General features: G+C 35.9%; 3 protein-coding genes across 5 annotated transcripts; 1 reads left to right on the top strand and 2 right to left on the bottom strand.

Annotated features, from left to right (window-relative positions):
* The first annotated feature begins 33,595 nt into the window (after positions 1 to 33,595).
* On the top strand, positions 33,596 to 41,187 carry dldh (dihydrolipoamide dehydrogenase). Its single transcript, XM_006633397.3, has 14 exons — positions 33,596 to 33,706; positions 34,477 to 34,552; positions 34,757 to 34,836; positions 34,927 to 34,995; positions 35,277 to 35,346; positions 35,451 to 35,551; positions 36,104 to 36,247; positions 36,945 to 37,046; positions 37,440 to 37,630; positions 37,907 to 38,077; positions 38,433 to 38,622; positions 40,192 to 40,329; positions 40,847 to 40,936; positions 41,027 to 41,187. Exons 1-14 carry the CDS (start codon positions 33,668 to 33,670, stop codon positions 41,090 to 41,092), a joined length of 1,527 nt encoding a protein of 508 aa, XP_006633460.1. The 5' UTR covers positions 33,596 to 33,667; the 3' UTR covers positions 41,093 to 41,187.
* Positions 41,188 to 42,873: 1,686 nt separating this feature from the next.
* lamb1a (laminin, beta 1a) lies at positions 42,874 to 73,486 on the bottom strand. Its single transcript, XM_015352489.2, has 33 exons — positions 73,273 to 73,486; positions 72,315 to 72,487; positions 70,868 to 71,006; positions 69,677 to 69,750; positions 69,100 to 69,288; positions 68,859 to 68,922; positions 68,064 to 68,266; positions 66,838 to 66,958; positions 65,690 to 65,878; positions 65,262 to 65,438; positions 65,021 to 65,133; positions 64,238 to 64,317; positions 62,646 to 62,781; positions 62,404 to 62,562; positions 62,178 to 62,305; positions 61,955 to 62,075; positions 61,396 to 61,597; positions 60,485 to 60,628; positions 60,136 to 60,367; positions 59,115 to 59,278; positions 58,064 to 58,288; positions 57,591 to 57,808; positions 57,156 to 57,252; positions 48,775 to 49,144; positions 48,403 to 48,587; positions 47,423 to 47,664; positions 46,664 to 46,867; positions 46,082 to 46,226; positions 44,981 to 45,188; positions 44,500 to 44,641; positions 43,901 to 44,077; positions 43,613 to 43,772; positions 42,874 to 43,144 (listed from the first exon to the last, which is right to left on the bottom strand). Exons 1-33 carry the CDS (start codon positions 73,298 to 73,300, stop codon positions 43,008 to 43,010), a joined length of 5,346 nt encoding a protein of 1,781 aa, XP_015207975.2. The 5' UTR covers positions 73,301 to 73,486; the 3' UTR covers positions 42,874 to 43,007.
* Positions 73,487 to 78,904: 5,418 nt separating this feature from the next.
* Positions 78,905 to 114,928, bottom strand: lamb4 (laminin, beta 4). Of its 3 annotated transcripts, XM_015352477.2 has the most exons (36): positions 114,866 to 114,928; positions 114,479 to 114,557; positions 112,204 to 112,251; positions 111,015 to 111,172; positions 109,832 to 109,967; positions 106,650 to 106,723; positions 105,982 to 106,170; positions 104,584 to 104,647; positions 103,821 to 104,035; positions 103,231 to 103,351; positions 102,805 to 102,993; positions 102,104 to 102,283; positions 101,179 to 101,291; positions 100,989 to 101,068; positions 100,317 to 100,470; positions 99,682 to 99,813; positions 99,127 to 99,315; positions 98,517 to 98,632; positions 97,868 to 97,985; positions 96,785 to 96,962; positions 95,680 to 95,823; positions 94,137 to 94,368; positions 93,894 to 94,051; positions 93,072 to 93,296; positions 91,556 to 91,773; positions 91,309 to 91,405; positions 90,485 to 90,854; positions 89,403 to 89,563; positions 88,934 to 89,136; positions 88,195 to 88,398; positions 86,136 to 86,280; positions 85,422 to 85,629; positions 84,959 to 85,094; positions 83,299 to 83,469; positions 82,966 to 83,119; positions 78,905 to 79,269 (listed from the first exon to the last, which is right to left on the bottom strand). In XM_015352477.2, the coding sequence occupies exons 3-36, from the start codon at positions 112,232 to 112,234 to the stop codon at positions 79,136 to 79,138; spliced, it is 5,397 nt and encodes a 1,798-aa protein (XP_015207963.2). In that variant the 5' UTR covers positions 112,235 to 112,251; positions 114,479 to 114,557; positions 114,866 to 114,928; the 3' UTR covers positions 78,905 to 79,135. The 3 variants fall into 3 exon arrangements, with proteins under 3 accessions (XP_015207963.2, XP_015207966.2, XP_015207964.2); XM_015352478.2 differs by lacking the exon at positions 78,905 to 79,269 and having other exon boundaries at positions 82,998 to 83,119; positions 83,307 to 83,469; XM_015352480.2 differs by lacking the exons at positions 103,821 to 104,035; positions 104,584 to 104,647; positions 105,982 to 106,170; ... (4 more) ...; positions 114,479 to 114,557; positions 114,866 to 114,928 and having other exon boundaries at positions 103,237 to 103,305.
* Between the last annotated feature and the right edge of the window lie 11,966 nt (positions 114,929 to 126,894).

Genomic DNA, 126,894 nt, shown 5'->3' with positions numbered 1-126,894 from the left:
GCTTTGTCACATTCACAGTTACACACTGCCTATACACATAAACCCCACACAGAAAGCTAACCAGCCAGCTTTGAACTGCTATGGCCACTTTTTTACTCTCTTTCTTTCTCTTTAGGCAGAGGATGGAATGAAAAGGCTTATGGTCGCACAAGCTTTTTTGTATTGACATAAAAATAAAATGATAGAATATACAGCTACATGTAGTGTCTTTATTTTATTCATACAAGTGAACAATATTTTAATTTGCAAAGGAACAAGTAATAGGTTTATTCCATGCTGAAAAAAAGAAGAAAGAAAACACGTTTCGGCCGTGGAGGCTTCTTCAGTTGTGAGAAGGCTCCATTGCCGAAACGTTGTGTTTTCTTTCTTCTCTTTTCAGCATGGAATAAACCTATTATTTGTTCCTTTGTAGCCTACGTATGCTGATGGCAAAAAAAAACCCAAAAAGAGGCATTGTAAGAAAATATTATTTCAATGCTGTATTGCCTACTTCACTGAATGAGTAGTGCTAAGATTTCAGTGGATCTATATATACAGTATATATCTTTATAATTTAAATAATTAAATATCAGATAAATATGTCTCAAGCCTTAACCCAAACTGCTTTGTTAAACATTCTCTGTGAGGGGAAAAAATAGTCCTTTTCTTTTCTTTTTTTTTAAGTGGAGATCTGAAACAATTTAATGACTTCACAAAACCTGAGTTCCACACAAATGTGATTCCTTTTTCATCTAGTGGCAGGATTTTCAACTTCAATAACATACCCCCCTAGTGTTCTCTGCTGTTACCCTTTGGAATAAATTTACATAATTTATCCTAGATTATCTTTAATTTATGCAGGTTCAGTTACTAGGTTCCATTTTTCAATGAGGCATGGGATGACTGCTTTAACTCAGAGAGCTTGTGCATTCATAGTTTCTTTACAAATCTAAAGTTTATGTCTTTCATTTAAAAAAGATGATAAGGCTAAGTGGATTTCTTGAATGATATATTAATAATTAGCCTATAATGTGGAATATCAATGATCAGTTAAAATTCAAACTGTGAATAATGTTAAGAAATGTGAAGAAAATTCCCACTCTGTTTATAAACTACTTTATGTCTGTTACTCTACTGCAAAACATTCCTAAATTAAGAATTTTTTTACAGTTTAATTTTTTTTCCATGATTATTATTTTATCATTATTAAACTAAATGTAACGATTTCTTCATGATCTGAAAATAATTAAACTTGTGAATATGCATCGATTGAGCAATCAAAATTCAAATTCAAAATTCAAATTTTGCTTTGAATTGACAATTATATGGCAGGAAATTGTGTATATATATGTATTTAGATTATCTTAAATAAATTGCATTAATTACAGTATAATTTGTTTCCATATTTGATAACAGATTTTTCTAGACTCTTAATTCAGTTTTCTCTGTACCATAATACGGTATAGTGAGTTCTTATGTGAATAATAATTTGAGCCACACTGTCCAGCATGTGACCTAATTTTTGGTAAATCTAACAGATGTGCAGACTGCAGACAGTGCATGATTAGGTGCATGATAAACCCTTATAAGTTCTGTGTTTTTGCACTACTATTATTGAGATCAACAGCTCAACCATTAATCAGAATTCTGTAAAAAGATGTCATCCTCTACACATAATACTTAGAAGGCTAGTCTGTGCAATTCAGTAAAACCAGAGGGTAGACAAGTCGGTTGGCAAAGCAGAACTAATTGGCAGAACCACACTGTTCAAGAACCACACAAGCTGCAGTACATACTCAGTCTGTAAGACCTAACACACATTTTATGATCAGATCTTGGTTTCTATGCCACTACTAAACTGGATTAAAATTTAAAAATTATGATCCAATTGTCTTTAACAGTCCCATGATGACGCTTGAACCCAACCATCACCTCTACTTGTAGGAAAAGTGAAAATGGGGACCACTCTTCATGATAAAAAAACAAGTGGAACAGATGAGCAAAGTAATATTTGAGAACTGCTCAAGCATTTCTTCAGGAAAGGAACTCAGACCAACAGATACATTTTCATTTGTTTAATAGATGTATCACAAAATAGGATGGAATCAGAGAAAGACTGTCTGCAATATCTTACACACACCTATTAGAAACAATAAGGTTCATGAATAAAACTCTGAATGAAATAATTGTTAAAAAACACATTGTTAAAAGTCTTTGTTAGCCTACCCGTGTTTTTCCTAAACTTAAAAAAGAAGACTTTGTTAACAACAAGCTTGTGCAAGATTATTTACAAAGATAAGTAAAAGAGCATTTAATTTATCTGTTCCCAATAAGGAGAGGTACAGATTGACTCACCCAGATCATCAGCCACACCTGTGTATACTGTTACAAGTGTAACAGTACAAGTGGATAACATCTACACACTGGAGAATACTGTACACTGAACAAATAATAAGATAAGTGATCTTTTTCACATACAATACTTATTACATTACCAGCGATTTCCTAACTGTATTGACATGTAATAATTCACTTACAAACACAAGTAAAATCTCCCTTGAAGAGAAAATACAAAGTCAAATAAGGCAAAGATAAGAGATATGATAAAGGTAAATTAAATATACTGATTAGCAACATTTATTATTAAAAAGACCAATCAGCAGTGATCTAAAAAGAAGGTGACAGGCTATAGAAGTGCTATAGTGTGGCTATCACTGGAAGCTATACTAGCTGAACATCTGTAACACATGTTTTGTGCCAGGATTCAGATACCGTATTGTGGGATTCTGTTCCATGCCTACTGCACAAGTATGTGTCTGTTTACTTGTATCAGAGCCCTTGATGCCACACATCATCTGAGCTTGTGTAACAGCTGTTAAGTGTGGCTCAAATCTAGTGAGAAATGCATCCACAACGACTAATGTGTTTTCATCTAGCAAATAAAGCATGAGCAGTATAAGAACAGATTCTGTGCTGCAGAAAAAGCTGTCAGTAAAGTCACTAGGGACTTGTGAGACCAGTAGGTGGTCGGACCCTATGCGGTGCAGAGAGAGTAGGTGTCCAAAATCCTAGGTGTGAAAGGCAGTATACGAGGTTGGGGTAGGCAGGCTTGGTTGGGTTTCCGGAGAGTCTGGTCGAGAGTAAACAAATCCAAAAGACACTAGGCAGAGACAAAGTTGAAGCCGGAGACAGAGCTGGGTCGGGTATCCAGAAGTCAGGTCAGAAAGGTATCCAAACCCAATATCCGCTAGACAGAGACGAAGACGAAGCCAGAGACAGAGCTGGGTCGAGTATCCAGAAGTCAGGTCAAAAAGGTATTCAAATTCAAAATACGCTAGACAGAAACGAAGATGAAGCTGAAGACAAAACAGGGTCAGAATCCAGAAGTCAGGTCAGAAAGGTATGCTCACAAGAAAAAATTGATCTCAACAGTGAGCGAGGACTGAGAGGAGTGGAAAAGGGCATGAGCAGTGCTAATAGCTTAACTAGGGCGCAGGTGTTGATGCCGAGAGGTGCACGCCGGAATATGGTAAGTGACAGAAGCCAATAGGAAGATTAACAAATAAGGTCCCAGGGATTGATCGATGTAGCACCATGCAGTCAGTTCTGTAGTGACTAGTCAGCCCTTCCCATCCATCACACATGGATGTCTCCTCAATTGATTTGTTGTATGAAACAATCATCATCTAATTCTGCAAGTCTGTACAGCATTATCTGATCTGCACCAGGGCAGAGTATACAAAAGCTTGATTCTTCAATAAAGGAGACTTGGGTACACTCATTTCAATGCCTAAAAGGCATTGTTCTCTTGATAAGTATAGTATATTCATTCCTTTGTTCCTTTTTGTGTTTTTGTTCTTGATTTTCACCAGCCCAGATGTTCAGTAGGTTAAATCTCCTCATTGTCTGTGCCAATTCAGCTCTCAGTACTTAGATAGCCTGATGGCTTTGCAACAGTAGAAAGTTGCTCAAGTGTATCACATCAGTAAAGTATGATCACTTAATCAAAATGAAACCATAAACATTTATAAACATAAACATACCTGAAATTTGTACTGTATGCTGTATTATTCCAAAAACAAATAGGATGATGCATGTCTTAATTCACTTGGAGGGATATTCCAAGTTTCCTTCTGTAACATTAAAAATACAAAACCAGTATAAGTGGGATACCCTGGTTCAAAGTGTTCATGCGAGGGTAACAAACTCAAATACCCTTCTCCCACAAGTTATTTTCCCATGATTTTCCATTTTTTTTTTCAAAAGACCAAAAATGTTCCCACATTTCTATCCAAAATATATCACTTACACTGCTGAGATTAAATCGTAACAGGGTGGTGCAGTGGTTATCATTGCTACCTTGCAGCGCTGGGGTCCTGGGTTCAATTCCTGGGGTGCCATCTGCATGGAGTTTGTATGTTATTCCCATGTTCTGGGGCTTTCATCCCATAATTGGCTTCTGGGAAAATTAGGTGTGAGTGTGTGCTACGCGTGTGTCTGTGTGTGCTCTGCGACAGACTGGCATCCCGTGCAGGATGTATCCTGTCTAGCACCTGTTCCTGGCCAGAATATAGGCACCAGCTCCCCTCCGACACTGTATTGGATAAAGAGGTTAGAAAATGAATGGATGGATAGACTATGGATATATGATTGAGTGGATGAGGACAGAATTTGTTTTGAAGTGGAACTCCAAAGTAGAGTGTAGATGACAATAGGATACAGTTTACAAAACACTATAGAGGAATCTGAGAAGGGGAGGGAGGCAGCAAAATATTTTCCTCTAAAATAAAACCTTGGGACAGTATGGTGCCTATGAACATTATGGTGCAGGTGAAAAGCTGGAAGTGCACGTGGAGAAAGACATATGATTGAAGACGGGTTCAGCTGATGGAAAAGTTGTGTGAAGAGTGCTGCCAGTGAATGGGAATAAATGAAGATTGGAGTGGCAAGACTGCTGGGAGACTTGTAAACAAAATGATGTATTTTGTTTTTACTTTTAGTTTTTTTTTTTGCTTTCAAATAAACAGGCAGTTTCTGGCTTACTGAGTCATATGATGTTGTGAAAGCTTTCTCTTTGTGAGAAACCACCTTTCTGGCTGAAACTACAGGCTCAGTGGTGTGGCCTACAGCCAAAATGGCCACCTAGTTATTAGAAAACCTGAAGAATGAAGAAGTAATTAGCACTCAGAGGGAGTGAATTCCAAGTGAGCAAAAGGACCTGTTAGGATAGGCTCTGTGTTGCATTAGCCACTCCTCTTGTACAATTAAAAGGCTTATAAGAGTACTGTAGGTGGGGGGGAGCTTCGGTGTGCATCTGGGCTCAAGCCTCGAAGGAGAGAGCATGAGCACTCCTTGGGAGAGCTCATGCTAGTAAATGGATTGGACCAGCAAGTCTGTGGGACTAAATGAGCTAGGGGGTATGAGAAAATACAGCTTAGGCTATACTGAGGGGCTGTGTGGTAGTTTGTTTGCAGGCCCAATGGGCATAAAGATGCTGCAGAGGAACAGAACGTGCTACACCAGGTCTGAATAAAGTCAGGTCTCAGAGAGAGAGAATGGAAATGTCAAACCCAGCTGTTGCTGTGTGAGAGACACTGTTTGTTAAAGAGAGGGGTCCCTGGCCAAACAGGATCAGCCAGGAAAGACGGACAGAAAATCAGAGAATATCTGATGCTTGCTGTAGAGTGAGAGTAAACATTTGAGTTGAAGTGAATAATATGACGTAAAGATAGAGAATTGGGTTATCAGACCCTGGAGATTAATGAAGACTGAGAGTGAAGAGTTATTGTAAAGATCTATTGAATGTACTCTTCTCACACATTTTCCATGTATGAGTAGAACCAAAGGAAGAAAAAGTCTTTGGCAAGACTAACACAAGTGAGTGTGCTAGAAGAGTTAATATTTATACATGGGAGTGTGGAAATTAGTGATATTAAAGTTTTTTTAACCTCCTTTTGTTGCTTAATTAAAACGTTGTATTTACAGTTTAACTTGCATTAGATATATAACAGCATAATAAAATAATTGGAAAAAATCAACTTTCCAAATAGCGGAAAGATATACCATCCTTGGAAATCTTTCTGTGGCAGATTTGAACTAGCTGATCTGCAGGTATCCCTATTAATTTAAAAACTAGGAAAATAGGCGTGAATCTGAACTATTTTTCAACTGTTCTGACCCAGATTTGAGTGCAGCAATAGCAGATGTTGGGAACAACAGGTAGGACAAAGCAGTCAGCTTATGAATAAATCTAGAATGCCAAATTTTGTAAGGAGAGTGTAATTCTAACTCAATTGCTGTCAAGAAACAGTGGGGGAAACAAAACCTCCATTACAAGCTAGACAATAGCAGATGTACTGGTCTTCAATTTTTCCTAAAGAATTTAAGAATATGTAATTCAGCACCATGAAGATAAACATAATTGTATCCAAATTTACAATAACAGAAACAAAGGGGGGATTTGCTTTTAAGTGCACCTAACTGAAATTCAGAGTTTAAGCATGGACAACCCTGAAGTCTATGGATATAAACTAATATCCTAATTATATGTGTCACTCTAATGAATTTTTTACAGTTCAAATCTGTAGTATTAGAGAGAAAGTGTATTCCAAGAAAAGATTCATATTCTTTGTTCCTGCTACTACTATTGGCCTTCATTATCCACATTGGGTTAAATAAAATAAATTGTTTTTGTTTTATCTTAATTTGGGAGCAGCACCATTTAATATTTAAGGTTCTGGCTTTTAACTTTATTATACAGCATTATATCGGTTTCCATTATAGTCTTGGTTTAAAACTGAATACCCGAAATAACTATTGACATCTTGCTGAGTGGCAAATGTTCCAATACTCTACTTGGTGTGGCTGAGTGGCAAAGATCAATTACTGTCAAAGTGAATTATAGTATCAGACTTTGTAAGTTTATCCTTGCCACAAGCTGTCTTATGTATTCAATGCCATTGTTTCCATATACCTTGTGTCCCAAAACAAATCAGTTTCCAATAAGCAATGAAACAGCTGATGTTTCAAGCTATTTTTAGAGGAACATTGAGTATTCTTTATAAATAAGAGTTTTAACTGCTGCAAACTATATTTATTAATTAAACAAGCAGAAAGAACAATTTGTCACTTACTATGCAAGATATTACAGTGATATTCATACTACAAATTCTCACTTATGAATGAACCACATGATAGTGACAAATATTGTTTTAACCATAAATGACATATAAAAATCTCCATATCAGCAATAAATCATTGCCAATAAAAATAGCTCAGATATTTTGAATGAAGAAACAGCATATGCTGTTATCTGCATTACTACAATCTAGAACTGATAAGATCTCTGAAGATAAGCAAGTTTGGGCCTATTAAGTACAAGAATTTAATGTGTCAAAGGAAAGTCGGGTTGCTTTTGAAAATGGTATTGGTATTAAGGGAAATAGTACTTTGCTCTTTCTACTGGGCCAGAATTTGCAAAACCAATGTCCAAGTGCACTACTCATTGTGCAGTAGGAGGTTCCATCCTTCAAATGAGACATTCAATGAAGTTCTGACTTCTTATACTAATTAAGGATGCCATGGTATTGTTCATAAGTGAAGGGATTTTAATCAAGGTCAATCTGATAAATTCTTCTTTGGATTTTCCCAGTCTTTCCTAATTTCCCTTCTTAATTCAACTGGTGAAGGAGTTTCTCACTTCTCCACCTGATCTGCAGTGTAATGAGTCTGCTGGAGAACAATGTCTCTCATGCATTATCCTGGTGAGTGCTGCACATCAGTGGATCTCTTCCTTTAATTGAAACGATTTGGGATCCTTTGAGGATGAAACTATTTCTTCTTATGCTGTTCTTGGATTTTCTAGAATGTGAGAGATTTGAGTGGGATATTAAATTGATCTGACAAAGTTTATTGTGTTCAAAGTTTACAAATGAATTAAAAAATGTGTAATATTGTTTAAAGAACGGCAGCAGGGTCATGGATGGGCCTGGGTGGGCCCAGGACCACCCTGATTGATCCTAGGCATACCCAATCAGTCCAGAGTAATTTCAGATTTTTTTTCCTTGTTTGTGTTAAATGATTTGCTTCTTAATGTTACGTGATTTGATTTTTTAACAGTATGTAATTTGTTATTGGCTCACTGTATCTTTTGTGACCAATAAGAAAATTATGTAATTGCAGTGGGGCAGTGCATGCATAGCCTAACTGGCTATTGTCGTCGTCAGACACTCTTAGAGCTACAGTATCTAGCGATATGTTTTTGGTTTATTAACAAGTTAACATACTATTGAGAGTAATAGTCATACTTCCAGGTACATCATGCAGTGTTTTAGAGACTCTTTTCAGCTGTTAATCGGATCAAGACACGTTTGAGATCCTCAATGTCATCAGATTGTCTGAACAACTTGTCTATACTATTTGAACGTGAACTTGCCGACTCTCTAGGCAGTGACAAGATTATCGCCATATTCAATTCCAAGTCCAAACGCCCTTTTTTCGTCTGTGTCCGCCGTGGCACAGTAGCGTTCGGCAGCCTAGGTTATTGTTGCTTAACCAGTGTCTGTGTGAGAGAAAGAGACAGTATGTATATATTGTAGCACCCTTGCATGGCCTTGCATCCGAAGAGTGCCCGGCTTAGGTGCGCGGTGAAGGGCAGGATGGGAATAGTAGCCAGGGCGGGGAAAAGAGGAGCCACTGGCCAGTGCCACTGACCATCCTGAACGAGTGTACACCGTGTAAAGGTTGCCCAGATCCCTGTAAAGCTATCCCCAGTTTTGCACCCCCTTTTATACCTGTACCCACTTACCACCCTATACCTACGTACCTGTACCCCAAATGACCCTAGTGTGTTGTAGCCAGTTATATTTATTCTGATGCTGTTGCTGCGCTGGACAGACGTCTGACTAATAAAGCACCGAGTTCTTAAATAAAAGAGGCTAAGTTCTTGTTTCCATCGTCACCAATCCCTTCGCGCTACAATATATATAAGGTTCTGCTAATTCTGCTGTTTGGTTACACCACATTGTTGGAGGGGTACCCCTATGCTGACAGGATGGTCACTTAGAGCCCACCCAAAAATCAATTCCTAGCTACCCCTCTGGGTGGCAGTGGGTTGCCTTTTGCCTTGCGGTACTAGGGCCCTAGGTTCAATCATGGACCTGGAGTGCAAACAGCATGGAGTTTGTATGGGTATCCCTGTGTTCGCACGGCTTGCATCCAGGTGCTCCAGTGTTCTTCCACAACCCATAAATATTATGTTAATTGACTTCTGGGAAATTTGGCCCAAGTGTGAGTGTGTGCGTGTCTGTATGTGCCCTGTGATGGACTGGTGTCTCATCTAGAATGTGCCCTGCTCTGTGCCCTTTGTTTGCTGGAATAAGCTCTGGCTTCCCCACAATCTTGAAGCAGTTAGAAAATGGATGTCTGGGCAATATGTTATAAATATAAAGTATATCTCATTCCTGAAGATGATGCTAAATTGTATAGACCCCCAATCCATCTAATTTTCACTCTTTTATTTGGCCGGAGTGACTTTTTTTTACAGATTTGTTACAGAATCTCTTTTGATTAGTTATATTTTGATAGCTTTGGCCCCACGAGAAACAGTTTTAAAACAGTACCAACAAATTCACACTGCAAATGGAGAGTCATTAGTAAAATATTTCTAGAGTCATAGAGCTAAAATAAAATGCCAAAACCCTGAAAAATAAACTATACAATCATAATTGGTATCCTTTGACAAGCTCTTGCATTAAAGTTAGAGAGCACTGCAAATCAGTTAGTAATGCCCACCTTATTTTTTTGTCCTGTCTGCCTCATATTTTAAACCCAAGATAAGAGTGTCTTTTTTGAGGTTACTTAACGTTAATACATAAAGAATAATTTAACTTTGTTCATCAATTATATCTTATATGACATATGTAAGTAGTCCATATTTTCATAGTAGTTTGTTGCACAGGAAATGATACAAGCATCCCTGGCAATATCACAATGCCAGTTGTATTAATATCCACACATATGGTCTAGCTGAGACCACAGCATGGTGTGTTGGTATTTACCCCTGTAAAAGGAGTCTTGCCCCACGTTGAAAACAGGGGACAGGTGGTGAGATTAAAGACAAGTTCCAAAATATATTGTACAGAAAGTAGCTAAGGATAATTTTCTCTTGGAAATAAAAATGTGTAACTTTTTTAGTCTGTGATTGCTAGTGTATCTTAAAAATAATTCACATTACATGAATAATATTTGGGGCCTTATGTTGGGCCCATTGCTTCCTATTGTATAGCCTATTGTATTAAAAAGCCTGACTGCTTTCAATATAGATCTGTAGGTTTTACGCAATTCATTGAATTCTAACTACCCTGTTACCAAATGCTTCAGAAATATACATCATTTTACAAGATTTCTTTGTTTTGCAAGTCATTCAATGAAACTGCACTTTGAAAAATCTAAAGAGTATTATAAAAATATTTGCAATGTTTATTGCAACTACAGTTAGCCACAACAAGTTTTCACTACCTAAAACTAAAAGTAAGTAATTTGGGGGCATTTCTACTGTGTTACATCCAGAAAGAACACATTTGTTGGTTTTTAAACTTGAAGTGCTTTCACGGGGCATCAGATTCCGTACAAAAGTATATGAGCAAAGTGAAGAGACATGGCTTTCATGTGGCTAAAATGAGGCACATGTCTGTACTACACTTTCTGAATCTGGAATAAAAAAATCAAACCATACATAACATATGCAGAAGCAAATTAATTGATTTGCTTAGCAAGCTCTAGACTTCATTTTATTTTAGACATTTTGAGCAGCAAGTACTTTAGTATATGCCAGTGTTCACAATTAACAATAGAATTACAAGAGAAACGTGGAGTAGCATTTTTTTAGGATACTTTACAGCTTCATAATTTTAATTAAAATATCTAATTATAGTATTAATATATAATAGTAAGAATAAAAATAATTCTAACTAATAACTAGTCATGTCAAATATTATTTTCAAAACAACTTTCACAATCAATTAACTAAAGTCTCTTACGCCAAAATTAATATGCCGCAATGTATTGTCAAATAAAATACTGAATATTACTGAGAAATGTTTTCATTTAAATATGTAATTCATCATTATTGTCTCATAAAACTAGCAAAGGAAGGCAAACTAATATATTCTACTGTATTTATAGAAATGCCATAAAGGTAAATTGTTTATTATTAAAATGAAATTAATATATTATATGCTAAAACTTATCTGTTGTTTGAAATTTACTTTGTGTCTTAGAGCAGGAGATCACAACCTTCATGTGACAGACAACTTTTCAGTGCTCAGCTTAATTAATAAACATTGATCTTTAACTTTTGTAGTCACTGGGGCAGTGAAGCAAAGTCTATATACAGTAATTAGATCAGGAGGTCGTACAGACTATTTGCAAGCAACAACATGTTTTGTAACAACAACACAGAAATGAACAATTATCCGTTTTAATACAGCACTACATAATCTTGTTTCAAACACATTAAAGGTGGCCTAAACTGTAAAAAGAAATGCAAACTCATTAATTATCATATGCAGTTATTTCCATTAAGATATAAAACTACAATATGTTTTGCAAATGTAGAACCTATTAAAAACAAATGCAGGAAGCAGATATTGCTAAAACAGCCAATGCTGGATAAGGACACTGAAAAGGTTACCAGCAAGAGTGGTGGAATGCAGCACTTATTAAGTGCATAAATTTATGATTAATGTTTACCTAAGCTCAGCTGTTATTTTCAGAGACATGCATATTAAAAACATGCTATCACAAAGTAATTCAAGGGATTAATATTTGTGAAAAGAAATCTAAAAATCAGGATTTATCTAGCCTGATTTTGTCCTTGTTTTGGGTTTTTCACATTGGTTATCTGTGTAGATTACAGTATATTACATACTTTTTATTTTTTGTAGACATTTAACAAAACAAGTGGACACGTTTATTTTAATATTAGAAAGCAGTACGAGCACACTGATTAATTAAATTGATTTGATCCTATTATTTCCTGTCTATTTCTTCCATTGCTCATTAAGTTATAAAAGTCATTTAGAACAATCAAAACATTGCTCAGTACTAAAGGTGTTCAGAGCTAGTGTTATTTTCTGCTGTATTCATAGCAGAAAATAAGAATGATTTTTTTTCAATTAGAGGTTAAAAGACAATACCTGAAAGCAATTTAGAAATAATACGTAGTTTAAAAAATACAATTTAAATCAGGGAAGGCAAGATTATTTTAAAGAGAAATTATATACTTTTGAAGAGAAAATATAAGACTGAGATAGATGAGTCTGGACTGTTTTGTCCCCTGGTAGCGTATAACAATGTGCACATGGTTAGAAAATCTGGAACATATATTTCAATACAATATTCTGTTCACTTTCTGAGTTCAGTGTTTAATTTATTATCTGACCCTAATTAACAGAAATGTAGCAGTGGATTACGACAAATAAAGTGGCAGTGCAGCACATTAAGTGTTCTTGTGTTGCCTAGCAACTGGCAGGCAGAGTGGGCATTACATAGTGGTGGAGCTACAGTATGTTAAACCATGTAGAAGATTACAAAATTAACCTGGCTGGTCCATTCTGCTGCAAGCACAGATTGTAATTTGGAAAGATTTGTGAATTTGCTAATTTTATAGTTATGTACGATATAGATTTTTAAGGATAAATTTCATTTATCCCTTATTTATTACGTTCCTTCCTTCATTTTATCATGCTCACTCATACAACCACCCACACAAAGAAAAAGGAATCATACTGCACACCAACCTTAATAAAAAGGATTTGGATTAGAAAGCTTACTGTCTTTGACAAAATGTTAGGAACATATGGAATTTGTGGTTCTTCATTAGAAATAAAACCAAAGTGAACATAGGAGAGTTCCTTTTAATTATCTGCTACTCTGACTGTTCCAGGATCCAGATGTATAATCATTCCTGGGCTGAGCTTTTTCTTAAGGTTTTTCAACCATTAGTAAGCCGAAATCTCAGCAGAAGCGCCCTCAGACAGCTGCGCAAAATGCCTTTTCTTTGGATGTCTAACCTTACAATAGATATCCTAAAAGCTTGGACAAAGGACTTAGCATGAAAAAGTTTAAATTCAATGGCCCTTTTTTCAACAATGTATCCTAGAATATGCAAGAGCCTTTTGGGGGGACCAGCAATAAATTATGGTAATTCAGAGTGACATTCTCTTTCAAGTCTGTGAAAAAACTATGCTTTTGTATTATACTGTACATGTATATACCTTGCAATATTTTATAAAATTGTAAAGTTGCTTTAAAGGATACTGGCAATGTTGGTTGTATAGTTACAAATTAATGTTAATAAACTTGCAAATTAATTCAACCAGTGTGTGCTGAGACCCCAGCAGATTTAGACCCTAAAGAATATTAGCTCCCCTCTCACATACTCTGTCTAGTCTGCTAAGAGCTCCCTATTGTAACACCGTACAACAGTTTCTTTGGCATCTCTGTAGCTTAACACCAAAGGCCGCATTGCTTCAATGGGGGGTTTCTAAGGGGAAAAAAGGAAATTTTGTGTGCGTCATAGAAGGGACAATCTAATCCTCTTTCCTGGTACATCTGCTCTGGCAGTTTTGCTCCACAAATCAAAAGGCATCTCATTAATTAAGCCCCCTTTTCTTTCACTTTTATTCAGCCTCTGAAATGTGACCAGAGTTATAAAAAATACCCACCACTTCACTGGAGATGCAACAACCCATTAGATACTTTTAAAACACATTATAGCAGTCTCTATACTTTTATATAGTGCTTCTAATTTATAACTGTCACTTTTTGTGTGTGGGTAAGCAAACAAAATCTGTTAAAAAAAGAGAGCTAATAAATGTAATTTGTTTTACTTCCTTTTAATGCTTTTTTAATTGCTTACATACCATTAAACATATACAATGTTTGTAAAAATATTGACAGATATTACAGATTGTAAATATTTTACATACAGTAAAAAGTGCTAATGTTAAGATTTGTTGGTGCCCTAAAAACAATATGTACTTCAATCAAATGGTCAATATTATGGGTCCATCATGAAAACATTTCAAAGTGGCATGACAATTTTGAAAGGACTTTGAGGTACTCATTCGCTGTATGAAGTGGTTCTTGGTTGTGACAACTCTGAGTTTCCTGTTGTGGCCTTTTTAAGCTTGGTCCTCTTTTTGATGAACTAATCCTTGTCCTTAACTAGGATACGCATTATCTCCTAGTAGGGGGGAAGAAGCTTGATTGCTGTACTCACTAAATATGTTACTTGTTAAGAAACGTGAAAATATATCCAATTAAAGTCTAATGTGTTATTATATTATGGCGTTTCACTATTTTCAAATATTAATTATGTCCTTTTATATAAAAATGGAATTCTAAACATTCTTATTGGTTGTTTTTTTATGTCCACTTACTATAGATTTGTTCGATGGGAAAGGTACCGTTTTTTACAATAAAAAGCATGTAGAGCCCATAGACGACAAATCTATAAAGATTATTTTTTTCTGTTAGAGTAACATTTTATACAGTTGCCTTTAACAACTTATCCACAATTACCACAAAGAATGTAGAAATTCCCATACAGTATGAAACACCACAAAGCTGTTCTTTCTATTCATAAAAAGGAAGATCAATATAGTAAGAGAGAATAGGTAGGATAAAAATAGGAAAGGGCTAATCAAAAAAAATTCAGTGTATTGCTTAATCACTTGTACCATTTGTTATTGTTACTGATATGACAAAATACAAAATGCAAGTACACCAAAATACTAATTAATTCATGACAATGCCACCTGGAATATTTAACAACACACATGCATTTCTGGCTTTCCTATGTATACTCATAACAGCACATATATAAAAGACACATGAGCTACATCTTATCCACCCATCTCTACAGTACTCCATAGAAGAAATGCTTGTCTTCCTCTGCCAAAAATTAAAATGCTTGTCCCTTCCTTGTTTATTTGTATACAGGTTTTTGGTATTTTTAGTTATGCAGTACAGTAAAAGGTTCTTTATATTTTATATGAAAGCCCCTGAAACTCTTTCTCATAGTTTAGAATATATGTCCAGTATAAGAACACAGCTTTTTCCTGGTAGCATTCCGGAGTCTATCCCAAAAACACAGAGCAAAGTGAGGCTCTATACCCTTAACAGGACACCAGTCATCACATTAAAATATAAAAGGTTTACAAACTAGGGGGCACCTATTGGGACATCTTGGCACTAGGAATTTTAGCAGCTTTCTAAGATTTAAGTAAAGTAATTGAAACCAAGATTCACTAAGGCTGGGTAGCCATTCTATGTAAGGAAATTCCTTCTGTTCACACTTTTAAATGCACTTTCCAGTAGTTTTTACTTGTGTCCTCTGGTTTGTGTTTCTATGTTAGTTTTGAAGAGGTTCATTGGGTTGGCTATGCCTTTGTGAATTTGGATTAGAATAAGGTCCATTCATAGTCTTTGTTGTTGAAGACTAGAAAGTTTCAGTTCTTATCAACATGGAACATTCCTTTGAGCCCAGGAGTGATATTCTTTTGAGTGCAAAAGCAAAGAACTGTGAGGCTGGGGAGCTAACTAACACGCCATCAACGCTGGTGTAAATACATGTTTATAATGTATATATTAATAAATAATTGCTATGTGTAGTCATTCCAACCCCTGATAGTTTACTGGAATTATTTAAGTGTTCATGTGTTATATGGTTTCCATGTTTACTTTTATTATTAGCAAGTTTTTTATACACATATTTTCTTTCTGGGGTAAGAAATCCCATGAAACATACACATTCTGCAACATTAGAGATACATTTTAACCAAAAAAAGCCTTCTTCAGAACAAGCCAGGGGTCTCTGTGGGTGCTTGTTATTGCATGTGGAACCAAGACCTGACTGTGTGAACTGAGTGGGATGATGAAAGCAGTTCCAAAATCTTGCCCTTCAGGTGACATTTATATATTCTAATATTCCAAAAGGACATGATCTTTTTCATCTTTTGCATTTCACCAAACACTGATTCAAGTATCTAAGGCATGATCAAAGGTTATTTGGCTTAGTTGGTATACTTCTGTAGATTAATCTACACTCACAAAACATCCTACAGGATACCAGAAAAAAAGAAAAGTATAAATAGTCATGCTAATACTTATAGGATTACTTGTAGAATTCTTACTGTAGAAATCATTTCACAATTTCAATTTTCTTGTGTGCTCACATTGGGATATCTGAGGGGGTTCTGTAAGACACCTGGGAAAGCAGATGTTGTTGTCAGGTTTACTAGATAAACATCCCAAGATAACAGAATCTTGGTACTGGAATCTTGGGATTTTGATCCTGAGATATTGTAATGGTGTATTTGATATTGAAAAATAATGAATGTGAAATAAATAACTATAAATACATTTATAATGTGTATATCAAGGCATTTAATTAATATAACTACACCAACAATTCTTTTTAATTGGTTCTTTCACAGGGACAAATTGAAGAACTAACTGCAAGAAAATAAGTGCCTGATAATCAATGTATATATTAATATCACTCAATGGATTTCAAAATATTATAAATTATAATATATATACATAATGAGGTACTGTATGCAAGTCACTCAATAGCAATATGTCTTGAACATGACTAGACAGTCATGTACATAATGATGGTAGCACTGAAATATAGTCATATATTACTCATTGTGAAATATTTATTGGATAAAACTTGTAATTCTTTTACATATATCAATTTTCTGTGTTTTTTACCTGGTTTTCTCAGGTGTTTGCAAAATACATGCCAAAACCTGAAAACTAATTCCAGGCCTCGGTCGGAAGTGATATTAGTGGAAAAATCCGTGGAAGCAGAATACCTTCTTAGTAAAGATGTCAGTCATTTGGGGAGCTGATGATAGCTGGACTAATGGGATGAAGTGTGCTGCCTTGGAGAATTGTTCAACCACAGTGAGGATCAAAGAAAAACCTCGGGAGCAGGGAAGAACGGTGATGAATGCTGAGATGGAGACACGGGGGCTGAGGAGTGGGAAGGAACTAAAAGAGACCCACTGGAGCTTGAATCCTTGTCCCTGTTGCAGGTGGAACATAAGACACTAAAAAGCCATTAATGTCAACACTCACTGATGGCCACCATTAGTACTGGCAAATTCACTCCAGTGAGGGGTGGATGCTGGGGGGACCTGCAATCGTGAAACTGTGACCCCATAACAGTACCTCTGATCTGCAGGGATGAGAAATGAACAATTTGTTTGTCAGTGCTTGGGGAGGAGCAGGATCAGAGGTGAAAATACAAGGAACAAGTGAGAGGCTCCCTCCAGAGAGTACCACCATTCCTTCAATGCCAATTTGATTGCCAGCAGTTTTTCGGTTGCCCATGTCGTAGTTTAGTTCTGTTGCTGGCAAATTCCTTGAAAAAAAGCACAAGGATGGAGTTTAGGTGGCAACCCAAACCTTTGTGAAAGGACTGCTCCTACTTCCACATCAAATGCATCTCAACTCCAAGGGGCAAAGAGAGGTGTCTGAAGAAAGGAGCAGAGGCGAAGTGGCATTTCAGCTCCTCTAAGGCTTTCTGCCTGTGTTTGGAACCCTTCTTGGTAAGGGTGGTGATGGGCACTACCACTGTAGTGAAGTTCTAGATGAAGCGACAGTAGTAATTTGCTAATCTCATGAAAAGCAGCACCTGCTTAAGGGAGGGAGGTGTAGGCCAGTCCTTCACTGATGCTACCTTGTTTAGGTCCATTTGTAGGCCAGCTGAGGAAATATTGTTCCTCAGGAAGGTTACCTCTCTTTGGTGGAACTTCAGCTTTTCTACTTTCACATAAAAGGTGATGCTTCTACAGGTATTGTAACACTTACCTGACATGCCAGATATGTTCTCGGAGGGAGCTGAAATAAATAAGAATGTCATCAAAGTACACAACTATGAACAGATGGCAACATAGTCACTGAAGATGTTGTTTACTAAGTTTTGGATGGCTCATTGCACAGTCCAAAGTACATGACACGGTACTCATAATACCCCGAGCTGGTGTTGAAAGCCATCTTTCACACATCTCTATTTTCTCATGTGCACCAGGTTCTAGGCTGCGCTCAGGTCTATTTTGGAGAAGATTTTGGCCTGGCTAGCTCTATCCAGAAAGAGGATCAGAGGAAGGGGTTACCGATTTTTTATGGTGATCTTATTGAGACCTTGGTAATTCATACAGTGAGCTGCCCTTTTTCCTGAATGAAGAAAAACCTAGCATCGGTAGGTGAAGTGGATGGACAAGTGTAGCCTTTCTTGATTTTTCCCTAGATATAGATTTTGTCCTGTCTACTGTATATCTATGTCCTTCTTGAGGTTTTTCTAGATATAACCCTACATGTCCTTGGATTCCAGGGGCTGCAACAGGCATAGGAAACTCCTTGGCACTGAGGTATCTGATAGGATGTTGACCAGGCAATCATATAACTGGTGTTGAAGTAAGGACTTTGTAAGGACTTTGTTCTTTCTAGACATGTTAGCAAAGTCCTGATATTCTGCACGCAATTGAGAAGCAACATCAGCAGACATAGGACATAGAGTCAAGGACTCTGACAGTCTTGCCCCAAGCTAATAGTTCTTGGCTGGATCAGTCGAGTGAAGGATTGTGTATTTCCAATCAGGGGAACCCCGGGACTAAGGGAGGATATAGCTACAGGAGGAAGAGGAAGACTATAGTTTCACTGTGGGCTACACTGAACATAAGATTCGGTGGACATGTATGTTTGTTTTTCTAAATGGCCAGCTCCTAAGGGTCTTCCATCCAGAGTCTTCCGTAGAAACACTACTTATTAATAATCCACAGACTTGTGTTGCTCTAAATTCCTCATTGAGGCCTCTCTCTGTGGTCCCAGCCTGAGAGTACGTAATGATCTGTGTGTGCTGGAATGTAGGGAGATTAAGTTATTCTTCGTAAGTACCATCTACAAGGACAGCGACACCAACCAGTACCAACATTCCTCATGATGGATGGCCAACTCTGGAATCTGGATATCTGGCCAAGCTGTAGTCGTATCTATATGGCGGTCTTAAAGTCACAGTCATCAGGTACTTGTAGGGCCAATTTTAACCAATCACAAAATGTATTTTCCCCAGTTCAAAGCGATGCATCTCACGTCTGACTCTGATTCTATCCACTTACCAACTTGCTTGACTAAGAACAGAACCGCATGACTGCCCTTATCGTTGTTTAAACAATGGGACAAACTTTTTCCTCAAGTCAAGTTAGAGAGTGAGCCTGTGCATAAAAACAGAATTTGGCTTGAGGTCTAGCTTGCAGCCAGTACCTCATAACTAGCTAGCTGCCACTGTGTGTCTGTGCAGGTGGAACTTACAAATCTACAGTCGTGGAGGAGTATAATTCAATATTCAACATTACCGGTCTTGAGAATTCAGTTGTTACCTTAATATATTTTAATATCAGTTTAATTCATTGTAGTAGCAGTATTTACTTTTGAGTCTCTGAATGTTGATTATGTTAATGAGACTGTTTAACAAATTAGTGTTACTGTTGGTATGCTTAACATATTGTCCTTGTTTGTGTATCTTTTCTTGATATTTGCTATAGCACATAGACCTCATGTAATGAAAAGCTGTTTGTATCCAAGCCAACCTTCACATATTTGCCCTGAATGTTTTTATGTACACATCAGACTCATTGTTATTCAGGTGATTTCTAATAGCCAAGGTAAATTCACATAGTGTACTGTTACAACTAAAATTGTGCCAGTAAATTCACACAAACTCTAGAACTGCACAGAGGGAGAGGTAGGACATGGAACCAAAGGTATTCTCAGATGAATAGCCAGCTTAAAGTCGATTAAATTCCCAGAAGCCCCAAAGTTCAAAAATCATTAAGCTCTTACTGAAACAGGGCATTTCTCGGCAGCTTAGGACAGTTATTGCACAGGTGTCCTTGGCCCCAAGAGTTGATGCATAATCCCTCTCTTTGGCATGAAAAATATTTCTACCAGCAACAGTTTGGCGTTTCTAATCTACATAGGTTCCACGTCAGAGCTGGAAGGGTTTTTTGTATCACCAGGAGATACATTGACTTGACAACTGGGAATGACACTGGAGACTGATGAAGGGACTCTACTGGCATGTTGTGATGCTTCTCCAGCCATCACTCCCTGGAGCTGGTATGTAGCAAGGTGACAAAATTGATGAGAGCTTCCAGGGTAGATGGAAGGTCTCTGCAGGCCAGCTCATCCTTTAGCACATCTGAGAGTCCTGATTGAAAAATGGCTGCGAGTACCTCCTCTCCCCATCTGCATTCTAAGACCAGATTTCTGAAACAGCTGCCCTACTGCCTTTAAACACAGTAAATAGTTCATAGATTCAGAAGTGTGAATAGGGATGTCAAAGACTTGGAACGTGTCAGTGAAAACTTGATAGTTGATGGGGCATCCCATCTACCTCAAAGCTGAAGCCCAAGCCAGGGCTTCCTCGGACAACTGCAGCGCTTTTCTCACATATCAGATAAGCCTGATTTGTCAGGAATTTGACTGTTCCGGTTCTCTCTGTGGAATAGAGGACTGAAGAGTTATTCCATTTGAGAAGAGGAATTGAAGATCTTTTGGGGACTAATTCCTCTGTGAAGGATTGTTTTCTGGGATTGAGCAGACTTCTCCGAAAGGGGACCACCAGTACTCTTAAGAGCCTGGAGGGATTCCACAAGCCAACAGTGGCAGACTACCTAAACTCAAAAGTGGGTATAGTGCTGACTCTGTTTACAAGTTGTGGCTTAGGAGTTATTCATGGAAGGGTGGTTTTGGAGCAGGAGCTGTAATGGGAGCAGAGGCACAGAGACAGGTGCTGTAACTGGAAAGTAATCAGCAGTGTCTGCTGCATGCTGTTCATTGAAGTGCAAAGATCCTTCAACTCCATAATGCAAATGAGCTGTGATCTCAATGAAGACTTGTTAGAGGCCAAAGTCTGGAAAAGCTCTTCAGAGTCTACTGGATTCATGTCTGTTGGCTCAGTCATTGTGTAATAATGCACACTGACCTGGAGAGGGCAGCAGTTGCAGAGCTGAAGGGTGAATCCACTCCCTAGGCTCCGAGCAGTCAGCTAACAGATGCACAAGAGTGAGGCCATCTCCCATCTCCCAAATTTGTGTTTTACAAGAATGCTGCATTGGAGCGGACTCTGCTTATGGAAATTACCCCCAATTCTTTGCAGAATGTTGACATTTCATGATGTTGCCTATCAAAGTGGAGAGAATTTCCCATGGAGAATAAAATATTACTCTGAATATTTTATGTAAAACAAAACTTCATCAGACTAATTTAGATTCAGACTGTATGTATTCCAGGTATGAAGTTTTGACATAAAGCTTTTATTTTGTCACCCCTCTTCACTAGTGAATATTCGTTTGCCTGCGATGTATTTTGTACATAGAATATTTAATTGTACACATATTTAATAGTCAAATCTTCTAGGTTTTGCCAAGTTTCCCTTATTTAGTTTACTTTGAACTTTGAAGTGGCAGGATATGTGCAGCTGCAGTGGCCCTGGACCATGCCTCCACCTTGCTGAGGAGGATTGCTGAGGAGACAGGATAACTCTGCTCAGCCAGGTCCAAGGTACTTGTGTTAAATCTGCTAAACCCAGTTCCTTGTGTACTGCTGCTTGACAACTCCTATGACGTGTGTCCTGTCCAGTTTGGCTCCAGATCCAGTCCCTTGTGTCCACCCTGCACTTCTGTCCTGTGAGCTGGCCTTTTGGTGCCTGCCTACTGCCTGGGCACCAGCCTTGGACCGCTGTTCAACCTACCAGTCTTCTGCATGCCCCTTGTCCTGATGCGTCCCTGGGACTCTGCTCAGGATCCAGTCTTCAGTGGGTGCACAACTTGGCCTGGTCCAGGGCCCTTCAGCAGTAAATCTGCTAAGACCAACTCCTGACAATGTGTGCCCTGTCCTGCCTGGCTCCTGCCTGATAATCCACCCTTCCTTGTCCCTGATTCTCTGTCCTATATCCAGGATTGTGAGGCAGATCCCATTCTCGAGCACTTTGCAGGGGCTCCTTTCCCAGTAGGCAGCCAGGTTCTACTGTAATTGTGTTGACCACTCCCCCTGGACTGTGATGCCCTTGCTGCTCAGTCTGTAATGCCTCCTTACCAACACTGTCCTGGTGGGCATCGAGACATAAGAGGGATATCTTTCTAACTTACTGTGATGTGAATAATTTAATTGGTTTCCAGCCTAGTTAGAAAACTGCTGTGATTCACACATAGTATTTTCAGACATATCTGCTATTTTATTTATAATACTGTATTGACAAAAGAGATTAATACCCATTGGTTTCACATTTTAGTTTCTGATTACTTAATAAAGAAAATGTGCAATTTGGAAACATCCAGTGGGCAGGTTTAAAGTGGTACTAGACACACCTAAAGACATAAGATTCCAAATTAACACAAGTTATAAACTCTACTTAACAACATAGGGAAATAAGGAAGCAAGAAGGTTACAAACAAGAGCAGACCATTCCACCTGCTTGTTTGGTAGGTTTTAATTAATGGATCCAAGGGTCTTTTCTGGCTTTTTCTTGAAAGAGGTCAGGGTATCAACTTCAACATGTTTGTAAATAGTTTGAAATATCTACAACCAGATTTCAGTTTTAAATACATTTCCTTTTAGTTTCCATTTGGGTCCTGTAGTTTGAATTTCAAAGATGATTCTAAAAAAGTCCATTGAGTTAACTATGTCAATGCCTTTGTGGACTTGGAGTATTCGAATCAGATCCTTTTGCTGTCTCCTCTGTTCAAGAATAGAAAGCATTAGTTCTTTTAGGCTGTCAAAGTAGGACATTCATTTAAGCCTGGGAGTTTCCCTGGGAACTGCTCCTCTTTGGACTGATTCCAGAGAAGAACGATCTTCTGGGTTTGGTAGGTTATAATAGTCGTGTGGGAAAGAAATCTGAAGAAACACCAAGTAGTAAAAAATATAAAAAAATATATTTCTGTACTCCATACCACGTCTTTGAGTTGTACAACTGCAGTACAGTATTTAAAAGAGTTCTCTTTATTAATAGTAGAAGCAGCAATTGGTATTCATTCCTAGTTCCTTTGTAGAGATGTCACAACTCACAAGCATAAGTGATTGCTGTAAGAAATTTAACATGTGACCCTTGTGTGATGCATCTAAAATGATAAATAAGTTATGAAAGTACTGTATATGATTGTGGACTTAAGAAATATCTATCATGCTGGTGAAATTGATATCCTGACATCTTTCAAAAGAATTACATCTTTCAATCTTCAATTACATGCTAAAAGACATGCAAGCTATATGGATAAGTCCCCTCTCATTTATTGTAAGTCTTAACAGAAGTTCATGCATTTTGTTTCATTGGGTAGATGACAGTCACTTAATCTAAATTCAATTTAAGAACACAGTGCTCCTCTGTTAATTTCTTATATAATCTTCCTATGCCTTTATAAGTACTCACATTATCCACCGAACAAAGGAAGAACAGAATTAACCTTTCCCTTTACAGATTTTATGTTTTGTTTTAAAGCTATTACTTATTTTCTTAATTCCATTGGTGTAATGCTATAAGAATGGTTATGATGTGTCTCAAATCTTTTGAAAGGCATTTTCACAAATATTTTATCTTTTATAATGTTTTAATGTTGATGTAAATTTATTCCATGTTAATATAGATTTTTGATGGAATGTGGATATTAATCACACCAGTAGCATTACAGCAAATAGTAGATTATAAATGAAGCACAGAAAACAGTAGGTAAAAGGTAGGTTGTAAATTATTGATGTTCTTTTTTGTGCATGTCTCCTCTATAATTCATGGACTTGCCAGAAGGAAGCCTGAAAGACTACGGAGAGAAAACAGGAGTATATATTTTAATAGCATTTTAACATTTGCTCATGTTGCAAGGACTGAAGAAACCATTAAAATGTATTTTTACATTCCAGAGTAAATTAAGAACCATATATTTTGTGGTAGGACAACAACATGTATTTACCCTGGAGAACAAAAGTTCTGTAGCATTTTGGTAATGCATATTCAAAAACTAAAGAGTGTATATAGCACAGAGGCGTTCACTTATGGGGGAGTTAATTAATGAATACTGCACACAAAACCAACTAACTGGATAATTATTCATGGCACCTGTTACTCTGCCTTTATAATAATGCTATAGAGAGCTATAGAAATACTGTTACTGTTTCTAGTAAAACAATGACCTGTGAAGAAAGAAGAAACTTTAGTACCTGTATGATATCTATATACTGTATAGTAACCATGTTCTTTGAATGTGAAAATCTTATGTGCTCAATAAGAACAATGTCACGTATACAGTACGTTTTATGTGACAGCAAATCCCCCAAAGCCTTGACTAAGATGCTGCTTGTGAACATGGACAATTTTTGCTATCCATCTCTACAACAATCTGGAACCATATCAACCAAGCCATCTCCACTTTGGAGAAGAAGAAAGCACTGGAGATGTACTCCTGAAAGAACTGTGCTTCTGAACCCCTAAGCTGAAAACATACTTCATAGAGCTCTACTGTCATTGGTGCTATACTCTAATTAACACGATGGTACTCTTTTTCTAACCTTTTCTTACATGGACTTTGGAGTGACATTGTATTCGTTTCCACATAAAAAACACATATATTATGTCAATTCAATAAAACTGATAGTTCTAGTAAGGTCCTTTTTATCCATCTTGTGAGTATTAATGACTAATACTTTCTCTCTGTTAATACAGGCGAAAAATCTACCACACAACCAAATATATTTATGTACACATACAGAGTTCAAATAGTGCTCTCTAGTGGTATTTCAGCCTTCATTATTCACTGCAAAATAGGAGAAAGCTGTTGTTTTAAAAAGTAATTTAAAACTGTACTATTCTACTTATGTGTACTGCACCATCTAAAGAGAATTTCCACAACAATTTCACACAACGTGACACATGATGACTCAAGTTAAAGACAAGAGAGGCACGTATTAGAAGTCTGGAAATATTAAAGATATGCAGAACAACTTTTTCAATTAATAAAATAAAATAGTATAAATTATTTATCTTTGCTTAAATGGATGTTGCAAAAATGATTAAACTCAGTAAATAAAATGTTGTAATCTGTGAATGAACATCTCAAGTGCTATGACAAAATACATCTTAGATACATTGGCACATAAACAGGGAAACTGTAAACTCCTAGGCAACACCACTTCAGTCCATTCACTACCCCTTTTAACAAATGCTTTATAAAGCTGGTATTCAATCACACTATTTCGGTCATTTTAAACCAGTTCAATGCAGGCAGAATCTAAAAGTTTCTGTGAATTCTGTGGTCCCATTCAGAAGGATTTAGTGCCTCAATGTGGTCTTTATGAAAGTCCTATTAGTGATCTCAGGCAGAAAATGACATATTTGTTGCAGCTCTCCAAAGAAGTGAACAGAGATGACAGAATCCACAACATCACACAAGTTCCCGTTATGGGAGTGACACAGAGGAAGAGGAAAAGGTTCTAGGATTAACTTTTTAGATTCTTGTGAGAATTCATTTAGCAAACTTTCTTCAAAGTGACTCATTCTAAAAAGTAATTTTTCGAATACATTTTATTTGTCTGTTGTCAGAGCAATTTTTCAGGTCTGTTTATATAGTCAGTCAAGATCTATCACACTAGATTTACCTGGTAAAAAGAGGCATGATTCAATCTGAAAACAGGCTGACTATGTACGGAACATGCAAACTAGGTGATCTAAGGTTGAAATACCTGCTAATCTTTTTCACAATTAAATAGCGTGGGAATTTCAGTGTTGAAGAATACACTCATTTTGCTTAAGACACTATAAAATAATGCACGCTTTAAGACAATTTGAAAAAAATATATTTATTATTTAAGACAAAATAATAAAAAGTCAAATATTTTTAAAACGTCAGACTAATAACATACGTTTCATGCTTGTTTTTATAAATTACTGTGCTCTCCAAAGACAGCATTTATTTTATTATGAACTCTAATAGTAACAACCCGTTTTTTAAAAAAATATGTCATATGCAATATTTTTAATAAGATCACTCACTCTAAAATCATCTGTACTTGGATCAATAAAATAACTGTTTGAAAGAGCAAAAATATTGAGACAATTGGCTGAGAAGTTATCTCTCTGGCCAGGTGTTTGTTGTTGGGTAATTAAACATTCATTAAAGAGCTTTGAAGATCCTATCAACCTGTCTCGGTGTAGCCTGAATTGAAAGTCATAACCAAATAAATTTCTGTTAAAGAAAAGCAATTTTAAAGCTTAAGGAAAATAACAAAAAAAAAACATATCACAGAATTTAAGCACAGCAAAATCAATAATTTGGAATGTGTTAAATAATAAGGCCTACAATTGATAGGAGACAATCTAACTCATGTGGTAATTCCAGTAGTTGCTAATTGATCCAAGGCACCCATACAACTGCCTCTTGAAAGAAGCCAGGTACAGTATGGCTGGGTAGCTTTTTCTACATTTTCACACCCTTAGCGTAAAGAAGAACCTCATTTTCTTAGTTTTAAAATGAACTTTAATGCAATTTCCATTTGTGTCCTCTGCCTCATGTTTCACTGTTAAGAGAAAGTCCACTAGGACTCCAATGTCTTTGAGGATTTTCAATACTTGGAGCATGTATTGCCAAGGTCTTCTCTGATCAAAACTAAACTCCTGGTAAACTATAATTATTTTTTGTTAAATAAAACCACCCATTAACTAGGTGCCAATAGACGTCACTTGTTGAAGTTTAAATGAAGGAACATTTGAGACATCCATGTTTTTATGTCAGAAATGCAATTAGACAGTGCAGAGCCAATTACTTCAGTGTCAGATTTAGTAGGCATGTAGATTTGAGTATCATAAACATAGAAATGATCATGTAGACCACATGATCTTAACAGCTGACCAGGAGGGAACATATAAATGGTAAATAGTAGGGGCCACAGTATTGAGCTCTGAAGAACACCAGACTAAACAAGCTCAACTTCAGAACTGAAGCCTCCAAGGCAGAAAATTTGTCAGCAATCAGTAAGATAAGTGTTTGAACCATTTAAGAGCAATGTCAGAAACTCCAAACACAGTTCCAAAATGAGAAAGTAAGATGTCATGGCTAACAGTGTTGAAACAGTTTCTGGTCCACAATGGTTGCCGTCGCATAATCCAGGTGGATGCTGCACATTGGTGGTGGTGGAAGGGAGTCCCCATTACCTGTAAAGCACTTTGAGTGGAGTGTCCAGAAATGTGCTATATAAGTGTAAGCAATTAATTAATTAAAAATAGCACTGAATATAAATAGAAAAAGAACCATAATCAGAAGTCATAAGAAGATCATTTGTGATTTTAACCTGGACAGTTTCTGTCCTGAATCTTTGTAATTGTGTAAAACCAGATTTGAAGGATTTGAAGAACTTATTCTTGTGGTTATGGTTGCTCTTCTCTGCTTTTATTCTACAGCAGGGGTTCGTGACAGTACTGCAGAGGGTCCTTGAGATTGTGATGGAAACGTCAATGTCAAATTAAATAGTCCTATTAATAAATAACAAAGTAATAATAAGAATAAGAAAAACAACAGTAGTAATATAAATATTTAACAAAGTGAAAAGAAGCATGTTAAGAGGGTTGCTGCAGCATTTATTGAAAGGTTTGATTTCGTGAAAATCTCAAGGGGGTACTTGAGGCAAATAATTTAGGTTGAAGGGGTTCAGGTGACAAAATAATGTTATCATTTTTATAATATGGTGACCAAAATTGTATAAAATATTCTAAATTAAGTCTTCAAAGTGTGTAATTTTATCATCTCATTCATTTATTTAAATGTTATGCTTTAAGTATACATCCTAACAATGTGTTAGCCTTTTTATTGCCTACCTAATACCTAAATCTTTGTCAGGAATAGCCTCTTCAAGATCAGCATTTTACTGCTCATATTTATTTTCATTTGCAGCTTCTTTTATGATTTGTAGTATGTGTGTCCATCAATGTCTGTTCAAAGAACTGTAATAAGTTATTTAATTAAGACCGACGTTTTCTAAAACTATGCTCACTAACTCCCAGGATACTATTTCTATATAAATTGATCCTCTAGTTCAGTTCTAGTAATTGTTTCTATAACCATGCACTATAACCATGCACATAACTGTCAAACTTATTGCTCTTTAATTACTTGGTTCGGTTTGGTCACTATGTATTCTTTACCTGTGGAAAGTAAACCACAAAAACAAGTAAATATTAAAAGTGTCAAGAAAAAATATAAAAACAACTGTCAGTGAAATCACCAACAAACTCCAGAGTGGAGGGGTTAAGGTATCGAAATCCACAGATCACAGTGGACTGAGATAATAGGTATACAAATGCTAAATCTGGGTATGGTAATGTAATAGAACTTTCTCTCCTTTTAATCGATATTGTAAAGAATAATGCCAGCAGCCGAATGAACTCTGAAGTTTATAGAAACATTTTGTATCCTTAAATAGAAAGAAAATGTTTCCAGACTTATTGTGTGGAACTTCACCATGCAGCCTGACAACAATCCAAAACACAAAGCCAATGCAACCAAGGAGTTCATTAGAAGGACAAATGAGGTCAGTCTGCAGAATTAAATACAATAGAACAAGCACTTCTCATGCTGAAGAAAAAAGAACTGGTACCATAAATCAACTGAAGTAAAAACAAAACACATCATTACACAAAAAAAAACAAACAAACATGCATGAATGTAGAGACCAAGAAAGAAATTAACTTACTACAAATGTAGATAAGTAACCAGCCAGCAGCCATATTACCCTGCAACTCACAGCTGGCAACCCACTGAAGCTATACAGGTGTGAGCCTGGGCAGTACCTGGATGGGAGACCTCTGGGGAAAAACTAAGGTTGCTGCTGGAAGGGGGGTTAGTGGGGCCAGCAGGGGGCGCTCACCCTGCGGTCCATGTGGGTCCTAATGCCCCACTATAGTGACTGGGACACTATATTGTAAACAGGCGCTGTCCTTTGGATGAGATGTAAAACTGAGGTCCTGACTTTCTGTGGTCATTAAAAATCCCAGGGTGTTTCTCAAAAAGAGTAGGGGTGTAACCCTGATGTCCTAGCCAAATTTCCCATTGGCCCTCACCAATCATGGCCTCCTAATAATCCCCATCTATGAGTTGTTCTCTGTTCTCCTCCCCACTGATAGCTGATGTGTGGTGAGTGTTCTGGTGCACTATGGCTGCTGTTGCATCATCGAGGTGGATGCTGCACATTGGTGGTGGTTACCTGTAAAGTGCTTTGAGTGGAGAGTCCAGAAAAGCGCCATATAAGTGTAAGTAATTATTACTAGAAGTAGTTCAGGTGGGTCCCTGCGTCAGCATGCGTAGGCTGCAAAGGAACAAGTAATAGATTTATTCCATGCTGAAAAGAGAAGAAACAAAACACAACGTTTTGGCTGTGGAGCCTTCTTCAGGTGTTCATACCTGAAGCTCACCTTAACTATCTGTATTTTTTGCCAATATACTACAGTATATCCTAGACTGGATGTACTGTATGTTTTCTCTTTTTGTGAGAATACTATTCCTCTCAGGCTTCAGTGAAAGCCATCACAGAATTTCATAAGCAGCAATGTGTGCATGCTAGACATTTTAATGCATTAAAGAAAAATAACCTTATCTCTAAAACATTACTTTAGTATATGTGTGTAAACTAAAAATAATGGAATAAAAATAATTGCTGGCATTTGTACAGTATAAAGCAATTCACACATAGGAGGGGACACATTATATCCACCATTATACCATTATATATCCATTATTGCTGCATGGCAGCAATTCTGTTCTAGCAGCCCCATTTCACAGCAGATCAGGTGAAGGAACAAGTAGCTACTTCACCAATTGAATTAAAATCTAACTTTAGGAAGACCAGATTGACACTATTCCTGTTACAAACCACACTAAAGGATCTTTAATGACCAAGATTTCAGTTTAGTGTTTCATTTTAAAGACAGCTCTTTCTATAGAAGGGCCCACTGTGACCGTAATGGGACATTGGTTTGGACATTCTGTACCAGAGGAGAGAGTGCCACCTACTGTTTAGCTAACATCATTACAGTATCAGCATGGTCTGCTTAGAGGTCTCTCATACCAGTACTAATCAGGCTCAGTCTTGCTTAGCTTCAGAGATCTACCTACAAGGTGGTAATGTTGCTGTCACAACAGGAACACAAAGGGTAAAACCTTCAGATTTAAAGATGCTCTACTATGCTTTATTCTTCTAATTATAATGTAATTGCTCTAACTTTCATTGCTCATATGTGAAGTCAATATACTGTATTTCCATGTATTCTACAGAAGCTACTGTATATCAGTAACTAGGGTAAATCAAATGTGTCCATAGTTTTAAAGCAGCAAATTCTCAGTTAGTTTTAATAGGTAGGGCTATTTTGTGTAGAAAACAATTGTATAACTGTTAGGATTTTTAAAATAATATGTTCTTAGGTGGTTACAAAGAATTACTTTGTTAGTATAAATAATACCACCAAATTACAATAACAATTTAATTTTACAGTGTCTCTAAAATGATTTCTATGCTCAATACTCAATTTTTTCCCTTGCTGTCAAATATTACAGTCCTTATGAAAGAATCCAGACCCTTGCACATTTTCTTCGCACAGCTTTCAAATTTTCTTTCATTAAAGCTCACAGTTATGACACTAAAATACTGTAGTGATTAATATTTGTTATATACACAACTACACCACACATTCAAAGCAAAAAGAAGAAAATAAATAAATTGATAATTAATATGAAAATAATTGAAAAGTCTTATTGCATAAGTATTGAAACCCCATGCTGAGGCAAACCTAAATTAATTGAAGTGCACTCAATAACTTTAATGAGCCAACAATTACTTGATTGGCCTCTGTCTGTGCAATAAGATACTTAAATAAAAAAAATACAACATTGCAACACTATGTTATTGTTCAGGGCACTTCACTCAAGCACAAATGTTTTATGAAGTGCCTTGATTAAATAGTGGTTGTTTTTATGATTTCAGAATAACAACACCAGTCTCTCTAAAGCTCTGTGGTCGGATAGCACATTTCAAGCAAAAATTCAAACATGAACACATACTGTAGGAGCTTTCAAAACAGGTAATTGTAAATTATTGAAAAGCATAGATCAGGAGTACTATACAAAAATATTAAAGTCATACACAATAGTCTAGGATAGTTTACTCAATCATCAAGAAATAGAAGATGCAACATACTATTCAGATACTAAGACACTGCCTAGATTAGACCATTCCTGCAATTTGAGCAAAGCTGGCCTAAAGGTCACAGGGGAATACCAATCTCATAACCCATATAAAGTTTGCCTGAGTGCCTGCTATGTTATACTGCAGATATAAATCTGAAAATGTATGCAATGATAACATGAAGGTTTCCATTAAGAAATCTTGAAATAATACATTATATAAAGGACAATTTATTGAGAATAATTTTGAAAATTATTTAATCTCTTTTGACTAATTTTAAGTATTCATATAAATAAACTTTATTAAGTTTTTGATTTACTTTAGTAAACACAGTCAGGGGATGGATACTCTATACTGATGAGCCCCAGCTCCACACTGTAGTTGCTAAATTATTTTACTGCTTATTTATTAGCAGACAAATCTCCCACTCATACATTCTTGACAGATGAGTGTAATGCTACAGCTGGTATGAACAAGAGAGTGACTACATTCCCCAAAAGCAAACAGAACATGCAGACTCTTCCTCACCCATTGGGCCCCCTTGTGCTGCTTTTCTCCCTTGTGGGATTCAAAGGATAATTCACATAGTGACTCTCCGGCAAACAGCATGGAAGCACTCTAATGTAAATTGAGAACACAAGAATACCTCAGAGCTGAACCAGAACATAGTGATGAGACTCACTCTAGATTCACAACTCCTCAATCTCATGCAGTCGTGGGCTGTCAGCTGAAGTTAGAAAAGCAATTCCTGGACAGCAGAGTCCAGTAGTCTTTGATTCCACAAAGAAACCTTTCCACCAGTTAGTTTACTGTAATATCCACACAGGATGCAAGGTGGGACACACATGCATATGGGGATAATTTAGAAATACCTCTCCGGGCATGGTTTTGGACCATTCAAAAAAAACCTGGGGAGAACTCCTTCAAATATGAAGAGAACATACAAACTCCACATAGAATCATAATCAAACAAAAGGCCCTGGAACTTCGAATCAAGTGTATCCCATTGTTCAACTAAAAAAGACAATCTTCTGCAACACAGTAAAACTGTAAAGATGGCATTATGAAGATAGAACCAATTCAGATTTTATTGCATTTTGATGGAAAAATGTATGGCAACAATACGATATTTATTATGACAGGGAATACAAACTTGCGTGACTGAAAAAGTTCCCATTGGAAGAAGCTACCGTATCAGTAGCATCTAATTTTTTTCGACGAGAAAGATTTTATATTTCATATAATTATTCCAGATAAAAAGTTTATAAGTTATGCTTATTAACACAAAATATTTTTTTACAGTTTTACTAAAACGTTGACTGTATCGTAACTATATAGAAATTTAGGACATATTCATAGAAGTCCTAACTGATCATTTTTAAAACATCTTAATTCACTTTAATTTTCATTTTTAAGAAAGAAGTCTAAAAAATAAATATTTCTGAATCGTACTCGCACGTTAAAATAAGGCATTAGAATGCTGCACCTTCTTTTTTTTTAACCTTAACGGGACCAGGCGCTTCCAGGTCCCGGACTCTTATTATTATTTATGCTTAACAAAAGAACAAACATTACAATACAAACAAGAGTACATATAACAATTCCAAACAAAACTATCGTCAGGGGTACATACTACTACATCAATTCAAGTTATGAAAAAAGTATAAACAAATTTTAAAAAATATGTCCGCACCGCTTTCATATTTTTGCATTTTGAAATAGTCTGCAAATACCCCTTTACTTCCATTTTAAAATGCTCAAACACAGGGTACCTCCCAGACCACTTCATTTTATGTATGTGATAACGTGCCAATAAAATAAATTTATTACAAAATACATTTTTATATTGTTTTCACTGGGGCTGAAACTTAACATAATATATTTTATATATATAAAAAAACAAATATCAATATTCGTCTCTTTTTTATATAATTCTGCAACTTAGTCCAGAACATTTTTACCCTGGGACATAACCAAAACAAATGCTGAATAGTTTCAGGGCTATTGTCACAAAAAACACATTTGTCATCTATATTAATTTTAAATCGTTGGGTAACAAGAGTTTTAACTGGGTAAATTCGATTAATTATTTTGTATGAAACCTCCTTAATTTTATTGGTTATACAATATTTATTGGGCATCATCCAAATTTTTCTCCTATCAATGCGCTTTCTAAATGCGGAATTCATGCTGCACCTTCATTCCCTACAGAGAAAAATCTCTATGTTATTAGGTAGAACTAGAACGCCGAAACCAATCGGTTTTCTCAACGTCATATGGAGGCGACAGGAAAAGCCACCCTTCTACGAATCCAGTGCGCAAGCGCAGAACAGGGAGTCCTTGGCTTTTTAGTCTTGCTGTAGGTTACCCAGAAGGGAAGGGACGTACAGTGAAAATGCAGAGTTGGAATCGGTTATATCGCACTTTAGCAAAGGTAAAAGAGTTGTATTAACTAAGAAATGGTTGTTATGATTCTGAATCGTTACTGAAGTTTTGAGCCTTTGTAATAATTTGATATTTCATTTGTTAAAACTGCAATATACAGGCCTAGTAGTAGGTATTACTGACAATTTCGTCACTTACGGCGTTGGTACATTATCATATTTTTAAATTTGAATGAGTTTCAGTAAGTCATCATCAATATTGATATTATTTCTTTTTTAAATACTAGTTTTCAGGTGAGAAAATCTGATATACGTTTTTGTATTATGCAAATTACGCAAATTGTAGCACTACAGGTTAGTTTAGGTCTTTTAAACTAGGAATAGCACTCTTGCAGTCATAAATCAGCGTCATAAATGGAAATAAGTTTTATTTCCATGAGAACAGATGAATTATGAAAACGGGCGAAGGTAGGTTTTCTTCATAAGAAGGTTACGGTTATAGGCTAGTGTGTAAGTAAAGAAACAGGTAAAGGTTCCATGCTGAAAAGAGAAGAAAAGAATCACAACGGGTGACAACCGAAGAAGACTGGCATGCCGAAACGTTGTGTCTCTTTTCAGCATGGAATAAACCTATTACTTGTTCCTTTGCAGCCTAGGCATCCTGACGCAGCTGCTCACCTGAAGTAATAAATACTGGCCTACTACTATGTTAATGCAATGTTAAGCATTAGGATGTGTTGAGCTTTACAAAGCAAAATCGATCATTGTAGGCAATATAAAACTTGTATATTTAAGCTAATACTTTGTCTTCATATTTCAGCGTGCCCACCATCTCCCAAGTAGGCTCCAAGGGATCACAGCTTTGTCCCTGAGAACATATACTGATAAAGCACAAAGTAAGTCTCGGTTATGTTGTTTTACACTGTGTATTTATGGGTACACCTATAGAAGAGATTTACAACACTGAATAAGAAATCATTAGAGTGATCACCTAAAACATTTACTTAAATGTTTCTGTTTTTTTGATGATCGTCTGTTTTCACAGATCTTCAAGAAAATTATAGTAGTTTAAAAGGGGTTTTGTGTCTTTTCCTGTCTAGTTGATGCTGATGTCACTGTAATTGGATCAGGACCTGGAGGATATGTGGCTGCTATTAAAGCAGCACAACTTGGTTTTAAGGTAGGGATAAAACATTTTAAAAGAATTTTCATGTGTTTTAAAATGGTTTCATCTGCAAGTTCTTTATTTTCGAACATTTTCATTTTCTAGACAGTATGTGTGGAGAAGAATGAAACTCTTGGAGGAACATGTTTAAATGTTGGCTGTATCCCTTCAAAGGTAAAATTCAGTGTTGGATATGTTTGTTTTAGTTGTTCTTACTTGCAGGATGTGTTGACAAATTAAGTTATACAAATAACCTGTTGACTACTGCAGAATAAAGCTGTATCTTATAGTTGTGCTGCTTGTATAGAATGGAATGTTGTGTACAACTTGAACTAACGATACAGTTTGAGGCTTTTACATTTCTATAGTGTAAGATTTGGAATTACATTTATTGGCTTGAGAGACAAGAAAAATTGAGTTTTGTCAATTTTAGAATTTTCTAAAATTCTTTTCAGGCTTTGCTAAACAACTCTTATCTGTACCACATGGCACATGGAAAAGATTTTGCAAGCAGAGGCATTGATAGTAAGTGAAGCATTTATTTATTGCTGTTGTTTTGTCATTTAACCTTAAAGACCTTACTTCCTCGAGTAATATTGGTGATTAAATGTCTTTTTTTCTTTATACAGTAACAGGAATCCAGCTCAATCTGGAGAAAATGATGGAACAAAAGAGTGGAGCTGTCAAATCTTTGACAGGTGGCATTGCTCATCTGTTTAAACAGAATAAGGTCAGTAGTATTGAAACAGCCAGATGTTTTTTAAAATGACTTTACTAGCACAGGTTTTAATGTGCACTGTAGTTTAATACTTTAAATAAAAAATATTTTCTTTAGGCACATGAAGAGCATTTCTTTGTAAACTTGTAAATGAGTCTTTAAAAAAATCAGTGTCTTATGTCATTGTATATGTTCAGTTCTGCAGTTCCAGCATCCTTTGCCAGACTGAAAGTTGCACTGTCGCTGTTCATCATCCTGTTTGAATAACATACATAAAATAATGCCTGAGGGAGAATTTCACAGTATGTGACTTGATACTTTCATTCTATAAACTGAGTGAAAGTGAGATCCTTTTCCTGTGAATTCAAAATACAGATTTCATTGAGTTAAAAAAGCAGTGTTATGCTGTAGTCCAAACTCAGTTTTTCTGTTTTGTTAAAATGGGATGGTGCATGTTTTCATCTCTTGTGTTGTCATTAAATGTTACTACTACAGTCCTAATGTACTGTACTTCTGCAGTTGCATTTGGTGTGACATTAAATAAACTTTACACTTTTAATAAAGGTCTCACATGTGAATGGATTTGGCAAGATCACAGGCAAGAACCAGGTTACTGCTACAGTCAGTGATGGCAGTGAACAAGTTATCAACACCAAGAACATCTTGATAGCAACTGGCTCCGAGGTCACACCTTTCCCTGGAATTGAGGTATTATGTTTTCTCAGTTTAAGTTTGTGTCACTGTTTCCAGTCTTGAAATGAAACAGTTTTGGCTATACATGAAATAAACTTTATGGTTCCTGGTTCCTAGACTTTTTATTACTTCTGTTTTCTCAACATAATTTAATGATTATGGATATGTAAAAAATCCTCTATTATTGTTATTATGAATTTTAGAAGATGGGTTATTAATTTTAATATGCACGTCTTATTATTTTCTTAATTTAATTTTAAGAATGTATTTAAAGATCTATTTGAAAAATCTTGTCCTTAGACTAATGGGATACAACCCATAAAAAGTGTTTCTTTTGAGATCATTGTGATCATGGTAACAGTGAACATGGTAACACTGTTGTAATGGAAGCCACCTGAGAGTTAAAGTCTAGCAACCTATGTGAATGCACTGTGTAAAGAGCTTTCCTTCCTGAAATCTTCCTGAAAGTGGCTTGATATGAAAATTTGTCAATATAATTGTGATCTATATGTTGAGAAGAAGGGATTTATGGGGCACAACTGTTACACAGGGCTGCTCTTCTTTATTGACAGGTTGTTCCCATGCTTGTATTTTCTTCATGTATCTTTAGTATGGTGTTAAAGTCTTAGGAATGTTGATTTGTCAGACACTTTTTTCCAGGTAATTTATAGAAACGTCCTTCTTAATGTATTGTTTTGTCATCTTGCTGCAGATTGATGAAGAAACTATTGTCTCTTCAACTGGTGCCCTGTCTTTGAAGAAAGTGCCTGAAACGCTAATTGTGATTGGTGCTGGAGTTATTGGTGTAGAACTGGTGAGCTTGTTGATTTTGTTTTTATAGGTCACTGCATATGAATATTTAAAATGAGTAATGTTGTCATCCTACCTGAAACTTAATAATTAGAACCTAAAAGTATTAAAAAAAGATTGTTGGAATAGTGAAAACTGTCATTTTTTATCGTAGATTAATATTGGATCATCTCTACTTCCAATGTTCTTTAATTTTAAAATTCATTTTCTAATGTTATCACTGACATAGCATCTCATTCACTGATTTCCACCTCCTTTCAGTCATTGTAAGTTTGTGAAAACTATTGTGAATTTTACTTTCTCATGTCTTTCTATACTGCTTCAGATAATATTTGACACAGTAGATTATGGTACAGCTCCTTGCAATGCAGAATCTAAGTGTGTGTGTTCCCTGCAGGGTTCAGTGTGGCAGCGGCTGGGCTCACAGGTGACAGCTGTTGAGTTCTTGGGCCATGTTGGTGGAATAGGCATCGACATGGAAATCTCTAAGAACTTTCAACGCATTCTTCAGAAACAAGGCCTTAAATTTAAACTGGGGACAAAGGTCACTTCAGCCGCAAGGAGAGCGGATGGACAGATTGATGTGTCGTAAGTGGGTTACTTCAATTTAATAAATTACCTTGGATTTAGGATTATGCATTGATTTATAAAATAATCACTGTGCATACTGAGAGGATAAGTATAACTTAAATATAAACAACAAAGTGGGGGGGAAAAGAATTATGGTGTAGTAAGTCCAACATGGAAAAATACCTTTGGCATGTAAGAATACAGATGCATAAACATTTAGGCAGATGTTCAAATGATTTTGCTTTGTAAAGTTAAGTGTTTATTTCCTGTTTTCTTCCTTACTACATTGATTAGAGTTGAAGCAGCTGCAGGTGGAAAGAATGAAGTCCTCACTTGTGACGTTTTGCTGGTCTGTATTGGTCGCCGTCCTTATACACAGAATCTCGGCTTGGAGAATGTGGGAATTGAGCTGGACAACCGGGGCAGAATCCCAATCAACAACAGATTCCAAACAAAAGTTCCAAGGTATATACATCTATCCCTTTCTTCCAGTCCTGTCTCTGACCCTTGGTCTCTTCTGTACTTTTGCAGAAATGGGTATAATAGTATGATTGTTTAAAACTGTCTGGGGAATGTGAGGTAAAACATCTAAATTGTCTTAGACTGAACATTCTTTGGTGCATTTGTTAATATTTCAGCCTAATTTTCATTATGCAGAGTCGATACATTTAACGTTGTGGAAATAGATGTAAAGTCGCATTTTGTCGGACAAAATGGTTAACTCTTAACAAATTAAATTATCACAAGGCTTGCTTCATATATGTTCTATACATGATTGTCATTCATGCCGTTCATTTTCTGATGATATTTTTCTTCATAGCATATATGCCATTGGAGATGTAGTAGCTGGACCCATGCTTGCTCATAAAGCTGAGGATGAAGGCATCATCTGTGTGGAGGGAATGGCTGGGGGAGCTGTTCACATTGACTACAACTGTGTGCCATCTGTCATTTACACTCACCCAGAGGTTGGCTGGGTAGGAAAATCTGAGGAGCAGCTCAAAGAGGAGGTTGGTTTATGTGGGTGAATGTTCCCCCCCCCCCCCCCGCTTGAGTAGACGAGTCCAATTAAGGGAAACTTTTTACAACTTTTTCACTAATATTGTTTGAAAGCTCAGTCTTCATTTTCAGTTTGATGTATCACTATGTGAGTTATGTCTTGAAATTCAATACCTGAGGGACCATTGATGATTTTAAACTGAGTGAGTTAGTTGGGAGCAGTAGCCTGTTGCCGGTGGCTCATTTGGATTTTTACCACCGCCGTGGTGGATGGAGCGGATCCAATGTACTTTCCATAGCCTGCATTCGAACATTGAGATCAGTACCTACAGTAGGACTTTATTTTACACAGTGTTAAAAAATAGCATTTGTGATTGCAGAAAATTCACAAAGCTCTCAGGAAAATCAGTCTTTCTTGCAGCAGATGCATTGACGTTTTAATGAATTTACATTTCTTACGTCTGTTCAGTATGTTGAATAACATGTTATATGCAGGTGGTTTGCTGTGAAAGTCGTGGGCTATTTGTGCTTTATTGCCACAGTTGGAATAACTTTGAGATATACAGTACATCTGTGATGTATGCTTTGCATCAGGTTGCCATTGTTGTTTTGTGGGGTTCTGTCCTATTTCTCTGCTTAAGCCTGGAAAGTATAGGTCTGTTGACTAGTCTCTGAGCCCTAAATTCCTGAAGGCGTCCCACAAATGTTCAGTGGGGCTCAAGTCTTGCAAACAGGAACTGTTGCATGAATAGCATGAGGATGTGAATTGTTCAACAGGGAAGTTGACATGTGAGCCTGCAGGAAGGACAGCAAGTGAGGTTCAGATACTGTATGTCTGGATTAGATGTTCACATGACAAGTGACAATGCACTTAGTACAGCCTCCCACCTACCAGTGTCACAAAAGATTCTCTTGATAAACAGAACACATTGTTTCCTTTTTGGTTTTCATTTTCACCAGCCTTCACACTCAACAGGTTAGGTCATAACACCTCTCCACAATAAACTTTCTCACCAATGAGGTGATTTAGGAAATGCAAGTAAATGACAGTAATGATCAATCAAAATGATGCCAAAATCAGATGCCAATCAGATTACACATATTTTGTCTAAAATTATATGTGCAAGAATATAAGTGTTTCTTTTGGTGCTCAGTAATTTATACCATTATAAATTACTTTGTTTTTACTGCAAAAATGAAAGCAAAGCCTGGGCAATATAAAATACAAAAAGGTGTCTTTAATGTCTTTTGTGTACAGCATAAAAAGATGAATGCAAGTATAAGAATTTTACATTTAGTAGTTATGGAGTTTTCTTATTGAAGTGGGGCAGGTTTTCTACTAGTTGTACTAAATTTGGGGAAGTACATTTCCTTGTAGTAACTAAGTTCAACCACACGATGGCAGCTTATCCATATATTTCAGGAGCGGTATCATAAATCTCTTTTCAGGCTGAATGCCATTAACAAAAGGTTTATTGCTGCAATCCAGTGGTAACATCATAGCAGTTTAAAGGGGGCTCTAAGGGGGAGTTTAATGCTAGACCTGGTTCTCTGTAGTAATTGGAACCTCTGTCTTATAGGGTGTCCCATATAAAGTGGGAAAGTTTCCATTTGCTGCAAATAGCCGGGCAAAAACGAATGCCGATACAGATGGTTTGGTAAAGATCTTGAGTCACAAAGATACTGACAGGATGTTGGGAGCACACATTCTGGGATCGGTAAGTTAAACGCAGATTACTACTACAGGTTACTAGATTATACTCTAGTAATTCATATACTGAACTGCACCTTTCTATTGGAATGTGTGGGGTAGATTTGTAAAATTAAGGCATAGATGATTATGCTCTTCTAAAACTAGAGATTATGTTCAGGCATGAAAACCACCCAAAACATGTTCTGAACATGCATGTATGTAAATCAGACACCTGACCTAGCCTTCATCAGAAATGTCAAACTCTTTGCTGTTTTGAGTAAATGTCATTATATTTTATTTTAGAGTGCTAAGTGAAGTTAAGCTATACATGCATTGTTTATATATATATATGGCGTGTCCAATCTAATGTACTGACTGATTGTTAAATGTAAATTTATTAAGAAATGTAATAAGGACTGATATAAAAAACTAGATTACAGTGACCTTGTTTACGAATAGTTAACTTTATAACCAATTAAGGAAAATATTGTAATTATTAATTACACTTAATGACAAAGCATTTTTTCATTTATTTTGTTTAGGGTGCAGGAGAAATGATCAACGAAGCTACTCTAGCAATGGAATATGGAGCATCTTGTGAAGATGTGGCCAGAGTGTGCCATGCTCATCCAGTAAGTCTGGAAGAAATGTTTTCCTGGTATTAACATTGGTCAATATAAATATATATTTTTTTACTTATTCTGTTTATTTCCCTATTTCAGACTGTCTCAGAAGCCTTCAGAGAAGCCAATTTGGCAGCCTCTTTTGGAAAAGCCATTAACTTCTAAGTTGAAGCATCATTTGCACAAAATGCAAATGCATTCTGAACTGTTCACTGGCACTTCATGTGTACTGGTCCTCTGGATTAAAAGGATTTTGGAGAGTTAAGGTGTAATCTGTACCACAATGAATCTGTCATTTACAGCATACTCTTAATAAAGGGGGATTGGGCTATGAACCTGGAACCGTTTTAGAATATTAGTAACGGTGTTTATCAGTTCTGACCGTGTACCGTAATTTTCAGCTTTTAGTGCATACCATGTGCACTTAGTCTGAGCATTATGCACACTACTGAGTAATACTATTTAAGGTGACTTAAAATGTGCCCTTGCATATTTTATAACCCATTCTGTTGTACAATGTCCTGGAAAAAAAACCACTCCTACACATTTAAATATATCCCATTTTTGATATACTGCACATTCCAGATATAACGCACATCTTGTCTGCAATGTGCTGAAATGTATTTTAGAAATGTAAAAGGGTAGACCTTTAATACGGTAAATTACAGTATGCGAGTGTTTGAAATACTTTAGCCCCTCCTCAACAAGAATCACTGAAAATTTATAAAATTATTTGAAGTTAATCTGCTGTCAAATACTAATTCTTTTTAACAATCCTCTGATTCACCTCAGTAGGCTCACTTAAATTGTTTGCAGTTTCACTCAATTAAAATCGTACCATTTTAAGCATTCTGTACATTTTGTTAATTTTACTGTTTTAAAAGATAAAACTGTCAATACATGTAAACTTGGTGTTTGTATGGTACAGGACTTTTATTGTAATGAAGTTCAAAATGCAAACCTCTGCTTATTTAAGGGGAAACAGGACAATACATATAAGAATAACTGTTTTGGTGTACCAAATAAACAAACCTGTTCATTGAAGTTGAATTTAAAAAAGCCTATTAATTGGTTTGGGTAATAGCCACAATATAAAACTGAACTTTAGAAAAATGTGCATAACATACTAAAGATTTTGCTTGCAGGTCAACAAAAGAATGCTATTAAGTAAAAATCAGAATGCATAGCTGGATATTATCTACTCTCATTCTGCTATCTAGGAATAGACCTGAAAGCTCCTACATTTTACATTAACAGCAAAAAATAAGTAAAAAATCCAGAAAATGCATTAAAATTGTAATACGCAAAAACTCTTAATCTGTCAGAGATCTGAAGATACCAAAGCATGGTCTGTATGACCATTTTAAGTCATACAGCAAAAATAATTATTTTATGTATATATAAACTATATTGCATATAGTTTAATTTAACTATAGAAATAGAGATTTACATAATGACAGGTGATTGAATGTTATAGATATTATATTTTACATTTATGTTAGACATGAAAACTTTTTTCAGTTAGATGTTTCAGAGCACGTTAGTCTAGGAAAGTAATGATTTCATGACTCATTTCAACAAGTACAGTACATCCAGTGAAGTACTACTTTGATAGTATATTATCAAAAGTGTCATATTGTGACATTTCTTACAAAGAACATGCATCCTTTTGAGTTCTTAAAATTTCAGTTTTATAACTGCATTGTTTTAAACAAACCTAATGTTCAAAAAGCAGAAACTTACCACATATTAAAATATTTTTAAATATGGAATGTAGGTTTACACAGAAAACCAGTATTACCATGTAGTTTCAAACTTCGGTACATCTTTATAGTGACAACTTGTGGGTTCTGTTTTTTTAATTTGGTTCATTATTTTGCTGTAAACCTGATCATAATTTTAACCATTTTAACATTTTCCTTTATGAGAAATGGGTAAAAAAGGGATTAAGTTTTTTAACAAAAACTTTACTATATAAAATGATGAAACTTTGTTAAAATAGGGTTACAAATTCATTAGATGAGAAGAGCACATCCAGACACAAAGTTGCATAGATAAAAAATATTTAGTTTTTTATGTTTTACAAGCATGTACTGTAAACTGTAACCTTCTGGCTGATTTCTTGCAAAAGATCCCGCACTGCCTTCTCCAGGTCTACAAGCTGATTTGCTTTCTCTTCTAAGGTTCTCTGATTGTCTTCATAAGATTTCTCTAAATCTGAAGGGGGGAAAAAAACTCTTAAAATGTGCTTTGCAAATGTAAAATTTGCTTTTTTTACTGTATATGAATATTTTCAGTGGTGGAGCAATCCTTCTTCACATTTTCATATCTTCAAATATGCTAATAAACACAAAGGTGGGAAGCTGACCTATAACACTAAAACATTAGCAGTGAGTTTTAAAATAAAAAGTTTCATAGTTAAGAAACTCTGATTTAAATACAAAAGAATTACAAAAGTAAGCAGTCTTCCTAAATTAGATTTGACTAACTGCATATATTGGAAAGATAGAACATATTCTACAGTTATCTTTACTGTTAACACTAATACAAATATCAGGTTCTTTGCTCTACACAAGCACTCAGTATAAAATGTTTGGCAAGTTTTATCTAATATAGTTGGTATGAATGCTGCATGTTTGCTATCAGTTGTCCATTCTCCACCCCTAATAAAGTTTGATGTTTTACCTTTTAGAAGCTGAAGTTTCCTGCTTGCGTGTGATAACAGTTCCTTGGCTTCATTCTGAAGCTCTTCTGCCCTCTTCCTTGCATCTGCCACACCTTCAGTCTTTTTAACAATCAAATCTTCTACATCGTTGTATTTATTCTTCAGTTCACTATCTAGTTCCTGTAAAAATCAAAGTTTTGATATGAAATCAAAAAACACTAAAGGGATTATGAAAGAAACCAATCAACTTTAAAAATCTTAAAATGAACATTTATAGAATTTGTAATACTTTTCAAAACTACCTATACCTTTTTGGCTTCATTGGCATCCTCTTGTATTTTATCAGTTGATTTCTCAATTTCATCTGCAGTAGCAATGTTTGTGAGTGCTTTTTGTTTAAGGTCATCAATGTCTTTTTCCAGCTGAAGTAATCTCTGGGTTGCATTGTTCAATTTGAATTCTGAGTTTGCAGTTTCAGACTCCACCTGAGGCAAAACAAATTCCAATCACAATTTAAAACATCTCCCACTAAATTTAGTTAACATTTAGAAAATACTTATAGTCTGTGCAAGAAACATGTATCACCAAAGCCATATTAGGAAAAGTTTTTAAGAATTCTTAAATATTTTAGCTTGATCTGTACTTAGTGATATACTACTTTTTGTTGATTATGTTAGACCTACAGACATGTTTTAATGCTTTCCAGTAATTGTAATGGGGGATAACTTCTTTGCATTTTTACTTTGTTCCTAACAGTCTGTTTTACACAGTTTTTTTTAAAGCTAAATACCTAGACGATTAAATAGAACAGTTATGCTAGAAGGCAGCCAAGCCTCACATAGACTCTTTTCATGCAATATTCCCCACCCACTTCAAGAGCTCCCTGCAGTGCAGACTGGTGACTCACAGAGGTCAAGAAGTCATTGGTCCCCTGAATGTCTTTGCCAGCTTGTTCGATGGCTTCTGCTACAGCAGTTTGGGCTTTTTCTGCCTCCTCCAGGGCTTTTTTCACCCTGTCTGCAGTGTTCTTGATGTCTGTTGCCTCCTTACTGTAACAAAGATAATTCAAATGTATTGTGCAGAAAAATGCAAGGAATTTGCTAGTTTCACTGTGTCACACAGGAAGACACTGTGCTGTGGAACACTGCCTAGCACAAAGACCAATTCAGGATACTATTATCTGCATTACAAACTCCAGAATGAACTTTTAATACAAGATTATAATTAATGATCTATTGTTAAAAGCATTTGAATAGTTAAATGATGCCCTTTTGAACAAGATCCTGTATTACCCCCAGACTATTGCTACTCAACATAAGCTCAGCATAAAAATGACTGAAGAAAAGAATGTCTTCTTCTCAGTCCACCACTGCAGACTAGTCACTCACCCTGCCTTCTTAGCTTCATCAAGTAGTGTTTCTGCTCGATGAATGTCTGCTGAACTTTGGGTTAGAATGGCCTCTACATCAGACAAGCTCCCCACTCGCTCACGAATTTCATCTGTCAAATTCTGGAGCTGTGCTGGTGTGGTGGGCATCTGCATTTCTAACACTTCATTAGCAACAGCCTCAATGCTTTCAAGATCAGCACCATCTTCTGTAATGCAAGAGAAAGGAACAATGCTATTGAAATTGGTTTAGTGTGACAATATTGCATTTAGAGAAATGATCAGATTTTTTTCAGACTAAAACACTAATGCTGCTGTTTCTGCACTTTACAAGTTAAACGTTTATCTGAGTTGCAGATATAATATGTGATAAGACTGAGGTTAAATTCAGATTCCCAATAGTTTTTTTTTCCAGTGTTTGTATGTTCAGTGTTGCCGACAGTTAATTCTTTGATGGAAGTCAGAAACATTGGTCTTACCTAATCTTCGGCTACCATTCGACATTCATTAACATGAACATCGCAAGCATAACTTTTTTCTTTCTGCATAGCCTTGCTCAGGTAACTACATCAGTGTATAACTCCTGTTTTCTGTAATTTTAATTAATGCTCAGTAAATTTAATAAAAAGTCCATATCCTAAATATGAATAAGGCACTGAATGGTCTGGTTCCCCATTTTCTAAAACATTTATATCAAGAAAAAAGTCACTGTTCAAATCTATGACATTGTGATAGTGCTTAAAGACCAATCTGTTCACTAAAGATTTCAATGCATAATGTACTTTTAATTTAATCAAATTTCTGTTGCATACTTCTGTTGTATATTGTACTCATACTGAAAAGCTGAAAAGCACTAATTACTATTCTTATTCTCATATTTATTCTTAAAAAATATTTTATTTATTTGTAATTTTTCTTCCACTGCTTTGTCATCTGTGACACAACAGAGTATTTTTGACCATGACATTATCGGAATTGAAAATGTGGTGTCAGCTGAATACGTTGGTTAATAAAAAGCTATTATAAAGAATAGGTGAAAAATTCCTTTTCTTATTCTTTAATATTTTTAGATTTGTTAATATGACATACAAACAGTCCTTACGCATTAAGAACTCTCGTATCTGCTTGATAAGTTTACGAAGATCTTCGTTGCTTTGATCCACTTTCTGCTTGGTTTGGTTGGTTTTCTGAAGAACCTCCTGAGCACTGAGCTTGGCTTCATCAGCCTTGAGTTTAGCCTCAGATACCTAACAATCACAAGGAAAATATCAAAAACAACTTTTTTAAAAATATTGTGATGGCAAAACAATATATCAGTCAGTAAAAAACAAAGTTCAAATACTTTAAGGTTTTTTTTAACTGGGCACTTTGATTTCATGCATTATATTGCTATATTTAAAATTTAAAAAGCAGATTTTTTGTAACTTTAAAAAATTTCCTACACCATCAGTTTAGTTTTCAATGTTGGCTAAATTTGCCTTTGTATCCGCTAAGTAAATTTAAACCAGTGAAAGGGAAAAAACAAATGCCATAAGCACAAAGAATCATTGTGACTATGAACAACATATTGAAAACACATTGTAATATGTATTCTATTACCAAAGCTCTCTGTATGTTTCCTGATCCATGCACACTTTAAAAATACATTTTAAAACAGTATAATGAGATACGTTGCAACACCCACCATCTTAGATAGCCTGTCAACTTCTTCCAGGGCATTAAGAATTTCGCTGTCAAAGTCTTTAGCTTTTTGCCAGGCATCATTTGCCAGAGTCACCAGGCCGTCGCAGTTCTTGCCTCCACACTTCCTGGTGCCATCTTCACCCTGGCAGCTTAATCCACCGCAGTGTGACTCAGAGCAAGTAGTGCCTTCAGAGCGTCCACAAGTCTAGGGGACAGAGATTAGCCATTTCAGGAAACAAGGCCATTTCTTTCATTTTCCTTTGGTGGGCAATAAGAGCATGGTCAGTGCTTCTCTTTAAGGTGCTTAATAACCACATGCACTGAAGTAAATCATGATTAAACATAACATACCATGACCATAATTTTTCTTTGATAAACCAATAAGTCTTCATGCATAAATGGAATTTATAACCTGCAGGTCTAGACTAGATACTGTATATTTTTACACTCTGTGTTAAGATTACAAATTACCTGTAAACTAAACATAGTGTTGATCATCAACAGTAAAATAGTTATATTTGTTATGCAATCCCACAACAAGACCTACTTCATTTAATTCAATAGTTTTTAAGATCCTAATTAATACGAGAGAGGGACAAAAGTATCAGAAGTTATTTGGAATATCTCGCCTAGCTGAGAGAACAGCAGTCTGACCGCATTGATGAGGCTGACAGAATGTCCCCTTGCTTTAAATATAAAGTAATTTACAAAAAATTGTGTTAAATAAAATTCAGAAAAAGTTTATCAAAGAAATTCATACCTTTTCACTGAGCTCAGTGAGGTCTAGGGATTCTAGTTGACCAGCAAGATCATCCAGTCTTTTGGAATATTCTGCTTGGTTTTCATCAAATTGAAGTCTGGTTTCATTCATCTTATCTTCCACTTGTTGGCGGATTGCAGATGATTGTTCTACAGTGTTGCCAGGGTCAGTGGTGGATGCATTTACCCTCGCTTCAGCATCCATAGACTGCTGGAAATACTTGCTGACACTGTCTGATGCCCCTTTAGATATCAAAAATTAAAAACAAAAACATTCAAATGATAAAAATTATAGTAGAAATAGAAAAAACACAGCAATCACTTTTGTCAAGAAAAATAACACATTTTAAAGTAGTTGTCATGTTTTCTAAAAAATATGTTTAGATTTAGTAAGAATGTTCAAAACTGCTTCTTGGCACATCATACAGGATGGTCCTTTTATTCTTTTCTTGATCATTTTCTAAACACATTTCTACAGCTCTTGGGCTCTACAAATATTTTTATACTGTGACATCAGAGCTAATAGATGTATTTTTTATTGTAGCTTTGACATCTTTTGTATGAAATTAATTGCAATTAGAAGCATGTTAATATAACCCCCATTCAAACTGATTTCTTTTTTAAAATAGTTTTAGTTGATACCATCAGTAATTGTTATGCAACTTCCCCCTTTTCCGCTGTTTGATCAAACCCCAATTAGGACAGTGAAGATGCAATCTGAATAAAGAGATTCTTGCCTAGCTGAGGGGAATGACTACTCTTCCATGAAAACCCCTAACCCCACTCTCTGCCTCTAAAAAGGTATGAACCCAGGAGCAGCTGCAAGGGTTAAAATAGGGTGGAGAAAGGGATGTGAAAACTAAATGCATGTGCAAGTAACCAAGAAATGTTATATATTTATGTAGGTTAAGTATAAGTGGGCTAGATTAGGATTTGACCTCCAACCAAACATTTGTTTAAAAACTCAGAAAAAATACCTACCTCGAACATCGGAATTTTTTATCAATTCCACTTGACCTAACAGGTCCTTCACAGATTTCTCCAAATTCTGAGCATCTTCTTTAAGAGCATCTAACTTGGAGTTAGTGCTGTTCTTATTAGCTGATGTTTCTGAAAGTGTCCCTTCTGTGCTGTTTATTTTCTCAGTCACTTCAATGATTACTTTTCTGTTTAAAAGAAAAACAAATCTCCATTATTTACTGCATCGAAAGGGAAAGACAATATGCAGTTGCATTATGGTCTGTACTAAGTTTAATTCAAGGTTAATATAATATTGGATTCATGTAAAAACAAATTATATAATATTCTATTCAAGAATAAATAGATTATTGAAGTTACGTTATAAGTACTTACTTTGCATTTTCCAGGAGATCCTGAAGATCACTTAGTGGCTGGGCTGCTGGATTCTGAGCAAGTATATCTTTGATGTTATAAGCACTTTGCTCCACTGCATTAATTGTCTCCTGGTATGGTCCAGTTATTCCACTTGCTTTAACTGAGTTAGCTCTCTGTATCAGTTTGTGTGTTTTATTGGTTAAGTCTCTAATAACAGTGTCCCACACATCAAAGCACTGATGGCACTGCACACAGTCAGGGAAAACACCAGAGTACCCTCGGGCACACTCGTTGCATCTGGGACCTGACACGCCTTGCTTGCAGATACAATGTCCTGTGGCTGAGTCGCACTGAAAAGTCTGGATACCTCTGGCATCACAGTCGCAAGCTGTAGTCAGTTGAAAACAAATAAAGCAAACAAAATTTCAGAAGAATGTAAATGTACATGCTAACTGCATGTAATACCTGGCCTTTATACCTAGTAAACTTTCTTTTGCTAGGTGTTTACTGAATAGTGCCAAAGTTCTCATTCATTGTTTGTACTGTTAAATTGGTATTTATATATATTTTTTGCCCATGATCTTGAGGTTATACTTCTTCAAAAAACTGCATTTCTGGAAGTAGTGTGTTAAACGTTGGCCATTACATTTAGAATTCTAAACAGACATTCTAGACATTTAGAATTGTCTATTGCTGATTGAGATTCAAACTTTTATCTTTCATTGCTGTCAGAGCCTTTATGCAGTGATATCACTGTAATGAGGTATTTCAGACCAGTACTTATTTTATCGCTGCACTGAAAATTACTTAAATTGACCACAAAGGCAATGACCTGAAAGACAATACCTTAGAATTAATATATTTTCACAAAAACACAATAATTTATTAATAATGACTGACCTTAATATGCACTTAAATATAATTAGAATATTCATAAAAAACATTTTAAAATAATATTCAAGTCCCATCTCAGTCTCATCTAGAAAGACATGAAAGTTCTAAGACCACAAAGGTTTCAATTACCTGAAAGAAAATACCTTAGAATTAATATATTGTTTTCACTAAAACACAATTTCTATTGAATGGATAAAACACATATTAGGTAACAAAATTGGTATTGCTATATTTATGATGAAGAAAAATTAATTTGGTTACCGTTAATTATAATTTCTAGAACACTTTCTCAAGAAACGTAATTATTTTTTTTTGCTTGCTCTTCATTGCTAGTTATTCACAGGGGCCTTTTAAAATAAAAAATGTAATGACTATATCAAGTAACTATCCCCAGGAAACAGCAATTGTGTTTTATCAGGAGCGGGACTGACTACACATCTCTTAAGCAAGTAAAAGGCTTCAAAGAACAACAAAGACCCACTTTAAAACCCTGACCCCAGGGTGAAATGTTGCGTTTCTGAAGGGGTGGGTGGAAACTGGACAAGAGGAAATTAAGGACTTCAAAGCTTTTGTTCTCATGGAATATATGCATGTGCATTCTTGAAGTAAGACATAAGAACAAAGTGTTGCTCTCAACATTGTCCTCAGCTTTTATAAATAAAGGCACTGGGCTGTAACATTCCTGCTGCTCTATGCACTGTTTCAGCATTAGACAAACATGGTCATCTTCAACCAAAAGTTACTAGATTCACCATAAATTATCATCACATCTTTGCTTGCAGTACAAAAGAAAAGCAGTCACTAAAGATGTAAAAGGGTGGGTGTAGATCTCTAACAAACTTTTTACAACATTTTCAATTTAAAGTTTTTTTTCCCCAAATAACATATTTTTTTATGAAAAGCTAAATGAGAAAATTCTAAGGGAAAATGGTTCTTTATATGAATTGTTTTATTAGAATTGTAGACATTAGCCTGTTAAAATAATTAAATACACGGCTATAGTTTACTTCTCATTATGATCAGAAATGTGGAAAAGACAATACATAGGAACCTGCTGCAGAACTGTTCCAAAAACATTTTACACTAGCTAGTCAGCATTATACTTCAATGTTCACTATTACTCAAGACAAGATATTTTCTCACAACATTAAACTGATCATAGTAACCAGCACTTTTAATGTAATAACTTATAGTAGCAAAAACATTCTAAAAGTCTGAAATGCCTACAACATTGTCTTCTGAAATGCAAGTATTTTTGTTAAATTATCTCTTGTATTCATAAAACATTTTAGTAAAAGAATGGAATACTTAGCTAGTTTTTTAGACAAATACCTCTGTTAATTAACTACTTGCAGACTACATGATTCAAAGAACCTTTATCACCGGAATTCTTGTTTGTGTGATGCTGTTTTGTCTCAGTGGCTGTGTTTACTGAAGAGAGGCTCCTTTTCTTTCATTACAGCCATCAGCACATACACAGCTGAGTTTACATTTAACTCCCTTATTTTACTGAATCCACCTCCCCCAGTGTAGGATTAAAGCTATGACTTCATGTTTACACTAGAACTACCCTTTAAACAGCAGTCCATACATTTGCCAGGTGCCAAAGTGTAAATGTTTACAAGACCCTCTAAACAGCTGGAGCACTGTATAACTTCAAAGGTGAAATATCTATGGAATCCAGCAAAAAAACATGTTAATACATGTGGTCAGTACCACGTTGGTGACAAGCATGTATTTGAAAATTGTCAATACTGGTACACTACACAGCAATTACAGCAAGAGTTCATTTAAGCCAAATCTAAAAAAGTCACTTTCACAGACACTCACATTAAACAGGAGTGCATAAGAGAAAGTCTCTTGAGAATACAGCTAGGTCTATCTCGTGTTCACCTTGAAATGAGATCAAAATAAAAGTATCCTAGTGAATAACAAACTTGTTGGAAATATTCAATGGCAGACTTTTTGTAATATTTTAGGAATATCAATATCAGAAACTCTAGAAGCAGAATGCTATAAATAAAATTGAAATGGCAAATTATTTTAATTGACATTTAGAAAGAGTGTCTGTGGCAGTTTACTCAGATTTTGTATCTTGTATTTTGGTTACTCCAAATTCTTAGCCATTTGTCACACTTTGTAGACCGCCTCTGAAATAAGATTAAACCAAGGAGGTTATCTGTTTAACAAAGGAAGCAAAGACTTTCAATGCTTAACTAAAACATTTCAAAAATGTCTCATCTGACTCAAGACTCATCTGTTTTGAATTGCTGCATCAACTGGCATGTCCAATGCAAAATGATGGCTTCACAAAATACCAAACCAAGTTTTCAATGTTCAATGAAAACTCTGAACCACTCACAAATTAAAAACTAAAGCTTGCCAGAGGTTTTTCACTTTGAAATGTAGCTTTTAAAAATCAGTGCTACAAATGTTATGGTTTATAAGTATTAGTCCTAGTGTCCTGGATAATCTCCACGTCCTAAATTCCTCCTTTAATTCAAAGGGTGAAGTAAATTCTGAATTTTCTACCTGATCTGTTTTGTTGTGTGGCTGTTGACACATAATGGCTGCATTTCAGCAGGATCCCCCCTATTTATAGGTACCGTACATTGAGAGCTTTTACGATGTACTATAGAAATGCAAGTAATTATCATCATCATAATCAATATTAACATTAAAACTACTTTAAAAATAATGAATGCAATTAGTGCACAATATAATGTGGTTTTTAGTACTAAGATTATTTTCAAAGGTATATTAAAATATTTTTAATACTAACAAATCCCCACATAAAAGGCAGTGTTTATGTTTAGACTAAGAACTATTTAATGACCAGAAAAGAGTACATGTGATATATTTAGATATATTTGAGCAGCACAGGGATCTGGATTAAGACTACAACTCTTATTTCATTCACTGATCTAAATTGCTGAATGTAGTTAAAAGACTAGTCTAATTTGCACCAAAACAGAAGGAGTGGTAAACACTCCAGCAACAGCAAAAGGAGGACAAAAGATTTATGCATGTGAATTATAAAAAGTCTAGGAAAGGTTAAAGACTTAAGTGTTTATGTTAATACATTTGTCTCCCCTAGACAATGTTGAGACAATATTGGGCAGCAGTAAAAATTGAATTTTAGGATATATAGTAAAAACACTGAAAACATAAATCAGAAAACATAAGTTGGAACTCTAAATAGATGCACTGAAGACTGAGAACAGAAGCTTCATATTTATACAGAGAAATTTTAAAAATACGGAATAAATTACCCATTTACTTTGAACCAGATATCCTGGAGACATTCAAGAAATAAATGTATGGATCAATTAGAATAGCAGCACACAGTGATGTGGTTAGACGAACAGCACGAAGTAGTGAACAACATATAGCATAATAAAGCTATGTAAGATTTACAGAAAAGCTAAAATGTTATCTTTATTTTATAGTGTTTTGTCAAACAAGATTGCATGGTCCTCTCGGAATGACAGTAAAGTTCCTGTCATGGAAGTGCTAGAAATACAATCCCAATGAAGAAGTACAATTAGTAGGTTGCAATGGGAGTCAGAGAAGGAGAAAACATTTCCTTTCATGAATTTCCTAAATGTTTTTATAGTGTTTATGTGTTTATGTATCGTACTTGTGGGACTGATCCAGGAATCACACATTGAGCTACCCTTTCTCTGTAATTAAAAACACTCACACACCATTTCCTCACTCCTAAATCACATCTTCACAGAAATGTATAAAAGGTCTTGGCAGAGACAGAGAGAATGCTGAGAATAAAAGCAAATCGTTTTGACTGTTTAGCGTGGAATTCATCTATGCTTGTTCCTTTGCAGGCCACACACAGAGTTTCCAACTCTAACCTATTCACAGCAGAATAGTAACACTCTAGTGTCTTATATTACACTAGTGGGCTGGGTTAGGGTTTGGGTATTCAAATCTGTATTTCTCTAAAATCCTATTCTTGCATTCACACCTTGGTGCAACTGATAGTATTTTATGGAGCTCATTATTAGATATCTTATATTTTTTGAGATAGTCTTTAATTTTAACTTTGGAATTCTGGAGTGTCAAATTAAAAACTCAGTAAAGCTTTTAAACAGCAATCTTCTCCACATAGAAACTGTTAAAGTGGTGTTGCTTTATGGGAGGGAAAAAGCTTTTTTTTTCAAGGTACACTTCATGTCCAATTCAAGCAATTATATATTCCATATAAAAAGCACAAAATAGCGGAATACATCACAGTGAAATAACAGCAACTAGGTATTGGTAAACCATGACACTAGATATCAGAAATCACACGAAAACAAAGAAAGTGCACAGTACATTTCTGAGTAAATTTGTGGGAAAAGTTTTCCAAAAATTGTTGAACACATTAACCTTAGCAAACTTTTAAAAAACTTTTAGAATACAAAGCATTTTGGTATTGAAGCAAAGGATGTATCAGATATACATTTATCAAAATGTTTAATTGTGGCTAATAGATAAGCTGCAATAATAACATTTATAATTGCTGAATATTTTTAAAATATTTTTAAAATTGGAGATGATTTAAACCTGAAAACTTTTCTTTCCAATTTTTGCATTTTAATTATTTGTAGCTTCTCTGATTTTAACATTTTTTAACTGTGTTTTTTGAACAACTACAAAATTTCCTAAGATAATAATAACTTTGGGTTTAAACATTGTTTTGCATGTTTAACACCCCATTAAAGTAAATAAATTCAGACAATTGTGATAACTGGAACTCTTCAGCATGTAATTAGTTAAGACTCAACAATACAGAGAAATGAATGAAAGGAATGTGATCCAAAAGAAACACTGTATGTTTCCTGCTCTATCCAACTTATCTAAACATGAGGGTACACATATCTGGAATAACAACCCCCAACCCCCTGTGCAAGAAAAAAATGGAGGGTTGTTTTTCCCTACTAAGAAAAATAAACTCACATTTCTGCTTACTGAGAGAGAACAAGCTTGTCACTCAAAAAAAGGTTGTACAAAGCTGAAGGAAACAACCTTAAGCTTAGCAAAATGTTTTCTATGCGAAGTTAATTATGAAAGTAAAATATACCACCCATATTATTAAAAATAATTGTGATATGTTTAAATTGTATGAGTCACATAAAATATTTTTAAGGGTTCATTTTTACTGCTCGATAAATGTATCTCCTGTTTTCCAAAAATGATCTTCAGCATAGTATGAATCTTTAAACTTTTTTCCTTAAGATATCATACGTCATTCATTATTCATACTAATTTTTGTCAAAAATAAAAAAATAAAAACCCCATGGCTTTATACTGCTTACATTCTTAACACAACACAATTCAAGGAACAAACCAATCATGATTATTTTGAATTGCTGCTAATAATATTTGAGGAGGAAAAAATATACTTTTAAAATATAAATAAACATAATCAAAACAGAGTTCCCAAATCATTAAACAGTAACATTTCACAAAATAGCAGTGTAGTTAAAATGATCCTGAGTAACAGAGGACTATATTTAGTCTGAGACAAAGAACTCTTTTTTGCTGATGAAGTCATTTTAAGTATTGCCTGCTTCCAAAGGACTGCCATCAATATCCATATTAATGTCATGTACAAAGTTATTGCGAGGTACAGACAGATATGCCCCATGTTAGTCATGGAAACAAAGCTAATGTTTGTACATCTGGCCATAATTCACTATGACAAAAAATGACACCTAGAGTGTATGACTCACATTTTCTACAGCAAATCCAATTTTACCTCCTGCATTTAGATCAAATATTTTAATAAATATCCCAAATTGAGTTCTCTGTCTTCTAAATCAAGGTGGTTTTTAATATATCCTGAGAAAATGGATTTCTGATAACCTTCTTTGATCTAATAAATAAAATGTGAAAAATGTGCAGTAAAATACCAAAATTACATGTATTCTATTCAACAAACGTGCATTAAATGTTGGAACATTCAGTTTTTTGTAAATTACATTTGTAAAGAAAAGTATTGTAACAATGTAATTCGATAATTCCAGCCATGTACCTAATTTGAATGTACTTGTCCTGGTACCCAATTTGAAAGTACTGGTGAGCGTTATTAGTTTAATACTTTTACCATTAACATTAGATAACATTCTAATTTAGGGGTGCCAAATACTTGCCTGTAACAATCTTTTTTTTTTAGCTAAAACTGGAGGCAAACTCAGCATATCATTTTTTTAAATGAAAGAGGTTGTATGTTAAGCATATAATTAAGTAAAAATAACTTTATAAATAATATTTGTCAATTTATCCCACTTTCCTTCTGATAAAATAAAGCCTGTCAGGAATTTATAGGAGAACAAATTGATTAGATTTAAATGTTATATATTATAGAAACCTTAAAAATGAAGAAGATACAATACCTTCCTGTATATCTAATACACTTTTGCATCAAACATATCTTGCTGTTATCAAATTGCACATTATTATTAAATAACTTATACCACAAAGAGAGATCATAACATAACAGATCATAATATGCTGACCAAAAACAAATCTGTTGTCTACAGTTTCATGGAAGATAATATACTGTATATCACTGAACTTTGGTTAGTAACCGACATAAATTCAATTTCTGCTTTTGTTCTTAAAGGCCATAGTTGATACCAATCACAAAGCTGTTTAAATTGTGTTCATGAAACTATCGCAAACAAAAGATACAATAATGAGCACTATGGATCTAATGGATTAAAAAGTTAACATTTATGGAATTTCAAAAGACTACCTAGACTTTATCAATCTGTTTTAAATCCATGTTCTATATGACAGACTATATACAGTAGGAATGTCACAGGGAATTTAAATTTCACAGGTTTCATTTTTATTAAAATCCATATCAAGTTTTTTTTCCTTTGGAATCAATTATTTTCTTCAGATATTCACTGTGTGTTGAATCAGCAATTGTTACTCCCCTCCACAGCACAGAAGGGATAACAACTGTGCATACTTTCAGCATGCTGTGTCAGTACCACCCCCAGCTTTCTCACAGTGTCTATAGTGTAGTATAACTGGCTGTTTATGAAAGTTTTATGAAGAATTGGGGAAGTCATATGAAAGGTCTATGAATACACTGGGATTTAAAACTGTAATTCATATAACCTTCATAAGAAATTCTATATAATCTTTGCAATTACATCAAAAATATACTTTTATCGTGACATTACCATTTTTGTTTATGGTAATTCAAAATCATTGTATCAGAGTCTTTTGATTGATCTTTTCATCAGGAACCAAACGTACACTATTCTGTTTTCTCAACCATTTCTTCTTATTCAGCACCGCACACAAGCAGAACAGAGTGCACATAAATTCCTGTTACATCGTGATTTTTGTTAGCAATGGGCAGCAAATATTTAAACTTGTTTGCTCACCACTACCATTAAGACCTGTAAGAGTTCCTTAATTTAGATGTTTAATTTCATTCTAACAATTTAAAATGTCAAAGCATACTACTATAAGGGTTGCAACAATACCTTTGCACTCAACATTGGGATCACCCCAGTAGAGCTCCTTGCAGTCTCGGCATGTTCTTCCTCCAAATCCAGGATTGCAGGAACACTGACCTGTCCACTGCGAAAATAAAATAAAAAATGATCACAGAAGCTTGATGCGGTGCCTCTGTTTTTATACTTTATTGCGATTTAAATTACTAGGGTAGTGCAAGCATATGAAAATAAAGAACATATAATGTTATGACGTCAAAACCATAAAGAACTGATGTTTTTTTTTGCCAAAACTGGGTTTCATTTTCATGCATCCAAAAGCAGACTTGACATAATTCTCTTATAAGGCAAATCTAACTTAATAATAATATATATTTTAATTGTGCAAATAAACAGCAAATGCTTGTGTTTGCAGCTTAAACTAAAAGAGATCATGAACTCTAAATCAGACTGGCTTTGTCTTACTTCATTGCAAGAAGATCCCAGGGAATTGGTTTCATCACAATCACAGGGTTCACAACCTGTCCCACTAGCCAAATTCCAGGTGTCGGGAGCACATTGGTCACAATTCTGCCCAATCACATTAGGAAGACACTGACATTGCCCACTGGCCAAATCACAGTGACAGTCGGCAGCTGAAGGACAAGTTTCATTTGCTGTGCCCAGGTGGTTACAAACACATTCTTGAAGACAGAAGAACAAAAAGCAATGTAGTACATAAAATAACACAACAACAGGAACAGAAAAGTCCTAAGAATCTGCATGAATATTTAGTGAAAATATAAAATAATGGGGGAGGGTTTAGAATATTCTACTTGTAAATTTCAAAAGGCACATAAGCATGAGATTTAAATTTAAATAAAAAAGTGTTACGTTAACCAATACTTCAATTGGCAGTTCTAAATCAAATGTGTATGTAAAAAAAAAGAAATCCTTACTTCTACAACTTTGAGTTAGAGCATCTCCAAAGTATCCAAGCTTGCAGCGACGACAGTTTTCACCCTCAGTGTGGTACAGGCATTTCAGACAAATTCCTGTATGCGCATCACAGGAACCCGGATCCAGCATGTCAATATTGTTATTGCACTGACATGGCCGGCATATTCCTCCAACTTCATTAGGATTGCCATAGTAACCTGGAGAACACTCATCACACCTGGCACCTATAAACAATATACACAGACATTTCATCCTTGTAGGGCATCACACAGATATCTGATCTGGGTTGTGAACTTACACCAGACAAACAAAAGTTAGGACAAGCACAATGTTACAAGCAGGCAGCAAAAATGAATACTTAGAGGCATTAAAATGCAACATGTGCTACTGGTGACAATACACTTTAATAAGTAAAGGGTGACAATACATTTTATTAAGTACTGGAAAAGTGCTTATACAAATGATGTAGGTACTTATTTGGATTCACCTACATCTTGACTTAGAAAATACAGGATAACCGTAAAAACCATCAAGAGGTTACACAGTGAAAAGTGGAAATATTAAATCTAGAAATATAAGACAAAAGATGGCACATACAGTATAAGCCATTCTTAAAGGAATGACACACGCAGACAGGCACTGAACAAAGGAAAAATTAACCAGCAATACTGCTATTGACAAAGGCAGCAGAAAGTGAACTGAAAGTTGTTCAGCCCAACGTTCTGTACCTCATGTTTCAGCATAATAAGGCTGAAAATATACAGGTTCCAAGTCAGCAGTAATATAGTGTCTAACAATGTTTATTATTTTAGTATTTTCATTTCTCTGTTTCAAAATGTCTTTGGGTAATTTAGTGATAATGCACTTTTGTGTCAAAGTAATCAATGGGGAGAAATCACAAGACTCTAAAATGAATTAATTTTAGGGTTTTACTTTTCTGAGGAGGAAAAAATAAAAATAAAAGCAGCAGAAAATAATTTTTCCCCATTAATTAATCCCCATTCATTATTTTAATTTGTGTACGCTCCCCATTAAAACTTAACATATTACCTTTGTATCCCTGGTTACAGACACAAAACACTTGGAGGGAATCTCTGCTTTGATAGCAGGCACTGGCAAACTGGCGTCCGCTGCCTGGACCATCTGGGCATAGACAAGGGCGACAGTGATCCCCTGAGCCCAGGACTGGATCTCCATAGTACCCATCTAAACATCTGCCAAGAAAGGGAAGCACAATGTTAGTTTTCACATGACTCAAGTAAAATATCAAAAGCTATGACACCCAGCCGAAACACTGTGTTTCTTTTCTTTTCTTTTCAGCATGGAATAAACCTGTACTTGTTACTTTGCAGCTTACGCATGTGTAGCGGAGCTAGTTTGGACACAGTGACATCATCGCCCTCCCTGAGCATACCAGGGACCTCAGCTGCCTTGGCTGAGGGAGGTCTGCTTTAGCTCATGAGGCTGGTTCCCTGTTGCGTTATGCCAGAGACCCGGGTTTGCGCCCAGGTGTTGTGGGACAAACCGGCAGAGTGGAGCGGCGGAGGGCATGAGACCACGCGGAACCGTGATGGTCACACATGCTGATGCAGCTACCTACTTAAACCTATCAAAAGCTTTGTTGAAAACTGTGCAAGGTGTTGTATAAATTTGCAGTAAATTAATAAATTAAGTAAAAACCATTACTTTTGGAAGGCACAAGCCAGGGAGCTGCGGCAAGGCAGAAGATGAGTTTGAGGGTCAGATTTGAGAAAGAGGTGTCATGGGATGCTCAGAAGGAGGGATATTTATACTTAAGAGAGTGAAAGCAGTCTTTTATATTGTTGCATTTTCTTTTACTGCACTCTAAAACTATACTGTACCAGAAACAATCAAGCCACATGGCCAAGATTGCCAATCACTGAGTAGTGGCTGTTTGATTAAACTCTTAGAAATCTGCTTGCTAGACAAGCAGGTGTCAGGAACTGATTTTCATTTAATTATTTCAAATTGACCCTATTTAATTGGTTTACAATTGTCTCCACTTTGTTAGAGCTTCATTATTTCACTAGAACACAATCTATTACAGTACCTTTCGCAGTTGAGTCCAGTAGTATGATCCTTGCAGCCCAAGCACTCCCCTGTCTGAGGGTCACAGTGGTCTGTGTGCCCATTGCAGTTACAGGAGCGGCAAGTAGGAAATCCCCAGTAACCCGGCAGACACTTGTCACACTGACGTCCATATGTGCCATGAATACACTCACACTGACCAGTTGCCACATGGCAGAAACTGTTAACAGAGCCATGAGGGTTACACTCACAGGCTAAAATAAATAAAAAAACAATTTGCATTAAACAAAACCAAATGTTACAAGTGCATTTAATTAATAGCTTTATTTGGATACCATACATTACAAACATAAGACTAAAAATGTACTTACGTCTACAGCCACTTGGTCCAAATAAATAGGTAGCAGGAGCACACTGGTCACAGTTTCTTCCCACCACATTGGGCCTGCACTGGCACTGACCTCCATTAGGATCACACACAGTGCTTAAGGAACCTTGGGGGTCACACTGACAGCCTGTCAAAAAAGATCAATTGTTTTAGGAGGACTTCTGTCTGGACATTGCTATATTAGACTCCACTTCAGTTTTATGGATGATGCTTTGATGATGAGTGTTATGGAACAATAAAATTACCTCCTTGGCAGGCAGGATAAGAACAGCGAGTTTGGACTTGCATCAGAGCTTACATATTTTTGGCAGCAGATCAAATTTGTGAAAATAACAGGGAGTTCTAAGCCCTAGACGTGTATACAGTAATTATAAAAGAACAATGTCTCAGAGGTTTGTGGCTTTTAAAAACCACCATGGCTTTATGAAAACACCTGCAACCTTGTTAACCTCATTCTTTGCAAAAATGCAGTTAATGGAAGGAGACAAAGTAACAACATTAACACAGATTAGAGATTTGGCAAAGCGTTCAGAAATGGAAAAACAAAGGCATTTTCAAAGAATTTTAAATTACAAAAATGATTCTTAATTATGTACCTTAAACACCCCAGACATTTTAACCGCATTCTATAAATTATCCTGGTACACTTTTGAAAACATGTTCTGTTATACACTCCACACACTTATGACATACACAAACAGTATGCTACCTATATATAAAAAGCTTTGTGCATAAATTTCGATTTTTGTTTTCAAATTAAACTACTTCCAAATTAGTAAAACAGCTAATATGCTTTAAAAATATTTAAACCATTGCTGCTAATATTTTTTGCTTGTTTGTTTTTTTAAGCACATCACTCTTGCTTTGTAAATGATGAGTTATTAATATTCTTACTCAAGGCTCCTTGGTGAAGCAGTGCAGAAATACTGAAAATGAAGTTCCTGCAGATGTCTGTCATGGGGGTTTTCACTACACTCTGGCTGTTCTCCAGACAGCGGTACCTCTGGAACGTTTCCCATGCACTGTTTGTAATAACATCTTCCCCGGAAGCTCCAGTGAAAATTTCAAGGCTTTTACAGTGAGGCATGAGAACAATCTGTCAGACAAGAGAAAAATACGTTCCAGACCAGGATTGGATAGCCACATTTCAAAACAGGAATCAAAGATGTAAGTAATTATTATCAGTGTTTAATATTTTATAATACCTAAAAAATACTTAGCTGTATACTAGTCTTTAATATTCTGTGTTGAACTGGTTTATTTATGTCCGATTCTAGAGAGGACTAACTTTTCATATGCTGTGTCAAGCAGCTGCTAGACATTAGGTAAATGAGAAAATGTATAGGTAACAATTTTCTGATAATGTGACACACAAGATACATGTAATTGGTTTTTGATGATTTCATGTAATGTTAAATGATTTGTTAGTATAATTTAAGTCATGTCAACTCACAGAATCAATCAGAGTGTATGGACTCTGGATCTCGCTCAGATTGGAGTAAAAAGGCAAGCTGAGACGGACTGTATAGTTCAGTCCCCTTTCAAAACACACAGGCCTTGGAAGAACCACATATCTAAGAGAGAAAATGCAGATTAAAAAAGAGGAAATAAGCAAATCAAATATGGAGATTAATTAAATTATAAGTGCTTAGGGATCCATACTGAACATTACACACCTGGAACCTGGAGGTAGTGACACCACTTGGTTGTCATCATCAGGCACTGTATTCACACATCTGCTCCCAGTGGAAATTATGCTAGGACGATCCACTCTTACAACAACCTCTTCCCACTTGTCTGGTAACTAAGAACAGGAGGAGAACAACAATGATTTGTTTGTTTTTTTAGTATTTGAAGGCTTCCCACAGCTCATGTTTGCTAAGTGAAATCATAATGTATTACCTGAGGTTCGTAGCGAATCAGAATATCATACTCCATAGAATGCGGGATGTTGTCAATGTAGAACTCCAGGTAGGCTCCCTCTGGTACACTCACAAACCCAATACCTGTCCATGTAGGTGTCCGATCCTGAGGGTAGGGTCTCTGTACAATTGTCACTCCCTAGTGACAGAAAGAAAGGCTTTAGAAAATAAAGTTACAAGAGTTTATCAAATAACAGAAATATAATAACATAAAATACTTACTGGCCCTAGGGTGGCATCCTCTGCTTCATATGTGTAATGGTCCAGAGCAATAAAGTAAAATCCAGATTCCACTTCACTGCACTGGCGTCCAAACATGTGATCACGACACTGACACTGTCCAGTTTCTGCAGAACAACTAGGAGAGACAAAAAGGAAACACCTTCAGAAAAGCCCACTGAAATTCTACTATTCCCTCAAAATACCACTGGTATCACCTTATTGCTGCTTATTATTTATTATGATTTTTTTAAAATTGATTTATATTTTACTGTGTAGCAGTTGCTGACTCTACTGATTTTGAAAAAAGCTTTATGTTAGATGGTTCAAATGACTATAAGAAGAAAAAAAATCTATCTCCTGATATACTTTACAGGAAATGTGTATTGACTATTTCACATAGAAATATTAATTATTCCATAATAAGATTACAAAAGAATATCACAATTAACCTTAAAACTTTTCTACTATACCAGCATAGGCCCTTATTTATAGAGAAGCAAGATCTTTCCTTTTAATATGGTAGTTATCATAAACCGCTGTTGCTATAAAGATTTTATAAATTACCATAATACAGGCTTTATGAGATACGGCTGATTGGAGGAAACTTCTGCTTCATAAAGTGACTTATTATTGCTAACTACATGTTTGTGGGATTAGTGGTTTCATTGTGTATCTATCCTGTTATAAAGCTAACCTAACTGGTAAACTATTTGTTCACATCCAAAGAAGGCACACAGCCGAAACGTTGTGTTTTCTTTCTTCTCTTTTCAGCATTGAATAAACCTATTACTTTCCTTTACTATTTGTTAATATTGGGCATTGTTCCTTCTTGACACTATTGGTCACATATGGTGTCTCACAGGGTTCTGTTCTGTGCCCAATCTTATTTATCTTTTAAAATTCTTCTTAGGTATGGTTATCAGTTTTTATTTGCTCATGACTATTTGTTAATATTGGGCATTGTTCCTTCTTGACACAAGTGGTAACATATGGTGTCTCACAGGGTTCTGTTCTGTGCCCAATCTCTTTATTTATCTTTTAAAATTGTTCTTAGGTATGGTTATCAGTTTTCATTTGCTCATGACACTCAAATGCATGTTTGCCCATTTATGAAACCTAACATTAATCAAATATACAGCCTAACACACCACCTAGTTGAAACTGAAAAATCAGTGCAACATTTTTTCACCCATCTGAATTCTGACAAGACCAAAGATTGAATCAGAGTTCCTGACTGGTTCTGCTTTCTCTACAATTGTGCCAACTTTAGTTAAACTATCATTAGAGTTGGATTCAATATGGGTCAAGAATCTTGTTGTCATCTAATTATTATTAATAATATCTTCTAGCTATTAATGGAAACATCTTGACTTTAATCCATTCTTACTGATTAGTTCGAAAATCATTGGAAATCACAGACTCTTGATTTAGAGCCAGAAAGAAAAAAAAAATAATAACATTTAGGGTACAAACACGATTGAAATATCAGTAACTAAAATGTAGATTAGGTCTATTCATAAATAAATATTAAGTTTTGTACAACACTGAAAAGACAGAAGGAAGTCCGAATCTGAATTGAACTTTGTCCTTACTCGTTATTGATAGCTCCCCCTTGGTCACAGTCACATGGGCGACATCCATCCATATCATTGCTCAATCCCCAGTGCTGTGCCTGTTGGATTATAAATCATTACCACTGTCAATCTGATATGAAAAAACATCGATACTTACTGAACCAAATCAATGTCAGAAACCCTCCCTGCTTATACAGCCTTTTCACTGAGTAACGTTTTGCACTTGCAAAAAGTTAACTTTCCCTTAAGTACATCATAGTCCCTTTATATCCAGCAAGTACTACAGTTTTTCAAAATGTGAATTCTTAACTAATTTCATTACTGGTTACCAACTATACTACCCTCTTAGGCTAGTATGGGGTGACAAGTGCAGACTTTTAGTCGAATTCAAGGATCTAACAATGGATAATTACTATTTTTGGTATGCCCACTGCATGCAAACCCTGGTGTCACAAAACTGGTACGAGTTATGGTCGTAGTCTTTGTAAACGTTTTGTGAGAAAATGTATGTTAACTTATAATCTGCATACCACTTAACCCTGATTATCCACACAGCACAAATTAAGGGTACCCAACATTTTTCCCTAACAGCTTCATCTGCTTGAGAACACTCAAAATGAGATATCCGTGCAATATGATCTTCACACGGCACTTTCTATTCAATTTTTGGTTTCCTAATAAATGGACTTGATCAAATACACAGTACTCACTGATTTCCTGAAAACAAATTGTAAACAGCTGTAATAAAAATACATTGTCCAATTGTAAAACAATTTTAGACAAGAGAGACAGATAACGTACCAGACACTGGTCACAGTTCCTCCCAGTTACCAAGCGTTTGCAGAAGCAGTGTCCTGTCTCTACATTGCATGGACTTCCTCCTGGGACAGTTCCCAGAGGATTGCACGTGCAAGCTATAAAATGAAGACACATTAAGACCACTGAGTAATTTAATAATGATGTGCAGGGCATTACACATTTCTTGTTAAACACCTGCAAAATACCAATTCAATTAAAAAGTGAAAACACTAATGATTCTTACGCTGGCACCCCAGTGGGTCATCACTTATTCCATAGTATCCTTGTTTACACTGATCACAACGTTCCCCCTCTACGTTGGGCTTGCAACGACACTGTCCAGCAATGAGACCAGAGGAGACGTCAGTGTGTCGATCGCATATTCCACCATTGAGAGAACCAACGGGGTCACAATTACATTCTAGAGAGGAAAAAAAAAGTTTTCAGTCTAAGAAAATAACATTTTTACAAATTAATCTGTATGTAGCATGTACATGTTGACCAAAATAAATGTTAATGTTGCTGAGGGCTTGGTCTGCTTAGAAGTCCCCTCTGTAGTCTGAGATAAATCTTGAAAGCCCAGGTGGTACCCAATTCTGTCACGCACTATGAACTATGAAATACAAACATCTCCCTTCCTCTTACACTTGAGGAATAATACTATTGACTTACGTTCACAAATGTTAGGATCACGAATGTCTCTCTCTGGATGCTGGAAATAAAAAGGCTTGCATTGTTCACAGTTGCGTCCCATGGTATTGTGTTGGCAATTGTCACACACTCCCCCACTGACATTCCCAGTGGACATGTAAACTGCCATATCAAAATGGCAGATGTTGGAATGCTGGTTGCAGTTACACTCTGTAAATATAAAACAGATATTTACACATCTTAAAGGAAAAAAATGCATTATCATTATTATTATATAACAGGTCAATTTCCCCGTGTACTCCTTGTAGTATTATACTTACATTCACTTAATAATGCTGAGTTATTTCCTTTTAATAACTTAACATTTAGTTTTTAGAATTCAGACCCAAAACAACCTAAACATGCCTACATATCAAACCCTTGAACTCCTGCTTTCCACAAATGTTAAGGAAAAAAAACATTTCCAATATGTAGACAGCAGCTGATCATGCAGCAAGAATGGAGCAGATGGGAAAAGGCTTTATACACTTTTTCCAAAGAGTCATGTATGGTGTGCAAATATTATGTAAAGACATTTCCTACACAAATCAATATACTTCTTTCATCTGGTGGGAGTTTTAACAGGTTTGGGAGGTGTGGCAGCAACCAACTTTGCATTCCCTATGTTACTCTAACTGAATCCTTCATAACACTGCATGTCAAAAAACTGTAAAGAACCTTTCTTTTTGCATTTGTCATTCTATTTCCATCCTTCACCCAATCTTCAATTGTGCAGCTACCTTTTGGCCAACTTCTCACTCTACACTGGGGTTATAACCTCCTTGTATTACGAGACAGTTAACCCTCAGACACGCTTGCTCAGAAAAGCACATTACGTCAAAGCTTCTTATGCCTAATTACTCAACAACATTCCTAAATGCAATTTATTATTAGGCCTTATTGGGTGAATGTGTTCCACTTATTACAAGATTCACAGTTTCCATCCTGTTCTTGAGGTTGTCTTAATAATGTTTCAATAAGGGCTTTATTATACATCTTCTGCACATATAATTAATATCATGTGCCACTATCAGTAAAACATATGTATTTCATTATGAATGAATGCACTCTTGTATTGGTATTAAATTCTTTACATTCTTCAGTTAGGAGTGTAGGCGTGATAAACATACTTTTGCAGGCATTGGTATTGCGTCCTTCAGCTGGTCTCCAGGGTAAATCATGATAGAAGTCTTTGCATTGTTCACAATTCAGACCTTTGGTGTTGTGATTACACATACAATGCCCATGTACCTGGAAAAACACAGAAACAATTACAATTTAGCCTATATACATTCACTTAAATTGTGCTGCGCTAAGAATGTTTTTACAAATACCATAATGTTGCAGAGGCATATAAAGCTGAAACTTTAAGCAAATGGTTTTATTAGTTTTATTGACAAAATAATATTTTTTATCTTTTATTACTGCAAAACTACACTGCTATGCAAACATCTCCAGACAGCTTAGATACAGTTAGGAGTTGCAATATATGCATATTAAGAGTGTCAACAAGTTACTCAAAGCATTCACTGCTGTTTTCTACTATTTATGAATGCAGTTTAGTTTGTGTGAGAGGAAACTAAGCCAAAACATTTCATTCACATTGATCAGAACCTTCAAAAACATGATCATTAAAACTTGAGGTAAACCTTACATGAACAGCCAATAATACATGTGGCAGTGGCTAATCCATCACATTTACATTTCATTGACTCATTGTCAGTTGTTATTTTAATGGTAATAATCATAATAATCATCATAAAGATAATCTTCTTTACTTATAGTAAAAATACACATCTTTTAGGTTTAATTGCTTGTTTAAAACAAAATAACTCCAATCACCATACAAGAACATCCTAAAGTCATGAATCTGTACAGAGATTGAAAAACAAGGGTAGAACTGTGCAATGTCTAAGACGTTCGTTTGGCAGTGTACATTTTCAGTCTTCAAGTATTAAGTCAATTCTTTTTACGAAATCTCTAATACACACTCTACACGAGACAAAATAATGATATGAAGATAAAGAACTTGCTATTCAATATCCTGTTTACTTTTCCCTGATTGACATGAAGGAAAGACCAAAGCCTACAATTATTTTCTTTGCCTCATTCAAGAAAGTCTGTAGTCAAGAAAGTCACGAAGGCCTTGGAACATCATGTGGTACAGGCTTTGTGTAAACATGACATGCTGAAGACTAAACAGGAACTTTGTAGTTCTTTTTGTACACATGAGACTTCTTTTGTGTCTGCTCTGCCACATATATGTTTTTGAAAGAATGTAATTCAGACTTTTTAAAAATGTTTCCAAAAAAGACAAAATATCACGGTCTTAATGGTCAAAATCAAGTCAGCTTACCATTCCTTCTACATCTTCTCCAATACCATCTACAGGGGCACATTCACTGGCATGACCATAGCAGAAGCAGTTCCCACGCACAACCATGTCATAGATAGCATAGTAGTACTTCTCTTTAATTTCCATTCTGGAGTCCAGCAAGTTGTCTCCTAACGTATGTACTTTTGTAAACTTGATCCTTAGGTTTGTGATTTTCAACATGTCTTAAAGGGTGGAAAAGAAAATTTGAAAAAATAACTCCACTAAGCTAAGCTTTGTCATTTAAGAAAATTCTTAAGAAAATTCTTGGGCAGTCTACTACAGTTGGAAAGCTAAAAATAACACTTTTCAATACACTGTTTCACTCACCACTAGAAGCATTAGCTATCATAATATCAGATTAAGATTTGAATGGAATGCCTTTCAGAAGTGTTTTTAATCATGTCTTAAAAATTATAATGCTACCATCATACCATTTGTGTTGCTACAGCTGGGTTGGGAGCATAAGGTCACAACTAGAATAAAAGCTGGAAGGTAACAGTGAGTGAAATCACTCATCTTCTTGATTCTAACTAAAAACATCCTGATAAGCATACCTCTTTCTTCCTGAAGTTAAGAGTCAGGAATGAAAAATATTATCAGAGAAGAACACACTTTACAGAAATATTGCCCCTTACTAGATTTTAAAAACCCACTAATGAATCAGAAGTTACTGATTATTGATGTGAAGTAGCCCACATTTTTAAATAAAATTTTACTTCAATGAGTAGAATGTAATACAACAATAGACATTAACTTAAAAAATGAAAAGTGTACTTTGGATTCTGGGGCTGTAAGGATCTTCGATTCTAAATGCAGGATCTAAAACCCGGAAGATAACCTACAAAAAAAAAAACACAGAAGAACATTTATTTGAAATGCTCATTGTACAGACCACAATAAATTACATTCACATAACAATTTGTATGATTTATTTTTGTCCTCAAAAACTCACAACGGCATTATATACTGTATGATCTTATATAAGCACTGTTAAAACTGAAGTAATTCAACAAACCTCTCCTTCTGTAGAAGGCTCAATGTCTGAATATCGAGAGTCACATATTACATCATCAACTTTCTTCATAGGTCCTCGTGAGACTGATGGGAAAGATGACTCGCAGTCATAAGCAAAATAACGATACACTTGCCAGGTATTCCCAAAATCAGAGGACCGTTCAATCACCATTGCAGCAGGACGAAATGTCTAACATGAAACAAACACAGCACACCATTAACATCAGAGGTACACTTCAAATATAGCACAATATGAACACTTTTATTTAAAAGACTTAAACTATTAGCATTTTGCTGCCCAGCTCAGCTGTATTTCACCAAGTGTAGAAACACTAAGGGTAGTTACTGTAGAACAAAACAGTCACATTTGTTAAAAAAGAAATCCACTTTGCACCGCAGAAGACAGCTGGAACCAGCCTCTGAACTGTTTTTGAGTACTATGTGTTTCAAAGCACTTTTTAAGTAGTGTGGAACTTGCTTCACTATGGTGAAACATTCTACAGGGTCTTATCAACAGCTGGAAACGTATGCAAGGGGAACTGTGCTAATTAACTTCTTGACAAAAGACACCCTGTTACCTTGAACGTCATAATGAGATGAGTGAAATGAAATTCCGCCTCCAGATTCAGCTGGATGGTTACATTTTCTATGCCTGAAGGGAGTTGAAAAAAATGTGACGAAAACAGAAACATCTGTGTGCACAATGTTTATCAGCCAAGTAAAATATGAGCTAGGACAGCTGTGTAATCCTGTTTCAATGAGCTTCCTGAGCAGAAACTACATTTGTGCTGTAAAATTTAATTCACTTGAATGAACACTATTTAATGTTTCTGTGAATCTTAACCATCTTTCATAATCTAAACTATACCTTTCAAAATAATGTAATTATTTATAACTTCAATATTCATTCTAAAAATAAAAAGTCTCTAGAAAATGAATACGTATCTCATTCTGTAAGATGGTAAATGTACAACTGATGATACTAAGACACATTATCCGACAATGGCCCATCCAAGAGCTTTTGACACACAATGCCTATTTAACAAGAAACACTGGGAAACTGGGATTTGCACAAATATGTTTTAAATTGATATCATTCCTTTCTAAGTACATTTTTTCTGTCTTCTATCTAACTGATAATAAAAACAAAGTGTTTGCTTCTCACAAAGCAATTCTTAAATTATTAAAAAAGGTCATTAATAAAATTCATTCTGCTGGAGTTCCGTTAGTGGACAGCAGCCAAAAAATGCAAATTCTGAATTGGTTCCAGTGCATAACTGGATACATCTGTAGTACTTGCTGCCAACATCTTTATGATGAATCACACCATCCCTGCCTCAAGTTTACATTCCCATGAGTTTTTTTTAGCTTTGTAAAATTAAAAGAAACAAACCTCTTTTGCTCCTCTCAGCTAGCTTAAAATTAAATTTTACACTCAGTAATTGAAATGTATGCAGCATGCATTTATCCTACATTTTAGGCATTTATTTTAATAATACATTGTCAATAGTGTGCAGATTAACAGATGTTTTCTGAGGGTCTTCAAGATAATTATTATCGGCAGTTTAACTGTAAATCTTAAAGTGGATAAGTAGGTCCTTTGTGTATCGGTTAGCCATTACTTTTCACTTTGAATTTGACCCCAGTCAATGCCTGTGCTTGATAAAAGAGTTAACTAACAACACCTTGTAGAAAGCTGACCTGGAACAAGATGCCTTTAATTCATACCAAGAGTCTGTATTACATCTTATTTTCCCATGTGAACTCACCATTTTCAGACTGCCACCAGGTTTTCAAACGATTAGGAGCAAAAGTTGTGACCACATTCTCGATACGATGGCTGGTGGTGTGGTTTGTAGATTCATCATACAGTTTTTTAGAATCACAGACAAAGCACTTCTTTTCTTCCTAGAGCGAGCAGGACAACACAAGATTAAAAGGCAGAAAAAATTAAATCTGTCATTTTCTTCAAGGTATATCATGGTGTTTATTCAAATAATCATTTATTTTTAAGGAAATATGTTATTTTTTAGATATGGTAGATATACACAGTATTTTCCATATGATAAGCAAAATGTTATAAAGGTTTCAGCTTAAAAGTCATTTTCACAAATTAAAAGTAATTTAATTAGTTTTATATTTTTACTGAAATAATTCTTAAATGTATTTTTCCTAGATCTAAATATCCCAAAAATCTCCTGTCTTAGATATTCCTCCACTTGTTGTAAAAATCTTTCAAAGCCAGACAGAAAAGAAACAGTAGATTGTATTTGAACTAGCCCCATAAGGAAATGTAAAATTCTCAAAGAACTTACTACTGGAGAAGTCTAACAGAGAATTGGTGCAAGTTACTGTATAATTCAGTCTACATTAAGTATCTATGCCTTCTGGAAAAACTGTTTTAAATTCATGTAAACTCTCTTTACACCCCCCTTTTTGATATTTACTTTTGTAAAACACGAATGTACTGTATGTAATGAATAAGTCTTTTAAATGTAATTATATTAGCTGAAAGCATTAAAAAATTCCTCTAAACCTCTGTATTTAATCTTGTGGTTTCCATTAACTTATCAGGAAGCTGTCTAGACACCCACAATGAAAAGACCATTCCCATCTGATCTTCCCTTCTGTCTCCAAATGATTAAAAGAATAAGGACACATATTGCTAAGAAGAAAAAAAGGAAGAAAAAAAACTTCCCATAAGAAGAGATTGTTTTAGAAAGACCCCAGGGGGCTTTGGAAAGCATCCCAAAAATAAATAACACCAGGAAACACAGAAAGAAGCCAACTATAAACCAGATTTCTTCTGTCAGAATACAGAGCTCATTTTGCTTCAGGATACAGAGTTAAATTATAGTTTGTAACATTTCCATATTGTTGGGAAAAAGCTAAATGAAACTAGAAAACAAACTGGCCTAGGCTTTCATTCTCAGTTTTTGCTAAAATGTTTAAAAAGAAAACACACACCTATGCCATGAGTGAGGAGTTCTAGTTTTAACAGTGATTAATCATTCATGTAGAAATGCCCACGGGAGAGTTCTCCTCTACTACGTGAAACGTTTTGTTTTGCTTCTGAAAATGCATTAGAGCATTTAATCTGAGTCCTAGGGGGTTATACTAAACGATTCCCACTTAACTTGAGCTAGCCGTTAAGTTAACGGTATCTGCAGTTCTAAGAAAGTTGTATCCGTTTTGTAACGTTAATTCACACAATACCTGCAAGTGGCTAACAATGCAAAAGGGCTCAGGCTTCAAGAGTCCGCAGGTCGAAGTAGCTGAAAGCTGATGAGCTCTCCCTATCAGCAAGTCACCGGTGGCCGGGTAACAGCTTCCTTCCCTGCAGACATCGCTGAACTCTGGAACCTGGGCGAGAGCAGGGACCCACACAGCTATTGAGACATAGGAAAAGAGAAAATGTTTGTAAGAACAAATCTGTAAAAAAATCATTGTTTTGTACATCTGAACAGTTGCAGATGTTGGTTAAAAAGCATTGAGAATTAAAGAACCGAGCAGTAAAAGCATTTGTAAGAAGATCTCAAATTGCGCTAAACATGAACAGCAGCAATAATGATCATAAGAAAACACAAAACAATTTTAATGACTTTTTTCAGTAGTGTTATTAAGTAATGGCATAAAAAGAAAATCAAATACTTGCATTTTCTTTAACAAACAGAATGCTATCATTTTTATTCTATCTCATAAGCACGAACAACACACGAAAATAAATAACTTCCTAGCCTGTTATTGCACAAATTATAATTCAAATCATATGGTGCCATTTTCTTCACAATCCAAAAATCATGGGTAAAGAAATGAGGCTGTTCTGATAAATTCATGGACAACACATTCTTTATAAAAATATGTCCTTCCAACATAAAATACGAAAGCAAAATAGTTTTCTGAAAGGCGGGTATATTTGTTTTCCACACGGAACATGGAATTATAATTACTGTATATACAATAACTACTAAATTACAAATATCTTTCCAGAATCAACTATTTGAGACTAACTCACTAACTTTTATTTCGAATAAACTAACATTTGGGATGCTTGGAATTTGTCTGTTGATAAGAAAATTAATAAGAATAATATTCTAAGAGGTCTTTGACTTTGTGAGTTTGCTTTCCTGGTATATTTCGATGCAATGTAAGATGATTGTTTTTATTAACTTACCTAAAATTGCTCCGACTGCAAGCATCATTTTGAAAACTTTTAAAGCATTAACTTCGTACTCGGTCTCAATTCTTCCAGACCTTGTACTCAGCTGAGGAAGACAAATTTAAAATGTTTTGATACGGCGTGTACTAAATCTTAAAACGATGGGTGTCCTCGCCAGTTTCACATCCCACACGACTTCCCACTGTAACCGCTGGAAGACTGAGGCAGCGCAACTGTAACTTTAGTTTTACTATCTTTAGAGCATGCGCACTGGGTGGTCAAATTTTTAAATACCACATTAAGTACATATCATACTGTGAGCAACAGATAGAACAAATTGTAGCCTCATATCTCCAACTCCTGGTTATATATTTGCTGTGCTTTAGTAATTCTACTGCTCTTAACTGTTACTCATGTTTTGACTTCGATATTTAACCGTGATATACTGTTTTACTTTTACCGATATAGTACCGACTAATTGTCGCACGGCATGCGCTTACTGTTACTGATCTAAAAATACATATTAGAATGCCCAGTGTTTTTAATTACAAAGGATGTTGAGCTCTACATAGAAAGTAAACAAAAGCATTTGAAATCAGATGTTCTTCTTCACTTCTAGAATTTATCCTAAACAGTTGTAAGTAGACGATCAAAGGAATAATATAAAAATAACGCTCGCCAAATATAACCAGCGGAAAACATCTGAGGAAAAATTAAATTAAGAGTTTAAGCCACAAAGAGGTACCAACCCCCCACCACCTTCTGTTTAAAACAAAGAAATCTTTCCAGTAAAACAAAGCAATGCCCCTCCCCTGAGGCACTGGGAAAAGAAGAGTTAATTACCCCCGAATAGTCCCCTGAAAATGGCACAGGACGCAAAAAAAGCTCCCTAAAATGCTCATAGAATTTTTGTAATTGCCCATCCTTCCTGCTCTATTAAGAGGATGTGTAACTGATAGTAGTTAGAAAAGTGCAGTCTAATGAACATTTATTAGAATAGTTTTTGTGCTTCAAAGTAAATGCATGACTTTCATGTCTTCCAATATTAAAACACTGTAGAAAAGATAAACATACCTACACTGGAATCACTGTGGGGGAAATAACCATTCACTAAGTGTATATTTTAAATACTAAAAATCTGCAGTTTAGAATAAAACAGAATTATGTTTGGAGGACCTCACTTATTAATTTGATGATACCGAGAACCATGCGGTACAGTAGGTCTTGTCTCTCGAAGCCCGGATTAGATTAATGTTAAAGATGTTTTTTTAAGAATCTTTTCACTGATTATCAACTGTCTTTTAAAAACATAGTTTGCTTTAATCTAACCTGTTTATCCCAAAATATTTCGCTACCGTACGCGTTTGCGTTGGAATGTGCCTGAAGCTCAAGCGTGGCAATAGACAACTATGGCATTTTTTCGTGAAAACAAAAAACTCTTTGTGAAATGAACTGTGACTGTGTCAATTAAGGCATTTATACAAAATGGAGCCATCATTGGCCTGAAGAACTTTGTCTTTTCATTTTTTTACTTTAAAAACTAGCCTTCAGGATAGATGTTAAATTTAACTCCCAAAATGCATTTATTTTTCACCATCTTTGAAATACACAGAAAACACCTTCTGAAAAAACTGCAGATAATAACTGGGAGAAAAGTTGTTTTGTTGAATAAATTGAGCCAATAATTAAATTAATAAGTTCTTCATAAAGTCTGCAAAATTAGTTTTTTCCCCTGATGTTTCTTGTTTGTGCCCTTTTGGTTTTAGACCTTCAATTTGCAAATCCTGTAAAATATTTTCATTATCAAAGACCTTTTCCTAGTAGTACTTTGAGGTTCTGCTTATCCTACAATAAGAATTTGCTGTAGTAGTAAAAATTATGACCACTGACTTACCACATTAAGCATAAGCTGTATCATTCCAATCTGATATCTTTTGATTTCTATGATAATATCCAAAAACAAAATGCAACACATTTTTCTGTTTTTGTTTGGAAAAGAATGCATGCTTAATATTATTTTTATTGCTTCTCTCCTGTTTCTATTTATCCTTTGTCTCGTAACCAATCATTTTCACCACAGCGTATTCCTCAATTAAAAATATGCTAAAAAGTAAAAAATGTAAAAGGGTTACATAAAAAAATACAACTTAATATATTTTTCCTTTAGAAATGGAAAATAAAATGTCTGCAGAGTTCCTCAGTTTACCGCCACCAGTCTATAACAGATTTTCTCGATCACACAGAAGACAACTACATGAAAGGGTTTCAAGTAATGTAAATTTAGAAAAAGCCTTTCTTCCTTAAGACCAACTTTAAAAACAAGAATGGAAAAAAGATGGAGTATTGAATATTCGGCAGAAATATTTGATCAAGCGAAAGAAATTACATGTAAAACCTAACGTTTGCCAGTTGAACAAACTCCAAAGAAACTGATTAAAAAATATATTTAAATGCTAGATTAATTGTTCTTTAAATCTTTTTCACTCAAGTTTCTTTGATTGACAGTTTAAGGTTGCGAATCAAATGTAATTTAATATGTTAAATCTAATTTACCTGTGAATTGAGAAGGCCATAAAGTATCGAGGCATCAACTAAGCTTAAAGGTGAGGAATAATTAAATTAATTCCATAAATGCTTAAAAAAACATCTGTATTTCATTACTTTTTACTGCTTTAAGGGTTTTGGAGCTCCTAGTGCTATCTGTGTAAAAATAGTTTTTGTGCCATTTCATCCTGATTGCGTTGTTACAGATGTTTGCTCCTGGAGTGAGGTTGTATTTCATTAACAGACATTTGCAAACTGCTTTTGTTTGAGTGCCTTATGAGATGTGTAGCCTTGGGTAAACCTTTTGGGAAATGTGTTTTGAAATTATAGGTTTTTACAATTCCATGTTACTGGAATTCTAAGTACTATTGCACTAAAATCATACAGTAGGTCATGTCACGAAGTATGTCACAAGTTAGATAGAGTTGATTGCTAAGACCTGGTAACCAGTCTTAACCTCCATCTATCATTTGGAATTTGAAATAAACTTACAAAATAAAAGAAGGATGCAGAATGTGGTCCTCAAAGGCAGAACTGTAAATGAAAGACTGAAGTATAGACATTCTACCAACAAGGGAAGGTTGAATAATATGCCCCAAAGGATTTCAGCCATAATTGGATGCCATTTTTATTTTTCAATCTGAAAAAGCAAAATTTGAAAAAAAAATTCAGTACTTATAATTAGGCCTTCAAAAAATATTATTTGCTTGATATATACCAATTATAGACTTTAGAAATAGAATTTGGAAAGTTATTTGGCTTTATTGCATACTGTAGCTTACAATATAAAAAAACCATAGAAGCCGGTGTGTTTTTCACTGTATTACCATAAGAAGAAAGAGTACTCTCAATTACTTCATGATACACAGTTTTTTATTTGACAAATAATAAGGTCAGCCAACATTATTCACACATACCCGATTTTTTTAATTCACTATATTCAATAAACATTTTGATTAGAGTTCTTAATTAATCCTTGCTGAGTCAGAGCACTTCGGACTTACAGTACAGACTGTGTGGTACAAATATTAAGATGTGGAAAGGGAGGCATGGAAGTAGGACAATAAGCACTCCTGCCTACAATTTCCGGGTCCTATGTTCAATTCTACAATGATGTACCACCAGAGTAGAGTTTGCATGTTCTCCCCAGGTAAACAAGGGTTTTCTTCAGGTGCTCCATCTTCCTCCTACATTCTAAACGAATGTGGGGGTAATTAGTGGACTGTAGTGCATGCAATGCAACCTGAACCTTCTGAGATAGGTTGCTCTGACCCTTACCTGATAATGGATGAATGAAATGTGAAAGACCTCAAGGGCAGTGTTTTACTACTACAGAATGCACAACTAGAGCTTAAAGTGGGAGGTTCTAAATCTGTTTTTTCTGGGGCTGCATGGACATTTCAATGGGGTCAGGTTTCTCAGTAAACTTTCAAGCAAAATAAAGGAAAACTGAAAGATATTTTGATTCATGCAAAAGAAAATGTTAAAATTGATAGGCTGTTATAATACAAAATAAATCCCATAAAACTATGGCACACAGTTTTTTAAGTAAGAGTATGACACAATTAAAATTAAGTATTTAGTTAGTCCAAAAATGGACAAAAAACAGTAAAGCTTGTTAATACTGCTTATAATGATTATTTTTTAAAATGTTTATTCAGGAGCATAAGACACTTCTTACTCAGATTACCATTTGAGTTTGCCTGTTTTTAACTTGGACAGCTGTACGCATATGTCATTTCTTTTTTGTCTTAAGTGTATTACACATAAAACAAAACAAAACATGCCCTTTCATGCAGTTCAAGGGACCTAGTAGCACCACACCAACATACAGTACAGTATTTGTAATTGTTCCTTCTAGTCAATGTCTTGACGTTTTTTATGGCTTTTTCAAAAATTACAAATCATAAAGGCAGTGACATTGCCAATTTTCCATGTGAAAAAATCTAAAAAATAAAAACATAAATTTGAGTATGGGGAATTAAAAGATGAGTATCTTTGAATTCCCTATTTGTTCTTTCACAGTATGAATTTTTTTTGCCATCCATCCTTTTTCAGTTACCTTTTTATCCTTGGAGGATCATGGAGAGTCAGAACGTAACCAAGCAGACACAGGGAATAAGATAACACTACATTCTGTATGGTGTACCAGTCCATTGCAATACATACATACAGTATAAATACACATGCATGTATAGTACTGTACTTATAGAGACAGTTTAGAGATGCTTATCAGGAAAACACAGTAGCCAGGGAAAACCCATGTGAACAAAAGCAGAACTTTAAAACTTCCCATCATGTAATGCAGGACTCAAACACTGGATCCAAGAGTTTGGAAGCAGTAGTGCTAACATCATGCCATGTGGGAAGACTACACTCTCTGGCAAAGCAAAGTGTACACAGGACATGAATGTATTATAAAACCTTACGTAAAGGAACAAGCAAGTTTATTCCATGCTGAAAAGAGAAGAAAGCAAACACAATGTTTCGGCTGTGGAGTCTTCTTCTGATGTGAGAAAGACAGGGAAGTCAGCAGAGATTATATATCGTAAGAGAACAAAAGCCAGGAGTGTAGAGGAGCAGGAGAGAGGTAGACAGGGCACTCAGGTGGTGCGAATTCAAGAGTGGTGAAGAGAGGTGTGAAGTCGAAACCTGCAAATGAATAAAGAGGATAAGAAGGAAACGAGTCTGTTGTTGAGATAATGGGGGAAGGTGTGAAGGTGTGAATTTCTTTAGTAACTTTAGTTACTGCAGCAATAATTCCTAATTTTATAGTTTAATTCACGATTTCAAATTTAATATCTCCTTTGCTACTGTATTTGAGTACCTCTCAACTAGATAAGGTTCAATCAATAACTAACCTTCTGAGGGTAGGTCAGGTGAAAGAATTATGTGTAAAGCCACATACTGCAAATTAAACTTCATAGAGTGATTAGTGGTCTCTGAAAAAAGTGTTCCAATTATTTGGATAACAAGTATTTCCACAATATTGTGCCAAAATATGCATGGCTACCCAAAATGGTGTATTTTCAGTGGACTGTATTAAAATTAATACATTAATTATCTTAATGAAGCATTTTATTCATGTGACACTAAGCTAAACATTTTTCACAACAAAAAAAAATCTTCCACTATAAAAACAACACCCCTTAACTGAAAAGAATTTTATTTTTAGCCTAGAAGGTTAGTATTATAGATTACATTTCTAATTGCATGAGCTTGATAATTCATTTTCAACAATAGCCAGTAGAAAAAATACAATATTGATAAGTATAACAACATGAGGAAAGATTAGCTGCAATGGGGCATTTTATAAGATTTGTTGTAGATTAAGCTAACAGGTGTTGTATCCTCTTCCACGGTCTAGGAGTTCTTTCCTGATTGCTTGAATTACTTCTTCTAGATTGGCAATTTCATTAGCTTTATCTTCTTTTTTCTTGTTAAGATCTTGGATTCTATTTTCTAAGTCTGAAAAGAGAAATAACAAGAATTTACAGTTCTGTACTTAAATATCTTAACATATACAGTATGACATCACTTATTAACTGTCTCTGCAAAGAATATTAAGTGAGTCTTGAATCATAAGATGGTGGACCTCTTTTGTTTTTCTAAAGTAAAGTGTGATGAAGTGTGAAGTGCTTTTAAGCTGTAGATCATTGTGATATGTAAACGATTAAGTGTTTGCAAATTTAGTAAAACACTTTAAGCAGCTACAAATTACTGCAAAATTAAATCACTTATAATTGATGCTCTGTATAAACTGAATATAGAAACTGAACCAAGTTATTATAAAGTAATAAAGATTACATTTAATATTTCTACTCCCTTAAACGTAGAAAGAAAAACTGCAATGGTTCAACTGTGGAGCCTTTTTCAGGAGTGAGGAAGAGAGAAAGAGCACAAGAATTGATAGATACTTTATTAATCCCATGAGGGAAATTGCAGTGCAACAGCAGCCAGGCACAGTCAACACACCACAGTGTAACAAAATGATACAATAATACAACAATACAATGCAGTAACAGTCAGTGAGAAGTGCAGTAACAAAATTGGGTACACAGAATTGCACACAATACAGAGCTAAAACACAAACCAGAATGTACAGTACACAAGAAGATGTATTGCACATTATAAATATATTGCACAAATCCACAAGCATATATTGCACATCAGTTGTTAACAGAAAAACCAGCTGTAAACAGAGAATTCATGTTTAGTCCAAAAACCGATCCATGTTGTCCCTGCCCAGACACACAGTGGATGAGTTGTGAAGTCTTATGGCAGAAGGCAAGAAATATCTTCTGTAGTGCTCCCTGTCATGGTTGGATCAGCCTATTGCTGAAAGTGCTCTTCACGTTCAAGCATGTCATAGAGGGGATAGGAGACGTTAGGAAGCAAAGGGGTAGATAAAGAGAACAAAATGAAAAAAACCGTGTGAGAAGGGGCATGGAAGGTAAAACCGAATATAGAATAGAAATCTGGGAGATGAATTCCTAAAATAAGTAAAATGCTTAAATATGTACAGTAAATTATAAAACTTCCTGGACTGGCTCCTGTTTCCCTGCGATTGAGAGATGGCGATGTGATTTTGTTTTAAGAATACTTTTGGTATGGATTTGAAGGAGTTTAGAGAAGGTGACTCTCTGATAATCTTGGGGAGAGAGTTCCACAGCTTGGGGGCATAACAAGAGAAGGTCCTGTCACCCATAGAATGTAGACGGCTTGGGGGACAGTTAGGAGACCAGAATTAGAAGAGCGAAGGTTGCGAAGTGGGGAGTAGGGCAATAATAGTTCAGACAGGTACTGAGGTGCCAAGCCATGCAGAGCCTTATAGGTGAGCATGAGGATATTAAAGTCTACACAGAAATTGACAGGAAGCCAGTGCAAGGATTACAGGATAGGACTGTGTGATTACTTGCACTAAACCTGGTCAGGATTATGGCTGCCGAATTTTGGACATATTACAGTTTGTTCAAAGTAGATTTAGATACCCCAGAAAGTTTAAGGCATTACAGTAGTCAATTTGGGAGAACGCAAATGTGTTGATCAGTTTTTCAGCCACAGTTAGTGATAGCATAGGGTAAAGTCTAGCGATATTTCTGAGGTGAAAAAAAGATATTTTGACTGTATGCTGTATATGAGGGTCGAATGTTAATCCAGAATCAAATATCACCCCAATGTTTGTCTATTGAGATTGAAGCTCAAGTACAGAACCATCTACAGATAGGGTTACAGGATTGGCTTTACAAAGTTGATGAGGGGTGCCAATAAACATGACTTCAGTCTTGTCTCAGTTAAGATGAAGGACATTTTGAGTCATCCAAGTTTTTATGTCAGAGATGCTATTAGATAGAATAGAGACTGCCACATCAGTGTCAGGTTTGGTATGGATGTACATTTGAGTATCATCAGCATAGAAATGATAGCTGAGACCATGTGATCTTAAAAGCTCACCAAGTGGAAACATGTAAATGCTGAAGAGCAAGGGGCCCAGTATTGACACCTGAGGAACATCAGACTTAACACGACCAATTTCAGACCTATACTCATTAAGAGAGACAAAGTGACAGCGATCAGTGAGGTAAGACTTAAATCATTTTAGAGCAGTGTCAGAAACTCCAAACACAGCCTCAAGACGATGTCATGGTCAACAGTGTCAGAAGCAGGACTGAGATCAAGAAGAATGAGTTTAGAAAGAGAACCAGAATCAGAAGCTATTAGAAGATTGTTAGTGACTTTGACCAGGGCAGTTTCTGTGCTGTGAAGTTGACGGAAGCCAGATTGGGGGGGTTTGAAAAGGTAATTTGCCATGAGGTGATTTTGTAACTGAAATGTGACAGCACGTTCTAGAATTTTTGCAAGAAAGGGTAAATTGGAGATTGTGCGAAAATTGTTTAGATTGTCCAGAGCCATGTTAGGCTTTTTTGGTACAGGGTTAATGGCAGCCGTTTTGAGGACCATTGGTACAACGCCAGTGCTCAAGGATTCATTTATAATATTAAGGACAATGGAACAGAGAGAAGAGAAACAGGACTGAAATAAACTGGTGGGAATGGGATCTAAAATAGATGTGGTGGGTTTCATGTGTGTAACTAGTTTATTGAGGTAGGCTTAGTCAAGAAGAGAGAAGTTGGAGAGAAGGGAACCAGAAAAGTTGGATAAGGAGGGAGGTGGTATGGAAATGATATGCGTAGTGGAGAGAATGTGGTACCAAAGTTGTCAATCTTGGAGTTAAAGAAATCAAAGAATGTGTTGCAAAGTTGCAATGAGGCAGGTAATGTGGTGGGGCAGTTTGGCCTCAGCAAACTGTTGATGGTGGAGAAAAGATGTCTGGGTTTTTTATGGTAATTTTCAATGATGTAAGAGAAGTAGGTGGATCTACAAGACACTATTGTAACCTTATATTCAGACAAGTAATCTCTCCAAGCCTGATAATGTACATTTAGCCCAATAAGACGCTCAAGTTTGAGGGAGGCTGCCTTCATAGATCGCAGATGGTTGTTGTACCCGGGGCAGGGCAAGAGATGGAGATGGTTTGAGTTTTTAGAGGAGCAAAGATGTCAAGGGTAGATAAAAGAGCTGTGGGCTGTTATTATGGGGAATGACAATATACTGTATAGTGAGGTGATGTTCATTGTTAAAAATGAAGCATTATGGAGTCTGAAATTGAAAGACATCTAACAAGTGAAGAAAACGGTTAGTATTCTTAATATATTATAAAGGAAGAACTTCAACATGTCTCATTAGGCTATCAAGGATAGCAGAAAAGGTTAGTATTCGTTTAGCTGCATGCCAACACAACAAAATCAGAATCATAAATGTAGACTATTTCAGTTATCAGTTATATTTCAATATAACATGATTAAGCCCCTTCGGTTTTCATGTTTGTTTGTGGGTAGTTTTCCTATATAAATCTCTCTGTAATCAAGTGTCTTTTAATATTTTATGTCAAAGAATTATTCAAATACCTATTTAAAATAATGGCAAAATATTAAAATTTAAATAATTATATGTGAATTAATATCCTTATGATACAGTAAAACAAATGAAAGGGGGCAATATCTACACAATCAAATGTAAGAATATTTAAAAGCTGTATTAGACAAATAGAACAAACCCTAGAATTATTACATAATTAATACAAGAAAAGTCTGTCCATATTACCTGTTAGGAGCTTAATTTTTTCTTCAACAGTTTTTGCTAGATTTTCAGCATCCATTTTTAGTTTCTCTATTTTTTCATTGGCCTCATTGGAAGCTTCCTGGTCTTCTGCCTTTTCTTTCAACTTGTTGAGTTCGTCAAAGACGACATCTAATTGCTGTTAAAGAGATCAAATGCTATTACAAAGTGGTCTCATGATCTTTAACATTATGCAAGTCTACAGTGGTCTTTAAAACCTTGCACTGTGTACCTTTCCATTAAAATCAGATTATGACAGGTGTAATGTGGTTGCTTTCAGCAGAAAGACCTTGGTTAATAGACATGCTCTGTATTTACCCTCTCACCATCTGTAGCTTTATTAAAGGCAGTTTCTGCTGCAGCCTTTGCCTCCTTGGCTTGTAGTCTGTTCATTGCAGTTTTGTTCTTTAGTGCCTCTATTTCCTCTAGTAAAATTTGCACTCTTGCAAAGTCAAAGGCATTTTCAGTGTCGTTTATCTTTTCTTCTGCCTGTTTGTAAAACAAAGCATATAAAAGCAATTCCACAGGTTGTGGGTAGTGTAAATTAAATGTGCTGTATATAGTGTCTTCATTTTTTTATATTGTTCTTATAGTTCTGGCATACATTAAAGAATGTGACATCATTCTATAAGCATTGAAATAACACAATGCTGGATTTTCTTGTTCCTTCAGGAATATGCAGTAATAGTGCTGTGTGTTGTTTAAGTGCTATGGAATAAAGGGCCTATACTACCACCTGATGTTACCTACCCCTGTCTATTATCATATTCTATTTATTTTGTTCTACCTATCCACCCCTTTATTTACAGTATATTGCTCTCCCTCATTCCCATAACACACCTGAAGAATGCTACACAGCTGAAATATTGTTTCTTTTTATTTTGCAATGTAGGATTAACTTCTACTTGCTCCTAGGTTATACAATTATTAGATTATATAATTACATAGATTACAACATCCCTCAGTAACAAACACATTTCACAGTATGTAAGGGACAGAAGAATGTTTTTAAAAAATTGTATTGTGAAATTATATCACATTGAAATGTTTCAATTCAACTGGCAACCCACTGAAGCTAAGCAGGTGTGAGCCTGGTCAGTACCTGGATGGGAGACCTCCTGGGAAAGACTAAGGTTGCTGCTGGAAGAGGTGTTAGTGGGGCCAGCAGGGCGCGCTCACCCTGAGGTCCATGTGGGTCCTAATGCCCCAGTGTAGTGATGGGGACACTATACTGTAAACAGGCACTGTCCTTCAGATGAGACGTAAAACCGAGGTTCTGACTCTCTGTGGTCATTAAAAATCCCAGGGCGTTTCTCGAAAATAGTAGGGGTGTAACCCTGGCATCCTGGCCAAAATTTCCCATTAGCCCTTACCAATCATGGCCTCCTAATAATCCCCATCTATGAACTGGCTACATTACTTTGCTCTCCTCCCTACTGATAGCTGATGTGTGGCGCACTATGGCTGCCGTCGCATCATCCAGGTGGATGCTGCACATTGGTGGTGGTGGAGGGGAGTTCCCATTACCTGTAAAGTGCTTTGAGTGGAGTGTCCAGAAAAGTGCTATATAAGTGTAAGCAATTATGATTATTATTATTTTCTGTAGTAAAATTAAGCTTTCTTACATATCATGGGATTGATAATAATACAGCACACCCTGTAGGTGATGTTTAGAATTAAAATTGGGTTCAGAGGGAAACAATAATGTTTTACATTATTATTGCTAAAAATTGTGAATTGTATGCCTGATTCTGAAAAGGTGCATTAAAGAGCACAAATCTGATTTAAAAAAGAGATTCTACATTCTTGGATTGGGAAAAAGTGTTTGTTTATGTTTAGAACTTTGCTTTCTGTATTGTCTACATATTATAGTCTCGTCTCCTTCTTAGTATTAGTAAACAAAAATCCTGTGCAACATCTTTATATATTTCTTTATCTTAAAGAATCATTAAGGATATTGAAGTGCGTACACAATTACCTCTGCAATTTTGTCATTGATGGCTTTGGTACTAGGTTTTGTTGAGGCAAGTGTCTTTTCGACTCTGTCTTGAATCTTGTTAGCATTCTCTAAGGCCTTCTTTACTTTTCTGAAGTCGACAGATTTTGCTTTTGCCCTTAAATATAAAGGAAATCTTAGATAAATGATTGTTCATTTATATTAGAAAGAATTATTTTAAATTATGCATTTTACATTTTTTCATTTTATGTATCATATCTCAATTAAAACTGACTACTCATTCCTAACATATCTGAGGAAGCTATATATATATATGTGTTTTAAGATACATTATTGATTATAGAGTAATGCTAAGGAAATTTTAAATTTGGCAATATAAATTTATAGAAAATAAACCACACTAGCTTTTCAAAGATACAAAAGAGTCTGTAAAAGTCTTTAAAAGTTTGTTTTCTTTTTCACAAGAATTAGAACAAAGTCTTACTCAGCATTCTTTCCGTCTTCCACTAGCGTGTTTGCCTTCTGGAGCTGTTCATTTAGGTTTTTCAATTCAACTTCCACTTCTGTACAGTTAATCAAGATGCTCTGGATCTTTTTGATCATGTCTTCCAGATTTTTGGGTGAGCTGGGTAGCTTAAATGATAGGACAATTGTAGCAACTTTGTCAATGTCATCTGGTTCCACTCTGTCATCTGTGATTGAAATGGAAAAATAGAACAAAATAAAATGGAGAGGGCATACATTTGTCTATGGTCCTTGAAATATTTCTTTTTCCATTTTCTTCTATCATTCCTATTATGCATTTGTAAAATTCTTACACTAACATTTATTCCTTTCTGAGTGTGGGCTCCAGGCCCTCTACTTAATTTTGTCTTTCAGCTAGGTGGCATGAAATTTTGCGTATTCTGAGTGCTCCAGTCAAAATTAAGAGTCCAGTGGGACTGACAGGATCTCATCAGTCTATGTTCTGATGTAAAACATTTAAGATAGCTACCCCCACCGTCCTGGTAGTAAGGTTGTCTGTATCGAACTTGATTAATTATTGGCAATAACAAAACAAATCAAGCAAATGTCAATTAAAAAGCCAAACAAATAAGAACAGCATCCTTACATGTAATTTAGCTTCAAAAAATACCAATGGCTGCCAGGAACAGCTGAGAACATAGTAGCAGTATTTATATTAAATAACGCTTTTTACCTGTTAAAAACTCCTTTACTTTCTTAATAAGAGTTATTGTGTCTTCCTTTTCTTTATGAAATTTTGTTCTTGTGCTTTCTATTCTCTTCATCAGATCCACTGCTTTCTCTTTAGTTTCTTTTGTTTTCTGCAGTGCATCATTAATCTAGAAATGAAAACGTGTTGGTTTAAATTTCCATAACACGGTATTGTAAATAACAGAGGCAAAAGGAAAGAAATGCCAGTCACAGAACTGTAAAGATTCAAATATGTGTAGAGTAAATCTGTATACAGTATGAGTAGGTAGCTGTATCAGCATGCATATGCTGCAAAGGAACAGGTAAATGTGTATTCCATGCTGAAAGGAAAATAAAAGAGACACAATGTTTTGGCTGTGAAGCCTCACAACCTGAAGAAGGCTGCTCAGCTGAAACATTTATTTTCTTTTCTTTAATGCTTTCAGCATGGAATAAACCTTTACCTGCTCCTATATACTGTATGATTGTTTCTTAGAATGCACCATGATGGCATTGTCACCACTATCATGCTTGAGAGATATGAAGATGTGGATACTTTCAAACCAACATTAAATAACAACAGTAAGTAAAAACAACTTTTACTTTTACAGAGGACAACACTGTCTTTAATTCCTGAATACGTAGAATTATAAGTCTTTAAACCTTCCATTGCAGAATTTATCACAACTCCCTAGGCTAGGATCAAATGGGAGGTTTCAAGTTGCCTCACAGGTTATTGTCTCTTGGTCAGCTGAGTTCAAGACACATATTACCTTCTAAAAATGCTTACAAAGTGTGGGTTGTGTATATTTTAACATATACTTCAATTTACATGACAATAGCAAAGTAAATGTCTGATATGACCCATAACCACAGACAATTATACATTTCAAGTTTGTGTTACACATATTTTGTATTGTGTTATGTCTTTTCTGCCTGCACAGCAAATTTCTCATCTGGGTAAATAAAGGAAGTAAGTAAGGTATAAAACAGGACTGTACTCCCTTTATAATCATTTGAGCATCTGATGCAAGCAACAACCCATATGCACGACCTACTGTATATGTGGCTCAGGTTTAGATGACAACTGGATGGTCTGACATTCTGCCCCAGTTGCTGATACAATGCAGAATTCACGATTTGTTCAATAATTAGAAGCTGTCAAATGATGTCTTCCAACACAAGAACCCCATCTTGTCTTAGGGCCAGGATGGTTTACAATCTCTACATCATCCCAAATGCTAGTCAATAACCTGCTCCAAGACAATGATCCTAAACAAACAAGCAGACCTACAATGTTGGCAAGCCATCTGGGTCCTACAGCAACAAAACCATACCAAACACACCAAGGGATGGAAGGTCTGCTAGTTTCCTTTACGATTGAAAATCAGACCCAGTTGCTCATTTGAACTGATGAACAATGCCATTGAACCTTAAGAGAACCTTAATTTCTATTTTAGTAAAGATGAAGAAAATTTGATTTGCTACATTAGCTCCCTGGTAAATAGACACTAGGAACTAGGAAGTGTTATTTAAAAACAGAGTATCAGATTTTAAACAAGTTTTTATCAATTCCAAAGACAAAATCACTGAACATATTGGCATAATTCTCAAAACAATTCACACAAACACCAAAAGTGACTCCTGAGTTGCAAAACAGGTCACCCCTTAAAATATTGTGCTAAACTAGCTTTAGGGCTAACATTGTGGATTAAGTAATTCAAGTTTCTCGTTTTTAGTGTCTTCCTTTTAAATTGGATATATCTGATTTAGCTAACAACCAGTATTTTTCATTTTAAATAATCACACCGGAAGTGATAATGCATGTCACGACTGTCACATTAAACTGTAGCATTTAACTAAATGTTAGATAATTAAGTAAATTAAGATAACAATAATTGATTTAATATTGTTGTTAATAACAGGTATTGTTACACTTATAAGTAGGTATATACTTTTGATATTTTGTTTTAAAGTGGATTAATTTGATGAAGTTGACTCTACAGAGAGTGATTGAGAAATTACTTTAGTACCAATGCAAAAAATAGAAACTAGAAATTTACCTCTTTCTGAGAATATTGTAGCTGGTTTAGAAGGTAATTAATGGACTCTTCCACTTGCTTTGATGTTTTAGTAGCATTCTGGGAGAGTGGGAGGCTACCACTGCAGTCAGGACCTCCACATTTTCTGTATCCAAAAAAGCTTACACAAAGAGCCCCCCCACATCTTGCCTTGGAGCATTCAGCATCACCTGGGGAGCCACAGATCTAAGAAGAATAAAATATTTTTGTTCACAAACCAAGCTTTTTCAAGCCATTTTTTTTCTAAAATATAGTACAGAATGATATTCATACAGTTAGTCCCTTATCCTTAGAAACAGAAAGAAAAGAAAGAAAAGAAAACCACAATAAATTAAAAATAAATTAAAAATGATTGAGTTTAGCACATCCTGAAGGAGGCAGAATAGAATGTCCTTCAAAGACACAGGTTAGTATTGCTGAGCGCTACGTTGGTCTACGTACAAAGTAGGTCTCAATGACAGAGCACGAATCAGTGGCAGAGCAGAGTTTATGTATGATGACTGAAGCACCTGTTATTTGGATGAAGGAGGCTGGGATATTCGGCCTGAGCAAGTCTGAATAGTCGGATGGAATGCAGCTCCTTGTGGGAATGCACCTGGTTGTCAAGGAAACTGAGGGCTGCGAGTTTGTGCTCACCCAGACATTACATAGACTCCATACTTTTTGGAGAATTAAAATGGTCTTTTCCATAGAATTGTGACCTATTCATAATCACACTCACTTTTTCATTTAGATTTGCTACAGTCAGAGCCTTGACCTTTTTCTCTAAACTCTCCCAGTCATTCTGCAGACATGTCTTATCCAGCAGACTGTCTGCCTTTTCCCTTGTATTCTGGGATTCATCAATGAGGGTTGTAGCTTGTTTTTTCTTTTGTTCTGCAAACATGAAATCTGTATGGTGCTTTCTGGTGACATCGTATGCTCCTAATATCACACAAAATTAAAAAAAAATACATAACAATCATATAAATATTTGGGATTTGTATACTGTATTGAAAGAATACACTAAATCCTAGCACAAAAATAACCCTTGAATTAAAATAATCATAATTGTTGTACTTTTATAATTATTAAACAAATATACAAGAACATTCCCTAATAAATACCATTTATCACATATTAAGCACTTTCGTAGCACATTTGTAATATTTTAATATTACATGCAAAAAATTTTTTTCCTTTGAACTTACTTAACAGTACTTTTGTGTCAAAGTTCGGAAGGGCTTTCACTTTGTCCTTCAAATCTTCAAAAAGCCTGTTAAAGTCATATCTAATAGTATCAATATCACTGTTCAACAATGAAGTCCAGTCCATAAAAATTGTGTTCGGATCTATTTCATCTTTTTCTTTGCTGCAAAAGAAGTACATTTGAATTATTGGTAAACAATGCCAGAATACTTGATAATATTGGTTTCACTTACAGTAAATTACATGATTAAATATTTATTAAAAAAATGTTCTGTGCAGGCTGTGTTCACTAGATGAGTGTTTTTTTTCATACAGCAAGGTCAAACAGACAAGGGAACCTGTTATAACTGATTTGTGGCATTCTTCTAATACACAGAACTACTGTACATGAAATGTTTTGGTAACCCGTTCTCACTGCATCTTTAAGTGCAAAATGATATCCAAAGTAAGTGTTTTTTTTTAACTCCTAAAATGTACCAAAAATCATAAAGGAAGTACACATTATGCTGAACACACTGAACTGAAAGTAGAAGGGCAAAATACATGGAGATTTTTTTCCTATGATTCAAAATAACTTAATGAGTGAATACTTTTGAGATATTGTTTCTGAGCAATTTAAAGACATTTAATTTTCAAATTCAGATTTCAAATCAGAACCATGGAAACCAAGCATGTGTATACAACCCAACCATCGTTGGTAACAGATGAGTTAACCAAAGCATAAAACAAAGGTACACTTAAAGAAATAAAACAAAACATTCCACCTTGAGTTGTGAAACAGTAAAAAGAGAAACCATTTCCTCATGAAAGTTTACAATAGTAAATCTTCATACAGTGTAAAACAACTTGATTTTTACTGTTACTTTATTACAATTTTTAGGTACTTTTACATAGTACTTACTATGCTTTTTTTCTTGATTTACCATAGATTCCTATAGTTTGAATTATGCTTTCTGATACCTATGTGTTTTATTACACTTTACCATGCTTCTTTTACACTTTGCTACTCCTTTGCCATGGTATACCACAGTAAAATTGAAGAAAATTCTAGTAAAATATATATATATATTCATATGAAGCTTACTTGATTTTTTCACAGAAGTGTTCAAGATTTTCTATTTCATCTGAAGAAGCCACTGAGGTGTTCAGAAATTCCTGCAGTTCCTGCAGCTTGCTCTCCATGTCTTGTAGCTGGTTGTCATAGATTGTAATGTTACTGTCACTGCAATGAGACACGCTGCTGTTTAGCCTTTGGAAGGTGTTCCGAATGCCGGTGATGTTTTTGTCCCAGAGCAGGAAGCAGGGGTGACAGGGAGTGCAAGCTGGAAACTCTGCATCATAGCCATGGGCACACTTGTCACAAAAGGCACCAATCACACCAGGACGGCAGTTACACTCCCCAGTGAACTTATCACACACTGGCTTCTCAGTTCCTTCAACACTGCAGTCACATGCTGTTGTATTAAAAACAAGCATTTACATGGAATTACTTCATGAACTTTGTCCTTCAGAAAGTCTAGCCTGTTCAAATGACACTGAACAAACTAATTTAATCACATCTACCTTCTGCCACTACTAGACTCACAAAAGTAACACATCGCTATTGTGTCAAACAAGAAGCAGACTTCCAGCATAAAAGATGTGTATGGTACGTAACCCTGTCTGATAAAATCATAAATTAAATGGAATTAGGTGAAGGTGGCGATTTGAGATGTGTGGTGAAAGTTTATAACTTACTGAAGTTAGTTTGAAATGCAAAAGGTTGTGTGGATAACAATTTAAGATCTAAGAAGTGACTTGAGTAGCAACATCTGTCTCTTTTTACAATCAATACTTATACACTAATAAACTGATATAAGTGTGCATTGCAGGATAAAAAGCACTTCTTAAAAACATGTTTGCACTTACAAATACACTGTAGCTCAGGGTCTCCAAAGAAATTTTCCCCACATTCATCACATTTTCTTCCTCCATAATCTGGTCGACAGGGACACTGGCCAGTATTCTGTGCAGCTCAAAATAAAAGACATAGGAGATGGGAAAAAAGAGAGTATTAATATTTAGGAAGATAGTCGCAATAAATAATAATATTGTAGCAAGGCATACTTTCCATTGAGAATACCAAATATATAGCTATTGCTGAAAAGAGTTGTACCTGATTGCACTGGTTGCTAAGAGAGTTTGCTGAATTGCAGTCACATGGCTGACAGCCTCTACCATTTTCCAGGTTCCAGTATCCCACATCACATTGATCACAGTTTGTTCCAATCACATGGGGTAAGCATGGACACTGCCCAGAAGACTGCTCACAGATACACACCCCATTAACCACACACCTGGCACTGTCAGTACCCAGCTCATCACAAGAGCATTCTGAAAACAGTAATTAGAGAAAAACAGATTTAGCACAATCCAGGAGGTAGAGAGAACAATGGCGTCATTAAACTTTATCATTCACAGAGATGATAATTCTGAGAGATATATATATATATAAAGGCAAATTTTATTTTTGAGTCCTGGAGTATGTATGACTGGTAAATGGTAAGTAGTAATAAGACTCAACAGACAAGAAAAAAATACTTTCCCACCAAACTGGATACAAAGACTCTTGATTTCTTATTTAATTACTCCTGTCAGTGAAAAAAAAGAACACATTTTCAAATTCTAACAATGCATCAATATATTTTCAACATGTAAGACACAATGAAAGGTATATTGTTACAGGTTATGGTACGTGACTTTGGAAGTCTCTAAGAATCTAGACACAATGGGTAACACCTAGCTAGTGTCAACATTTTCACTTCCTAGAACTTCAAACCAAGGGATTTTTACTTGTGTTGGGTGTGAGACACAATGATCAAAATAATCTTATGCTTTACATTAGTTAATTAGTTAAGTTAAAGTAAGTTAAAACATTAGTTAATTAAGTTCTGCATAAATGATTAAGAGTGTCAAAAATGTAGGATAAAAAGGCAGACACAAGGGAGTGGATCACAACAGATCAAGAAAGAAGAGAAGAGACGGGAGGACACAGAACATAAAGCGTGTGCCAGGAGATCATCAATATTTGTCAGTATTTGAACCTTGCTAAGAGTGATTGTTATTCTGTGTTTTTAGGATCCCTCAGTTAACAACAGCCTCTCCTAATGAGTGCATTATTAAAATAGGGAGATACAGTAGGTTCCATTTCATTTAGTGGCATCTGGGTTTACAGACGGCATGTTGTATTCTATTTAGTTTAGAAGGCAGCTTTATCTTATTCTGGCTTTTGTAGGGTTTATTAGTTTGAATACTTGATAGCAGTCTGAGGTTTTTCTGGGTGATCTAGACGTACAGAAGGCTTCTGGAACACCTTGACTGTAAACTTGTAAATAGAGTGACTTGTATGTTGTATGTTTAGTGTTTGCTGTAATTTTTAAATATCTGTTTAACCCATTGTGCCTGAATTATTATTCCTTCTATCAAAGGTATGCCAGAGAACAAAGAACTCATGTGGCTCTAATTATACAAATAGCTTGGGTATGTTCTTGGCAAAAACCTTACAAGTTGGGGGTTATGATTTTTTAATTGAGTTATTGATTAATCCACTCGATCATCAATTGATTTGATTTTCTCTTTTTTCATAACCCCCCATTTGTACCAATATGTTCAGAGGATGTACACTGTACCACCTTTGCAGTCTTGAGACAGAGCTGATCCATAAAAACCAGGCCTGCAGGACTCGCAGTTGTGCCCCACTGTGTTGTAGAGACATCTGAGACATTGCCCTGTTATCTTGTCACAGGCATTCTCATCTCTGAGGTCTATATTATTATTACAGGGACATTCCAGACATTGACTCCCTGGCTGCGTCAGATTGCCATAGAACCCAGAGGGACACCTGTCACAGTGGCTGCCTGACACATACAAAAAGAGTTTATTTTCCCATTGTGCTGCAACTAACAAAGCTTCAAAACATATTTATGATAATATTTTTTAATCAAAGATGCACATTGCAACAATTAATATTTTGTTCATTAAAAAAGTCACTGTAGCACTTGCCATTTTTTCACATCATTTATTGTATATGTGCATTGTGGCTCACTTTCGCCAGAAATGGCCAGAAATGTTTAATATTTTTAATGTATTGTTGTGTTGATTACTTCATATAATAATAAAATTATCATTCTGACTGGAACTGATTAATGGAGTTCATACAGTACAGAAGTATTACACAAGTGTTGGCCGCAACTTAGTCTCATCCAATTTTTGGACTTCCAACTTTTTACAGTAGCAAGGAACAAAGCTAGAAAAACCTTGAGAGTTTTAAAGAAAAGTATAGCCGATTGTCATTTTATACACAATGGAAATTCACTCCAAGTAACATAATGTAAGGGTCTTTCTCTGTTAAATGTACACTATAGCAAGCATAAGAGTATTTTTCTTTTGTGTGCATATAACAGCTCCTAGAAATTAATATAAAAAGAAAAGTAAAACATTACACAAGTTCTGACCTGCATATCCTTCTATGCAGTTACAGACCACTTGGATGGCATTCTGATCTTTGCTGCAAGAATTTGCAAAATAGCGGCCACTGCCTTTAGCGTCTGGACACATACACAGTTCACAAGGTTCTTTCAAAACAGGGTCCCCATAGTAGCCATCCAGGCATCTACAAATGCATGACATTGTTAATCCTACATTTCTGTTTAAATACATTTTAACATCTCTGGAAACATTTTACACATTTTACTTGCCTTTCACAGTTCTGCCCTGTGGAGAACCCCTTGCAGTTGAGACACGTTCCAGTTATTGGGTCACAGAGCTCTGCCATCCCATTGCATTGACATGGGCGGCACTTAGGAAATCCAAAGTAACCTGGCTGGCACTGGTTGCATTGCCTTCCCGAAACATCCGTTCGGCAAAGACACTGTCCGTTCACTTGATCGCACATTTCGCTGACAGAACCTTGAGGGTCACAGGCACAAGCTATGGAAAATTGGACAGAATGAGCCTTTAGGTTGGGGTTGCAAACACTTTGCAAAGGCAGTATACATTTGGAAAGCTAAGCTTCTTTTCTAAACTGATCTGACCCACTTTTTGAAAGGGAAATATGTATACTGAAAGCATTTTATCCGTGTATTAGCTTGATCCGTGATCTGTGACTGACAGATCTGCAGTATTGTGAAAGAGGTTGTATCATATCAATTAGTCACACTTTTGGCAGATTGAGATTGATAAGCATGACACAAGATACTAAAATCTTGCCTTCCCTGTTTTTCAGCATTTTGTTAGTTGCATTTACCAACTAAACCATGTTTATGATTAAGTAAAGATGCAGATGTTTTTTTATGATTATGTAAGGATGCATCCTTCCTTCGAGCATAGGGATGCAACTGCATGCGAATTGCATGGTGACTCATAGGACAGCTACTGTACTGTATATTAATTATGAAGTGTTGTGCAGTCTTTTCATTTCTTTCTATTTTGTTTCCTTTCTATCCTTTTGTTTCAGATTCAACACCACATACTCATAAGGTAACTCAAGAGTGTGTGATTCAATCTGTGAGGACTGTTGTCCACCACGTTGCTTGCATTAGGATTGCAAAGGACTTTAAGAAGGTGAGAAGCTGAAGATCAGGCAGAGAGATTTTCTTGTACAGCCTGTGTAGACCAGAAAGCAAACATATTTCTTTTTTGAGACATGCTGCTTTTGCTTAAGGTACCTTGGTTGAGTGTGCTGGGTACAAGAGGATGAGATCTTTATGTTGGCTCTGGGCTTTAATGGTTCTGGGTCAGTTAAGCATGTATGATTATTTTATCTTGACTCACCACTTTGCATAGTAGTGTAATGTAGTGTAAGTCTGTCTTCTCTTCAGATTTAGTCTCTTTCTCTATAATGCTTGGCTGTATCTTAGTTTGTTAGTGTGTGTTGTTACTGATCTCCATGATACTGATAAGTCTCTTGCTAAAATACTGTAGTTAGTACGCCTGAAACTTTTTTCGTTTTAATCATCCCTGTGTCCTTTAATTCACACAAAGAAAGCTGTGTACAGTACCTCCTCTGTTATTGGCACCAAAGTTGCTCAATTTAAGAGTCTTGCACTTTTCAGAACCCCCAGACCACAGAATTAAGAGGTTCTAGATCTCTGTAATACTACAGTAGGTGGCTATAATCAAAGTAAAGTATACTCATTTTATTGTTTACATTGGAGTGTAACCTTCCAGACTACACTGAACATTTCACCTAATTATGCAAATTTACAGTAGCAAGGCTATTGTTTTAAAAGAGAGACATACCTGTACAGCCATAGGGACCAAATCCAAAGGTTGCTGGAGCACAAGTATCACAGCATCGGCCAATTACATTGGGTTTGCACTGACACTGACCACCAAACTTACTGCAGGAAGGACTTTCAGAGCCTTCTGCATTGCACCTGCAGGCTAAAAAAAAAAACTCATACTGAATTATTTATTCAAAGGACCATTAATGGCTTAAATGAACTTAATTACAATAATACATTAAATGATGTAAATATCTTGCTGATATATAAATTTTTTTCTTATCTGAAAGTATGCTAATTATGTTGAAGCAGTTAATATTGGGTAAATAAACCCAGGCACTTTGAAAAGGCACTGAAAGATTATTCATTGAAATTACCAAAGACTTTTAAGAATTTGATTTCATAATCAATTCATTTTTTTACATTGAATACATTTTGTAATATAGTTAATGATTAAGACCTGACAGAGAATATTATTAAGAACTTCAGATGTATGCTTATACTTTTTTTATTTAAATTAATTCTTACATCTAACCATTCTGTAAAAATACTCTGACAATATCTGTAATCATACATCATACTGTAACTTATGATCAGCAAACAAAGTCCATGTACAACACAATCTTCCTTTGGTATTCACATTTGATTACTGACAAGTAATTACTGTAATTATTGACAAAAGGTGCAACACTTGGAAATGCAATTACATTTAAAAATAATTCACAATCCATTTTCAAATTTAGAAGAATAATTTCATGTCTGTATTGTTGAGGTGTTGGCATGTTTATTGTATATAGCAATATTACCACTAGAGGGTCATGTTTCACAAATATTAGGAAGAAATGTACGGAGTGGAAGCACAGAAATTGAGAACTAGTGTGTAAGGACAAATAACACAGTCAAGGGTTACAAAATGACCTGGATAGCTGGATTATAAAGTCTAATTTTGAAAATTAAGAGAAGAAGCCCAGGTACACTGCAAAATCCCACTGCCCAATTTCCGTTACTATTCATAGAGGTAGAGATCCAATTAATTTCCAATTTAGAAAAAAAATGTATAAGCTGAACTGGCACGGATTGACTTTTTGACAGACCTGGAATATTACAGGTCAAGTACTTACACACAGCACCATTGTGTATGCGAGCTGACATGCTGGCAATAAGCCTCTCACACACATTAGGTAACATCTGAGATCCGACTTCAGATGCAATCTCAATGCACTGGTACCGTCGATACTCATCTATATCAATTTGGGAGCAGAAATTCTGAAGGGACTCAATCTGTGGAATTAAACCCACCTGGAAAGCAAGGAAATACTGTCTGAAACAATATTTTCCAAAAATAGATCAACTCAAAACAGACATTTTATGAGCTACACATAATGAGCGCAGCAACATTTTTAGCAATTTCTAAAACTCTCCAACTCACACCAGACCCTGGCAGCATATCACTCCTATACTTAAATCTCTACATTGCTAGCCTATAAAGTCATACATTGAATATAAGATCTTGTTACTGACTTTTAAAGCTTTAAATAATATGGTTCCATCAAAGATATCTTAAGTCCTTGATGTTTAGACTCCCTACTTTAGGCTCCATTTAGTTGAGGCTGGTCCTTTGCCCACTGTACTTAGGACTACATTTTGGATTTTTTCTGTTGCTGCTCCATTGTTATGGAATGGCCTTCCTCGAAATCTTCAAGATACAAATTCTTTGACTCTTTCAGTTTCAGATATAAACTTATAATTCACCTTTTTACTTTACTTTTTTTCTTCTTTATCACTATTGTATGGTGTCCTTGGCTTTGGAACGATGTTTTATTTCTTTATTATTAGTAGCAGTAGCAGCAGTAGCTGTAGCGGTTTTTCATCTCAGGAAGGATTAAGGATTGGGATCTGGAATTTACCTCCTGTTGTATTAAGGTTAAATGTTCCTGTTATAAACCATTTATGTGTATGTTGTTAATCTAAATATTGTGGAGTGGAAATCTGATCTAAAATGTGCATCTAAAAAGCACTCCATTTCATTTTAAATTTCTGCACAGAGTTATGTTTGTGGAATTACTTTTTCCTTGCATGTAAAACTGTAATACAACTTTAGAAGCTAGAACATTTGGTTCTGGAGGGACTCTAGGGGACGTGGCTTGCAGTAGGAACAATACCAATGAATGAAATAATAACCTACATTATTTCCACAAGCTTACCGAATCAATCAGGATGAAGGATGACTGAGAATTTGCATTTGATTGGGTTTTAAATGTGATATCTATTTGATAACTCCCATCAAGGTCCAAGCAGATGGGCATATCCCAGATGGCTATTCTGAAATCAAACAGTTATTTTATAATGATGAGGAACAATACTTTGACTTTATCTTTCTTAATAATAGGCCATTGTTAAAGGAAGCATTGTTAATTTTGCTTATATTTTTTTAAATTGAGGTTACATAATTGTAGGCTATATTTGTGGTATGTACCATAAGTGAGATACAGTATATCCCTGATGGACTGCTTGATTGGTGCATAGTGGTACAAAATCAAACAATCTCGGAAATGTTCAACTTTCAATATCAAGTTTTAGGTCAAAAGACTTTGTTTGTAATTTTAGTTGATGTGTAAAGTTAACCTTTTCATGTCTTTATGATAAATATATTAAGCAACAGATCAAGACATTATTATAACGAACCATTTAACTGAATAAGGCAAATGCAGAAACATAATACAATCTGTAGCGCCCACTGATTAGTAATACAATATTTACACAAACCAAATAGACACAGACATCTTAATATGGTTTTAGTGATTTCGGCTGTTTCTGTAGCATTAAATTGGATTTTTGCTAAGGGAAGCTTACCTTGCCAAGCCAGAGAGAGTTACTGTTTTGGTCTGTGTTTGTTCCTCTGGGCAGCGTCCGTCAACAGGTGAACTTATAACAGAGACTTTCATGTTTGCTGTCCAGTCATCTGTGGACTTAAGAATGCATTAGAAGTTAAAAAATGCTTCTGATAAAATTGTATTGATATTTTCAAACAATCCAATCCCAGATATACAGTATGTATATATAAATATATCAAGTAATAGGTTTATTCCATGCCGAAAAGAGACGAAAGAAAACACGTTTCAGCTATGAATCCTTCTTTGGGTGTGGACACTGATGTCTTTCCAGCATGGAATAAACCTATTACATGTTCCTTTGCAGCCTACGCATGCTGACGCAGCTACCCACCTGAACTACTATAAATATATCAATTTGCCTTAATGTTAATTTATTATTAATATTATTATTATTATTGTTATTTTGTGTTCATTTCTCATTTATTTTGGACATTATTTTATTTTCAGGTGTTAGTTAAGAAATAAAGTATACATTATTCCTGTAATATTATTCATTTAAAGAACCAACAAGAAATATTGTGATATTTTCATTTTTCATTAAATCATTAAAATGAACAATCGATGCTTACTTCAGGTTCAAAGTGGATCACTACAAAGTATTGCATTGAGAAAGGGACTTTTGTGACATTGAACCTCAGTCCTGCTCCATCCTGCACCCTAACAAACCCCGGGCCTGTCCATGTGACAGGTCTGCCTGCCACTCGCTCTCGAAACACAAGCTGGAGTGGAGATCCTGGGTCAAGGGAAATGGTGTTCTGCTGCAAAAGATCCATGAGATAAAACAATATACTGTATTTCCAGTGTCAGCAACAAGTATCAAAATACTATTCCACAGTACTGAACAGTGTTCCAAAATGAACTAGGTCACTTCAGAATAATCATCTGTTATTACAAGAATTTAAAACAACCATTAAGAATGTGAAAAACACAGAAGGACAAAGTCAGAGGGAAAAATGTTTTCAATGGGATATAAACTAAAGAAACCTTGTATATAATCCCAGAGCCTTGTATTTATCACAAACAAATAATGTGAAAAGTCCTTCACAGGAGAAAATGTGATAGTACTTCAATAAAATTTGAAGTATTAAATGCATAAAATTTTCAGATTATGTTTAAAAAATTACTTGCTCTTGTCTTCTTTCCCAGACATTCTGCTTATTTATTCTGGTCAGGACAAATTTCCCATTTTTGTACTTAAAGTCATATCCTCTTTGGTGGAAATAATGCTCGCACTTTGGCAGAGCTGTTGGTTTTACCTGGAAAGACAGTTTGGAATATTGACAATAAAAAATTAATGTCTTTTTGTCTGAAATTAATAGTTAATAATAAAATAAATGTAAAATCTAAAAATTAAATTGGTGTATTGCCATAGTAAGTAACAGCAACCAAAAATAGCTTAGAACATGTTATATAAAGCTAAGGAATATATCCAAAGCTCTGGCTCTCCAGAGCCATATATTGCTGAGCGTTGCTGGATGCTTAGTCTAACTTTGTAATCCCCGTGGAGAGCTGGTAAAAATGGTTTGCTTTAATAATTTTAACTGCAAGGGCCACAGGGAAAAAAATATCAAATCAGACTTTAATAAGAGTTTAATAACATCTGCTGTTTTGTTTCATTTTATTTAAGAGTAGAGCTAGAAAGAGAGAATTACTGTAACACCTGATTTACTCTAATTTGTGCCAGGGCAGCACATGTCAGGTAAATTGAATAATGAAAAGAGCAGGATTTGCACAGGTTAAATAAATAAAATATACCAACCAAAGGAGAGGGCCCACCAGTCATAGGTGCAGCATGTTCAGCTTCATAAAGGTAATAATCCAAAGGAGCAAAGAAATAGCCAGCGGCTGGTTCATTACACCTATGGCCAATAATGTGGGGGAGGCATTGACACTGTCCATCTACTGATGAGCACCTACACAAATAAGATTGATAAAATGTAATTTATTTATGAAAAAAAAAATTTTGCCCCCAAAATTCACTTCTGAAATACCTAGAAACAAATTTAAAATGTTGGTCTAGGGAGCTTTTACTGACATTTTTAAAAGAACTGCTACACATTTTTAGTGCATCGGATGTATTTTCCATCAAACCCTTTTCTTACCATTTCTTCCAATTCAGGGTCATAAGGGAGCCAGAGCCTATCCTGGCAAGCAAGAAATGCAAGCCACTCCGAACATGACAATAGCAACAAATGAGAGAAGACACCAATTGATCAGATGTACTGATCAGCATGGCATTAATTACTTGAATGGAGTTGAGCTGATTATAACGCATACTTTTGCAAGTGCCTGTATAAGATCTGAATGTTTAGTTAAATTCATAATCTACGAAGAAATTAATTTCAAAATGCAACCAATAACCATGAAACATTTTAAAGTCACTGTATTTGTTACAGTATGTGAATTATAACTGTGAAAACATTATACGTACAAGTTATTATATGCTCCTCCAATATCACAATCGCAAGGAGTACAGATGTGCACTGAATTGCCTAAACCCCAGTATCCAGGCTGCAAAACAGACAAATTATTAGTGAAGAGATAGAAAGTCGAGTTTTTTTTTCAGTCCATTATCAACACTGTACTTTACTGTATCCTAAACAGAACTAACTGTGGCTTACCAAGCATTCATCACACAAGGGTCCAGTGGTGAAGCGCTGGCAGAAACACTCTCCTGTCACTTGGTCACAGGGAGAAGGGATCAGCACGCTTCCCAGCCTGTTGCACCTGCAAACTGCACAGCTCAGGATGTTAAAAACAACAGAAACTCCACAAAAATTGTCAATGCGTAACAATGGAGAATGAAATTGAGATATTGCAGTGTTTGTTTGCATATGAATCAATTGATGTTGCTGAGAAAGACATGATAGGTTGTTATGTGCAATTTGGTGATTTGTGGTTGCATCTCTGTTATATTTTTCAGATCATTTTAACTAAAGTAGAAACTTTTAGACCAAGATACTTCTTTTGTTTTAATCAGTTTTGAAAATTACACATGAAGAGCTCTGTGCCGATACTTTCGGATCAAGAGCCCAGTGCTGTGAGTAATTGTGCTGTTTTTTCCTAGTCTATTTATGTCTGTAAAATGTCATCATTTTTGGTCTCTGTTTACAGAAATGTTGTTGTTGCTTATTTATTTGTTTTATTTTTTAAGGGTGCAAAAGCTAATAAATTATTAGGATGAAATTTCTACATCATTCACAGCTATTCACTGAGTTTGATAGCTTTGAAGCTGGTTTACAGAGTGTTCTCAAGGAAACTAAATTTTTCAAACAAAAAATAATTTAAATTAACATATTGAGAAAATTACCCACTCTGAATCTATTTTACTGAAGTAACTTCACATGGTACCACAGGTACTCTGCTCTTCCCATTATCGGTCTTGAATCGTTCACATAGAAAATACAAGATATTCAATCATTTGTGGTCTCTGTTTTAAAATAGTGTTCAACATCATTTGGGCAAAACAAATTATTTAGCAATATCTGACATATTAGTTTAAAGCCTTAAAATAATACTGAATAACACCAAAGTTATCTTGCTTACACTGGCATCCTTTGGGATTATCTCGGTTTATCCCAAAATATCCAGACTTGCAGCGGTCACATCTAAGCCCCTCCACATTCTCCTTGCATTTGCAGCGCCCAGCCACTGTTCCTAAGATGGTGTCCGTGCGAGCCTCACACAGTCCACCATTCACAGTACCTTCTGGGTCACAGTCACATGCTGTATTAAAAACAGATGAAAATTAACTCATCTCATGTTCTGCTCTCAATACATTTTCAAGTAAAATAAAATCATCACTGAAATAATTAGAGTGGCATTCAGAAGGTAATAAATGATATTATTTATTTGTTATGATCAAAATGAGAGCAGAATGTTCAATCTTGATTTACTGTCATACAGCACAAAACCATTAATTCAAGACAACAGAAAAGGCTAAGGATGGAATTTATGTATGGGCAATTCTATTGTAGATATTTACCCATACACATTCTGAATCAACCCTTTGTGACAGAGATTATGAAGAAAATTACATTTGATTAGGGAAGCAAGGTAGTGCAGTGTTTAGGATTGCTGACCACATTGTGATTGTGTCTGTCTTCCCTGCAATGGACTGGCATCCCATCCAGGGTGTACCCCACCTTGCACCTTTTGCTTGCTAGTTCTGGTTCTGTCCCCCCACCCCTGACCCTGAATTGCAAAAAAGCCGTTAGAAAATTGATAGATGAAATTTGGCTACATACGGATACACCCATGAGGGTCAGTCAGAGGTTGCTGTGGGTCTTGATAATAGAAGGGTTTGCACTGCTCACAGTTTGGTCCAGCCCTGTTATTCTGACAGTCATCACAGACACCCCCACTCACTCCGCCACTGGATAAATACAGTGCCATGTCAAAATGACACTTCTTCGAATGTCCATTGCAGTTACATTCTGGAAAGAGAAGTTTTACTCAATATTAATTTAAGTACAGTATTGTGATTCTGAAAGTAAACAAATCCCTCACTTTTCTTAAACTGCAGTAAACCTTTTTTTAACCGAGATTGTTGCTGATTAGAAATGGCCACTTAATAGTCATAAGCTGTGTGTTCCAACGTAATTAAAAATAAAGTGTCAGTGGTTTGTAGGTCACTGATTAAACTGATAAATTAATCAATTTTATTTTTGTACTTGTACAGGTATGTGTGTTCAATTCTTCAGCTGGCCTCCAGGGGGCATCATTATAGAAATCTCTGCATCTCTCGCAGTTTAATCCATCTGTGTTGTGCTGGCATACACATCTGCCATGGACCTGCAGCCAAAGAAAAACATTATTTGGAGTTTTCTTAAAAATTCTCACATATAAAATCTTGTTTGAATTTAGATATTATAAATTGCAAGGAAGAAATTTGTTAAAACAGCTGAAAACTAGTTATAAACATTGATAGGTACTCTCAGGCTCAAATATCTGCTTTCATTTTTTTCAGATCTTAATTAATGGGAATGTTTTATCCAGGAGCATTGTTAATTGAACCAAGAGGAAATTATATGAATATAATCCTTGCCAAAGAGAGACCCATATGCATTCACTCTTTGACCTTCACACGTAAGTACAGAAGGTGAGATTGCTGAAATTGAGGTTGAATGATTTTCTATGATTTTGATTGAACAGATTTAACATTTTTTCCTAAAAGCAGATGATTCAAAGAGTCAAGTTAGCCATCTGGCTGTGAAGAACTGAAGTAGAGACCTCTGTATTAATGAATTAATACGATTCTTACCATCCCTTGCTCTCTGAACACATCGCCTCTTGTGTTGTCCACCAGTATGCACTGACTTGCATGGCCATTGCAGAAGCAGCTCCCGCGTACAACCATTTCATACAAAGCATAGTAATATTTGTCCTGAGGGTTGCGTTTCCGTCTTCCCAGCAGATTATCACCCAAAGTGAGAAGCCTTGTGAAGTTTATTCGCAGATTTGTAAGGGTAATGAGCTCTAGAGTGGATAAAATGTATTTAAACATCAAAGAACATAGGCCTAATTTGCTATACAGGAGTGACATGGTGGTCTGGTGCTACTGCCTTGTGGTTCTAGGGTTCTGGGTTCAGTTCATGGAGTTCAAGTTTTCTTTTTTTTACTTACTCTGAGCTGATCCTAACCAGTACTGGTTATGACATATAGAGAAACACTTATGATGGGCGAAATGGCCTACTGTATTCTATGGTCTTCTCTATACTGAAGCTGGACATCATCAGTGAATGGAAAATTGGGACCACCATATTACGTGTCTACAATTTCCATGTTTTCAAGGAAAAATTGATTAAATAGGCAGAATTAATGAAGAATTAAATATAACACGGCTTGAGCGCTGGTTAATTCTCTGCATCAAAGCACTTGCTCTGACTACCCTTTTCATACTTGTTTGTATATTTTGAGAGACAGTTGTTTTGGGAGTGTGAATGTACTAATCTAAACACATTAGATGTCAATGAAATGCTCACAGCATTATTTAAAGCATTAATCTATGGTAATACTGTACAGACCTTGTATATGAGGAGCATATGGGTCATCAATTTCAAAATTGGGATCCAAGGCTTTCAAAACTACCTGCAAAACAATCAGCATTTTTATTTTGCTCTAGTTTTCTAAACTAAATCCATTTAGACCTGAGGAACATAAACAAACATTATTAACTTTAATCATTATGGTCTTCATGTACTGCATGTTTGATGTAATGTTTTAAAGGCATATGCCTAAAAATATAAAACTGTTGACCCATTCCCTTTGTTACTGGTCACTACCTTTACAGGGTAGTACTCATGATTTAGAGCATGTGATGAATCCCTGGAGTCCAGCTATTGTTAAGTCTAAAGGCAACATTTTCAGACTGCAGAAGCAATCTTGCCTAAACTCAGCCTTCGCTTTGTTCCAGTGGGCTGCTAGTGCCCTGCCTTCAACAGAGGTTTCATCATCCAGCCTAGGTGGAAGTCCTGTGGTCTTAGGTAGCACTTACAGTAAAGTAAAACCCTTGTTACATATGGAATATTAACATAACAATATTAAAATATTACATTAAACATACATGAAATCTGATGAAAAAGTGCCTCACCTCATTTCTACAGTACATGATCATGTCCATTGAACTTAGGCCATGGAAAATAATAACTAAGGTTTCTACTCTCAAGAGACATGACGAAAACTACAGTATGTATGCTGACCATTCTCTTTAGGGTAGATTGAGGGCAATCATTGTGTTCAGTGAAACATTGATGGAGTCCTAGAACAACAGTTTTTCCGTTCATGAAATATAATTCAAAAACATTTATCTTCTAACATCATAACCCAAAACCACTCAGTGCTAGCATTACAACTATACAACTTCAAGAAATCAAAGTCAAGCTATTTCTGCGCCCAAGATTTTCACCTGATCTGATTCCAAGAGAACATCTGTGGGACCAGCTTTACAATGCCATAAATAAGAGACAACAGTGACTGGGCTATTCTTTTGCCAGCTCTCTTCATTGGCATGTATAAGTGCTGCCAGATTATTAATACTTAGGGGAGTCATGTTTCCTATTGAAAATCAGTCAGGATTTTTTCATCCTTTGTAATGTGGTTCAATAACTAAGTTTAAATTGTTTCATCCCATCTTTAAGTTTTGAGTGTTGTATTTCGTTTATTGCATTTGCTCTTTTATTATAGATAATGCATAATTTTAGACCTTAATTGCACAAAGTCAAGTTATTGTAAAGTGCTAAGACTGCTTGGAGTAACATTTTTGTGTGACAATTGTCTACAGTATTTACACAAAAAACAAATGGAAGGTCTTGCCTTCTCTTTAACTTTAAATCTTTAACCCCATTCACATGAAGAATTTTTTAAATGACTGAGGTTAAGTTGCATAAATGTATATGATCACGTTTTGCAGGTCAATAGCCTACCTCCCCATCAGTGGATGGCTCAGTTCCAGAGTATCTTGAATCACAGATGACGTCTTCTAGATTATCAGATGGGCCTTCTGGGACTGAGGGAAATGAGGCCTTACAGTCCTGGGCAAAATATCTGAACACCTTCCAGGTTCTCCCATTGTCTTTTGACCTCTCAACTAGCATAGCAGCAGGTCGAAAAGTCTGTTAGGAATTGGGGAAAATACTCTGTGATGAGAACAAGGTTATTATTTAAGGAAAGTAGGGCAGTCAGGACTGTGAATAGAACCCTGACTGGCAGTGCAAAAGGCCAGTGGTTCTTATATGAATTCTGAAATCATGCTATCATGTGGTCCGAGATTCTGTAGCTCGTGTTTCTCCAGCAGTCAGATAGTATCAAGTAGCAAGTGACATCAAATAGCAAGCAAGTCAATTCAGGATCATGCGGGGAATAAAGTATGCAAGGTAGGATAACTCTGGAAGGGATGCCAGTCCATCATTAAGCAATCATTGAAACATTCCAAATTTCTACAAATAAAATATAGACATATATATAAATCCATATATACTCCATTAGTTTATAAATGCTTTAAGAAGTTTTTTTTAATGAGCAAATACTAATTTTTGCGTCCTGGAGTCTGATACTTTTGTACAGTACCTTTTATGTAAAAACACAACAATACCTTGAATGTCAGAACAAGGTGACTGAATTGAAAAAGAGCCTCCAAGTTTAATTGGATACTGACATGTTCTACACCTGCAGGTAAGAAGAAAAAAAGTTATTGTTTTGAGGATGTAGTAGCTGTGTACGATATGTAGAACCACATAATGAGATATGATCCTGAAACCTCAGTAAATTTAAATAACAATAATGATTACTTCCTTGCATTTCTATAGAAATTTTCATATCTAAAAATCTCAAAGTGCTTTACAAAGGAGGGAGCCCATTTCATCCACCATGCAGAGCTCATCTGGATGATTACAGTTGTAGCGGCGAGGCTTATTAATAAGGCAGAATTAAGTGTTTCTGAGCTTCCCAAATGAGGCCCCATTTCTCTGTTCATCTCTGTGGTGCAGCCACAGAGAAACTATTCATGCAGGCTGATTTAAGGTTTCCTAGGACAGCTCCCAAAGGGGGATGCACTTAGCTAAACCTGGCTATCATGATCAATGGTCATCCATTGGCGCCTATCTGTCTAGGGAGTACCAGATGGACATCTGGACTGCATTCCTAAGTGTTAGGAGTAAGTGACTCATATCTCACCTTGATCAACCAATCAGGGGCTGGTAGGGCCGAGTAACCCACGTGGGACTCTGATGCCCATGGAACTTTCAGCCAATCAACGAGCTGAAGTTCCTCCAGGTAAAAACAGGCAACACAGAGAGCCTGAGAGATTCAGTGAGGATTCAGGAGAATTCTGTGGACTTTTCTAAAGGGAATTCAAAGGAGAATTCCAGGGCAGGACGGCCCAGGAGCAGAAGGCTCCCTAGGGCAGGACATTCTCGCAGCGCACCTCCTGACCATCCTGAGACTCAGCCCGGACAACCACGCAATGGCCAGTGTGTCCGAGTGCCAGAACTTTCCTTTGTTCTAAGAGTCTAGAGCGGAGGTTGCCAGAGAGTAACCAGAGGATCCACCCGAGGTTAGCAACAGCAGCGGGCCTCGTGAACAGGTCAGAACTGTGGACAGCTGAATCACTATTCAGAACTAGCTCTTCATCAGGAACGAACCAGTCCTCTTCCTGACTTGCTGGGACCCACAGTCATCTTTTCTCCTGTGCACAAACTTTGCTAGTTAGAGCCAACACTAACTAGCCGGTCAGTGAGCATCTGCAGCGCACCGTCGCAAGCCGCACAGCACAGCCTGGCACCTAGCCAGAGAGCGCGGATTGGACAGCAACAAGCCTGCAACTGTTTCTTTGTGCCCGCAGGAGATCTGAATCCCCAGAGATTGGATGAGTATTCAACTTCAATGCATTACAGCTCGAGAATTCAATTGTTATCCCAACCAGTTGATATCAATTTAATTCCTAAGAGTTATGTACTTGTTTTGAGTATCTAATGTAGAAGTTATAACCAAGTTCATTTACGAAACGGTCTTGAATGATATACTGAACGTATGTCCTCTTGATATGTGTAACTCTTTGTAACTGACTGAATATATACCTTTTGTATTCTGATAACCCTCTCGATAAGATCTGTTAGGTTTATATGCATATTTTATGTATTAATAAATGTATCCTCGTGTATTAGTACCTGTGTGTGTGCGTTGTTTGAGTTATGTCGCATGGTTGGATTCTAAAGCCATCAAAAGAATCAACTTTGTGATTTACTGCTACAATTAATAATTGTCTCAGTAAATGCCCAAACCCTACAGAACTGGTGCCCAGAGAGCCACTACATTACATTTTGGCTATGGCAACATTACACAGTATATTCAGGAACCCTCACTACAAAAAAGTTTCGGTAGAGAAGTGGGAAATGACTTACCTCTTAAATTAAACAAACAAAAAAAATCTTTCATGACCAGTACCTCAGCTTAACAGTTAGTTGAAGAATAGCACATACTGTACAGCAGAGTGTCACCTGTTTCATTACCTTAACGAGTTGTCACTTATTAGTTTTCCAACACCCCTTGCCTCTAACAGCAGCAACCTAGTATTTTTAAAAGGTTTCCCATCCCAGTACTGACTAGGAAAAGCCTAGCTTAGATTCTGAGACCTAAAGAAATAATGCTACTCAAAAAAGTAGACTCTGTGAAGATTACTATATATTACAGCAATTGTCAAAGTTAAGACAACTCCCTCAATAAGAAATGTAAGACCAGATGACAAAAAAGGAATACAAAAGATTATGAGAAACAGACATTAGGATAATTCAACATGTCAAATAGGAGTCAAACTAACAAAGTAACAATGCCAAGAAAGGTTTTGTGGGAATCTTAGTTTTTTCTTAGAGATTATATTGACAAATATTGTGGTTTTTGAGATGTGCAGGTCTTTTTCAATGTGGCTTATGTCAGTATTTATGCCTCAGAGATCAGTAAAATACTGAACAGGAAGGGTTTTCGATTGAGGACAACCAGTAATAAACCATAGCTCTCTAAAAGAACATTGATGCCTGTATCAAGTTTACCAGATACAATCTATACAATCTATATTGTATATAGATTTTTACCTATACAATCTACAAAGAATTTCCTGAAAGAATGTTCACTGGGACAGAAAGAAGTTGAACTTTTTGGCCACAAGGAGTAATGTTTCGTGTGGCAGAAACCAATCAGTTTATCTTAATCTTTTATCAAGACTTTCCTGAAGATATATTTACATTTTAGTTATAAAATATAATAGAAAACTGGTAATCCTAAGGAGTTTATGAACTGTATCTTGGCGTTGCAAGTTTTAGTGATCCCTATGTAAATTTCCATGTCTCCAGTATTATTTTATGATTAACAGGATGAAAAGCTGCAAATAAACCCAGAAGGAGAAGGATATTAAGTGGTCCAGAGTAAGAAACCGCCAACAAATCATTAAAAATCTTATCAAGGGCTTTTTCAGTTCTGTCTCTCTTTCTCAAACCTGATGGAAATGGTTCAAGAACTTCATGGGTTACCATATTTTTTGCTAAGAATAGCTAGATGAAATTTTTGGAACAATCAATTTAACTGCTATCTGTCTAACTGACCAATTGTGCTGAATGGCCTCCTTTTGTTTGCAAGTCTTCATATGCATTGTAATTTCTTGGTTTTGTTTTTCTTAAATGAAAACCATGACTCAGGTATAGGACACATTACTGAGAATGAGATTCACATTTGTCTGATATCATATTATTTAAAAATTGTAAAAAAAAAACAGATAACACATACCACTTTCTGATTGCCACCACTTCAATTTTCGATCTGGCTCAAAAGTTGTGATGATATTTTCAATTTGATGACTGTTGGGGTTGTTGTAGCGATTATATGGGTATCGAGAGTCACATGTAAAGCACTTCTGCTCATCCTGCACGATAAAAGAAATTACATTCTTTATGTAAGAAAGTTGTAGTATAATGATTGAAAAAAAGATTCAATTAAAAATAAATCAAAATGCTTAGAGATGATAAGATATACTAGCCATTTAAACACTAAATTTATAAGAAAAATTTTTTTGTTGCTCAATACTGTGAAATACTTGGAAATGAAAATATGGCATCACCATGAGCTCAGGAATGAAATAAAAACTGTCAGGATTTAGAAAAAAACAGAAAGCTGTATTTTTTTCTTCAAATACCAGTAGAAAAAAAAATGTGTAAAAACCTGTAACTATATGTATATAATCTTAGGTCAGTGCACATCTAATTTGAAAGTACAGTCAAGGCTGCTACAAAACTATAGTTTTTTGTAGAATAAATTGTTATAATTACATTTACTTTAATGAATAATGAAGTATAAATAATGAAAAAGAAATGTAGGTCTTGATTGCAGGACTCATGTAATCATGAGTATATATACTAGCACTATGGAATGCTATTGGAGAAAAGGTACAGATCTGAACAAGCCTTCAGAATGCACTGGTAGAATAACACCCAGAGGTCAGATTCTTGTGAAAATATGCATTCTTTAACTTCCATGAGAACAAAAAAAGTTGAAAATGTGAAGAATAAGTTTAGTGAAATTGAGTAAAAATGCATAGTTCATGAGTTGCCTCTTGTCTTTATGCCTTGATAGCCTTTCCATCTTACTGCTAGATCCTCGAAGACTGAAGTCATTAACATCATAGACTGATTCAATCATGCAGCGACAGTGTTATACTGAACTCTGACTATTTTCCAACCAAATACAAAAGTTTTTCAAAGCCAGTTGAGCTCAAGCTGTCCGTAGTCAGGGCTTTAACATAAGTGTGATTTGAACTGCTATATTGCTGATAGAATATCTATAGGCCTTACACACATGATGTCTTAATAATCATGCAGAAACATAGTACACTAAAAATCTGTCTTTTTTATCTAAAAAAATCACTTAATTAAATGAACCAGTATCTTTCCTAAGACTCAGTTATGATACTGACCTCCAGATATCCAATAATGCAGTACTTTTGTGGACCACTTAATCCACAGGTTGAAGATGCAGAGAGCTGGGCATTGCGACCTATCATTAGATCTCCAAGTGGAGGATGGCATGAACTGACACTACACTCTTCCTGAGTGTGAACTGTGGCCACCAGCACTAGATAAACAGAAGAATATTATTGTTATTTTCCAATATGTGAAAAATAATTCCTACGTTATTTAAGGTGTTAAATTATGTACATCTCTGAGATTACCAATGTAAAGTATGTCTAAGTAAGGCTGTTGGCTCATCTTTGTTAAATGAAGTTTGAAAAAGGTACAGTATATTGGATTAAGCACGAGTGTATTTATTATTTTTAATCAAATCGGCAAAGGCAAAGGACAGTGGTGAAGGATTATGCACACTTTTCAGAAATAAAATAGCATTGTAATTGAAACTTTGTTACTTCCACTCAAAGTATTGTTATAAACCATATATGTACTATATTGACATATTATTTAAAATAAACCTTTATCATCTGAAAAGGCAGAGTTAGCAAATGTATTACAACATACTTTATATGCAGGGATACTTGCAGTCTTTTTTGCAGTCCTACACAAATAACTCCAGCCAGTAAAAATTATACCATTGATTTTCTAAGCACAGAAAGCTGCTTTTTAATTACATTTACCCACATCTTAAATTTTCAGAGCTGCTTTCTTAAAACAGAGAAGTACTGTAAATTTCCCTTTTACATTTTTACATTCATCCAACTATTTTCTATCTTCTTTATCCAGTACAGGATTGCTGTGTAGCCGGGGCATATCCTGGCATGCAATAGGCACAAGGCATGATACACCCTGGATGGCACTCACAGACACAAACACACACACTCGCACCAAAGCCATTTTTCCAGAAGCCTATTGACCCACTAGTACAGTACAGTATGTCTTTGAAATGTGGCAGGAAACCAGAGTGCCAGCAGGAAACCCACATGAGCATAGGGAAAACATACACACTCATCACAAACAGCACCCCAAGAATTGAACCTAGGGCCACAGTGCTGCAATGAGGCAATGCTAACCACTGTGCCACTTTTCTGCTCAAGATTTTAAATATATCTATGGGTAGTGAACTCTTGTAATGTAGTCAACCCATTACACAGAATATGTAGGGTTTGTCGAGGCCTACTTTATATAAGAACTTACAAAAAATCATGAGCAGCTGTACTTCTGCCATCTTTAGTGTTTTAGAAGCTGAAATGTAGAAAGAAAAAAGAATGAATCCTGATAAATACAATAACACATTTTATGAAGACAGTCATGATTTTGTGGTTTTAACTAAAAACTTAAGCCATTAACTATAAGAGTTCCAAGAGAAAAGAAAGAATACAAAATGAAGAATCTGTTATTTTAACACAGCTATTAAAATAATCTGTATCATCTTCGTTACATGACTATGTCCTAAAACATTCTATCCCCGTCAAGCATAGTGTCTGTGTGAAAAAGAAATCTATCAGAAGAAGAGATTTTACTTAGAATGGAGTGTTCAGAAGGTTTAATTAGTGAAGAATCAGAATCAGACTTTGAAACTGACAGAAAACGTCAAATGAACTGTTATTTCCTGAGTGCATCTGTATATACAGTATGAGTGAGAAATGTAGAAACATATTTAAATGAGTACAACACACTTGGGCAATATTCATAAAGTACCTATAGTATACAGATATACAATAATCAACTATCAATAACACACAAAAATACAAATAAATATACTTGCAACTCATTTACTTTGTTTAAAAATAAATTAAAAAGCAAATTAATTTACTAAAAGTTGAAAGGGTTTTGTAATAAAATGTGACACACTCTTGCCAATATAGAGTATATACTGTAAGCCACTGCCTAATATTTACAGTTTCTCTATGGGACAGATGTGAGGGTAAAGAATGTAGCACTAGACAGAAGCAATAGCCTAGGCAATTGCAATGAAAGTTGTATACTTTCACTAAATGTGACTTCAGGGCACCACTTAATGTGTTTGCAAAAGCTGCTTCTCAGGAATCTTTCACCAGGTGCTGTAACTACCCATTTTACTGCTTGTTAAGTTCAATGCCTTAAGCTGAAATCACAGTGATATTCAACATTTTTAAAGACAAAATATGTATTCTTTTCAAATAAAAAGGCTTAATAGTGGGTAGGCATGCTGGTATGGCATGTTTAATGTTCTGTCTCACGACTCATGAGTTCTAGATACAGTTCTGGACTTGGATGCCTATTGTGTGAAGTGTATATGTTCTCCATGTATTCATGTGGGTCCTAAAACCTTTCAAAACATGCTGTGTAGGTTCAATGGTGTCTCTAAATTTTTCCATGTGCAGACCCTGTAATGGACTGGCGTCCCATTCATGATTTTGTCCTTTCTAGCACCCTATGCTTCACGGTTGTCAATACCCTTTCCAGGAATAAGCAGTTTACTGAACAGTTATTCTGATTAGTTTATGCCTCTTAACTGTAGCTGAGCAGCAGTTATCCACCACTTTGTTTGCTTTGTATAGAAAGAAATAATGTTGAATGCAAAGATATCAGGGGTTTGTGAATGATGTCCTTCACACAGCACCATAAAAATTATTTTCTTTATGTACTGTGACACAAAAAGTTATTACACAAGAATTTGGTACTTATCAAAAAATGTAATTAAAATACCATACATGGTTAATTCTGCTCTAGGAGGATTTATGAGTCTTAATCACATGCTTTCACTATTCATTTATTGTTCTTAAAATTAATTTGAACATAAATTCAAGTACTTGGTTTCCATGTTTGATTCCACAATTTATCAAGGAAATAACACATTTCTAAGCCTTACAAATGATACCAGTGGGAAAAAAATAATAAGAGAGTAAGGAGCTTTAAATAGGAGTGGACCAGTAATTTGAAGCTTTTTAATGTAGTGTTTTTCACTCCTGTAAAACAAAAATACCTAACACACTGTAGTAAATCAGATAGTTGCATAAGAGTTATAGAATTAAATAACAAAAGGAAATTCAACCCATTCCACTACAAAAAAGTAAAATGGTAAACAATAAAGAAAAACGAGAAAGAATGATAATACATTTAAACACAAACTAAACTCACACACAAATTATGCATTTTTAATCTAAAAATATTAATTTACAGGATTCCCTCTATGCTGGGCATACATTTTTAAAAGTAAGATGCAATACAGCAATATTCAAAATAATAAAGCATAATATATAAATATATTTAAGGTAATAAATATATTTTAATTCCGTTTAAATACACAACTATATATATACAATTTTCAACAATTCAACACTAATTTATGCAAATAATTAAAGGAAAAGTCTATAGCAAAAAATAAAATTAATGCTTAGCAATTTATATTTTTCTTTAAAATGTGCAAAAAAGACTCAGTGCTTTAATAAAATTACTTGTTCTGTGAGTGTAATTCTCACAATCTTACCTGTTTGCTGCGGTTAGTGGAATACTGACACTTGCTCAGAAAAAGGTGTTTCAGCATGTAAAGGCACAGCTAAATCCTGCTGAAATATAAAGCAATTTTTCCCCCTCAGGCTGTGTGGTGAGGAAGATAAGGTTTCTTTCAAATCTGACAACTACAGGTCTGATTTATGATTACTTATATGACAGTGTAAATGTATAGTATGTCAGCTCAGTACTGAGTGAAGATGAACAACTATTACCACCCCAAATTATATTAAAGTTAAAACCTAAAATGAATACATCAAGTAGATTAATATAGGGGCAACAGTGAAGAAGGGAAATATATTTATCTGCTCGGTACACAACACATTAAGACAAATGTAGTATAAAAAAATGCAGCAAGACTCACTCATTCGGCAGTTCCACTGAGGGTTGTCTGAAGACTTGAAGGAACACATCATCCACCTCCCCCTCGACTTTCCCTCTCTGGAAGCCTTCCTTTTCTGGATCGACAAAATTGATACCAGGCGAAGAGCTGACAAGCCCCTTCCTGCCGCCCCCTCCCCCGCCACAACTCTCCTCATTGGTTATGGCACACAGATGGGATCGTGGTCGCCGTCTGTCGCCAGAGGAGAGAAGCAAACGTCTTCGTGATGGCCGTTGCATGTACTGTGGCTCCTCTGACCACCTTCACTCTTTTTGCCCCCTCCAACCCCAAAGCCTTTCCAGCAGCACCTCATCTCCCAGGGTCACTATCGTTTCCTCCTCACATTGTACGTCCGGACCATCTCTTGCGGCAACCCTGTTGTGGGGAAAGTCTCACTTTGTTCTCTTGGCTTTACTCGACTCAGGTGCAACAGGGAACTTTATAGATGCCGCCATCGTTAAAGATCTGAAGATCCCCTGTGTTCCGATCCGCCGGACAGATTCACTGGCACACAGCCCCACTAACCCTCTTCATTGGTGCCACCCATCAGGAGACAATTCAATTCCTGCTCCTCAATTCCCCATCTCACTCCCTTGGCTTCTCCAAAACAACCCCCACTTCTCCTGAACCCGTAATGAGGTTCTGGCCTGGAGCTCCCACTGTCACGTGCAGTGCTGTATTTCCCCTGTCTGAGTTTCTGCCACTTCGACCTCTTCAGACCCCTCACACCACATTCCACTGCAATATTCTAATTCGAAACGACCTTTCTATAAACAGGAAGCCTCGTCCCTCCCCCCGCACCGCCCGTACGACTGCGCAATAGATCTACTCCCTGGAACCCTGCTTCCTAAGGGGCATATTTATTCAGACACCCTTGAGAAATATATATAGTAATCCCTGAAATCTGGTTTTATTCACCCCTCCACATCACCTGCCTGTGCCGGATTTTTTTTCGTAGGAAAAAAAGATGGATCCCTCTGACCTTGTATCAACTACAGGTGACTGAACAACCTTACCATTAAGAATTGTTAACCCCTTACTCTAATTCCAGCGGCGCTAGAATCAGTGCGGGGTGCCACTGTTTTTAGGAAATTGGACCAACGGGGCGCCTACAACCTGATCGGCGTTAGAGAAGGGGATGAATGGAAAACGGCGTTTATGACCACTCATGTGCAAAATTTGAGTATCTTGTTATGCCTTTTGGCCTGGCTAATGCTCCCTCTCTTTTCCAAACCTTTATGAACGACATCTTCCTGGATATCATTCATAAATACATCCTGATTTATCTGGATGATATCCTTGTCTTTTTAAATTCCCAGCAGGATCATGTTCTCCACGTCCGAGAGGTCTTATCACACCTTGTTCAGCACAAGCTTTATACGAAATTAGAAAAGTGCATATTCCACATTTCTAGAATTAAATTCCTGGGTTATGTTCTTTCTCCTCTTGGTATCGAGATGGATTCTTCAAAAATTACAGCCATCACTGACTAGCCTCATCCTAAGAACCTGAAACAAATTCAGCGATTTCTTGGGTTCGTCAACTTTTATCGACGATTTATCCGCAATTTCAGCTCCATGGTTGCTCCCTTCACCGCCCTCACCTGCAAGGCTTCTAACATGGGTTAATGAAACCAAGAAGCCCACCAATCCTTCCTTAGGTTGAATCATCTTTTTACCACAGCTCCACTTCTCCGACACCCTCTTCCTCCTTACCTTTTGTGTTCGAGGTTGATGCTTTGTGTTATGGTGTGGGGGCAGTTCCTTCTGAAGACATGGGGACAGGGGCATTCTTCACCCCTTGTGCTTTTTTTAAGAAAAAAACTGTCTCCAGCCGAGATCAATTATGATGTGGGGAATCATAATCTTTTAGCCGTCAATCTTGCTCTGGAGGAGTGGAGACATTGGCTGGAGGGCGCTCAACACCCTTTTGTCATTATTACTGATCACAATAATTTATCCTATGTCCGATTGGCAAAATGTCTTAATTCCCGTCAGGTGGTCACTCTTGTTTTCCAGATTCTGTTTTGTAATCTCCTACTTGCCTGGACCCAAGAATGTAAAGGAGGACGCCATCGCCTAGCTTTTCAACCCTTCAGAACCTATCATCCCCGCCAGCATGATCATTGCGGTGATCCAGTGCTCCATTGAAGATCAGGTTAGATGTGTCTTGGCCGGTCACACGTTCCTCCACAATGTCCCCCGAACAAGCTGTTTGTCTCCAATCAAGTCCTGTCGGCGGTGTTACAGTGGGGCATCAACTTCCGCTTCGCCATACCCTGGATCTGATTTCCAGAGATTTTTTGTGGCATTCTATTAAAACCGATGTCGCCAACTATATACGAACTTGCTCGGTCTGTGCTAGGATGAAAGACCTCTGCGGTAAGAAGGTTGGCCTCCTCCAACGCCTCCCCGTCCCTGATCGTCCCTGGTTGCATATATCTGTGGACTTTCTTACCAACCTCTCGTTATGTCAAGGCAAGACTGCAATAATGGTCGCCGTTGACCGATTTTCTAAATCCGTACACTTTATTCTCCTGCTCGCCTTACCCACTGCCCAAGAGATGGCGGACCTATTCATCCATCATGTTTTCGGGCTCCACGGCATCCCCAGAGATGTGGTTTTGAATAGAGCACCCAAGTTTCCAGTCTTTTGAACTTCCCTGGATGTCTCGGTTTCGCTTACCTCCGGATATCATCCCGAGGCTACCGGCCAAACTGAGAGGGTTAATCAGAGTCTTCTGACATTTTTAAGAGCCTATGTTTCTGCCTCCCAGGATGATTGGGTACCCTTACTCCCGTGGGCAGAATATGCTCACAACTCTTTAACCACTTCTTCTACAGGACTATCCCCTTTCCACTGTTGAGTGGGATATCAACCCTCCCTCGTTCCAGATACCCCCTCAGACACTGAAATTCCATCAATCCAGGACTACATAGCCAGGCACCGGAAATTATGGACGGTAGTGAAACATTCTCTTCAGGAGACCGCTTGCCGATACAAAAGGGCCACTGACCGATGCTGCAGGCCCCTTCCCCGACTTTGTAAAAGACAATTTATTTGGTTATCTACTCTGAACCTACCGCTTCATCAGCCTTCCAGCAAATTGGGTCCTCGCTTTATCGGTCCCTTCAGGGTTCTCACTCAGATCACTCCCCTTTCTTACCGCCTGGCTCTCCACCAACACTACGGATTCAACCAACTTCCACGTATCCCTCCTTAAGCCTATCCATAGGTTCCCCCCCCGTCAAACCATAACCACGTCCTCCTCCTCTAAGTCTCATTGATGGTCTCCCGGCTTTCACTGTTAACAAGATCCTTGACTCTAGATGGTTCCGAGGTTCTCTTCAATATCTAGTCCACTGGGAAGGCTATGGCCTGGATGAGAGATCTTGGGTCCCAGAGAAGGACAGCTTGGGCCGCGGCCTGATCTAGGACTTTCATTGCGACTTCCAAAAGCGACAGACTAGGACGTCAGGAGCTGCCCGTGGAGAGGGGGGGTACTGTCACGCCCTCACATAATCAGTCACGTAATTCTGATAAATGCTGGTGCATTACCACGACCTCAGTCAGTCAGACACCAGCCCTATCAAATTCCCAAAAACGACAGTGCACAATCTAATCATCCTATCACATTTCTCGCTTCTCACCGCACCTTCTATTTAAACCTTCCCAACCCTCACTTCACCGCTTGGTATTAAACAGTCAACTGTTTTTCTGAGCTCTTCACTCTCAAAACCTTTTTGCGAAACCTTTCCTCAATCCTCCTGGATAATGACACTGCCTGCCTTCCCGACTCCGACTTCAACTTGCCTTATTGGATTCGTTTCCTATCCGACCTGTATAGGGTTCATAACACCATTCGTGACACTGATCTGATGTAATGTCTAATGATTAATGTTAAGTGTCGTGGGAGACTGGAACACACTAACTAGCCATGTTATTGTAAACAAAAATGGCTGAATGGGAGATACTAGCAATCAAATTAGCTATATGAGTTGTATGGCTTCTCATTTGTAGACTCTTAAAATAAAATTTCTCCTTTCATTATTGTAGTACTGTTATAATTTAGAGCTTTTTATCATTTATAGAAAGTGAAAATACTGCACATTGGTGGTAGTGGAGGGGGTCCCCATTACCTTTAAAGCGCTTTGAGTAGAGTGTCCAGAAAAGCGCTATATAAATGTAAGCAATTATTATTATTATTATTATTATTATTATTATTATTATTATTATTATTATTATAATATTGAGTTTATTATGTGAACATATACGGTACAGTATAGTCTCCTTGAAGGTTTTGTTTGAAATAAAGGTTCTGCAGCAAATGTTCACAGCTTATCTTACCATTTGGTCATGTTTTCTGAGAAAAACAAAGAACAGAATAAGAGAAACAAATTGCAGACATACAAAAGTACCTATTTGTTTTGGCCATATCTCTTAGGAGACAAAACATTACAAAGGACTGCTAAGTTATTTGATCAATGCCTTTCAGAAGATTACTATACTAATTCCACAGTTTAAGAAATGTAGGGCATTTGAATTAAGTGTAAGTAGTTCAGCCTGTCTCGGGTTAGCTTACTTTAAATCTTGCAGACAGACTTTTTAAGCTGTTATTAAAATAATGAAAGTGCTACATTACTGTTTTTTGAAAGGTGATAATGTAAGAGCTATGCTCTGTACTTCTGGAATGTCATAAACCATAGAAACAAAGTGTTCAGTTTTGAATGTTATTACCCTTCATATTATTAAACTGTAAACCAAAATAATCATGACTCTGAGAGTGTCTTGCTCTACTACAAAAACTGCAAATAACACCACCCTCACAACTCCCTCCATACATAAAGATATATAAAATCTACCTTTTCTGTATTTAATCTCTGATTAATATTCAAACATAGATTTGAATTTTATATTGTATTATTGTCTGGTATCTAATAAAATGTTGATGATTCCTCGGGCACCAAAGATGTTTCAGTTTTACCAAAACGCTGCATCATTAGGGTCTTTGTATTGTATAACTAAATGCCGTAACTACGCCAGCAATTCTAGATAAACAAAATCTAGAGTTTGATTAATTAATAAAAGAATGTTTGTAGTCGGTACTTTTAATTGAATATACTGAGAAACCAGGAGGTTTTATCATTAAAGAAGAACGGATATGTGATACTTGGTTGAAGATGAACAACGTATCATAAATGTAAAGATTTACAGTAAATACATTTCACAGATTCTTATAAATGCAGCGTTAATTCCTCACCTCCTCTTAAAATTGTCCAATCAAAGCGTTAAACAGACCTTAGCTCTCACCAATCGAATTGAACTTATTTTTCGCCTTTTTCCTTATCGTCTAGAACTGAACACCAAACCGTAAACAGCGCTGAACAGAGACTCAAATCAAATCTCATATGAGGGACAGCTGGTCAGGATTGAAAGGTGGGGAAAGCAGAAATGCTCGCGACTGTTTTCATATGTAAGGACCTGTCTTCCAGAAATAATCATTAACAAGATCTTTATGAAAATGACTTAAACGTTAAAATAGTTTGTAGTAGTATAGCATTACCTGTATGTAACATATACGTTTTCATAAGGGAAATACCAGTTTGTTTAGTATAGATTTCTAGATGTGATTTTTAACAAACAATACAAATGTTAGCAAAGTCAGATCTAATGTTTGAATTGTTTATTCAGTTTAAAAATAAAAAAGTGTATTTGTGAATTAATTGAACATCTGTTGGCAATAAAATGATTTTTTAAATATTTAGACATAGCTTTATTTTTATTTGCATACCATTTATATGGTAACAAATGAAGTTAACAAAGTTCATTGACCATGCTTGTGATATCAATTATATTTTTACTGTCACAGATATTGGCTGAACAGCATTTCCTTTTGGATAAAATAGCAGCTAACAGGGCTTTCAGTAATCTGCCATGATGTGTTTAATACAACAATATTGGATCCACCTCTCTGCACAGTTAAAATGTGGGCCATAATCTTAATAAATTGGTGGCATTGTCAGTCAGTGGTAAGAATTGCTCATCTCAGGTTGTGGGTTAGATTTGATATGGCTTGCCTTCTTTGTGGAGTTTCATTGTATTCACTGTGTTTTCTGGTTTGTGCTGTGTGCTTGTCCGCCTTCCAAAGATATACTTGCTAGACTAATTGGTGTCTCTAAATTGCCCACGTGTGGGCCACGTGTTCGATGGGCATCCAATCCTCCAGGGTGTAGTACTACTTTGTAAAGAAAAATGTATAAAAATGACAAAGAAAAGAAATATATTTTTATTATAAGCTATTAAGTATGACATTGAAAATATAACAAAATACAGTGGGTACCTTAATAGTGTGTTGAGTGTGGTGTATATGCATCATTAGTGTGATGATTGAATAGAAACCTCACTAATGTGATGTAAATTCAATTACGTTTAACTTTTTATTTCATTTTTTCATTGATTTAAAAACGTTTAAATTTTAGATTGACTTACCTACATGCATTCCTGTTGTATGTACATTAACTTTAGGTAATTTTAATGATATCAACATAGTTTTGCATTCTGTTTAGGTGCCATCTTTATGTCAGTTAAAGGAGTGTGTTGGTTAGCTACACTGGAGAAATTCATGTTCATTTTATATAGACCTTAAGGATGTTACACATTTTTTACTGCTTTTTTTATTTCAACAAACACCAAAAAAGCTGTGCAGTGAAAGAAAAATGTTTTATACTTGTGCAAGTGAATAGAGGCTGAAACCAGTACTGAATGTGTTAAAAGAAACATGAACACTTTGTCGCTCAGAAATTAATTTCTAATGTTACCTTTTAGGGACCTTCTTTTGAGACTTATCTCATATACTTGTTTTATGTGAATATCTATCCATTTAAGGTTGCTTTTAGTCAAAACTAAATTCTTCACTTAATATTAGGAGAATAAGGACTGCAGTGTTTTTTGTCCATGTTGTAAAAATGTACAGACTGAGGAGATAAATACCTTACACTCATTGTTTTCCAGGGTTGTCCACTTCAGCTTTTAGGCAATAATCTACAGTACATTGGAATCTTCTGCAATCATGGGAGAAAGCACACGGAACATCTGGTTACCTTTGTTGATAGCACTGTTTTCAGGAGAGAGACCCAGCTTTAAGATTATGACATTATACCTGATTGGGACAGTGCTGGCCTTTCTGACTGTTCTTCTTGCACTGAAGGAATTTGTCAATTATTTAATCTACCACAACGGCAAGAATGAAGGGACAGAAGAGAACAACATCAATAGAAGATCACAAAGGGAATCTGGACTATAACAGACTGTAACCTAAGACAAAATTCTTCCCAGTCTCATGGAATGCTCTGAGTTGAGGTGCAAATTGCATGTGAAAACCAAAAAAGCAAGAGTTCTAATTGCCATGTAGGGGTCACAACAATTAAGTAGATTTATAAAATAAAATGCTCCATAGAGCATTCACAGCAGCACTGACTTTCAAGTCATTTGTAGAATAAAAAATACCCAGATTGTATTTTGTGCAGTGTATGTTGAAAAATAAACATTTCAATTAGAAAGACAGTTTTGTTAATTAATTTATTTGAAAATGTATTAGAAAAAAATACATTCAAGTCCAGTATTTGACAATACAAGAAACAGATACAGTATCTTAATAACCACTGATGAGAGAAACCTGAAAACTATCCAGAATTTTCTTAAAGAAATGACAAGCTGGCTATCATCACTGGACAAGTAAAGCAGATAAAATTTCTGCCAGTGGTCTCTGGTGTCAATGCAAATAAATATGTAAGTGTATATACCGTACGATCACCCAGAGATCCAAAATGTGTTTCTTTTCTTCTCTTTTCAGCATCCATAAACATTAGCCATACATGAAAATCACTTTAAGTCACATCATCCATGCATTTTCTAATTGCTTTATCCTATAGAGGGTCACAGGGGAGCAAGAGCCTATGAGGGGAAGCAGCAGGAACAAGGTAAGTTAGATCCTGAACATGACACTGTCACCAGTCTAACACAGGATACACACAGACACAAACATGCGCACACTCACGCCAGGGCAACATTTCCCAGTGCTAATTAACCTACTGATTAATATATGATATGTTTTTGCACTGTTGGGGAAAGCCATGCAAACTCAATGGGCACTAGGCAAGGTACACAATGGGATGGGATGCTAGTCCATTTGTAGGGCTATCATGAAAATCATAAACGATAAACACAAATATAATAGATTTAACATCAGGTGATGCTACTTTATTATGAAGAAGGGCCTACTTTCCTTCATCACAATAGAACATGGAGTTACTCATTTTAATCTTATACTGCATACACTGACAATGTATGCATCTGCTTTGCTCATCCCTTCCACTGCTAAAACAATCCAAGGCCGTACCTTCGCCATTATAGATCATGGCAATAATCTTGAACTCACAAGAAATACCCCTAATCAATAACCTGTAGTATAATACCCTTACAAATGGAGACCTTTATGCAGCAATTCTGAAAAATACAAAAATAGAAATATTCCTGTCAGCACTTTTATCTCCTGTAATTATCCTTGTCATTTGTGACAGTTGATGACCACATTTTCAGCTGTTGAAGTGACAAATGTAAAAAACATTTAAATGTGCTTTCAAATCAGCCCAACAAAATACAGTACCCATCTTTTCTGTTTTAGTGACAATTTAGTATTTGGATGACAATTTCAATTGCTTACAATTCAAGGCCTATTTTAAATAACTGGTGCATAATGGATGTGCATCATTTTACTCAAGTGTCAAGGATAACCTTGATGTGAAGTGCAGTAAATTGATTTGAGGTATTGTGGTGCACAGTGGGTATGTTGAAAAGTGACACTATGTATAGTGGTGCTAGAAAGTTTGTGAATCCTTTGCAGAAATTAAAGTCTTCACAAACTTTCTTACACCACTGTACATGGGAAACAGTATAGTCCTCACCTGTCACTTTTAATAATATTGAAAATGCAGCAAGTACTAATCCTAAAACTTAAAATCTGAATACCTGCTAAGTGCATATTGTAATAAGGGTTGTCTCTGTATAAATAACTAGTGTTATGTTCTTCAACATAGTAGTTGTGTTAAGAATTATCTTTAATTATCTTAACAGAGTATGTAATATCTAAAAAAGGTGATATAAATTCAGGGGACAAAAAACATTTTGAAGGGTTTATTGAACAGTCCGTACAGCATGCATCAGGCTACTCCCCTTCCTCTGTCTTCTCCATCTCCTCGATATTATATTGACAATTCCTAGTGCGACCTCTAGTGGCATATTATATGTATTGTATTGCATAGCATACAGAAATGGAAAGATAAAAGTGCAGGGGAGATTAATTCTTTATTAATCCTAATAATTTCACAAAAATATTACAGTTTTGGGTGTTTTGTACTCCAGATTTATGCAGTCACTAACATAACTTCTAGAGGATTTGATCTTCTTAGATTCAGCTGTGAATAAAAGTAATTGTCTTTTCTAAAAATTGTTTGCCCTAAAATGCAGTAAACCTGCTGTAATCGAATGTAGCACAATAACAGTTATAAATTACAGCAAAAACTTACAACTTGGCAAAGGAACACTCTGGTACGGAAGTAAATTAAGATTGGTAAGATTGGAGTAGGAAAGCAAATGAATAGGAGGAAAAGAGAGATACGATGCTTGATAAGAGAGATCAAAACCTTGAACAGACAACTTAAGAGAGCTAAGGCAGAAGAACGGCAGGGAATAGGAGAACAAAATGAGAAGGGCTGAGAAAGGGATCCCCAATAAGGTATAGTATATAAGAACTGCCCAATGCTGCTTCAAAGGCTGTGGAAACTATTCTAAACGATATAAGGGATGATCATAAGGGATGATCCCATCAAGTTTGAAGAAGCCTTTGCTCCTAAGGAGAACTCCTCATCCATTGGACAGTTTAGAACAATCTCACTTCTTAACATGGAGGGGAAGATCTTCTTCTCAGTATTAGCCACAAGGTTGTCAATATACATGATCGAGAACAAGTACATTGACAGGAAGGGGGAATCCCAGGTTTTTGCAGGATGCTTAGAGCACACAGGGTATCCAGGAGGTGAATTCCAGTAGAGGAGACCTGACAGTTGTTTGACTGGACCTGGCTAATGCTTATGGATCCATCCCACATAATTTGATTTGGGTTGCATTGTTAAGAGTTGAATACTTGATAAGAGTCCAGAATTTCTTTGGGTGGTTAGGACGTTAGGCCTCTGGGATGCCTTGTCTGTAAATTTGTACTGTCAATAGAGAAACTTGTGTGTTGTACAGTATGTTTATGCTGTGTGTAGTAAAGTGTGTGACAACACCGTCGTTGTTGATAAATTGTTGTTTAAATAAGTGTGCCAAAATTATTACTTTTTCTTACCCCCCCCCACACACACATTTGTAACAGTATTTTAGAGGATAAACAAAGGCAGGATGGTGTTGTGGAGGCTACTGTTGTTGCCTCACAATTCTTGGGTTATATGGGTTAAATTCTTGACTTGGGCGCCTCATGTATGAAGTCTGCATCTTCTCCCCATGTTCCTAAAGGTTGGCTAAGGGGGCCCTTGTTTCCTCCTACCTTCTAAAGACATTGTAGATAGGTTAATTGGGGTCTATAAATTGTTGTTGTGATTGTGCCCTGCAGTGAACTGATATCCTATCCAAGGTGTAGTTCTACATTGAGTCCTAACCAAGAATAAGTGAATTTCTGATAATGTAGGAGGATAAATGAAAACAAGTCTCTGGAACCTCTGTGGAACCAACTCATCTTCAGCTGGCTGCTACTGCACAGGAAGAAATGATACTTTGTAATGTTTGCATGCTGACAGTGATTCATGTTTCATGCAAGATTTAATGTGTATTTTGGCTTTATTTCTCTGAGAGCTATATTGCAATGTTGGCTTAAATCTATTTGATCTGGTTGTTGTGCAACTTTTATGTATCAGTACATATGTTAGATATACCGATGTTACATATTCTTAAGCACCTATGCACTCATCAACCAAAATATTACTGAGTACCACTAATTTAGCTCAGTTTACTTCCAGTGCTGATTACAGCTGCAAAACACTGAAATTCAATGCAAGCACTCTAGATGTTCTGAGGTGAGGAGTTGTTCTATCAGTATCTGATATCTCTTGTAACACATCTGGGGTTGGTGTGTTGTAGCAAGTGATCTTTGAACAAGTGGATCCCTGGAAAACAGACTCAAACACAGCTGTAAGGTACAAAACAAGTGCTTCTTTTATTTATAGTGCGCAAAAACAAAGCAAACCTCCAAACAAAAGCCTAACACCTCTGTCTTCTAGCATCTGGTCAAGTGACTGAGTGGCAGGACTTTCCCCACAACCTTCTGGGGAAAGCAGTTCAGGGCAGAGTTGTCATCTTACACAAACCTGTCAACCTCACACTCTGCATAAGATCCAGGACATCATGTGACCACCTATGAATTTCAAGATGGTGTTTCTTATCCACCAGACATTGCTTGTCTAGGCTTGAGGCCATTTTAATTGATACTTATGATACTTCATGCACCTCCTGAGGCATATGCACTACCGTTTTGTCTTGTGAGGTCACTCACAACTTTACTCTTCATGAGTCATGGGACATACAATTTACAGGCTGGCTTTTACCTGTATTTGAACAGGATGTATCACTCCAAGGAAACAGTCCCTTCTGTAAGATTTTGGCAGGGAAGAGAATAAGAGAATAATCTAATAGTGGTAATAATAATTCAATATGGTAACAAATATATAGTTAAATTGAATTGCATTCAACATTTATTATCTGGATAATCTTAAAAAAGAAAAAAAATCCTTCTATGACCTGCTGATCAACCAGCAATTGAATACAGTGAATTTTTCAGTTTTCAGTTTGGCAAGTGTTCAGAAATAATTCTCTAATTTTCATAGATTTATTTTTTTCATAACAGAGACAAAGAAACAAGATCTATGTGTTTATAGGCTTCACAGCCCCCAAAGCTGTAAGTA

Source organism: Lepisosteus oculatus, chromosome 7 (assembly GCF_040954835.1).
Source record: "Lepisosteus oculatus isolate fLepOcu1 chromosome 7, fLepOcu1.hap2, whole genome shotgun sequence".
In the NCBI taxonomy this organism is placed as follows: Eukaryota; Metazoa; Chordata; class Actinopteri; order Semionotiformes; family Lepisosteidae; genus Lepisosteus; species Lepisosteus oculatus.
Note: the sequence above shows the minus strand (reverse complement) of the source record. Positions and strands in the feature narration are given on the sequence as shown.

What these genes read in the sequence shown, in the direction of transcription:
- lamb4 (XM_015352477.2), bottom strand. Translation starts at nt 112,234, where the DNA reads ATGGCAGAAGTACAGCTGCTCATGATTTTTT. An exon ending in TGACCCTCATGGGTGTATCC is followed by an intron (nt 102,284 to 102,804) that starts GTATGTAGCCAA and finishes TTTTTAATACAG; the next exon opens with CATGTGACTGTGACCCAGAA. An exon ending in AAGCTACAGATGGTGAGAGG is followed by an intron (nt 83,120 to 83,298) that starts GTAAATACAGAG and finishes TCTCTTTAACAG; the next exon opens with CAATTAGATGTCGTCTTTGA.
- lamb1a (XM_015352489.2), bottom strand. Translation starts at nt 73,300, where the DNA reads ATGATGCTTGCAGTCGGAGCAATTTTAG. An exon ending in TGGACCAAGTGGCTGTAGAC is followed by an intron (nt 60,368 to 60,484) that starts GTAAGTACATTT and finishes TATTTATTTTAG; the next exon opens with CCTGTGAGTGTAACCCTCAT. An exon ending in ATGCCAATGAAGCCAAAAAG is followed by an intron (nt 43,773 to 43,900) that starts GTATAGGTAGTT and finishes TGATTTTTACAG; the next exon opens with GAACTAGATAGTGAACTGAA.
- dldh (XM_006633397.3), top strand. Translation starts at nt 33,668, where the DNA reads ATGCAGAGTTGGAATCGGTTATATCGCACTTTAGCAAAG. An exon ending in ATCTGTTTAAACAGAATAAG is followed by an intron (nt 35,552 to 36,103) that starts GTCAGTAGTATT and finishes CTTTTAATAAAG; the next exon opens with GTCTCACATGTGAATGGATT. An exon ending in GATGGACAGATTGATGTGTC is followed by an intron (nt 37,631 to 37,906) that starts GTAAGTGGGTTA and finishes TACATTGATTAG; the next exon opens with AGTTGAAGCAGCTGCAGGTG.